The sequence below is a fragment of the Lepisosteus oculatus genome, chromosome 14 (genome assembly GCF_040954835.1).
Source record: "Lepisosteus oculatus isolate fLepOcu1 chromosome 14, fLepOcu1.hap2, whole genome shotgun sequence".
In the NCBI taxonomy this organism is placed as follows: Eukaryota; Metazoa; Chordata; class Actinopteri; order Semionotiformes; family Lepisosteidae; genus Lepisosteus; species Lepisosteus oculatus.
The window spans coordinates 14,157,741-14,301,919 of NC_090709.1; the positions used below are offsets into that span (position 1 = coordinate 14,157,741).

A 144,179-nucleotide genomic window follows, 5' to 3' on the forward strand; every position below is an offset into this window, starting at 1 on the left:
TGTGGTTAAGTGAGTCAGAGTCCTGAAGTGTATATTCTCTGTGTCTCTGTGTGGTTCAGGAGACTCGATAACGTCTCTGAAAGAAGAGATCCCAGAGCACTATGATGATGCTGTAACTGTACCTCAGAGACCAGACGCTTTGTCAGGTTGGTTATTTCAGTCCAGTCCCAAAGAGAAACCCTGCACCAATCCCAGTGAGTCTGACTCTCTACTCTCCCTTTTATCTCAGCCTCTGAATACTGGGTTTTCAGTTACTCCGCAAGAGTCACATTAAACTGACTCTCTATGGTCTCAGCTCTGCGCTATCAGTCTGGGTCACTGTGCTGCCAGTGTCCAGCTCCTCTTCAGTATCTCATAGGTTTCACATCTTCACCCCGCCCAAATAAGTTAAAATCTAGGAGTAGTTTTATATTTATTATGGAAGTGAATAGGATTAGAAATCAGGTTCCCTGATCTCCCGTATTTAGTCTAGAATTTTAGTTCTAGTGTGATGTTCAGTTAATCAGTGTATTCTGAGGAGCTCCAGGAGTCCTGTGCTCTAGATGAGATGTGTTCTGCTGTGTGACAGTGAAGCTGTGCTCTGTGTGCTTTAGGAGAGCTGATGTCCTCTGTGAAAGAAGAGGCCCCAGAGTACTATGATGATGCTGTAACTATACCTCACAGTCCAGATGCCTTGTCAGGTGGGTTATTTCAGTCCAATCCTACAGAGAATTCCTGCACCAATCCCAGTGAGTCTGACTCTCTTTACTCTCTCTGTGCACTGCACAGAACATCACACTGAGTATGGATTATTCTCTGGGTTGTTCTGCTGCCAGTGTCCAGCTCTTCTTCAGATATTTAACAATGATTCACACCATTGCTTTTTGTTCTGATACAGGCTACTCTGTTGTCATTCACCATTTTAATTTAAACAAAATAGAGCTATGTGAAATTTATTATATAACCATGTTCCCAGGTCTCCAACTACTTATTAACATTGACATATTTAGACAATTTCCGCCTGGAATTTCCTCCCCCTAAAACATTTGTTATATCTCTGCAGCAGAACATAGCAGAACTAAAATTGAAGCTAACCCCCTTGGCTTTGAGTGTGAATAGTCAAATTTCTTATATTTCTTAATGTGTCCACTCAGCAGACAAACATATGAAAAAAAAACCTCCTTCTCTGTCCTGTCCCTAGTTTCCTGCCTGCTGTCCTTCCGGTCCCTCTCTTTCCCTTGGGCTATATATTTCCGGGTCTTGCACTCTGCCCTCGCTCAGCATTGATGTTTGGATGTCCTGAGACCCGCCTAGCACCAGGGCGCCCCACGTCCGCTCCTTGAGGGCATAGGTTTCTATACAGCATTCCTGAACTCTTTGCACTATCGAGCCCGGGCCTTTTTCCCGTCTCGCTGCTACGCATATGGGTCTTTTTCCGCTCTCCTGCTCCCCACGGTTAGTCCCTTCGGACATCCGTGACAGAATACTTAGCCACCTTCTGACCCCGCGAGCGGCGCCTTTTGTCTTGCCGCAGTTTTTTTTTTCTCTTGCTCTGGGCTATTTTTTTTTGTTTATTATTAGTCGGTTCCTCTATTCTAATCGCTGGATATCACTCCGATCTTCCGTGCCTGTGAGCGGGTCCTGCACCTGGCTTTCCTCGGGTAGATCACTCCGATATCAGTGATTGAATGTTGAGCTGGCTCTCCCATTCTGATTGCTGGATATCACTCCGGGCATCCGTGTCTGTGAGCGGACTGCGGTCTGGCTTTCCTCGGGTTGTCCACTCCGATATCAGCATCAGCTTGGTGAGTTCTGCCGTTCCTCCATTCTTTTCGCTGGATATCACTCCGGGAATCTGTGTCTGTGAGCGACTACGGTCTGGCTTTCCTCAGATTGTCCACTCCTATATCAGCGTTAGAATGTGAACGTGCCCATTGCCCAGTCTGCGGTATTTTTCCCCGGGGTTTTTTGTTGTTTTTTCTTGTTTTTTGCCTTTTGTTTTGATTTTTTTTCTTCCTGGTTTCCCTTCCTTTTTGGTCCCCCCTGCTATCTGTTTTTTGTGGTTTGTCTCCCTGGTCTTTGCCAGGATTTGTCTGTTGTGTTTGTGCTTGTGTACTTTTTTGTTTTAAGTCTCCGGAGCTCTACTCGACCCCCTTCCTCCACCCAATAAAGGTTTTTACCCCGGAGGAGGGGGTAGCTCCCAGCCGTGGACTCCCGCAGGTTTCTTTTCAGTTAAATGAGGTTTTTCCTCCCCCCAGTGCTGTGCAGCTTATTTATTTGTATGGGCGTCAGGAGCCGCCCATGAAGGGGGGGGGTACTGTCACGCCCTCTGCAGCCAGAGGGTGCTCCTTCTCTGTCCTGTCCCTAGTTTCCTGCCTGCTGTCCTTCCGGTCCCTCTCTTTCCCTTGGGCTATATATTTCCGGGTCTTGCACTCTGCCCTCGCTCAGGTGGTGATATTGGAGAATACGTGCATGTGAGAAAATTTGTGGAGTGGTTTCAAACAAACATTGTTTATCTCGCATTTATCTTAATAATATAAAGTGTCATCTGGGGAGACAGGAGTGCCCCTCGGTTACCGTGATCCGGACTAACAGGTTAAATCTGATTTGTAACAGTGAACCTGTCTCTGTGTGGTTCAGGAGAGATGTGCTCTGTGAAAGAAGAGGCTCCAGAGCACTATGATGATGCTGTAACTTCGCCCCAGAGCCCAGACACTGTGACAGGTGAGTTATTATAAATAAGACTTATGAGTATGCCCTGTACCAGCCTGCACTAACCTTTGTCATTAGAAATTAGTTACAACCTAATTTCACACCAGCAAATAAACACTAACTGGAAGAGAAGAGCTCTCTTACAGGCCAGTTTGTGTCAGAATGACAGAGCCATTACTGACCTGCTCTTCGTTTCACAGGGAGACTCCTCTCTGACGAGACACCCTCTGAATACAGTGATGTGGGGGACAGTGAGGGAGGCACCACTTTAGGTAAATGGGGCTACAGCCAGTGTGGGTGATGTAGTTCAGGGATGGGAAGATAACCCCCAGTAATCCATCTCTGTGCCACTCTCATCCAAGACAAGGGGGCTTCAGGCATTTTTCAGTAGTAGTGGCTTCACTCTGCTCTGTCCCGCAGGGATCAATATTAGCCAATACAGGCTGAGAGACTGTACTGCTACAGTGTCAGATCTCATAGATCAGAGTCTCTTTGAAACCTACCTACTGTCACACCTAGCCAATCAGATGATTTAAATTGATCAGCAGCCAATCAATTCTGAGAGAGTGAGGTCTGGGCAGAACAAAGCTTCAGAATCCCCAAGACCAGGAAGAAATACTGCAGGGAGAAATAATAAATCCAGAAAATACTGTCAAAGTATTTCCTCACTGTATTTAGAGAATTAGTACTTCATGAGCATAAGTCAAATCTGCACTAAATCATCAATTCTTCCTAATTTTATATGGAAAATTATCAACTTACTTCAAGGCTTTTGACTACAATATTGTAACAACTATTCTGTTTACTCCAACCATTACTCCACTAACAGCCATTTGTATCACTGCAGATCATGTCATGCTTCTATCAATAAATTGTATATTATTTAGATTGGTTCATAAAATCAGCAAATACTCTCACAATGTACTGTCCAATCTCTGATTATTACAACAACTTAAAACATCCATTCACTATACTATTGTGACTATGGAAGTGTTTTCAAAAATCTAGATATGCCTGGCTATTGTCAACATTTCCAATTCTCAGGGCCTTCAAAGTAAGGAGATGTATGCAAAGATGTAGGGATGTGTGATTCAGTGATCAAAGCAACCATAACGTTTACCTCAGTTTACTTTAGTTGTTTCTAGAAACTTTAATTGTTCTGAGATTCCCTTGGCTAAAAACAGCCTCTCCTGGCCAGTGGGAACATTTTTAGAACAGGGAGATAGATTGCCATTCATTTTGTAACATCCAGGTTCACAAAGAGAGAAATGTAACTGTAGGTCGTATTCTGTATTCAGCAGCTTTATCTCTTCAGCGGGGACAGGCAGAGGACAGCTGATGGACAGGAATGACTCTACTGTATATCAACTAAAATATCTGTGTCTCTCGGTCAGGTGTCACCCACACTGGCCCTGGAGTGGACAGGGTCCTGCACACACTGCCCTCTGAAGAAGGAGCCCCTGCCCCTGACAGTACTAACTACGATGATGTTGGGGACGAATTTCAGGGAGAGGATGGGTGCTGTGAGACTGACAGGGCTGTCTGAGAGAAGCTCCTCCTGCAGGTCTAGACACAGAAGAGCTTCACCAACAGAGTCACACAGTCTTAGACCTGCTCTTAGCACTGAGACTGTCTGACATTGTCTGTGATCTGAGTCCACTTCACTCCAATGTTTACACACTGACACTGTGACCTGAGTCCACTTCACTCCACTGTTTCCACACTGACACTGTGACCTGAGTCCACTTCACTCCACTGTTTCCACACCAACGCTGTCTGTGACCTGAGTCCACTTCACTCCACTGTTTCCACACTGACACTGTGACCTGAGTCCACTTCACTCCACTGTTTCCACACTGAGACTGTCTGTGTCCTGAGTCCACTTCACTGTTTCCATACAGTCCTCAGTGTCTGTGTCTACAGCTTGTGTTTTACAAAACGGAGGCTTGAACATCCCATTTCTGCTCAGTCTTTCTTCTTTTTTATAATTTGATGTTTCAGAAATTAGAAAAAAAAACATTAATTGATGTATAATTCTGAATGTACCACTTTTGATTGTAACTGATTTGATTGTTATTAAAATTTTGCTCTGCAATAAAGTTTTTTAAACCATTTTTGTTATCTGCATGTAATTTCTAAAGTATGATTTTGTTACGAATTCCGCACGCACTCACACGGTCAAGCATTCCACCCGCTCTAACAAACGCCTTCACATTCCCACGCACACCCACTTAAACAGATGCTCACGCCGCAACTAATATTCCTATCGCCTTTCACTCCCGTCACTACTTTAACCCTCCTCTTTTCCCGCACTAAATCAGATTCTCTTTGGAGCTTCCTAGTGCGCGTACTCTTCTTCTTTTGGTTTGAACTCATCGTTGCTTCCTGGACTCTCACTTGTTTCTGACCTCATTTGTGCCTTTGCGATGTGGATTTGTCATCTCGATTGAACTGTTCCAGCCTGATTTTTTATTTTCGCCCGCCCATCGGCTTTTTGAGTATAAGGACTTGCGTTGTTGTAACAATTTCTATAAGGACTTCCTGCAACAGCGTGGGGATATCATCAACTTGAGCACAGGGTCTTTATTTTTTAGCATAATGATAGTCAACAGATATTAAAAGTATCAATAAAAAAATAAGTAGTCTTTGTCCACTTACAGTAGATGGTCTTTTGTCCCTCAGTTTTCCAACTTGTTCTAGGAATGTTTTAGCACTCTTAAGCACGTTCCGTCACAAAGTTAATGGTGTTCTTGGCGCTGTGCTGCACGTAGATAATGTAGACGAGAGCACAGGTAACAGTACAGGACAAGCAGTGAGGAGCTCACGTAGCTTTCAGCTCAGTGCGGAGTCCAGAGGGAGGGCTATCTCACTGAACGATCTCTCAAGAAACCCCGGTTGAGATTCAACAGGTGTCTAATAATCATGTTCAAAAGGGTAATACATTTTTTTAACATAACCTTACATTTGCCAGTACAGTACAACATATTTTTTGTACCCTCAAATCCCCAACGTTACTACTTTCTCCTGAGAAACACAAGTATAGAGTGAAATCACAATAAATTATACAACAAATCTATTCAAACTCCCAGATATGACAGAACACATTTAAGACATACACCCCCTTTAAATATGTATTTCCTTCATTTCAGTTTTCTTCCCTCCCCAGGATACCTGATAATTCACTATCGCATATTAAAGACTGTACATGTAATACAGTACAACTACTTATAAAGATGGATATTAAAGTTAATTATGAATAAATTACACGTTTCATTAAGACATGTATTGATAACAATTCATTGTGAATAGTTGTGGTGTCTGGAAAGCAATTTTAGTTAAATATAACAATAATTTTCAAGTGAGTGATGCATAAGCTCGTCTTTGAGTGACTTTATAATTTCCACTATATTCACAACAGTTCTAATGTGATTGCTTGTTCTGCTTAAACCCTGTGAAGAGGCTACAGTAACACCTAATGGGCAGCAGCTGTTATTTTAGGTTTGTTGCAATTGAGAACAAGTTTAGTACACAGCTGCTGACCAATTTCAGTGGCCAAGTTCGTTGCAACTGACCGGTTGTAGATACCAATCAGCCGCAAGAAAAGAAAACATCACTTGTGCCTTTTTTTAAAAAAACAACAACAGAGTAGTAGTTATTAAGGAGATTTCAGGAACAATGTAAGAACTAAAGTTAATTAGTCCCACAGTAATGCGTGGGGCCCTATCAATAAAAAAAAAATTGGTTGTAACCCAAAAACACAACAAACACGAAACAAGAAGTCTTCCGGGAACCTAGGTAAATCACTGTAGTAGTCTAACAACTATAAAAAAAAAATATAAAAATGAAACAACTTCAAAACAAAAAGAAAAAGAACATAAAAACATAGATGGGGAACAAGAAAAACACAGAAACTAACTGTGAAGGCTTTTTCACGTTTTTGGTTCTCCATCGTGCTCCTCTCATCTGAAGTAAGAGACAAGATGTAAAAAGAGTTAATAACTTAAGTCAGTTCTGCCTGAAAATTAGACTTCTAAGCAACAGGGGCTTATGGCAGGAAAGGGAGTTAACTGATAAGGATTCCAGATGCGAGCAAGGAACCCCCTGGGGGCATAATCTTAAACTGACCATTTGGCCAGGGCCTCTTAACTGGCCAAATACCATGACCCCCCCCACTTACCATAACACCGAATGACGTCTGAAGCAGCAAGCAAGGACTATATAACCTAAAAGTTTGTACCGGCACATCGAACAATCCTTCGGTTTTGTTGTTTCTTGCGGGAAACAAGACTTCGGCTTTATTGTTCCTTGCATGCAATAAACTCATCTGTTTTACTTAATCTCTGGATCAAGAACCTTATTCCTTCTGTTACAACAGATTTGGCGTAGTCGGCGGATGCTCCAGAAGGCGCAGAACTTCCCATCGGCAGGAGAGACGGTCAGCGCTCACATTACTAAGAGGTAAGGACTCCTCTTTTTTTAAAAAAAAAGTCCCGACTCTCTCTGACCGATTGAGAAGTCTCTGCTCCCTGCGAGAATCCCCAGAGATGACAGAGTAAACGTGAGTTCCTGAATTCCTCTGGCCTGGGGAAGACACCGGTGTATGTAATGGGTTGTTTGCTGTAAGCCCAGAATTTGGTCTGGCAGGCGGTCCGCGGTATTGTGTACAGGCGTTCGAAGCTGGTGTATGCCTTAATTGCGCGTGGAGTTTTTGAACGGGTTTTGGACCTTTACCGCGAAGTTCAGGACTGGTGTGGGCCTTAATTGTGCCCGGAGTTCTGAAGTTCAGGACTGGTTTGGGCCTTAATTGCGCCCGGGGTTCTAGAGCAAGTGGTGCATTAAATGCACGTAATTCAGGACTGGTGTGGGCCTTAATTGCGCCCAGAGTTCTGAGGCTCAGGATCGGTGTGGGCCTTAATTGCGCCCGGGGTTCTGGAGCTGAGTGGTACATTAAATGCACGTATAATCCAGGATTGGTGTGGGCCTTAATTGCGCCTGGGGTCCTGAGATTAGCTACGCCTTAATCGTGCACAGATTGGCGTGGCGTGGTTTTTTGTTTTAAAGGAAACAGAAGTAGAAGAGATATATATATATATGTATGTTTTTGGTGTTTTCCTTGTTTGTAAATAAATATACACATGCACGACAATAACATAAACACACATCATAATAAAAGAGCAAAGCATTAAGTAGCAGGATTTAAAGGACGTTGAGACCCGAGAATCGCCCTGATTGAGATCAGTGTGTAAGAATGGGATGAAAAAGAGAAGGAGTTCACAGAAAAAATAAAAGCGTTAAATGAGAGGAAAGATAATTTATTCGCGGCAAAAGAGGTACTAGAAAAAAACCTAAAAGAGGCAGTACAGGAGAATGAGAAACTAAAGAAGGAATTAACTCCTGGTCACGCTGCACTGGTTAATGTGCTACAGCCGGCGACTAAATTATATCCTGCTCTCCCACAGGGGAACAAACAGGCAGGAAACGAAAATAATTGGGATCAATTCCCACAGTGGCCATATGGAGAAGGGGGGTCTGATTGGGATAACACTTGGTATGAGTGTAATAAAGACGGATCAGGGTCTCCCCTGTTAGAGGGAGGGTGCCCGCAGATCTGTACTCTCACTCGAAGTGGGAAAGGACTTGATGTAGCAGGGGCTGGCGCCGTTGATGACAGGGCCACTCTAACTCCGTCTCGCACCCCGCCGAGGGGGTCCGTTCTCGCACCTACCTTCCCTGAACCCCCAATACGATCAAATCCAAAACCGGAGGATATTGACCGGTGGGCTAGAGAAGTACCGCACCCAAAATTAGGGATGCAGCAAACCTGGAGTGCGCTTCAGGAATTAAAAGATACTTATGGTATCTCCCCCCTGGCTGCTGCTATGATCCTCAGAAGGACAGGGGAAAAGCGTGTCGGAGAACTTAAATGATTGTGTGAGGATAACGGCAGGGGAGGGCGATGGGAATGGGTTTGGCGATGGCTTAAACAAAATTATCCACCAAAGACAGATTGGAAAAAGATATCTGCGTGTCAGCAAAAAGAAAGCGAGGATGTGGCTGACTTCACTGACCGCTTCGTCACACTCTGGCTGGAATGCTCAGGACTAAGTGACGAAGATGATGTGAATAGCGACGCCTCTGCTGTGATTAAACAAATTTATTTGGGCGGTCTTAAGCCAGATATAGCCAAAGCCCTTTAGTTAAAAGAGCCCGAAATAGGGCAAGTTCCGACCAAACAATTTGAGGAAATAGTTAAAATGGCACGGCAAATCGAGAGAAATATGTATGCTAAGGTGCGGGCAATACAAACAGGGTGGACACCCCCCATACTGAAGGGTGGAGCTGGCCCTGACACCCGACTAAATCCAAAAGGCGAAATTACAACTCTGTGCCATTATTGTAAATATTTCGGACATTGGCAAAAGAATTGCAAAAAGCGATTAGCCAGTGAAGGCAGGATTGGAAGATACCGAGATCCCCCTTTCAATCCCTCGAATCGAGAGGGGCAAAAAAACCTGTTGTCACAATTACAGGATTTGAGCGAAGCAGACAAACGCGCTATCAGGGAGCTTTTAAACTAGGACTCCCCCTAGTGGCCTCCCTACGCCTATCTCAGGAACTGAGTGAAAAAGAGCTCAAATTACAATGCACGATTAATGGGATTCAAATGTCACTTTTATGGGACACTGGGGCTCAATTATCTTGTTTATCTGAACAGTCAGCCAAACGGTGTGGTGTCATCTTCACAGGGAGGGAGCTGGAGGCCACTGGTGTAGGGGGCAATCGAATAACACTCAGAGAAACTCAAAAACTCAAGATTAGACTAGGAGATGCGGAGGTAACATTTAACGCTGTCATGTGGGTAGGATCTACCCCAGATCTGTTGGGATGGGATGCTCTGAAATACCTACAAGGGGTTACATTAACCGTACATGAGGAGAGGGTGGAGGTAAACATCTGGTCCCTCAGTAAAGACGAACTAAAAGGGCATTCAATTTGGACTATGGATAAGGATGAATGCGGGCTTCTGGATATGGAACCCGCCACATTTACTGGGAAATCCTCGCCATACACAAAGCCATATAAAATCAACAAAGAGGCGGAGGAAGGGGTTCGACCAGTAATACAAAAACTATTGACTCAAGGCATTGTACGAAAAACACATAGTACAAGCAACAGTCCAATATGGCCCGTAAAGAAAGCCAGCGGAGCATGGCGATTCACAGTTGATTACTCAAAAGCTAATCAACATATCAACCGTCTCACCCCCTTGGTAGCAGACCCCTCTGCTATTTTTCAACTACTGACCCCTGAGCACCAGGTGTTTTCAGTAATTGACATGGCTAATGGGTTCTGGTCTGTTCCTCTACACCCAGAGGTACAAGATTGGTTCGCTTTTGTTGTAGATGGAGAACAATATACTTGAACCAGGTTACCACAGGGGTTTCATAACAGCCCCACCGTGTATCACATGGCACTTCGGAGGCATCTCCGGGAGCTGCCTCAAGTGTCCTCCGTCGTTATCCAATATGTGGATGATATTTTAATCGCGTCTCCTGACGAGGAAACCCACAAGAAGGACCTCCAAATTATTCTTGACCATTTGGTTGAAAAAGGACACAAGGCTAGTTATAGCAAAGCACAGTTATGCCTAGACACCGTAATTTACTTGGGAGAGAAGATTAGTCAGGGAAAAAGGGAATTGACAGAAGATCGGGCCCAGGCAATCCGAACACACCCTAGTCCCAGTACGGTGAGAGAGCTCCGATCATTTCTGGGTCTGTGCAATTTCAATAGAAATTGGGTTGATGCTTTTTCTGAAAGGGCCAAACCACTTACAGACCTATTAAAGGGGGGAGGGAGGTCCCTTGATCCTATTGCTTGGAGTCCTGAAGCTGAACATGCTTTTAATGATTTAAAACAAGCTCTGTTACAGGCTCCTGCATTGGGGTTTCCTCAGACAGATCAACCATTCTACCTCTACGTAAGTGAAAAGAATGGATTTTGGACAGCTCTACTAACACAGGAACATGGGGGTAGGTACCGCCCGGTAGGGTATTACTCTGGATCCTTGGACGAGGTAGCCAGGGGCTGGGGACCATGTCTACGAGCCGTTCAGGCTGTCTGTCTAGTAGTACAGGCAGTCAATAACATAGTGCTAGATCAACAACTGATTGTTCAATGCCCACATGCGGTACACACCCTCATGTCCCTGAATTGGGTCAGTCAGGTTAATGCGATACGATGGAGCAAGTGGCAGGTCTTGTTAGAGGCTCCAAATATAACCATTGAACGTGAAGGAGCTCTAAATCCAGCCACATTGTTACCTGACCCATCAGAAGCCTATATGTTAGAACACAGCTGTGATGTCTGGGCAATGGGAGAAGATGAGGGCATCAAAATAGCCGAGCAACCACTAAGGAATGAAGACCTCATCCTCTTCACTGATGGAACTTCATTCATAAATTCTAGTGGGGAGAGGAAAGCGGGTTGGGCTGTGACTACAGAACATGATATCCAATGTGGGGGAAGATTTGAGGTACCCACGTCAGCACAGCGAGCTGAACTGAAAGCTTTGGTGGAAGCCTGTAAATTAGCAAAAGGCAAGACCACCACAATATACACAGACTCACGATACGCATTTGGAGTATGCCATGACTTTGGAAGGTTATGGAGTAATAGGGATTTTTTAACCTCTGCTGGCACTCCGGTAAAGAATGCAGATCTGGTGTCTGAGCTGCTTGCGGCTCTCCAACTCCCAAAGTAGGTAGCTGTAGTCAAATGTAAGGGCCACAGAAAAGAGGACACACCCGAGGCCAGGGGCAATAAGCTGGCAGACTGGACAGCACGTCAAGCTGCCCTGGGGCAATGAGAGGAGTGGGTTATAGAAAAACCTCTTCAGATTATTTCAGTTTGCACAGTGAACATACAGGCACTCTGGACGGAACAGCTCAGCGAGCTCCAGGCCCAGGCCCCAAGGATTGAGAAATGGACCTGGATGGAACGCAATGTGGGGCTGCAGAAGGATGGGACCTGGAGGTGCCAGTGTACAGGCAGACCTGCCTGTCCCAAGCAACTAATGCCCTACGATAAGTCTGTCCCATTTTTAACCACTGGACTGGGACAGACTTAGGGAGGCTACAAGGGATTTACAGGATCTAATTGTTAGGTAAACAGATCTTCTCACAAGACGTTATTCTCCCCAGTCTCGATTCTAAACCTACAGCGTTTCAGCATGTCTGGTTTCGAGACATTCGAATAAACCCAAATTGTTTCCACTATTGCAACTAATTGTATAAAAATACAAAAACTGTTTATCTAACTACTTTTATGTCCACCCGTACTGTACTTATACGTTTCAGACGCTCTTATATTTTCCAATCTCCTTAAGTTGAATTTCGTCAAGTCTCTTTAGTTATGTCTCTAGCCATTCCCGCTGGCTAAACACACCCACACCGTCATTTAGTATACAAAAACTCAGTTACACACATACACATCGAGAATATATTTTTCTCTTCGTACTACAATGTGCTGTATTCTTGTTTTACTTCTACATTAATCCTTTTAATTCCTGAAGCGCACTCCAGGTTCGCTGCATTTCTAATTTCGGGTGCGGTACTTTAGACCTCCGGTCAATATCTCCCGGTTTTGGATTTGATCGTATGGGGGGAATCAGGGAAGGTAGGTGCTAGTGCGGACCCCCCTCGACAGGGTGTTAGACACTTAGAGTGACGCTGTCATCAACTAATTCTTCTTTTAGTTTCTGATTCTCCTGCACTGCCTCTTTTTGCTTTTGTTTATACTCTTTCGTAGCGAGTAAAGTATCTTTTCTTCCGGGTTTTTGTTTTCCCCGTAAACACACTTTTAAGTCACATCCCAATTTCTTTTTTTTTTCTCATGTATCTGCCACCACTGGTGCTGGCCGTGCACCAGGGTGGGAGCTACATGCTTGTGCTTTTGCCAATCAATACTCATATGCTTTCTTTACAGGCGTCTTCGCCCCAAATTCCCTCTGACAAACTCAGCTTTTCCCATATTTTTCTCCTTCTTTTCCGTCAACTTACACTTTTCCGATATATAAACGGACCCTTCCACCACTTTCTCAAACCATCAGTTAGCACACATGTTCGGTCTCTTTTACTTTTATCGTGTGTGAGGTAACAGCTCATACAGTAAGGGGATGCTTTCACTTGAAAAACCTGTGCATTCCTGCACTCATTCAGCCAAGGGCGTCTGTTACCTCCAGATCTAAATGCCTCTCAGAGACTTTAGAGGACTTACACCACACTGTTCACAGGTAAGAAACGAGACCTCGAAAACCCCCTTTCTTGATCAGTAATTCACCATCCCCAGAACGCCAGCATCGCTGCTTTTGCCCCGGGGTGGATTTACGCACTGAGCTCAATCAGGGCGATTCTCGGGTCTCAACGTCCTTTAAATCCTGCTACTTAATGCTTTGCTCTTTTATTATGAGGTGTGTTTATGTTAGTGTCGTGCGTGTGTATATGTATTTCACAAACAAGGAAAACACCAAAAACATACATACATATATCTCTTCTACTCCTGTTTCCTTTAAAACAAAAAACAACGCCACGCCAATCCGTGCACGATCAAGGCGTAGCTAATCTCAGGACAGTATTCTGGCTAGAATTCACAGAGGACAGTCACCACCCCGGGCATGAGCTCTTCACCCCACTGCCCTCAGGCAAGAGATACAAGAGCATACGGACACTTACCACTAGATTCTTCAATAGCTTCTATCCACAAGCAGTGAGACTGGCGAACACATTTAGCCATCCCCCTCGGACCACACCTACACCATCACCATCTACCTCTTTATGATTTCTTATCTATTGCACATCTCCAGTCATTGTTTACACGTCTGTATTGTTTACATTCAAACTGTCTACATGTTTACTTGCAGATTGTCTATTGTTTGTTTGTACATTGTCTTGATGCACTGTTTGCACTTTGTTTTGGTTTACACTTGTTTTACAATCGAGAGACTTTCTGTAAGTAAGAATTCCATTGTACCAGCACCGGTTACATATGGCAATAAAGTTCAAGTTCAAGTTCAAGTTCCTGTCCAGGGTGTGTGTGTGTGTCCTGTGATGGACTGGTGTCCTGTCCAGGGTGTGTGAGTGTGTGTGTGTGTCCTGTGATGGACTGGTGTCCTGTCCAGGGTGTGTGTGTACTGTGATGGACTTGTGTCCTGTCCAGGGTGTGTGAGTGTGTGTGTGTCCTGTGATGGACTGGTGTCCTGTCCAGGGTGTGTGTGTGTGTGTGTGTCCTGTCCAGGATCTGTGAGTGTGTGTCTGTGTCTACCCCTGTAGCGGCTGCACTGAAGCCACACCCACAGAAAACAAAAGCAGAGCAGCACCGAGCAGATTTTCACAACTGTAGGACCTTTTCAAGCGGCCGAGCTGCTCTGAAGAGGCCAGATTCTGATTTCCAGAGAAACACGACACGGAAAGAACACGCCTGAGGACCTGTTGAAGTGCATAACACATTTCTTAAGAAAAAAACAGAGAAAGTACATAAGTAGTGATTTGCAAATAATAATAATTGCTTACACTTATGTAGCGCTTTTCTGGACACTCCACTCAAAGCGCTGCACAGGGAATGGGGAATCCCACTACCGCCACCAGTGTGCAGCCCCCACCTGGATGATGCGATGGCAGCCATAGCGCGCCAGAACGCTCCCCACACACCAGCTCTCAGTGGGGAAGAGAGCAGAGGGATGAAGCCAATTCAGAGAGGGGGTTTATTAGGAGGCCATGATTGGTAAGGGCCAATGGGAAATTTGGCCAGGACGCCGGGGTAACACCCCTACTCTTTTCGAGAAACACCCCGGGATTGTTAATGACCTCAGAGAGTCAGGACCTCGGTTTTACGTCTCATCCGAAGGACGGCGCCTCTTTACAGTCCAGTGTCCCCCGTCACTATACTGGGGCATCAGGACCCACACAGACTGCAGGGTGAGAGCGCCCCCTGCTGGCCCCACTCACCCCTCTTCCAGCAGCAGCCTTAGTTTTTCCCAGGAGTCTCCCCTCCAGGTACTGACCAGGCTCACTCCTGCTGAGCTCCAGTGGGGGGGCTGCCAGCTGGGAGCTGCAGGGTGAGATGGCTGCCGGCTGTACATACAGGGAGCCGTCGTCAGCGTTGGACCAGTGAGGCCATTGTTGTCGTCGCTGTCCCCTCGAAACAATTCAGACTTGAGATGAAAACCGAACACGAGCCAGAGAGGCAGAAAGTCACCTTTGATTTCCCGCTGTTTCTTTGCCTAAGTGTCGTACTGTTTTAGAATGAGAGAGCTTTCTGTGCCCGATCCCTCTCACTCCAGGCAGGTGAGCTGGGAGCACTGGGAGAAATGAACTGGGGAGTCCATTTAAAGGAGTGTGTGGAAATTCAAGTGTTGGGGTACACATCCGTGTGGGGGGGGCGCTATAGCGGTGCAGAAAGAAGCACGTAGCGGTCAGTGTGTGTGTGTGCAGAGGGACAAACAGTTCTCTCCCAGTGAGACTCAGAGATAAACTCAGGAAATCGCAGTCACCGTTCGCAGCAGCCTGAGTGATGACAAGGCCTCAGAGCTGAAGAGAGGACTTCGAACCCGTTGCAAGGCCGCAGGCCCTCCATCAGTTACACTGGTGACTCCGGACGGCCATCCCTGTGGTAGGACGCAGGGAGCGCCGGGAGTCCGCAAAGGAAACTGCATTGCAAACAATACTTTACGCAGAGGGGGGTGGGGGTGGGGAACAAGCCGCCCAGTCCATGTGGTTGAAGCCGATACCCTGGCTCCTCTCCAGACACAGCTGGGTGAGCTCCTCCAGTCAGGACAGGAGGCTCTTCTGTACACAGAGGGGGGTGGGGGTGTGGAACAGGCTGCCCGGCCCTCTGCTTCGGTCCCGCGGGGCTGCAGGCCGGGCAGAGCCGTCTCTCCTCCGGCGGGACGGGACGCCGGGGGGGTGAAGCGGACCAGATCCTCACCTCCGGGGCGGGAGGAACTGTCGCCCGTGGCCATGGTCCTCCTCTCCTGCCTGCCTCCCTCTCCCTCGGACCGGCGCTGATAAAACAGGTCCAGGTGGGAGGAGGCCGTCCCCCAGCGGCTCCAGGGAAGGCCTCCTGCTGTTGCTTTCGCTCTTGCCAAAAGAGGAACGTGCCCCCCCCCCCCCCGGCCCTGCTGGACAGGTATGACAGGGGTATGATAGGTATGCAGCTTCCCTGTCAACATCCGAATTCCGGGTTTTGGGCAAATCGGGCCACACGTCCGAGAACGACATTCCGTTCGGTGTAGGCGCTCGCTCCCTTTAATAGGGGTGAAATCTAGTCATGTGAGACAGGGGCAGGAGCTGAGACAGAGGGAGAGGGAGGAGGAGAGACAGGGGGAGGAGCTGAGACAGAGGGAGAGGGAGGAGGAGAGACAGGGGGAGGAGCTGAGACAGAGGGAGGGGGAGGAGGAGAGACAGGGGGAGGAGCTGAGACAGAGGGAGAGGGAGGAGCTGAGACAGGGGGAGGAGCTGAGACAGAGGGAGAGGGAGGAGGAGAGTCAGGGGGAGGAGCTGAGACAGAGGGAGGGGGAGGAGCTGAGACAGGGGGAGGAGCTTAGACAGAGGAGAGGGGGGAGCTGAGGCAGGGGGAGGGGCTGAGACAGAGGGAGGGGGGGAGGAGAGACAGGGGGAGGAGCTGAGACAGAGGGAGAGGGAGAAGGAGAGACAGGGGGAGGAGCTGAGACAGAGGGAGAGGGAGGAGCTGAGACAGGGGGAGGAGCTGAGACAGAGGGAGAGGGAGGAGGAGAGTCAGGGGGAGGAGCTGAGACAGGGGGAGGAGCTTAGACAGAGGAGAGGGGGGAGCTGAGGCAGGGGGAGGGGCTGAGACAGAGGGAGGGGGGGAGGAGAGACAGGGGGAGGAGCTGAGACAGAGGGAGAGGGAGAAGGAGAGACAGGGGGAGGAGCTGAGACAGAGGGAGAGGGAGGAGGAGAGACAGGGGGAGGAGCTGAGACAGAGGGAGGAGGATAGGAGGAGAGAGAGAGCAGATTTTGCCTGCTTTATTGATATCGAGAAAGCCTCTGACTTGATCTGGCACGAAGGATTGTTCCCCAGCCTTCTCCACAGCGGCACAGGAGGTGAAGTTACTGACATGATCCAGTCAAGGCCCTCAAAGAACAAGTGTGCAGTGAAAACTGGAGACCAGAGGACAGACTTCTGGGACCGACTGTCACTTCAGACAAATCCTACGGCTCACCGAATGAACTGGGCCGCGGTACTGGTTTTGGGTTAGGGGGTGGTTATACTATGTATAAATATGACATATATATATACACACACATATATTACATTTAATGATTGTGGAAGAAAATTCAGACCTAACTGACAACTCCAAAAATGAAATTAAAATGTATGTAAAAATTGTTGGGTGAAATATTTTTTTTTTGTGTGTGTGTGTGTTTGTGCGCAAAATTCACACGTTCAAATCGGCTTTCCGATTTTCTCCTTCGTTAAGAGTGTCGCTGGTCTATCAGAAAAGATGTATACAAGTGTTATGGATGTGTCACCATGGTGACACGCATGTTGTGGGTCTGTACTAGGCTGTGTACCTGTCTGATTCGTTTGGAAAAGGCTGCCTCACTGTTCATTGATTTTAAGTCTCTGTATTCGGTCACAAACAACACCACGGTGTCCAGTTAGTTAACTCTTGGTGTTTGGGGGGTGGGGAAACGCGCTGAATTTAACCCGCTCCTTCAAAATAAAGTCAAACCGGTTTGAATTTCCACTGCCCAGTTTGCAGTTTTATTCCAGAGATTAGAAGCCAGACACGGCCTGCGTCCCAGTAAGCGCAGGATATAAAGAGGGGGGAGGTCAGTGTTGGGGCTGCGATGATCGAGCTGGGACACCCGGATGGCTTTAAGCCAGTGCTAAAAAGCAGGAGGCAAACAGTCTCTGCTCGGATGTGATCGCGCTGGCGTGCGGTTTCTGCCCCTGGCCACTGGTGGCGGGTGGGGGTGGGGAACAAGCTGCCCAGCCCTGTGGTTGAAGCCGATACCCTGTCTTCTCTCAGGACACAGCTGGCTCCAACAGCTCCAGGTAAACAGTGGTGTGCGCAGGTGTGCGTGTGTGCAGACACTGGCCTCCTGCCACGCAGAGTCTGTTCTCCCCAGAGAGCGTAGGCTGAGATTCGCGCTGGCAGGGGGCAGGGCGAGAGCTGGCTGTGGGGCACGGGCAAGGGGCGAGGACGGGAGCAGATGAGGGGACCGGAGTCGGGGCACGCTGGGGGACCCCGCGGCCCCTCGCAGCCTCACCGCCGCTGGACTGACGCCCCTGAGAAGGGCTCTTCACAGCCGAGGAGGAGGAGAGGAAAGGAAAGAAGAATCTTCCGGGAGACGTCGAAATTCAGAGACTCGGGCCAGTCCGGCGGCGCGCGGGGCTCAACGGGGGGGGCATCGCGACCCACCCGCTGAGACTGCCGTCAGGTGTGAGACTGCCGTGAGCCGGGTGAGCCGGGGGGCGAGCTCGTTCAGGAGCCTTCGTCTCGGGGACTGTTTCCGCACGGAGGCCCACAGCTCTGGGCACTTTCGGGGCACCTTCCTGGGTGATTTTGGGGCACATTTCTGGGCACTTTTGAGGCACCTTCCTGGGTGATTTTAGGGCAAATTTCTGGGCACTTTGGGGCACAATCCTGGGTGATTTTGGGGCACATTTCTGGGCACTTTTGGGGCACCTTCCTGGGTGATTTTAGGGCACATTTCTGGGCACTTTTGGGGCACATTCCTGGGTGATTTTGGGGCACATTCCTGGGTGATTTTGGGGCACATTTCTGGGCACTTTTGGGGCACCTTCCTGGGTGATTTTGGGGCACATTCCTGGGTGATTTTAGGGCACATTGCTTGTTGATTTTAGGGCACATTTCTGGGCACTTTTGGGGCACATTCCTGGGTGATTTTAGGGCACCTTCCTGGGTGATTTTAGGACACATTCTTGGGTGATTTTAGGGCACCTTCCTGGGTGATTTTAGGGCACTTCTGGGGCATGTATACAGGAACAAGTAATAGGTTTATTCCATGCTGAAAAAAAGAAGAAAGAGAACACAATGTTTCGGCCGTGGAGCCTTCTTCAGGTGTGAGAGAGACAGGGCAGTAGGCAAAGGTAAATTAGCGGGAGAACAAAGGTTGGGAGGGAGGAGGAGTGAGAGGCGGGAGCAGGGGACAGAAAGAGAGGCCAGTCAAGAGGTGTGAAGTCAGAATGGGTGCAGAGAGGTGTGAAATGAAACTTCCAATGAATGGAGAAAATTTAAAAGAACAGTAGTCTGTCGTTAAGGGAAGGGAGAATGTGTGATCCTAGCTGCAGAATAATTTTAGTTTCGGTGGTCTTTCTGATGTATGAGTTCGGAAAACAGTCTTTGAGAACACAGACAGAGAGATTGGAGTGGTTGTGGCCGTCAGAGGTGAAATGAGAAACAATGGGCTTGGAGAGATCTTTAATCTTCACAGCCCTGACGTGTTCTCTGAAGCGGTCTCCGAGTCTCCTTCCTGTTTCTCCAATGTAGATGGCTGGGCATTTACTGCAAGAGATACAGTAAATAAGGTTGCTGGAGGTACAAGATGCTGTCTGGGTGATCCGGGATTGTCCTGAGGGGCCTTGAATGAGTGTGGTGGTGGCTGTGTACTTGCAGGTGATACAGCGAGCTCTGTTGCAAGGGAAAGTGCCTGGTGTGGATGGTTGTTGAGGGCGGTCAAGGGAGCTGTGAACAAGGAGGTTACGCAGATTAGGTGGTCGGGGATATGAGATGATAGGGCGATCAGAAAAGAGGGCCCCAATGGAGGGATCATCCTGTAGGATGGAAAAGTTCTGGTTAATGGTCCTGGGGATAGGAAGTGTGTTAGGGTGGTAAGGAAGCACCAAAGGAATGCAGTTGTTACGGCGGGAGTTCCTGATCGGGTTGATGGTCCGGGGGGTGTTTTTGGCTCGGGCAAGGGCCCTGTCAATCACACTGCTAGGGTATCCTCTGTTGATGAAAAATGAGTACATTTCGAGGGCTTGGTTCTCGAAGTCGATGTCGTCGCTGCATAATCGTCGTAACCTAAGGAACTGTGAAAAAGGAAGAGAGTTTTTAGTGTGGTTGGGGTGAAATGAGCTGTACAGGAGGTAGCTGTGTGAATCCGTGGGTTTGTAATAAACTGAAGTGGACAGTCGGGGGTAGTTGATAGACAAGTGGATGTCTAGAAACGGAAGAGTGGTGGAAGATATGTTAACCGTATATTTGAGGGACGGGTGGAAGTTGGTGAAATGGTGCAGGAAGAACTCAAGCTGATCGTTGGAGCATGTGGCGGCACCAACGCAGTCATCAATATATCGTTTGTAGAAGTCAGGGACATAGCCAGTGTAGGAAGCGAAGAAGCGTTCTTCTACCCAGCCGACAAAAATGTTGGCATAGCTGGGTCCCATTCTGGTGCCCATGGCAACTCCACTGACCTGTTGGTAAAAAAGATTATTGAAAGAGAATGCGTTCAGTGTGAGGACCGATTCTGCGAGGCGTACCAGGGTGTGGGTGGGTGGATCAAGCACTGTGCGTTTGTCCAGCGTGTGCTTGAGGGCTGTAAGGCCATCATTATGGGGAATGATGGTGTACAGAGATGTGATGTCCATGGTAAAAATGTGGCATTCGGTACCCTGAAATTGGAAATCATTGAAAAGTTGGAGCGCGTGGTTGGTGTCTTTGATGTATGAGGGAAGATCTTCAACCAGCGGTCTCATGAGGCTGTCGAGAAAGGCTGAGATGTAAGTAGTTGGACAGTTACATGCTGATATGATGGGGCGTCCAGGGGTGTCCGGTTTGTGGATTTTGGGGAGGAGGTAAAATTGAGATACCTGTGGATGTTCCATGATGAGCCGGTTCGCCTCCTGGGGGAGCTCGTTACTGCTGATAAGAAGGGAAATGGTGGATACCACTTCCTTTTGGTAGTCAGTGGTAGGGTCCTGTTGGAGAGGGAGGTAGGCAGAAGTGTCAGTTAATTGTCTAGAGGCTTCAAAGATATATAGATCCTTACGCCACACCACAACAGCACCTCCTTTGTCCGCTGGTTTGATGACGATATCATCCCTGTTGCGGAGAGACTGGAGCGCCTGATTTTCTCCTTGGGTGAAGTTAGACCTATGTTTACTGGGTATAGAGAGTGCCTTGGGAGTTTGATTAGTGCGTTGGTTGATGAAATAACCAGAGGAGGGAGTCCAACAGCTCTGTTTGGGATTAATGTTGTTAATAACATCAATAACTGGGTTGTTATCAGCTGCCTGTGAAGAGGAATTGTCGGCAAAATGTGCTCCGAGACGGATCCTGCGGTAAAAGCGGTTAAGGTCGACATTGGTCTGGGGGATGTCCAGCTTCCTGGGAACTGGTACAAAACTGAGCCCTTTGCTGAGGAGGGATCGCTCATCCTGTGAAAGGGAAAGGTCAGAAGGTACGGTGACAACAAGGTTAGGGTTGGTGAGGGTGTTCGGGGTATTGATGGTTTTCTTCTGTAGAAGATGACTGAGTTTTTTGTCCTTCTCTGTAGTGAGAAACTGGTAGAGTTTAGAGTTGAGAGATCTAATGAGGTTAGTTATGAAGGGAAGATGATGTGGAGCTGTCAGCCGTAGAAATTCCTTAGCCTCTTTGATGTTGTTGTCGGAAAGGATAATGACATGATTTTCTACACTTGTCTGTTTAAAAATATTATATTTTTAAAAAAGACAAAGGGTTTGTTTGTCGCGCTAAAGTTTTGATTCATTTCGAACGCAAAGAAAAACCATTTTCTTCCAAGAATTCATAAATTTGTCTCATCCTCCATACTTTAATTCTCTCTTGTAGTAATATATATTAAAGGAACAAGTAATAGGTTTATTCCATGCTGAAAACAGAAGAGAGAAAACACAACTTTCAGCTGTTAAACCTTCTTCCAGTTTGTTTCTCTCTTCTCTTTTCAGCATGGAATAAACCTACAGTATTACTTGTTCCTTTGCAGATATGCTTGCTGACGTAGCTACCCACCTGAATATATTAAACGTTTCACCTATATGATTAACATAATGTTCTCGTGAATAACTACTCGAAAGAAGCCGCAGCTCAGGTGTTAGAGAGATTTGAAATCGGATCGGTGAATTAAGAGTCCGGACTGCGAACCGACAGCTGACACAGGTCTTTATAGAACCATTTTGATTTTCTCTACTTTGTCCCCGTGACGTCATTGTCCTGCTCGCAGCCGAGCCCGACACACGATACTGTCTGGTTTCTGTCGCTGGGCGCTCACCCTGCAGTCCATGTGGGTCCTTATGCCCCAGTATTATGACGGGGACACTAAACTGTAAACAGGTGCCATCCATTGGCTGAGGTCCTGACTCTCTGTGGCCTTTAAAAATCACAGGTCGTCTCTTGAAAGAGTAGGGGTGTAACCCCGGCATCCTGGCCCAATTTCCTATTGGCCCTTACCACTCATGGTCTCCTAATAATCCCCATCTATGAATTGGCTTCATTACTCTGCTCTCCTCCTCACTGATAGTTGATGTGCGGGGAGCGTTTTGGCACAGTATGGCTGCCGTTGCATCATCCAGGTGGGGCTGCACAGTGGTGGTGGTGGAGGGGAGTCCCCATTACCTGTAAAGCGCTTGAAGTGATGTGTCCAGAAAAGCGCTATATAAGTGTAAGCGATAATAATAGAATTATTATTATTATTATGTAAAATGCAATAAAAATATCATATTTTATTCAAAATCGATTAATGTAAAAACTGATCAAGCTAATGCTTTTTTTCAGGGCTATATCTACTTTTTTTTAAAAACAGAAGTCTGTCGCAATTGTGAAATTTGGAGAAGATGCGTCAGCGGGTGCCTTCACATCTCCAGCTTCAGTCTCGCCTGTAGCTGCGAGAAGGTTAAAAGCGCACAAGTGATCTGTCTTTCGTCAAAGGAATTGTTGAAGCAGTAGGACGCAGAACAATATCTAGCAGCTGTAGACGATGTTCGGGGAAGAGATAATTCTGTTTTCAACACAGGGGGTGAGAATGAGCTCAGTCCGGCTCCCAGCAGAATCCATTCTGGTTTGGTTACTGTTAGACTGTGCATCTGAGGCTCTTTGGATCACAATGTGAAAAAAAAAACAATTGTTTACATCGTGTGACTTCCACGACAGGAAGGGAAGATATCATGTTTAAAACAATCAGAACTGAAGATTGGTATCCGGGGCCTCACACTTATCAAATTATTAAAATAATAGTTATTAAAATATCAGATTGTGTTTCTGCAACATTTCGTGCACAGTATGCCATTTGTGAGAATGTTTTACTACTGTGATATGTTAGGTTTGAAATAAAGCTTATTTTTTAAATAAATCAGTCCAAAACAACCTTTGAAAAAAGCTCTTGGAAACTGATCTTCTTCAATAATGTCTCCTTTGGACAAATTTAGATCAGCTAAAAAAATGCTGTAAAATGAGGGGTCATTTCAGGCCAGTGCAGGATTTGGGTTACACGAACCTTTAAACCGTGGCTCCAGTTATACTTATAACTTCACATTAAATTACAAAATGAAATTAAATAAAAAATAAATAATTAAATTAAATAATTAAATTAAGCTGAACAGGTTTTCTTACAACTTCTGTCATGAGTCAGTTTTGGAATACAATTTCTGAACGCTACACTATACAACATAGGCATCCGTCTCCAAAACAAAATGAACAGATAGAAGAAAATTCTTAATTGTCCTAAAGTACCCTTGGGACACAAAATCCAGCACAGAGCATAAAAAGTGTCTAAGTACTTCTTTTTTAATATATATATATATGCACTGTGCACTGGTGGTTCAGTGGTAGAATTATTGGATGGGAAGCCTGGGTTTGATTGTTGGCCAATTGCAGTTAGCAGCTACATCACCTTCCAAACCACAACTGATAACCCACTAAAGCTACAAAATCAGTAGCTGGATGGGCGAAACCTGCTGGAAAAAATCTATGCTTGTTGCTGGAAGTGTTGTTAAGAGACTCTTAAGATTTTCCAGAGGTGCCGGTTTAATAGCATTAGTTCCTTTACAGAGTTTACCTTTCATAGATGTGCAAATATTGATGGGGGTGCACACTTCAAGGTGCCTTACAATGGTAGGGACTGATTAAAGATGATTCATAGCATGTGTTCATTTCCATATACGCCCCGTGTCACGGTGGTAGAATAAAGTATAATACTGCTTTGACACGCAACAACATTATATTAAATCACAGGACTTGAGTTTTTTTGGTCATTTCGTTTTTCATGGCATTCATAAGAGTGTAAATCAAAGGCAATTCCTGCGTGTAACACTAATATAAATGCTATTCAAATTGTGGTGCAGCTTCTATAATCCTTGTACACATTCCTCCATTTTTAATTTTGTTTTTAAACAAAATTCAATTTTCATGTCCAGACTGGAAGACTATCATTCCAACTTTAAGCCCCCCTTAAATCCTTTGAGGTGTGTCTGTCTGCACAGTGGTGGTGGTGGAGGGGAGTCCCCTCCCCTATTTTGTCCCCTATTACAAAATAGCATGTATTTTGTAAAGATTTTTCTTTAAGACAGAGAGAGACTTTGAAAAAGGTTTTGGACGCCGCCATGCACTCCATGTTAGATTGTAGCAAGAATGCAGCAGTAGCAACACTTGCTGTAGTTGTGGCAGAGTGCTCAAGATGATGGACTAGAAAGCCACTGGGGTCTCCCCACGTGGGTTTGAATCTTACTGATTATAGTGACCTTCTTATGTCATTGTGGTCCTGAACAAAAGAAGACAAAGTTCTCTTCCTTTTTTCCTGGTACTTTTAAAATGCTAAATCACTCGGACCCAAAGCCTTGGAAATAAGTTCTTCAGTGTCCACAAGCAACATTTCGCAGCTGGAAGCAGATAACGACACTCTTTACATCCTAATGTCTTGTGCCCTACTTCCAGCCTTTGAAACCTGATTAGTAAAGCTGAAAGAACCGACTTCATAGGTGTTCGTAGCTGTGGAGGAGGAGCTGTGACAATAGAAGAGGAGGAGTGAGGATGGCGCAGATGGAAACCCGTTTTCATGCGCTCCTCTAGAAGGAATGAAAATAAAAGCTGAAACCCCAAACAGTAGTAGCCATAAGAGAAAATGCCTCCTAGCAGCAAGCAAGCTCTCCTTGTTCATATAGTGGTGAATATCCCCGCCTGTCACATGGGAGACCGGGGTTCCATTCCCAGACAGGGAGACTGGTAGCTTTTCTCCCATTAGATTCCAATCTCCCATGCAGTGTCAGAATGCTTACATAACTTTCCTTTCCTGTCATTTTCTGACAACTATTCCTAAGGGCAACCTTGTCAACTCCTAATGCTTTTTAAAAATCTACCTATGTGTTTATTTAATTTTGTTTTTTTATTTCCAAAAGGTTAATTATAGATCACAATCTCCAGTGAACAAAGAAAGTTCTGAAGCTGTGAGGCGTTCTTGAATCGTGAATCAGCTACATGGGTATCTGTTCATTGGTGGTCAGGATATATATGTACCAGAAACCAGGAGGTATCACTTCACTCCTATTGAGCATACAGCATAGGATAGATACATAACAGGATAGGAACGGGACATTTTGTGTGTTGGTGCATATGGTAACACATTATCTACATCATAGTGCCTTTCTCATTTGCACGATACTAGATGGACCTCAGAGCAAGCTTTGTCAAGAGTGGGATTTAAACCTGTGCCTCCAGGGTGACACCAGTATTTAAAGCTTTGGAAAATGTGTCAGCTTTTATAATTCATCTTCTTTGTGGAGTGAATGTTGTATTTGAGAGAAAAGTGAGGATGCTCACTAAGGTAGGGATGACATAGGTTCTGGCTATGCAGGAACTGTGAATCATATTCATACAAGGTCATCAGAAAATAATGTTTAATAATGCTTAATTGCATTAAGTTTATGTGTCTGTTAAAGTGTGTATATATATTGTGTCCTGTCCCATTTAAAAAAAAAATAGTTGCATTGAAAACTGTTAAAAAAACATTAAAATATGGATTAGTAATGGTGCCAAAATTGATTTTCTTATTAAGAGATTCATACAATATCTCCAATTCCTCATTATTTATTCTTTATTGCAAAAATTGTCATTGTACTAGATATTTATTCTTCCCAGGGGTAAATACAATTTTGATTGTGCAACAAAGACTTTGAGTTATTTGGTAGAATTTAATCAGATGTTTTACTCTTTTTCTTAAGAGTTACAGGATCCTAATTTGTATGTTTTATAGACATTTCTTGCTTAACATAATAAGTTAAAAGCTGTTACACAATTACAAGCCAATCCAATGAGAACAGTCTTAATTGTAAATTAAACAGGAATAAACTTAACATTACAAGATTGTAAAGAAATAAAGAATTCAATTTAGACTTATTTTTTTTGAATTGAATAAAACTAAAAACATTATGCAATTTATTATATACATAAAGTAAACTGCATGACTAGAACTAATTCTGTTCTAATCAACCATAAGAGAAATTACAGTCAACATTTAGTTTACTGGACTTATTCAAAAATGGGTGAGTACAAAGTGACTATGACTAATAGACATTTTAGGAACAAGTACAGGTTTATTCCATGCTGAAAAAAGAAGAAAGAAAACACAACGTGTTAGCTGTGGAACCTTTAACAGATGTCACAAGCTGAGCAAGCTACCTACTTCAACCAATAGACATTTCAGTTGACTTGACTAAGACTATGATTAAATTTAAAAACTGGTGACTAAATCTGTGTATTTGTAAGTCACCTTACTGGATAAAACCCTTTCCACACTGACTGCAGCTGAAAGGTCTCTCTCTGGTATGATTAGGAAAGGTGCAGCAGCTCTGTAGCTAAGGATCTATACCTGTGAGAGGAAAGTTGCCGGTTCAAATCCCACGGCTGGCAGAGGAATCCTACTCTGGTGGGCCCCCGAGCAAGGCCCTTAACCCTAACTGCACCAAAGGTGTTGTACAAAGGGCTGACCACAAGCTTCTCTCCCTATCTGTGGGCCTCATGGTGAGCATGTTGCTAAAAGACAAAATCCTAACATGAGAAATTGTATATGGCCAATAAAGTGATCTTATCTTATGCACTGACAGTGTCTTAAGGTGATTCAGTTACTAAAACTCTTCCCACGCTGACTGCAGCAAAATAGCCTCTCTCCTGTTTGAATGCGCTGGTGGGTTCTTAAGTTACTTGACAGACTAAAACATTTCCCACACTGACTGCAGCTGAATGGTTTCTCTCCTGTGTGAATGCGCTGGTGGGTTCTTAAGGTACTTGATTTACTAAAACTCTTCCCACACTGACTGCAGCTGAACGATCTCTCTCCTGTGTGAATACGCTGGTGGGCTTTTAAGGTACTTGAGTCTCTAAAACTCTTCCCACACTGACTACAACTGAATGGTCTCTCCCCTGTGTGAATATGCTGGTGTGCTTTTAAATGGTGTGACTGACTAAAACGCTTCCCACACTGACAGCAGCTGAATAATCTCTCTCCTGTGTGAATGGCCTGGTGAACTATTAAGTTACTTGACTGTCTAAAGCTCTTCCCACACTGACTGCAGCTAAATGGTCTCTCTCCTGTGTGAATGCGCTGGTGGACTATTAAGGCACTTGAGTCTCTAAAACTCTTCCCACACTGACTGCAGCTGAATGGTCTCTCTCCTGTGTGAATGCGCTGATGCCTTTTTAAGTCATGTGACTGACTAAAACTCTTCCCACACTGACTGCAGCTGAAAGGTCTCTCTCCTGTGTGAAGGTGCTGGTAGGGTTTTGAAATGCTAGACTGACAGAAACGCTGCTCCTCCCTGTGCCATAATGGCAGTTTGTCCACTCCATCTGAGCAAGGCCTTGAGTGATTCTTAATCATCCTCTGATCCTGCTGGGGTCTCTTATTCAGCAAATGGTTCATGGAATGATCTTGCTCTCTGTGCTGAAACTGATATTTGTTTTCTCCATCATGTTTTTCAGTGTGCTGCTCACCAGTGTGAATCACCTGGGGCTCCTTCTTCAGCTCTGCGGGGTCAATCAACTGGGGCTCCATGTCCTGCTCTGTAAGATTAAACTCACTCATTTCTTCTTTGAGCTCTTGTACAGAGACACGGTAACGTTCATTACAACCTTGTGTCATATTGTTTGTGTCCAGATTATTAATCTTCTCTGTAAAAGCATCACATACTAAGAGTACAGGTGTCCCACTCTCAGGCTCTGTCTTCATCATGTGCACAGAGTCCAGATCCTCCACACTCTGTCTGCTGTCTGTGTGCTGCTCACTGAGTTTCTCTTTCCCTTCTGCAGCAGTGAGCTCTGTCTCCTGCATCTGACTGGAGCCCCACTCCTCCTCACTGTGCTGCTGGTCAAGAGGAGCCCTTTCCCCAGCATCAGGGAGAGCACTGGCCTCTGAGCCTGAAAACACAGGACAAGAGGACAAGACCTTTATAATAATAATAAAATAAATAATAACAATAATAATAAACCTTATTATATATAAAACCTTCAAAGGTGGCTGTATAGTATGCGACAGGAAGTTGTTTTGACAATATGTTGCATATATGGGTCCAATGTCAGGTCTGAATTAAATATCATCCTCAGGTTTTAAATTGAGACTGAAGCTGAAGTACAGGACCATCTACAGATAGGTTAACACATTGGTTTTACAAAGTTGATGGGTGGTGCCAATAAGCATGATTCCAGTCTTGTCACAGTTAAGATGAAGGAAATTCAGAGTCACAGGTTTTTATGTCAGAGATGCAATTCGTCAGGTCAGGTTTGGTATGGACGTCTAGGTGAGAATCATCAGCATAGAAATGACAGTTGAGGCCATGTGACCTTAAAAGCTGACCAAGTAGACACATGTTAATGCTGAAAAGTAAGGGACCGAGTATTGAGCCTGAGCTTTAACACGAGCTGAGAGTAGTGATCAAAAGGAAGAAATACCCACACAAAAAGTAGCTTAAAATGTAAATTTGAGATAGCAAAGATATATTATTTAGGAGTGGATAAGAGAGACTTATAGTGTCTTGAAGTTAGCTTTGCACCCAAATATATAAAGATAAATGGCATATATTTGGTAATCTGGCTGTATGCCCAGAACATGAAACAAACCAACTGTTGTCTAGTCTGCAACTTAGATATAATTAATTGGCATGTGTTGCTGTTTTATCATTTGTTTAGAATGTGTCGTAGTAACTTGTTTGTTTTAAGGTATAAAAGATCATCTTTAGCTACTTATTTTTAAGTCCGGTGGTTGCAAGCTGAACTTCCATATGCATATGAAATAAAGAGACTTCTGCTTCACAGACACCTGAACTTTGTCGTTTGTATGACACAACAGTATTAAGTAAATTAACTTTTAAAATCTTTTTCAGAACTTGATATACATCACAGATTCAAACACACTTCATCTCTGAACACATAATGTGAAAAGGGATTGAAAATACAGCAGACTCATATTTTATGTTACATATTTTTACACAAATTCATGTATAGCCAGTCAGCGGTGAAAACAAAAATCAAATACTGTAAATAGAAATTTAAATAATGTGGGAAACCCCCAAAATTCAACTTTTAACAGCACACAGCTGAGCTTCTCTGTGGGAACTAATCACTAGTTATCATGCAGCATGAACATCAATATACAGTGCCTTGCGAAAGTATTCGGCCCCCTTGAACTTTTCAACCTTTTGCCACATTTCAGGCTTCAAACATAAAGATATAATTTTTTTATTTTATGTGAAGAATCACCAACAAGTGGGACACAATTGTGAAGTGGAACGAAATCTATTGGATTTTTGAAACTTTTTTAACTAATAAAAAAATGAAAAGTGGGGCGTGCAAAATTATTCGGCCCCTTTACTTTCAGTGCAGCAAACTCACTCCAGAAGTTCAGCGAGGATCTCTGAATGATCCAATGTTGTCCTAAATGACTGATGGTGATAAATAGAATCCACCTGTGTGTAATCAAGTCTCTGTATAAATGCACCTGCTCTGTGATAGTCTCAAGGTTCTGTTGAAAGCGCAGAGAGCATCATGAAGACCAAGGAACACACCAGGCAGGTCCGTAATACTGTTGTGGAGAAGTTTAAAGCCGGATTTGGATACAAAAAGATTTCCCAAGCTTCAAACATCCCAAGGAGCACTGTGCAAGCGATCATCTTGAAATGGAAGGAGTATCAGACCACTGCAAATCTACCAAGACCTGGCCGTCCCTCTAAACTTTCAGCTCAGACAAGGAGAAGACTGATCAGAGATGCAGCCAAGAGGCCCATGATCACTCTGGATGAACTGCAGAGAACTACAGCTGAGGTGGGAGAGTCTGTCCATAGGACAACAATCAGTCTTACACTGCACAAATCTGGCCTTTATGGAAGAGTGGCAAGAAGAAAGCCATTTCTCAAAGATATCCATAAAAAGTCTCGTCTAAAGTTTGCCACAAGCCACCTGGGAGACACCCCAAACATGTGAAGAAGGTGCTCTGGTCAGATGAAACCAAAATCGAACTTTTTGCCCACAATGCAAAACGATATGTTTGGCGTAAAAGCAACACAGCTCATCACCCTCAACACACCATCCCCACTGTCAAACATGGTGGTGGCAGCATCATGGTTTGGGCCTGCTTTTCTTCAGCAGGGACAGGGAAGATGGTTAAAATTGAGGGGAAGATGGATGCAGCCAAATACAGGACCATTCTGGATGAAAACCTGTTGGAGTCTGCAAAAGACCTGAAACTGGGACAGAGATTTATCTTCCAACAAGACAATGATCCCAAACATACAGCAAAATCTACAAAGGAATGGTTCACAAATAAATGTATCCAGGTGTTTGAATGGCCAAGTCAAAGTCCAGACCTGAATCCAATCGAGAATCTGTGGAAAGAGCTGAAAACTGCTGTTCACAAACGCTCTCCATCCAACCTCACTGAGCTCGAGCTGTTTTGCAAGGAAGAATGGGCAAGGATTTCAGTCTCTCGATGTGCAAAACTGATAGAGACATACCCCAAGCGACTTGCAGCTGTAATCGCAGCAAAAGGTGGCTCTACAAAGTATTAACGCAAGGGGGCCGAATAATTTTGCACGCCCCACTTTTCATTTTTTTTATTAGTTAAAAAAGTTTCAAAAATCCAATAGATTTCGTTCCACTTCACAATTGTGTCCCACTTGTTGGTGATTCTTCACATAAAATAAAAAAAATTATATCTTTATGTTTGAAGCCTGAAATGTGGCAAAAGGTTGAAAAGTTCAAGGGGGCCGAATACTTTCGCAAGGCACTGTATGTGCAATACACTATTTCAAGTCTAAAGTATAGGACAACTCACTCTGCTGTGACTACTTGCATCTCTACGCTATAACTTCCATCAAAGAGAGATTTTATCGGCAGCGTGCAATTGATTCTTCCGACATTTTGTTTTATACTGTAATGTGGAACTCATGAAGTATTACCAGGATCTACATTTAGCACTGCTGATATTGATGGAGTTGAAATGCATGATGTATTTATTGACAGCTATATCTGAGCCGATGATGATTAAAATACCTCCTGTAAAGTGTTAGGATTCATAGCAAGGCATATTTCTCCCCCCTAAACGTTGCTATTGCATTGCACTTATATGAGCCTTACCAGTTTCTGTAGCTCCTAAGAGTCAGGAGTAAGTGACTCATATCTCACCTTGATCAACCAATCAGGGACTGGTAGGGCCGAGTAACCCACATGGGACTCTGATGCCCATGGAACTTTCAGCCAATGAACGAGCTGAAGTTCCTCCAGGTAAAAACAGGCAACACAGAGAGCCTAGAGATTCAGTAAGATTCAGATGCAGACATCACACAGCACATCTCCAGGGCCAGCAGGACTGTGAGCAGGAGGAGGACCACTGAGTTCTTTCTCCTTCAGTTTCTCCACCACCTCAGCCAGGTGGTGTTTCTGTGAAGATCAGGTCTTGGGGTGAAAGTCTGTCTGCACTGGGGGCAGCTGTAGATCCCAGTTTGATCATCCTGATCCCAGCAGTTCTTAATACAGCCCATACAGTAACTGTGTCCACAGAGCAGAGTCACTGGATCCTTCAGCAAATCCAGACACACTGAGCAACTGAACTGGTCCTGAGAAACTGAAATATTGCCTTCTGCCATTTTTCTGACAAGTAAAAACTGCACAGAGAGGAGCAGTAAGAGACAGAGCTGCAGTGAGGTTGTTTCAAAAGAAACTAAACTGATCTCTGAGTTTCACTTCCTGGATCTGCACAGAGCTGCGGGGCTGTGAGTGCTAGGGGGTGTCGTTGTTAGGGGTGTGATTACGATTATTAGGGGGAGTGGTTTAGAAACAGCTGTGATTTCTTTGGTGGTTGTTGTTTAAAAGAAGGAGGTGGTGTTGTAGGGGAGGTGACTTTTGGTGTCATTTTGGACTCATGCTGACAGAGAGAAGTTTTTTTATGATTTTTTAAGATGTCAGTAGCTGCTCATGTACAGAGATTAATGTGAAGTCAATCCAGTGGTTTGTGTTCCCAATAATTAAAACAATAAAATACTAACTCACTCACACAGCATGAGAAGATCAGACCATGATGGGGACAGACAAGAGGAGGCCAGCTGGCCCATCCAGCTGTTTTAACAAACCCCTGATCTCTGTGTGACATTGACAGCACCCTGTGTGTCTGATTATTATTAGAAACTAATTAATCTAACTATCTCATCTCATGTTACTCTAAAATGTTGTGGAACCTGTTTCACACTCCCACCACTGTTTGTGTAAAGTAGTAATCCTGTGCTGTGATGGAAACCCACTTTCTTGTCAACACCTCTGAGATACAGTAAGTCTGTATCTGTATCAGTCTGGATACAGTAAGTCCCTCCTGAATCTCCTGCAGCTGAGATTCACTGGTGTTCAGTGTGACATTTTCAGAGGTTGTCTGGTCACAACCAACTGGAATCTCAAGGCTGTACTTCTGGAGAAAAGCCAAGATTTTGTCCTTAAGTCTTTTACAACAAAAGCATCCAAAAACACAGGCAAGCTCCCTCTTTTAAGAAGAAAAATACAATAAAATGGGATCTTTAATACAAACACCAAACTGCAGGACTCACTTTGTCCTTTTTAAGAGTCCAAGACAAGCCATCACAAAAAACAGACTTTCAAATCACAGACAAAAGACCCCTGACTCCAGATGCAGGCACTCAAAACGTGCAGTATTTCTTCCTAATACAGTAAAGGTCGTGTGGTGTGTTGCGGTATGCATTTCGCTGGCCAAAGATGATCAATAAGTGGCACTTGTGCTGCATTAGATGTTAGTGAAACGATTTCATCATTTAATTTGTATCTCTACTGTGCATGTTTAAATCCACTTCATATGGAATATTAATGTGGAATTTACAACTTAAGGGAAATTTTGGTGGATGAACATAAAAAGTATAACATAATATATACCTAATGTAATGCAAATTTCAGCAACAAGTAATCAGGAAACAATTTAACTTTACATTTTTATTATAAAAATCAATTTCACATATACAGTACCTTTTTACTATTGGGTGGTATAGGAAAATCTTTGTTTTCACAGCTCCATTATAAATTATTTGTCAATGTTCTAACACCTGTGTGCATTTACAAGGCATGTCTCAAAAGGACATATTAAATAAGAACACAATTCTTCCTGTTACCATTCCTCTGGTTGGTGCTGTTGTTTCGCCCTTTATAATTCTCGTACAATATTCACAGGCAGGGCTTTATCACTAGAGTTCTACAGAACAAGTGTGCATCGGCCCATGAAAATCATCAGCAGTGATGGTTTTCTATGTGTGGTTTAAGCGAGAGCGCTTAAAAGATGTAAAAAGCTTTCAAAGAAGACAGAATTGAACGACAGTCTAGTAAGAAGGTAGAGAAACAACACATCCCCATCGGCGAATCAACCCGTCTCCTGTGTGACTGGATATAGAAATAGCTGATTCATTTGTGCCAAGTAACTGGAAACTTTAATGTGATATTTTTTCTTTCCATTTCTCTTCATTCCTATGAATTTACTCTGTAGTAAAGGAAACGCATAAGTGGCAGACTGCAGGCAATTTTCATTTAAGGTGGATTGCTTGTGTGCAGAGAGCTTCAGCGTTTCCTAGGTAATCTCCACAGACACACTGCTGTGTACAAGTAATTTTCTTATTACTTTAGGTTTTTAAAAACCACACACACCAGGAGCTACTGAAACTGGTAAGGCTCATATAATGTACAACGTTTACATTAGCAATAGCAACGTTTACACAAGCAATAGCAACGTTTAGGGGGGAGAAATATGCCTTGCTATGAATCCTAACACTTTACAGGAGGTATTTTAATCATTATCGGCTCAGATATAGCTGTCAATAAATACATCATGCATTTCAACTCCATCAATATCAGCAGTGCTAAATGTAGATCCTGGTAATACTTCATGAGTTCTTACATCCACATTACAGTATTAAACAAAATGTCGGAAGAATCAATTGCATGCTGCTGATAAAATCTCTCTTCGATGGAAGTTATAGCCTAGAGATGCAAGGAGTCACAGCAGAGTGAGTTGTACTATAGTTTAAACTTGAAATAGTGTATTGCACACTGTAATGCAACTGTATTGTTTGTACTCAGTTCAACTTTAAGCAAAATGATACTGCACGTGAATTCTCTCTAGGTTTCTGACACATACTGTACACGCTTTTATAACTTTCCCTATTAGGTTCTCCTGTAAAATAGTAAAGATTTCATCTAAATGTATTCTTATGTTGTGTTAGACCATTGCAAAAGTCTTATTTCATTGTTTTGGTTCTTCTTTGTCTAGGCTTCTCCTAGTTTGATTAAGGGTTATAACATGACCAGGGGAAGGGTCATTCATAACAGGTAATTTCGGAATGACCTACTTAAAATACTAGATATGGACCTTAGCAAAATGGCTGCCAAAAAGAATCAGCTGACCGGTAAATGGAAAGGGTCTACCCTGAGAAACAATGAGACACAGCTGAGCCGCATCAGGAACTGAAATATAAGTGCCCCGGAGGCAGTGAACAGGGCGGAAGTCGATAAGTGGATGCGGTTTGGAGGAAAAGAGAGGAAAGAGGTGTATGTTAAAGATCGGGCTAAAGAATAATGGACTACTGAAAGGAGAACAGGTTTATGGTTTTTGGATTACGGACACTGGATAAGGATACATCGCGGATTGGCTTTATTACGGACTTTTGGAACTCGGTTCGGATCAGGATTAGGGAACGGATTACGGACTGTGTTTGGAAAATAGTTGGAGGAAGAAACGCCACGAAACTCCGGAAAGAAAAGTGTGGTGTGAGTACTACTTTCATTTACATAAACTTTCCCCCGGAGACACCACAGGGTTTAAGTTGCTGCAATTTTAACTCTGGGAGCTTCACTTTTATGTTGCTCTTTATAAACTCACCTGTCTCTTCACTTTACAATATAAAATTGTTGTCTAATTTTCAGTTGTTGTATAATTCCTATTCCAAATGTCAGAAAAGTTTTTTTTCACTACCCCATGTATTGTTTGCATATTTTGTTTTTGCAGTTTTTTCAACATAAGTAGTTTTTAACTTTACATAATCATGTACTCAGAAATATTAAATATATAGTATTCTAATGGTTCATTAACTAATGATTTTCTCGTTTTTTCCTTTTGAGTGATACATTTCCTTTTCCTTAATTTTATATTCTAGATATATGTAATATACATTCCCCCAACTACCAATATAGTAGTATTTTCTTAGGGTTATCATAAAGCTGCTCTTATTATCACTTGTAATTATATATTTACACTGATTCCTTCCTCTCAGCGAGAATATGATGATAAAAGTGGTTGGCTTTTATAATTTTTATATATACAGATACAGCCATTGAAAATGCACAGTACAACCCCGTACTGTGGAAATTTTCTACAGTTCACCGAGTTGTACCGCAGTAAGTGATTGGCTGGCCAAAATGACTGACAGGCAGCACTCATGATGAATTGGTTGTTAGTGAAACGATTGCTTCATTTGATCTCCTTACTGTGTATGTTTAAATCCGCTTAATATTGAATATTAATATGGACACTTTACAACTAAAGGGACATTTTAGTAGCTGAGCATTAAAAGAAGAGGAGTATAATGCGTCTGAAGGTCATAAATGATATTAATTTAGGAACATAAACATATTATGTAAAATGTATATGTCTGGTTTTGGTAATTTAAATAAAAAATACACACCAGTATTCCACTTTCTTCATAAACATTTTAAGCATCAGTCTTTCATTCGGTTACATACTGTGGTTATTTTGGAAAAGGTTTTATGTACTTCTGACTGTATTAAGTTTATATACAGAACTTCATAAAAAGTATATACTAAGTAAAAGTACTAACTTCATTAATATTTATTCATATTTAATTGGGCTCGATATCACAGTAAAAAATGCATACTTTTTATAATTTGATTAATAGGGATTATAATATGGAACTGTGTATCTAAATAAATTAATAATGATATTATTTTATTCATATAGCTCAAAATATCACAGTAGTAGACATTCTTTGTAAACATCTGCATCAATTTGACTCATTCACCCGTGATTACTTGGAAACTTTTGGCCTGCCCTGTTCAGTTATAACTTGAACTGTCAAGCAGTGTCTTGGTATAATGGCTTAGGCATCTGACTTGTATGCTGTAAACTGGGGGATTGAACCCAGCTCTTGCCATGAGTTTTCTTTTAACAGATAAACATTTCTTTGAAAAACTAAAATAGTAAAATATTATTGACAATATATTGAATTTGATGGTATTTCTAAATATCACAACACATTCAAAGTTAACTGATTAACCTTTTCTATGAATACTTGTGCTCGTTATCGCAGTAAAAAACCTCATACTTTTTAGAATCCGCTAAATAGGAAATATAAGATGGAATCGCTTATCTAAAGAAATTAATAATTATATTAATTTACTGTACTCCACATTCTTTGCAAACATGGTTTATTTTTAATTTGACTCAATCGCGCATGATTACTTTCAAAACATTTTAAAACTGTTCGTCTCAGCTGTGTTTTCGAGCAGCCCTTGACAATCCAAGTTCAATACCTGCTTACGGCACAAGTTTTTCTTCTAACAAATACTTAAAAAAAATAAGTATAATAAGTATAATGGACACTATATTAACATGTTTTATATATGTATTTATCATAACATATTCAATGTTAATTTATATTAATAATTAAATTAAAAACGTGAATTATCAAACGGGAATACTGTCAACTGTTCAACCGATTTGATTCAAAACACTTTATTCAGTTGGGCAGTTTAACAGACGCCTCAAGCCTTAAAACGAAGTTGTATATATTGTAATTAGAATCGAGAATAACAAATTAAAAATACCACTGAAACTATAATAATGTGTCTGGTCATTATTTTCTCAATTTGGGTGTAAACCTGAAAAAGACACATCATGTTCACAATAAGCTATAGTGGACTGTAGTAGTAGTAGTAGTAGACTATAATAAAGGAATATCTTTATGCATTCGGCTCTGATCGTGCCTAGGTGCGCCTAGGTACGTTACTGTCATGATCGCAAACCCCTCCTCTTAAGGGCGCTCCAGCCCTTCCTTGTTTGCCTTATTCCCCACACCTGTCCCTTGTTCCAGCCCCTTTTCAGTTCCCCCTTATAAGCCAGACGCAGACGTCAATCTGGGCTCTGCATTGGTTCCTGTATCATGCGAGCCCGGGTCCTGGATGTGTCTGGCTCCGTCATGGTTTTAAGTTTCTGTTCCTGTTCCCCTTGCTGGTCCCGAACCGGTTCTGGTTTTTAATCTCCTGTCTTGGATGGATCTCCTGGCCATGGACTTTTGCCTTGTTTTTGGACTTCTCAATCCCCAGATTGTTTGCCTCGCTACACCTTCCCTGACCACCAGCACTCCATGGACACGCCCCCCTGTTTTTATTCCCGTATCCTGCATGACTTTTTCCCTGTGTTTCCTCACTCAACCCCGGATTGTGTCGTCCGCATAGGGTCTGGAAAGAAAGCTTTCGTGACAATTACAGTGCTCATTACCACTACAATGACAATAGAAGTTTTTTTTAAAAGAAACGAAGATCAAAACGTCCACTTGTGATACTTTAGCTGCTTAGTTACACGATCCCATATTAATATAACTATCAAGTGATGTTAAATCACTACAACATGTATTTTTTTACAATGACAGCAAGTGGTGTTTTTACTACGTATTCTTAGAAAAGGATAAAACGTTATAACTTTTTATGAATTACAGAATAGAAGCTTAATAATGTTAGAACAAGCATGTTAAAACCAGAACCCATGTTAGTTACCAAGTTAAAGACTTTGATGCATAAAATATTTATGCATAATTAAAATATTTATGATGAAGGTGGAAGGTTGTGTACTTTTGTCCACAAGAGCAATCTTTCTTTTATAAAATGTACCTATTTTTTAATGTTTAATGATTGACATTCTGTAATACAGTTTCAAATTATTAAAAATCTAAAGAGTATGCAATTTAAATTCTTAATTGTAAAAAGACTGTCCCTCAGCAGTGACTGGGATTCGAAACCAGGCATTTTCTGGTGACAGCTCAAATGCTGTATATGAGATGTTAAGCTTTATTAGCTCCACCTGGTGATTTAACAAGGTGCTTCCAGATACTATTATCATATTTCAATTCAAATGTGGTATGATTCGCCATGCCCCCCGAGTTTTACCGCCATGTACTCCACACATTTTGAATGGCTGGATCTGTAGGTGCCATTGCTCCAGGTGAGGCGTGAACACACAACATCGCCATGACTCTGCTGTGCACACTGACTGATTATGCCACTGGGGCTTCGCAAGTCGCAAGTCAGTCCAAAGACTTTGAACAAACAAATGGTGAAACAGGGTTTCGTCTGTGGATCAATCTCCACATGGGGGAAGGGGACAGTGAAACAGTAAGGAAAATACAAGAGAAGAAACTGAAAGAATTATAATCACTGCAAAATAGGAAGAGGTGGCTGGACATGTTAAACAGTTTGGCGGTTAATTTGTGACATTTTTGGTGACAATCAGCACACGGATTTCTCTTCATTTTCCTTAAGATGTGCAGTATATATTTTCATTGTAGATTGGTTACTTCAAAAGTCCAGTAAAGTGACAGTGGAGAGCTATCCAATACACATCTTAAAGAAGACTCCCTGTAAGTCGATTAAACGTTTCATTTTCAAGTCAAATGCTTTACATGAAATAGACACCAACAATAGAAGGGGATGAGAAATGTCTTTTATCAAAATAAACCTGCTATTCACAGACCTCGGCCACAACATCTCCCAGGTACTTCTGCAGGATAAGGTCAAGCTCGGCTGCTGCCTGGCGGAAGCACTTGTCCACCTCAGATAAGTCACACCTGACCATTGTATTTTCGAAGTAGGATTTCAGCGCCTCTTTCACCTCCTCATAGTTGTCCTGCTTCATGATTCCTGTGCCCTGGGAGAACAAGAAAGGTGAATATTCATCATCATCCCTCAACAATTCTCCAAATTGCCTGACTGCAGACACCACCATGAGGAGGAGCTGGAGTGACATAACATCATCAGTAGGCAGTGAGTCAAGAGAGGGGGAGTCATCCCACTGTTATCCTTATCCATAATCAAGAGTCTCATGGATGCTTTACGCTGTCCCTAGTGGTGATCTGTAGACAGTGTGTCTTCCACGTCACCCACCTCCTGAGGCAATAATCTTGAATAAACAGAGGGCTGGAGGCCCAGCCCGGCTCCTGTCTCTCTCCCCTTGGGGACGGGAGATTTTCTCAGAACCATGTTGAGGTGAAATGGGAGTGGGATGACGCAGGTGTCTTGGAGAGGTGAGTCGCCCCAGCCCCTGCATACCTCAGTGTGATTCAAGCAAGGGGGAGGGGTTTAAGGGACTTACCAATCCCTCTGATTCAAAGTCAGGCAGGACTTCATTGTACAGCGCCAGGCAGTCCAGCTGGATAGATGATATCATGTTCTGAGCCCAGGTCCGCACCCGTATCTCCTCCTCCTGGAGCAGCCCCTCCAGCTCGACCTGCAGGGCCTCCTTGAGCCGCCACAGGGCCGCTGGGGTCAGGCCCGGGTGAGCGGGTGTACCAGGGGGTGTGTGAGGGGGCGAGCAATGGGGTATGTGGGCTGCCAAGGAGGAGGTCCATGCCCTGTCCTTCTGCAGATCCCTCTCCGGGCCCTTAGGGTAGTTCCACAGCTGGGTCTCGGTCTCCTGCCTGGTGATTGGCTGGCTGGCCTGAGGGGACAGGGGCACAGAGAGGGCATGAGGAGGACAGAGAGAAAACTGAGACGGTCTCCAGGAGGACCAAGCCCTGCCCCTGGACTCCCAGCAATCACAGTCACCATCATTGCAGCTGAAACCAAACTTTCGACAGACGTCACAGACATATCAGGCTCACAGACTTGCAGCTCTCGGCTGCCCGGGGTGAGACGCAGGGGGAGTCTGCTCCCTCTTCCTCTGACAGTCTTATCAGATGACAGCGGCAGACCTGATCCAACCCCACCTTCCCTTTCACACACAGCCACACACAGGCATGACTGTGTCACCTTCATCAACACCTCCACCATTATAATCTCCACTATCTTCGTCACCATCATCTTCATCACATTTCTAATAAATGATCTCCACCAACTTCATCACCATATCCTTCTTCATCATGACAATCATGTCCACCATCATCATCATCAACACCTTTCCATCAACATCATGATAATAACCACCTTCATTATCTACACTACCGTCTGCATCACCATCATCATCCTGAGCAGAACACATTGGTTGTCTTACACTGGACGAATCTTTACTCAGAGCCTCAGTATCGGTTGCCCCTCTCTGGCCTTTCAGGGTCACGTCCACCTCTGTCAAGACCTGTCAGCAAGTTGACTGCTTTAGTCTCGCCAGCAGAAGCTAACCAAGTTTGTGTCTCAGTACAGGTTTATTCTTAGTCTAACAGTATTAATACAGTATTCTTTACAGAGAAGGGTGGGGGTGTGGAACAAGCTGTCTAGCCATGTTGTTGAAGCCACTACTCACGTTCCTGTGGGATCTGCCCCAGGTCTCGGTGTGACACCCTTGTCTCTGCTCGGCCATTCCTCTCTCGACTTGAGCGAGTTTCTCCAGGAGGTGCTGGGGAGGAGAAAACAGAGTTACCAGCCAGTCACACAAACACACATCATCATCATGGGCCAAGATGACCCCACATGACAGTGGCCTGTCGTCCTCGATCCAGAAGCAGTGTTCCAGCCCTCAGCTATCCAGCTTCATGATCCCCAACATCCCTGTCGAGACCTGTTGAGGGGCCAGTTCTGCTAGAGCAGGGGTCTCAAGCCCAATCACAATCCCTGGAGAGCCAGGTGCATCTCCAGGTTTTCTTTCCAAATGGGGCTAGCCAATTAAACAATGAATCTAATTATTTTCATAAGAAGATGTGGAAATAATGTGTTTAATAATATATTTTGATGTCTCTCACTGTTGAAGACTCAAAATATTCAAGGTACAGTTGGATATTTAAGGTCTGGATAAAGGTACAGTATTAGAATATTTATTGTTTAATTAAAAAATTAGATCAACTTTGTAACCAAGACCTCACACACAACCTCACACACACTCACCCTCTCACTACTACTACTACTACTAATAAAAATAATAATAATGCAGACTTGCTTTTCTTGGGGTCTTTGGTCTGGCTCCTGTGTTGGCTGAGTCTGCTGTTACCTCCTTCCTGATCTGCGGATGTCAGACACAGTTCTGTTACAGACACGGGCTGGACTAGACTCACAAGCACACACACTAACATACACGCAGATGCACACACTGTCAGGTAGAGTCTTTCTCCTCCTCAAGAGAAGACAACAGAGCCCTGCTACTGCAATGAGCTTTAATTTCAGGAGGAGGAAGAAGAGGAAGAATCACAATCTGAAGAAGACCAGCAGTGGACTCACAGCTCTCTGGGTCTGGGGCCTGACTCTCAAACTTGTCTCCAGTCTCTGGTGGGTTTGGACATCTTCTCTGTTCACCTCTGTTGACATCTGTGGACAGGACAGTTCAGTTAGACAAACAAGTTCGACCAGACTTCACTCTCATAGTCAATCAATCAATCAATCAATTTTTGTCTTATATTTTGCCTTTTAATCCAGAACATCAAAGCACTTTACAAAACATACCTGGAAAATAGAGTATAAATGTGTAATACTGTAGTTCCTGGAGTAAGTGCTTGGATAATCCAACTACCACTGTTGTTACTTCTGCTGCTACTACTATGACGATGACTACAAATTCTAATACTAATTCTGATATTAATACTACTACTGCTGTCATTACTAGTAATAGTGATAAATACAGAGCACTCACAGCTCTCTGGACATTGGTCTGGACTCTAGAAAGTGGTTCCATTCTCAGGCGACTCTGGACCTCAACACCTGTTGATGGGTCACTTCTGTCAGACACACGATTGGAGCCCAAGCCCACCTACACACACACTCACACACACTGACAGATATACACCCACACAATCACATACATTATCACACACTGACAGACACCCACCCACACATATTCACACACAGACATTACACACACACACAGACACTCACACACTCACAGACACACATTCTTACACTGACAGACACACACATACACTACACACACTCACAGACACACATTCACAGACACACACACAGACACAACACACACTCACAGACACGACATACATTTATATACACAATCAGACACTCACACACATACTCACACACATTCACAGACACACACATAGACTACAAATACTTATAGACACACACCAACACACACACACAGACAAAAACACACACACTCATAACTACAAATACAGTATAACTAACACTAACACAAATGCCACTAACATTAAAACAGTAACACTATCACTAAGAATTACACTATCATTATCACTGACACAAACTACTAATACACTACTAATGCTAATAATAACAGTAATGCTATCACTAAAACTAACATGACTACTAGTGTAAATACTCTAACAGTAACTCTATAATTATAATTAATATTAACATGAATACTGGCATCAAAACTATCAGAAGCGCAATCACCATTAATACTGACATGAACACACATATTAAAGCTATCGATTATATTCTTACTAATATTAAATATGAATACACTCTCATTAGTATTAGTCCGTGACGTCAAAGCACTCTTTGTGACGAAGGCGAGACACCTAGCTGGGCACAGTGACGTGGCACGTGTCGCCGTGGTTACCATACTTATAATTTGTAAACAGTGGAAAAATGCATTTAAACTGTTACCTACACGAATATATCAACTTGAAATATAATTTTCAAGCTCTAGAATACAATTTCTAAACAATCATTTGAATAATCATTCTTTAATTTGGGATTGAACATTATGAACACTAAACGCACTATGGTATTTGATCGATACAGGCTGTATTGACTGTTTTCTAGATATTTAAAGAATTTAAAGAAAGAAAATAATCAGTACTCACCAATCGGTGAAGTTAATCGATGATTCTAAGGTTTTTCAGTTGAATTAATTGGTTGTCGATAGATAAGTGATCAATATCTCTCCTCCGAGCGCTCCGCGCGCCTCCCTCGGTCTCGCTCTCTGATCCCGACGCTCTGGTTGGTGTCTGTGATGTCACAGCGCTCTTTCTGACAGAGCAGAGCGCGTCTCCGATGGAGGAGACATAACAGCTGGAAATGGAGAGCGACAAACCGAGGAATACAATTTATTGAACAAAAAAAATAGTTTACTTCACAGACTAATGCGTTGTAAAGCATACTCGCGTAGAGCAGAAGAGAAAGGGCACAAGTTCCTGTAATAAGCGCTTTTAAGCGTTTTACACGAATCTCCACAGAATAGAAGCCAGGAGGATCGGACTCCTGATCCTGGAGGTTGAAGAGTATCTCCTGGTTTTATTTCCACCCGAGCTCTCAGCTCCTCAGCCGGTTTGATGATTTAATTAACTGTATAACTGTTATCAGACTCTGTTTAACTGTATATTTATAAGACTCCGTGAGAGACGTGTGGGAGACGCTGTATCCCAGGGCTGGTGTGGAATCACACACAGACAGGTCTTCTGTGTGATCTGAGTCCCACTGCTCAGAGCTACAGACTTGTCAACTGGTCACTATTGTAGACAAGACCTTGGTCTGCTGCTGCTGATAATCATATTACACTTATAAGAGTAGCAATACTGCTGTTCATTAAATCAGTAAAAATAATAATAAGAGATAAACACATATTGCTCAATTTTCAGTAAAACACTTGTGACAGAGGGATGGAGGCTGACTTACAGTAAAGACAATGAATCAGGGCAGTAATACTGAAGGGCTGGAGGTTTTGGAAAGGGTTAATAGAAACTTCTTGCTTCTGACCTGGAACAGAGCCCACAGCTGCCAGATCAGTGACCCTTGAGCCCAGTTCACAGAGAAGAGAACCCGGAGCTCTTCTCTGTCTCTAAAAGGGCTGTGAGGAGGGAGAAAAGGGGGAGATGTGACCTGAGTCCAGGGTGTTCTGTCTGATATTATTCATATAGCAGCACTGATTGTCTGAATGTCCACTGGTTCTGAATTGTCAGGACAAAGAGAAGGAGCTTCTGTCTGTTCAGGGGGTAGGAGTTTTGGTAAAGTACTAAGGGATCCAATGCTCTGTGTGTGAGTCTGAGCTGTGAATCTGACTGAGAGGAGATAAAGATTTTTTTTTATTCTGCCTCTGATAAGTTTTCTCCTTTGCCAAGTGGTGTTACATCCCCTTCAGATACTCTGCACAGACTGTCAGAGTGAGAGAAGAGAAGAGAGAGAGATGGACAGATAAGAGCACACACAGCGAGAGAGACAGGAAGGGGGAGAGAGAGGAGAAGGAGCAGGAAGACAGTGCAGGTGTTCAGCCACACTGTGACCACAGGAGACAGGAGGCTTTTCTCAGCTGCTGAGGCGCTTAGTGCTCCTGCCCACTCAAGCTCAGAGACTCTGGCAGAAGTCAGGTCTGAGAGCTGCTCCTCATACTGACACTGGAGCTCTGAGAGTCAGCCTCCATTCTTACAGGAATAGCCCCTCCTGTTCAGCCCTGAGAGACACACTGAGAGAGCTGTGAGAGCCCTGAGACATCTGTGTGGGGAGAAGACCTGTCACCCTGTAGAGCTCTGAGCATTGGGCTCCCCTGTGTGCCTCACTGTACAGCTCAGTTCTCAGCTGCCTCATCACACTGCACTGAGCATCACAGCACAAACCACAGACTCACTGCACAGTCTGATCTGCAGTTCCAGTAAAGCTTTGACGAAACAGGCCCATTTCCTAAAGACAGGGGAGTGAAGAGATAATGCAGTTTTACTGAAGATAATATGTCCCTCTGTACAAATATGTTGTCATGTCATTATGTGAAACTTTTTCATGCTGGCCCAGCAGGAATTGTTGCCTTAAATCACCACTGTTAGGCTGTATTAACAAGGACTGATTGTTTCTAATTAATCATTATAATCATTAATTATCATTAATCATCATCATTATTAATCATAATCACTATTAACAAGGAGGATGTGAGCTGTGTTCTCACTGTTCAGTCTGGGTGTATTAACAAGTTTTTCTTTTTGTTGTTTTTCCAACTTTGAAACTGACTCCTGCTCTTCTGCTCCTGCTGTTGCAGTTCTTATCGTGAAGCTGCAACACAGCTTTGCTATAATGTTGAACTAAAGAGTTTACAGCATAACTACTAATTCTAATATTGTTACTATTGCTCATACTTCTAGTATTACTACTGTTACTACAGCTACTACTTCTGCTGCCACTGACACAACTGCAACTAATAAGATTCTACTGCTACTCCAACTGCTACTACTAATGTTACTAAAGCTACTAGCAGTACTGTTACTGCTACCAATACTGCTGCCACCAACACTACTGCTACTACTACTACTATTAATAAGGAGCTCCACTGTGCTGTTAGAGAGCCTCAGTCACACAGTTGGCTCCACACAGAGAGATGCTGGGGTCACAGCTGGAGGGGCTAGAACATCTGTGTGGGCTTGAGCTGCACAGGGACAGACTCAGGGTCTGAGGGACTCAACTGGAAGAGCTGCTGACCACCAGGCTCAGTACAGAGGGCACAGTCACTACTGGGCTTTTCTTTCTTTTTCATTTAAACTATTGATCTCTGATCACAGCCACAGGACAGCCAGTTTTTATTCAGTCCTTGTCTCTGTATTCCCGTGCTGACCTGAGTGACCTCACTACCCCCTTGAGGACAGGCTCTTCTCACACTGTCCTTGACCAGAACCAGAAGACACAGCTGTCTGGAGGGACAACAACCTCTTTGTGGCTCACCACAGGACACCAGTCACTGGACACTGCCTGACACAGACAGTAAGACACAGAGGACCATATTCAGGACACCAGTCACTGGACATCGCCTGACACTGTCATGCAAATTTTATTTAGCTTTTTTATTGAACATAATTTATTAACTTGATAATTATTTAAAGTTACATAACTTATCTAAATCGTCAGAGAACTGTGACATTAATTTTTATCTGATTTCTTCCTGCCCCTGCAGCACCTGCAGCCCTGCTGTCTGTATCTGTGAGTTTCCACCAGTGAGACACAGAGCTGCTCCTGTGTCTCCTCTCCTCCGCACTGCTGGGAGTGTCTTCAGGGAGAGGAAACAGTGATGTGTCTCTGATACTGTATATATGGAGAAGACTGAAAGAGCCCTGTCTGATTGGCCGTCCCGCCTGTGTGAGAAGTTCCTGCTGTCAGTCTGAAAAGGCAGTGCTGTGTGTGATTGGCGGGGTGGGGGGCTGTGCTGTTACTGGGGGTCCGGGGTGTGGAGCAGCAGCTCAGTTGCCCTGTGGGCTCAGGGTTGAAGACAGGGGTCTCAGCTGCGCTCTGTCCTGATGACAATGGAGAGCTGCCTGTCCATCTTCTCTCTCGCTGTCCTGGTGCTGCACAGCTCAGCCAGTAAGTGACCAGTCTTCTGCTTTCCAGACAGACAGACAACAAGAATTAAAGTTAAGATGGAAAAGCTGCACAACATAATTTGTAAATGAGCTCGGGATAAGAGGTTTTAATGTTTTATTTTAAATCCAGGACTGTGGGTATTCATAAGAAAACATTAAAACTATTTTGATTGGTCTGTAAGTCAGGTCAAATACTTAGTTGCTTAGAACAACTTTATATTTTTAATAGCATCACCTCTGCCAATCTACTGCTACTTATTATTATCTTCAGTTTATGTCTCCAGTATAATTATCTGTATGCAATATTCTTATTCTAAAACAGATAAGAGCGTTATTAAAGACAGGAGTATATTTTATTATTACAGGTTGTGGCTTTATTACAGATGGAACTTTTATATAAATCTTTTCTTGAGAAGGTGATATTTTAGCTTGAAGAATTATTAAGGCCAGGTATAATAATAGATTTAAATGCATGTTTAAACACTAGAAAATGTCTGAGAAGGTAATGTTTTCCCACTAAATAATTATAAGAAACTGAGGTAGCATTGTAGGTAAATGAATTATTAAAGATGTGTATTTTTTTGATTATGTGATACTTTCAGTGTTAAAGCTCATTAGATAGGTCAATGTTATTTGAGGTAAATCTGTGTTTAAAGTCTGGAACAGTTTTAAGCCAGTAATAATTTTAGAGAAAATTAAAAGAGACTGAGGTACTATTGGAGGTCAATATATTTAAAATAAAAATTGAATATAGGAGGTAAATATGATGTGAAACTATTTTTGACCCATAGCTGTTTCTAGATAGGAGTATATATATATTAGAGACTATGGTAGTTTTATTACAGAAACTTCTTTTTCTGTATGGTTCATGCAGGTTTGCTGTGTTTAGAAATTGAAAAGAACAGGCTGTACTGTAGAAAAAATATTTACTGCTCAGATAATAGTAAAATATGATTTTTTTTATTATTAGAAACCAGGGTAGAACAGTTACAGTTGCTTTATTGAATGAAGAGTCCCGGGGCAGCTGGAGTAAATCCCAGCAAGCAACGGACACAATGCAGGCGACACACTGGAAAGCACACCAATCCATCACAGGGCACACACACAGACACAGACATGCACACACTCCCACCAGGGTGAATTTGATAGTATCTGGGAGGAAACCAGAGAACCCAGAGAAAAAAAAAAGATGTGAGCTCAGGTAAAACATACAAACTCCACACAGATAGCAAAGAGGGTCTGGAACTGAACTGGAAGGCAGCAATTATATTGACTTTGCACATTTGAGTAAAATTTGACAGATAAATGAGTTGGTCTTCTACAGTTAAGATTCAGATTATAAGGACTATTTTTTTTTGATAATGTGGAGATTTAATAAGAATGGTTTACTGCAATCTGGTTGGTGTGCATTTGAATGCTAGTTTTTAAGCATGGATAATGAAAATCAAATAATTACTTAAATAATATTGTACAAGTTACACAAATACTTTTCCTGCCTCCATCAGTTGGAGATTCATGATCAGAGCACTCAGGCTTGAGGCATCGTTTAGGATAACTTTACAATAACACAGAGGGTTAATGAATTTACTAGTTAGCAAAATATATTAAACTTATCTGGTATATTTGGAATATGATTAATCTCTGAATCAGTTGTTAAATGATTCATGTGTGAGATCTTGGCATGTAAGGGCTAGAAATTAGATGTATGAAAGAAAGGGGTACCTCTCTTTTTTGTTTGTTTAAATTTATTATTTTTTATTTTTTCTTCATAAATTATACACAACATGAAAACTCCTAAGAGGATGAGAACAAGCTTCAATGCTGTTTAATAGTTTATCCTGTAAATAGCGTTTTGCCACTGGCAGTGATAAGGAAACTGCGGTTCTGGCAAGAGTGAAAAGGCAAAGTAATTAAAGGCACCGCCAGAACATTCTGCACACTAATTCGTGTCTGGTCTCCTCATCACTTTGCACATTGGTAAAACTCTTTAAAACCTCATAAATATAAAATAAAGTGAGCACAACGTGAATGATTGGATGTTGTGGCTAATGTATAGAGTTTTTGTATCCATCGCTGGTCAGAATGATTACGTTGTCTTGACTATTTTTCAGCTAAGCTACCAGCCATGGTCCTTATTGTCACTCCCGCCGCGGAGGAGTAAAAGCACCTATTTCCATTTTAGATGATTTTGTGTGATTTGCGTTATTTAACTGCATTCTTTGTAATGGTGCTTGTGTTGTTGAATGGGCAGTGGTTGAGTCTGTAGTTCTGGGAATAATGTAGGAATGCGATGTGTGTCTGTTGAGAAGACCGTCTGTTGTGGTGTTAAAAGCAGTTTTAAGCGGCTTCTGCATATGTGTATGTAGGGCCAAGGAGGCTTTTTGCAACTGTAAGACTAAATTACTCTTTAGTTTTGATTCTAACTTGTCTTAAGCTCTGTTTTTTACAACGTTTTGAACAAGATTTGAACTTTAAATGTAGTGTATGGCAAAGTTGTGTAGGGCACAGTTGTGTTTGTTGATTAAGTGATGTGAGTTGGAGGGGCCCCCTGAAAGTCTATAGCCCTGAGGTCTATGATAGTATTAATGTTGCCCTGGGTAAACAGGATGTGATTATCACACACAGAAATGTGGTGTTATGTTTGAGTTGTGGAAATAACTAGAAATTGGTTTAGCGTTTATGTAGAAGCCACGTGAGGTAAAGATGTGTTGTTAAGAGTAAACATTGATTGGAAATATTACTTATGCCGTGCGGCTATACACTGAAGCAAGATGGTGAATTCTATTGTAAGAAACATGGTAAAGCAAATGGTGACATGAAAGGAGTTGACAATAATAGTGGAAGTGTAAATCTGAAGTGCTTCAATCTGAATGAGAACTCGATAAGGTGGGTGCTAAACTTCCTAACCAGCAGGTCTCAACAGGTCAAGTTGGGGGAAGTGCTTGTCTGACATTCGCTACACTTCAGTTGGATCACCACAGGGCTGTGTCTTGTCCCCTCTGCTGTACATTTTGTACACTAATGATTGCATAAGCAAACACACAGATAGACATCTCTTAATCTCAAAGGAACAAGTAATAGGTTTATTCTATGCTGAAAAAAAGAAGAAAGAAAATACAACGTTTCGGCCGTGAAGCCTTCTTCAGGTGGCTGAACCTGAACCTGAGCAGCAATGCTCAGTGTGTTAAATGAAACTGTAGTTCAACAGTTATTGAATTGTTTAAACAGTGGAAATCTGGAAAAATTGTATATTGAAACAGTGAAAATGTCATGACTGCTAGCCAGCGGAGATCAACCCATAAGAGAACTAATCAATTCAATTTCAATTCAATTCAATTCAACTTTCAATTCAACTTTATTGTCATTAAACTTACACAGGTGCATAGTATAATGAAAAGTGTTTCTCATTAGTCACTCAGGTGCAGTATATAAATAGGACAGAAGATAAGAAAATAGACAGTTACACAATAGCAATAACAGTAACATGTAATAACATAACATAAATAACATGTAATCAAGTAATCAAAACTGTGCAAAATTCCGCAAACAGAGAAAATATAACAGGACAAAAACAGTGCAAGGTAATTCTTGGAACAGTGCAAAAAATAGTATGGTTAAAGTAGTATGGTTAATTAATAAATATTAAATATTATTATGCCTGTTACAGTTTTACTGGGCTATCGAGGGGACAGTACAATTTCAGCTTACATGTGTGTGTGGTGGTGTAGGAGTACAGTCGTTGTGGGTACAGGAGGACGTTAGGAGAGATCATAATAAGGTGGAAGGGAGTGGGGGCGTCACCAACTTGACAGCTCTGGGGAAGAAGCTATTTTGGAGTCTAGTTGTGTGCGACTGGAGTGACCGGAACCTTCTGCCAGATGGTAGGGGAATAAACAAGTTATGACTGGGGTGAGTGGGGTCAGACATAATTTTGGTGGCTTTTTTCAGACTCCTGGTGTTGTATATTTCCTGGATGGATGGTAAGGCACTGCCGATGATGTGTTGGGCAGTTTTGACCACCCGCTGTAGTGCCTTACGGTCGGATGCGGTGCAGTTGCCGTGCCAGACTGTGATGCAGCTGGTCAGTATGCTCTCCACCGTACATCTGTAGAAGTTGGTGAGGATCTGTGGGTGTAGGTGTATTTTCTTCAGCCTTCTCAGGAAGTACAGCCGCTGTTGTGCCTTCTTGATGAGACTGGAGGTGTTCAGTGTCCATGTAAGGTCCTTAGAGATGTGAACGCCTAGGAATTTGAAGTTATTCACCATCTCCACCGCAGACCCATCTATGTAGATGGGGGAGTGAACGTTTCCTTGTCTTCTGAAGTCAACACAAGGAAACATTCACTCCCCCATCTACATAGATGGGTCAGCGGTGGAGATGGTGAATAACTTCAAGCACCAGCAGCGGGTTACTAATAACAAGCGCCGCCGCACGTATTAATCCACCAGCACACGCTCTACCGTGCAGCACGCAGCACTATTTAAACCATCCAGACCCGCTTCCTGCCGCTCGGTATTGAGTCTTTTCTCAGAGAGCTCTACCCTGCCTTTGTTTGTACCTCGCTTTCTATACTTCTCCCGGTTACTGAACTTCCCTTATGCCCCTCGACCTTATACCTCGCCTACTGATTTGGATTGTACGCCTCTCTTTGCATCTCCTGGATTTCGAACTACCTATCACCTTTCGACCACAATCTTGCCTGACGTTTCGGATTGTACGCCTGTTTCGATATCTACCTGCTCCTGCGTCTGCATAGGATCCACATGCCTCTTCTTTGGGGATTCCTTACAGAAAAACAATTATTCAAAAAAGTAATGTTGAAAAGATGGTTGAAAAAGGCAAAGCAATTAAAGGCACCTCCAGAACATTTTACACACTTATTCGTGTCTGGTCTCCTTAACACCCCACCTCAGGCGCCCCTTGTCTGAGGCTGGGGTAACATTCACATATCACTATTTTGTTTGTTAAAGACTGCGTTATAAAGAAAGAGAATATACACTTCAAGTAGGTTTCAACAAAACATGTGAAGCACTGAAAGATTTGTGCTTTACACTGTAGTAAGGTTTCTAATATAAAACATATGCAAAATTATGTATAATCACATATAATCAGAACACCCTTCTTAGCCTCATCATATTACTCTATTAATAATAATAAAATGCAGGGAACACAACAGATTTGAATTTGAGTAATTTCTCTTGTTATTTGATTTTTTATTTATTTTTATCAATCCCCGCGTATACATGGATTTGCGTAAACATATTTTGTGTATAAGGCGAGTCCACTGCAGACTTTATATTTAAGCATTTAAGTAACTCTCAGCTTCAAAGTACAACACCAAGAGTAAAAAGACTTAAATCAGTTCTTAAATCTCATACCTTGTACAGACCAGTATTCAGTTTCCATTCTTATTTTGCAGTTATTACATGATGCCTGATACACAGATACAAACAAGCATCAGTGATTCAGACTTCTGACACCAGAGGCACTGAAAACTCTGACCACAGCTCTGAGAAAAAGAGAAATACAAGTCCCAGCCCTCTAAATTCATAGAATTACTACATGTATGCTGGTAGACTCTCCAGTATCTCACACATAGAGTCACTGTGCTGCTAAACTCTCCAGTATCTCATACTGCAGAGTATGAAGTATCTCTCAGTCACTATGCTGTAAGACTCTCCAATATCTCATGCAAAGTCAGAATCTGAAAAGGCAGATAGTGGGCGTCAATGTTTTACAGACGTTGAGTTAGTATACTTAGTACGCTTTCTGTGTTGGTTTCTGCATGTAATCTGTTTCTAGTTCACCAGGGAATGGAGTAGCAATCCAGTCACACAGAAAACTAAACTATCAGAAATATTTTCAATATGTATATGTAGATATATAGAATTTTTCCTCCAAACATGGTAATATTATTTTCTCTGTCTCCAGGCAGTTCTGATGTGAGGCTGGTGAAGGGTGCCAGCCCCTGTGAGGGGACAGTGGAAGTGTATCATGATGGAGAGTGGGGGACAGTATCTGACCAACACTGGGATCTGGATGATGCTGCAGTGGTGTGCAGACAGCTGGGCTGTGGATCTGCGGTTTCCGCACCAGGAGGAGCTCACTTTGGACCAGGGTCTGGATCAATTCTGCTGAGCTGGGTCCTTTGCAAGGGGTCAGAGTCTGCACTGAGGGACTGTGAAAAACAAGAAATTAAACAGTATAGCCTTTCTCATGCCTTTGATGCTGGAGTGAGGTGTTCAGGTAGGAGACACTGATCTATAGTTTATCATCATGATCCATCAGTCCATCCTCTCATTTCCACAGTTGAGAGCTGTGACAACACTCCTCACTGTAACAGCTGTATGTGTCTCTCTACCTGTGGGGAGATCAGAGGTACAAACGCAGTCAAGAGACCCTGTCTGAGTGTCATGCCCTGTACACCTAGAGGGTGCTGCTCTTCTGTCTTGTTCCTAGATCCCTGTGATTATTCATGTCTTTCAGGTGTGTCTTATTGTGTAGCCTATTTACTTCCTGTGTCTGCTCTGCTCCTTGCTCAGCACTGAGGGTTTGGATGTCTTGAGACCCACCTAGCACCTGGTCCTCTCCTCTGCGGCCTGTGGGCATAGATTTCTACCAGACATCGTCTGACCTCCTGAGTTAATCCCCGTTTTTCCGCTCCGGATAGGGTCTTTTTTGCTCTCCTGCCATTTCATGGCTTGCCCTTCCAACATCCATTACACTGAGAGCAACAGCAGGACAAACCCCTCCTCTCTGCTGTCTGTCAGGAGAGAGGAGACAGTTTTACAGTCCACCTGCTAAATAGGCTGAAGCACAATATCATAAAACTTTGTGACTATTCAACCTGAACTGGACAAATCAGAATCCTGAACTCTCGATCAGTTTGTCATGGGTTTCAGAGTAGTGACTTTTGGAATTTGGTAAAAATCCAGTCTGACCACAAAACCATGTAAATTTTCCAAGCCTTCTCATTGTCTTATTTGCCAGTGTTAATGCTCCCTCTTATTACTACCATCTATCATTAAGAATGAATAATGTGAAAATAATAAATGATTATTATGTTGTTGTTGGGTCACTTTTGCATGTCACTGCTGGCAAATGGGGCTGCAACGTTTTCCTGTTGTTGTTTCGTGACATCAGTTTTAACGGGACAAGGCTGTTAGACTTGCGCCCTTGGCACCCCACATGGGAGGCAAAACCACTACCCTGAAATTCTTACATGAGGTTCCTACATATTCTTGCAACGCTCTGTAGCCAGGAGATGACTGCTAGACCCTGGTATGTGCAGCTGGTGCTGGAAGGACATCCCTGGTCTTGTACAGTACAGAGTGTCTTTTAGTGCCAGGTCAGACAGTCCTGCTCCAGCAGTGCCAGGCTGTGACAGTACTGTTCTCTGGGCTCTATGAGTGATGTAGTTTAAATGATTCATAAATGTTCATGAGGCTTCAGTTTCTCTGATTGTTGTTGAGACTCCAGGAGCTGCTCCTGCTGGCTGTCTAGATGTCAGTCCTGCTTCATTCTCTTTTAAGGCCTCAGTGCAGTGTGATTTTCTCACCGTCCTTCGGCACCTCCTCCCTGCTGTATTATTGCCCCCTTTACATTAAATTCGAAACTGAGTTTCTAATTTTTCCTTTTTTTCCTAACGTGACCGAGCATATTAATACTTTAGATTAAATGCAAATTATGATTTTAAGATATTTTAAATTGAGGATTACAATTTTTAAATACAGGTAATCTAAAGAATATAATTTATCTGATTTTATTTTACTTTGACATACTGTATTATACACACTGTTAATGTGCTCTAATACTGTTAAAATGTGTACAAATGTTTTTTTACATGTCAGGAGTGCGGTTAATAGGAGGCAGGAATCTCTGCTCTGGCAGAGTCGAGGTTTTGCGAGGGACGTCCTGGAGTACGATCTGTGAGGCCGACTTTGACATGAAGGATGCGGAGGTGGTCTGTCGTGAACTAGACTGTGGATTTCCAGCACAGCTGCTGAGAGGGGCTCATTTCGGAGAGGGACAGGGGCTGATCAGGACAGAGGAGATCCAGTGTCGGGGAAATGAGACCAGAATCCACGACTGTCCCACCTCAAACAGGGAGCACCAGAGCTGCACTCACGGCAGTGACATCAGCCTGGTCTGTACAGGTGAGAGCACTGCTGTCTGTACTGATTCCCAGCTGTATAAACACTTCGATATCTCACTATGAGCTGCTCTCACAGCAATGACACCATCCTGGTCTGTACAGGTGAGAGCACTGCTGTCTGTATTGATCCTCACCAGTACAAGCACTTCAATATCTTGAAGAAAAATCAAAAGAAAAGATGTTCACAGTTGTTGTCAGACAGTCAATATTTATATATTCTTATATGTAATAATTATGGTATTAGAAGAGAGTATAGTATTAGAAGACGGAGTAAGTGTGATGTTAGAATTTCACACCCTAGCAAACTTCTTAAGCAAGATTATTTAAAAAAATTATGATGACTATTTTTAAAACACTATGTTCAGACACGATAAACTGGTGTATCAAGTTAATTTTACCAAAAAAATATTTATGATAATCCCTCTACGGGTTTGTTTTATTTTACTGATGTGCGACTGAAAATAAACATGATTATTGATTTTTATAGATTCATCCTTGTCAGCTCTAGACGGTGGAGTCCGGCTGTCAGGAGGAGAGAGTCACTGTGATGGCAGGGTGGAGATTTACTACAACAGCACCTGGGGGAGACTCCTCCAGCACTCCTGGGGCTACAGAGAGGCCTCTGTGGTCTGCAGACAGCTGGGCTGTGGCTCAGTGGTGCAAATATACAACTCCTCTGTGTATGAGACAGGCGATGGTGCTGTGTGTGTGACAGGTATTCAGTGTTCTGTAATACAAGTGTATCACTCCTCTCTGTATGGGACACGGTAACACTGCTGTGTGTTACGAATGATGTGTCCACGAGTTAGAGGAAGAATGCTGTGTGTTATTCTGAGAGTTTCGGAGGGTCGGAGAGAGGGGTAAAAGGGGAAGGAGATCGATGGCTACTTACCCTAGATGCTTGGCTGTAGTCGAAGTCAAGGGACGAAGGTTGAGTATCGAAGGCCAGAGGTTCAGTCAGAAAGAGTATTTCTCAGTAAAGAACGGCGGGGTAGGAGCTCCTAGAAAAGAGTCTAGTACCGAGCACAGACCTGAAGGTAGTGAGAGTAAGAATATCCCAGCAGCTGAGGTTGCGGTCATTAGTGTGGTGTCATTGTTGGTTAACTGATCAGCTTGGGCTTGATGGAATTACCCATAGCTATGACCTGATTAGCGAGAGGTCGTTTGCGAGATATAATGCAGTTGCTGGTGGACATGACACTGTGTGTCTGCCAGGTATTCAGTGCTCTGTATTACAAGTCTATAACTCCTCTCTGTATGGGACAGTGACAGTGCACTGTGTCTGACAGGTATTCAGTGCTCTGCAGTACAAGTCTATAACTCCTCTCTGTATGGGACAGTGACAGTGCTGTGTGTCTGCCAGGTATTCAGTGCTCTGTATTACAAGTCTAAATCTCCTCTCTGTATGGGACAGTGACAGTGCTGTGTGTCTGACAGGTATTCAGTGCTCTGGGGATGAGACTCATCTGGTGAACTGCAGTTCTCCACAGACAGTCAACTGTAGTGATGGACAGGAAGTGTCCCTGCTTTGCTCAGGTAGGAGCCATTTGGTCTATTTGATCTTTTTTTATTAGTTTAACTAAATACATATATTTTGATACCTGTTGCACTGACCTGGTAGAAGGATACTGGAGCCAAGAGCTCTGAGTAAAGCAGGCTGAGCAGACAGACAAAAGTGAAAATAAACGTGGGCAGAATTAAACAATTCACATTCTCTACCGAAACACACAGGTCCTTCTGTAAAAACTTTCCTGGAGAGATTGTCTCAGGTTGACTTATTTGACATCCTTTCCTCTCTTTAGTGAGAATCACAGTTGTCATGACTGCCAGCCAGCGGAGATCAACCCATAAGCAAACTAATCACCACCAGCAGCGGGTTAATAACAGCAATTGCCACCGCACATGTTAACCAACCTGCACATGCTTTATACCATCATAACCTGCTTCCTGCTGCTCGGTATCTCCCTTAGAGCTCTACTTGGTGTACCCTTACCTTGTGACACTCTGGATTTTGGACTTCCCCTTTTGCCATTTGACTTCATACCTCATCTCACAATTTGGATTGTTTGCCTCCTGTGTTTGTCCTGAATTTCAACCTACCTTTCTCCCTCCGACCACGATCTCGCCTCTCTTCTTGGATTGTTTGCCTCTGGTGTCTGTTTTGGATTTTGACCCTACTTCCATTGACCACGAACTTGCCTCTCGATTCAGATAGTTTGTTGCCTTGTCTACTGGCTACTCCTGCGGCTGCACAGGATCCATATCTCCACATTTGGGCTTCCTCACAACAGTTCTCCCTCCAATTTCAGCTGACATCTTGCTCTTTTTTTAAAAATAATTTCAAATGGTAAAAAATCACCTCACCCCTAAACATCTCCTATAAAGACCCTCCTTCTTTCCAAAACCCAGTCAACAAACCTGTTCTACATAATAACAAATTTAAACTCTTAGGAGACTTTTTTCACACAACATACTAAATAACTAATTTAGATTAAAATCATAAGAATCACAACAATTTAACACATATAAAAAAAACACCTGACTTGTTGTGCAATTTGGAAGGTAAATAGTTACATCAGCACAACTTTACAATTGCTTTTACTAAAGGGTTTGTTATCCTACCAATTTTTCTAGGGCTTTAATATATAATTACTTCAAGAGGAGACGCAGGGGTTGGTAAAGTAGAGAAAAGTAGCACCCGGACCGCAGTGGGGAACCCAGGTGGATTGGCTGACGGCAGCCTCCGAAGCATGAAAACAAACACCCATGACTCGCGGAGAGTTTGCAGAGAAGCGCTGCCTCACGACTGGGAGCTAGGCCCTCAGGGAAGGATGACTCCCCTGACTCTTTGAGAGGCAATGCCTTGCAACCAGGCTCTGCTCTCAGGGGATAGAAAAGAGGGGATAGCCCCTTGAGTTGCATGAGAGGCGCTGCTTTGTCACTGGGAACTAATCCCTTAAGAGGGGAAGAGAAAGAAGTCCCGACTTGAGGAAACATATTGAAAGGTGCTGGCTGAGGGGTTGAGAATGAAGGGAAAGCTGCTTGAGAAGGAAACAAAAGAAGTCCCCTGACTTGCTGAGAGTCGGATTTGAGGCGGCGCCCTGCAATTGGGATAAGCCCTCAGGGGACAGAGAATAATGTGGCTGGGGTCCCCTCTGGCTCACTTTTTGAGAACCTCCCCAGAAAGGGTCAAGGTGGTACTGCCATCCTGAGGTCAGGGAAGTGAGCTTCACTTACCCCCCAGAGATGGAGCCCCAGCCCAACATTTTCTCTCCCAACACCTGTGAGGACAAACAAAGTGTGTGCCAAAGCATAAGAAAATAAAGAAGCAAGAGAAAAGAACAGGAAAGAAATGCGTAGAGGCTACGTGTGAGCCTGACCGCACAGTGGAGAGGAAAAAACCCTTGGTGCCAATTCAAGGGAAAACCTCTGGTGGCCCCGGAGGAACAGACGCCCCCATTCCGGGCAAACTAACGCATCCACTCCGGGATAATGAGTAGCTGAAATGCCTGAGAGATTGTAAAGGTCCACTACAGAGGAGGATGGACAGCTGAGTGTCTTAATTGAATATCCGAGTTAGCTCGGGCAGTGTAGGTGGCAGCTTCAATTCAGATTACTGAAGGATCCACAGTGAACTGGATTGGGTTGGAAGAGCATAGAAAAGAAAGTTAAAGTCTGGGATATGAGACAGGTCACAGGGTTAAACATGTGATTCTTGAAAACAGAATATGGAGAAACTGGTGAATTCTGCGGCTCTTTGAATCTACAGCAGTTAGACGCATCCTAGAAGGGGGTACGTTTCAGAGGATGTTGGAGGAGGTACAGTAGGCTTCCTAGAAGATGCTATTGGAGGTCATGTCTCTGGATTCCACGAACTGTGTGATGGAGTGCTGCAATATAAGACCGTGAGGACATTGAAAAGACTGAAGCCTGAGGTGGAACTGAATCCCAGAGGTAAGATCTTGTAGCACTTGGAAAAAAACATTGAGAATAGCGAGGTTAAAATGGAGATGAAGGCGGCTGGTGGAAGATTGTGGAACTCGGGAACTTGAAGAGGAAGAGAGCTTTAATGGACATCAGCAAGAAGAGCTTAGGTAACTGTGAACTAGAAAGAGCATTGGCTACAGCTTTGGAAAGGCCAGGGAGGTGTTCCTTGCCAGATACAAAGTATGGGTAACAGAAAACTGGGTGAGATGTCGAAGGAGGCTTGTAATTAGAACAGGAACAATGGTTAAATTAAAAATCCATTTAGACTTAAAAAATTAATTGGGCATAAACAAAGAACTTAAACAAATATCAGCAGTAGTTGTCCACTTCTGGCACCCAGAAGTGTGGAAGAACAGATGACATCCCTGAAAATAGAAAGCCAGAATAAATTTGCCCAGAGTTAAACCTGTGAAGACATTAGTCCCAGGACTTAGAGCAATAGCAAGTTCTACCTAGAAAAACACAATTGACATATTTATCTTCAAGAATCTGGCAGCGCAAATGAGGAGCAAAAAGCTTGAAATTGGGGGGAAGAAGATCTTCCTTTATCGGTAATGAAAATGGTGGATTTGTTATCAGCATGAAATAAGAATGTTATATTTCTTTTTCTTCCCCCCATCCTCTGGTGTCCCCAGACATGGGTGGCAACAATAGGGTAGAGTTCCAGAAGGGCGGATGATCATGCATGGGGAAAGAGCTCCTGGGTATGAGAGGTCGGAAATTAGAAAAACCATTGAGCATTGAATATTACTATTAGACTGAGAAGAGAAGCATCAATTCAAGGACAGGTAGTGCAGAGTGGGACACCAGTTCTTGCAAAACAAAGTGTCAGTTCCAGTGGGGGAAAAATATCCACATTCTAATATCCTTCTGAGCGTCAGTTGATAACTTGGACATTGAGAGAGGCTGACAGAAGCGAGAAGTTGAGAAAATTTGCTTTGAGGTATATTGTGGATATCATAATTGCAAAGCCCCAACTAGGATAGCAAGTTGTATTTATTGATACATTTCAAAATCTGAAAACAAAAGTGGAGGGAGAGATTTAAGCATATCTAAAGCGATAAGACTTTTCTACCAGGAAGTTTAAAAGTAGCGATACAAAAAGGGTTGATCAAGTATGAGGAAAAGGATGCTCTAGGAGAGGCCAAAGAGAAAGCCTTTCACAGCTCAGCTTGAATCAAGACGGCAGTCATCTCAGGCTCAGCAATAGAGGAGGAAGACTGGACAAAATGATGGAATTGAAGACAGGCACAAAAAAAAAAATTCAGAGGCCATCAAGAAAGTAATTAAAGAGAGGGGAGAGAAGATAATGAAGGGAATGTTCCAGGGTGGGAATACAGATGGGTGTATGAACTTGGAAGAAAGTAGAGAATCATTTTGTAGCATAAAATAAAGAACCACCTTAACAAACAAGGATCAGCAGTAGTAGTCCACTCCTTGCACTTGAGGGTGTTCGTCAACCTGCTCAGTTCCTCATCGTCATCTCCCCGTGTATGTTTCACTCCCTTCCGGATTCTTCCATCTGCAAAGGGTCCTGATCTATGCTTCGTTACACCATGACTCTTAAGCAGCATAATGCGGAAGGCTGGAAAGGAGAAGAAGAAATGTCGGCAACGTGGATTAATTTGAATCCAAGGAGGTCAACGAAAGAGCGTTGAAGAATCATCAAGGTGCTGGAGGAAAGACAGGCAATTTGGGGATAGCTATGAAGTCATTATGCTGCTTGTATCTCCAGTATCTCACACATAGAGTCACTGTGCTGCTAGACTCTCCAGTATCTCACACACAATCACTGTGCTGTTAGACTCTCCAGTATCTTACACACAGTCACTGTGCTGCTAGACTCTCCAGTATCTCATACACAGTCACTGTGCTGCTAGACTCTCCAGTATCTCATACACAGTCACTGTGCTGTTAGACTCTCCAGTATCTCACACACAATCACTGTGCTGCTAGACTCTCCAGTATCTCATACACAGTCACTGTGCTGTTAGACTCTCCAGTATCTTACACACAGTCACTGTGCTGCTAGACTCTCCAGTATCTCACACACAGTCACTGTGCTGCTAGACTCTCCAGTATCTCACACACAGTCACTGTGCTGCTAGACTCTCCAGTATCTCATACACAGTCACTGTGCTGTTAGACTCTCCAGTATCTTACACACAGTCACTGTGCTGCTAGACTCTCCAGTATCTCACACACAGTCACTGTGCTGCTAGACTCTCCAGTATCTCACACACAATCACTGTGCTGTTAGACTCTCCAGTATCTCACACACAGTCACTGTGCTGCTCTACTCTCCAGTATCTCACACACAGTCACTGTGCTGGTAGACTCTACAGTATTTCACACACAGTCACTGTGCTGATAGACTCTCCAGTATCTCACACACAGTCACTGTGCTGCTAGACTCTCCGGTAAGTCACACACAGTCACTGTGCTGCTAGACTCTCCGGTAAGTCACACACAGTCACTGTGCTGCTAGACTCTCCAGTATCTCACACACAGTCACTGTGCTGCTAGACTCTCCAGTATCTCACACACAGTCACTGTGCTGCTAGACTCTCCAGTATCTCACACACAGTCACTGTGCTGCTAGACTCTCCAGTATCTCACACACAGTCACTGTGCTGTTAGACTCTCCGGTAAGTCACACACAGTCACTGTGCTGCTAGACTCTCCAGTATCTCACACACAATCACTGTGCTGTTAGACTCTCCAGTATCTCACACACAGTCACTGTGCTGTTAGACTCTCCAGTATTTCACACACAATCACTGTGCTGCTTAGACTCTCCAGTATCTCACACACAGTCACTGTGCTGCTAGACTCTCCAGTATCTCACACACAGTCACTGTGCTGTTAAACTCTCCGGTAAGTCACACACAGTCACTGTGCTGCTAGACTCTCCGGTAACTCACACACAATCACTGTGCTGCTAGACTCTCCAGTATCTCACACACGATCACTGTGCTGCTAGACTCTCCAGTATCTTACACACAATCACTGTGCTGCTAGACTCTCCAGTATCTCACACACAATCACTGTGCTGTTAGACTCTCCAGTATCTCACACACAGTCACTGTGCTGTTAGACTCTCCAGTATCTCACACACAGTCACTGTGCTGCTAGACTCTCCAGTATCTCACACACAGTCACTGTGCTGCTCTACTCTCCAGTACCTCACACACAGTCACTGTGCTGGTAGACTCTACAGTATTTCACACACAATCACTGTGCTGCTAGACTCTCCAGTATCTCACACACAGTCACTGTGCTGTTAGACTCTCCAGTAAGTCACACACAGTCAATGTGCTGCTAGACTCTCCAGTATTTCACACACAATCACTGTGCTGCTAGACTCTCCAGTATCTCACACACGATCACTGTGCTGCTAGACTCTCCAGTATTTCACACACGATCACTGTGCTGCTAGACTCTCCAGTATCTCACACACGATCACTGTGCTGCTAGACTCTCCAGTATCTTACACACAATCACTGTGCTGCTAGACTCTCCAGTATCTCACACACAATCACTGTGCTGTTAGACTCTACAGTATTTCACACACAATCACTGTGCTGTTAGACTCTCCAGTATCTCACACACAGTCACTGTGCTGCTAGACTCTCCAGTATCTCACACACAGTCACTGTGCTGCTCTACTCTCCAGTACCTCACACACAGTCACTGTGCTGGTAGACTCTACAGTATTTCACACACAATCACTGTGCTGCTAGACTCTCCAGTATCTCACACACAGTCACTGTGCTGTTAGACTCTCCAGTAAGTCACACACAGTCAATGTGCTGCTAGACTCTCCAGTATTTCACACACAATCACTGTGCTGCTAGACTCTCCAGTATCTCACACACGATCACTGTGCTGCTAGACTCTCCAGTATTTCACACACAATCACTGTGCTGCTAGACTCTCCAGTATCTCACACACAGTCACTGTACTGCTAGACTCTCCAGTATCTCACACACAGTCACTGTGCTGTTAAACTCTCCGGTAAGTCACACACAGTCACTGTGCTGCTAGACTCTCCAGTATCTCACACACAGTCACTGTGCTGTTAAACTCTCCGGTAAGTCACACACAGTCACTGTGCTGCTAGACTCTCCAGTAACTCACACACAATCACTGTGCTGCTAGACTCTCCAGTATCTCACACACAATCACTGTGCTGCTAGACTATCCAGTATCTTACACACAATCACTGTGCTGCTAGACTCTCCAGTATCTCACACACGATCACTGTGCTGCTAGACTCTCCAGTATCTTACACACAATCACTGTGGTGCTCTACTCTCCAGTACCTCATACACAGTCACTGTGCTGCTAGACTCTCCAGTATCTCACACACAATCACTGTGCTGCTAGACTCTCCAGTACCTCACACACAGTCACTGTGCTGGTAGACTCTCTGGTAACTCACACACATTCACTGTGCTGGTAGACTCTCCAGTATCTTACACAAAGTAAGGATCTGAATGGCAGATAGTGGACTTTCTGTGTTTTATAGCAGTTGACTTAATGGACAATAGGCTTTCTGTGTTTCACTTTCTGCGTGTCCCCTGTTTCTAGTTCACAAGGAAATGGAGTATCAATCCATCAAGCACTTCAAGTAAAATTGAAGTAACTAAAATATTTTCAGTATGTGTATATATACATATAAAGAATTTTTCCTTCAGACATGGAAATATTATTTTCTCTGTCTCCAGGCAGTTCTGATGTGAGACTAGTGAATGGAGCCAGTCCCTGTCAGGGGACAGTGGAAGTGTATCATGATGGAGAGTGGGGGACAGTTAACGACTTAAGCTGGGATTTGGATGACGCTACGGTGGTGTGCAGACAGCTGGGCTGTGGATCTGCTTTTTCAGCACCAAATGGAGCTCACTTTGGACCAGGGTCTGGATCAGTCCTGCTGAGTTTGATGTCCTGTAGGGGGTCAGAGTCTTTTTTGAGAGGCTGTGGAAAACAAGATGTGAAACACTATAATTTAGCTCACACTAGAGATGCTGGAGTGAGATGTTCAGGTAGGTAAGACTGATGTTTCAGTAATGTTGATGGTGCTGGAGTGAGATGTCAGACAGGAGTCTAACTCTCTCCAGTCTCCAGCACTGAGTACAATTACAACTCCTCCACTGATCTAGAGTCCATCATCAGGGTCAATCAGTCCATCCTCCCATTCCCACTGTTCTTGTCCTGCTGAGAGCTGTGATAACACTCCTCACTGTCACTTTGTGTCTCTCTACCTGTGTGGAGATCAGAGGTACAAGCACAGACAGAACACTCTAGTAGCAGTAGCAGTTGGCCCAGGGGCTGATTCTCTCTCTCTGTCTCTGTCAGCCTAGATCAGAAGAGCTCAGATTTAATTGAGAGATGAGATCTCAGCACAACATTGGATATAAATAAAAATGAACTAGTACAGTTCTGGGCTCATTAGGGTAATTCAATAATTTCAGGTTTGTTGTTTAATCAGTGCGCAGGTCAGACAGTCCTGCTCCAGCAGTGACAGGCTCTAACAGTCCTGGTCTTGTCCAGAGTGTCTCTCAGTGCCAGGTCAGACAGTCCTGCTCCAGCAGTGCCAGGCTGTGACAGTCCTGGTGTTGTCTAGAGTAGCTGTCAGTGCCCAGGTCAGACAGTCCTGCTCCAGCAGTGCCAGGCTGTGACAATCCTGCTCTTGTCCAGAGTATCTGTCAGTGCCCAGGTCAGACAGTCCTGCTCCAGCAGTGCCAGGCTGTGACAGTCCTGGTGTTGTCCAAAGTGTCAGTCAGTGCCCAGGTCAGACAGTCCTGCTCCAGCAATGCCAGGCTGTGACAGTACTGTTCTCTGGGCTCTATGAGTGATGTAGTTTAAATGATTCGTAAATGTTCATGAGGCTTCAGTTTCTCTGACTGTTGTTGAGACTCCAGGAGCTGCTTCTGCTGACTGTCTAGATGTCAGTCCTCCTTTATTCTCTTTTAAGGCCTCAGTGCAGTGTGATTTTCTCACCGTCCTTCGGCACCTCCTCCCTGCTGTATTATTGCCCCCTTTACATTAAGTTCGAAACTGAGTTTCTCATTTTTCCTTTTTTTCCTAACGTGTCCGAGCATATTAATACTTCAGAAACGTTTAGATTAAATGCAAATTATGATTTTAAGATATTTTAAATTGAAGATTACAATTATTTCATACAGGTAATCTAAAGAATATAATTTATCTGATTTTATTTTACTTACTGACATACTGTATTATACACACTGTTAATGTGCTCTAATACTGTTAAAATGCGTACAAATGTTTTGTGACATGTCAGGAGTGCGGTTAATAGGAGGCAGGAGTCTCTGCTCTGGCAGAGTTGAGGTTCTGCGAGGGAAATCCTGGAGTATAATCTGTGAGGCCGACTTTGACATGAAGGATGCGGAGGTGGTCTGTCGTGAACTAGACTGCGGATTTCCAGCAGAGTTGCTGAGAGGGGCTCATTTCGGAGTGGGGCAGGGGCTGATCAGGACAGAGGAGATCCAGTGTCGGGGAAATGAGACCAGAATCCACGACTGTCCCACCTCAACCAGAGAGCACCAGAGCTGCACTCACAACAGTGACATCAGCCTGGTCTGTACAGGTGAGAGCACTGCTGTTTGTACTGATCCCCAGCTGTATAAACTCTTCAATATCACATTCTGAGCAGTGTGGGCTAATTAGTTTTCTTCCTCATAGCTTTCCCACTAATCCTTGAGAGCATTGTGTTTTCTGCTGTGTCATCATCTAGTTTAATTAAATATCTAAGGAAAAAATGGTCTAAAGTCCTAATTTTTTGTTTGCATGTCCTTGCATTTTAGAAAGTATTTCATCACTTTTTAAACATTTTAATTTGCATAGGTTTAATATGCTTGTATTTTGCATTTCAGAGCACTGTATATTGAGCCCCAAAACTAATTTCTTTGGATCAGTCAGTGAGCTGCAGCAGGCAGTGGTCTTGTGGTCATGTGATTTCCACTTTTCATGATTCATTTTTATTTCTCACAGTGTGATAGATAATTGGTCTTGTGTTTTGAAGTTAAATATTCAATAATTATGCATATGTATGAGACGTTTGTTGTACAATCTACCCCCTGTAAAATCAACCTTTATAACATTTCATACTGTACAGCTCCTGACTCCCCTGTCTTTTGTATAAAGTCTAGAGTGGTATTAATGCTCTATGGCTCCTGTCCTGTCTGCAGAATACAGTGGCTACAGGCTGATGGGTGGCCCTGACTCCTGTTCTGGCCGGGTGGAGCTGCAGTACCGCGGTGAATACAGGACAGTGTGTTACCAGTACTGGGACCTGAGAGACGCCAGTGTTCTCTGCCAGCAGCTGGGCTGTGGGGAAACTGTAGCAGTTCCAGGAAAGGCCTGGTTCGGACAGGGCAGTGGATCAAGAGGGGTTGATGTGTTTGAGTGCTGGGGCAATGAGACTCATCTCTCCTGGTGTGCTGTCTCTTCATGGGGCAGAGCTGCTTGCTCTCATGGGCAGGATGCTGGAGTCATTTGTTCTAGTAAGAATCAATGCATATTCACTTTTTCAGAATTAAGAAAGCTTTAAATAACAGATCAGTAGGATGTCAAATCCAAATTTCTGCCATTTGCTCATGAAGCAACCAAATCCATTTACATGGTCTTGGTCTCCAAGTCAGCCATATCAGACCAACTGTTCAAAATGCCAGTAAAAGCAATCTAAATCACTAAATATTTCTCACTTTTCAAACTGGCCTAACCTCCAAAGAGCTCCAGCACATTAGTTGCCACCTCTCACCCAGCTGTCTTTCCCACAGTCCACAGCACAACCATGATCACCTTTCTCTCTGGCCTCTGTTCCCATAATCCTCTCTCATCTCCACAGAGCTCCAGCACAACAGTGTTCCCAAGATTCATCCACGTTATCCATCCACACCTGCTTTCTATTTAGCTTCCATTACCCACATTCATGCTGTTCTATAGGACACTACTCAGCTGCTAATTCCAGGTGAAGGAGGGTGAAAAGAAAAGATGTGCACAGTTGTCATCAGCCAGTGAATATTTATATATTATTATATGTAATAATTACATTATTAGAAGAGAGAGTAAGTGTTATATTAGAATTTCACACCCTAGCAAACGTCTGAAGCAAGAATATTAAAAAAATATTATGACTATTTTTAAAACACTATGTTCGGACATAATAAGCTGTGGGGTAACAAGTTAATTTTACCAAATAAAATACCTGATAACCCCACTATGAGTTTGTTTTGCTTTACTGATCTGTGTCTGAAAATACTCATGATTATTGTTTTTTTAGATTCATCCCTGACAGCTCTAGATGGTGGAGTCCGGCTGTCAGGAGGAGGGAGTCATTGTGATGGCCGGGTGGAGGTTCACTACAACAGCACCTGGGGGAGACTCCTCCAGCACTCCTGGGGCTACAGAGAGGCCTCTGTGGTCTGCAGACAGCTGGGCTGTGGATCTGTAGTGGAAATGTATTTCCCCTCTGTGTATGGGACAGGCGACAGTGCTGTGTGTCTGACAGGTATTCAGTGCTCTGTAGTACAAGTCTATAACTCCTCTCTGTATGGGACAGTGACAGTGCTGTGTGTCTGACAGGTATTCCGTGCTCTGCAGTACAAGTCTATAACTCCTCTCTGTATGGGACAGTGACAGTGCTGTGTGTCTGACAGGTATTCAGTGCTCTGGGGATGAGACTCATCTGGTGAACTGCAGTTCTCCACAGACAGTCAACTGTAGTGATGGACAGGAAGTGTCCCTGCTTTGCTCAGGTAGGAGTCATTTGGTCTACTTGATCTTTTTTTATTAGTTTAACTAAATACATATATTTTGATGCCTGCTGCACTGACCTGGTAGAAGGAGACTGAAGCCAAGATGTCTGAGTAAAGCAGGCTGAGTAGACAGACAAAAGTGAAAATAAACGTGGGCAGAATTAAACAATTCACTTTCTCTACCGAGACACACAGGTCCTTCTGTAAACACTTTCCTGGAGAGATTGTCTCAGGCTGACTTCTTTGGCATCCTTTCCTCTCTTCAGTGAGAATCACAGTTCTCACTCCAACTTCAGCTGACATATTTCACCTCAAACCCTAAACATCTCCTATAAAGACCCTCCTTCTTCCAAAACCCAGTCAACAAACCTATTCTACAAAATAATAAATTTAGACTATTAGGAGTCTAAATATTATTTTTCATATAATATACTGAATCACAATTAATTTAGTTTGAAATCATAAGAATCACATTAATTTAACACATATCAAGAAAACATCTGACTTGTTGTGTAATTTGGAAGGCAAATAGCACAACTCAGCACAACTTTACAATTGCTTTTACTAAAGGGTTTATAATGTTATCCTACTAAATTTTCTAGGGCTTCAATTTATAATTACTTATCAGAATGTCTCAGAAACAACTTCAAAACACAGTGGATAAGCAGAAAAAAATAAACACAATTTGTACGTAAGGAATGTGCAGTGTATGAACTTAGTATTAAGATCCTGGCAGGTAAAAGCTAAAAGCAAAGTATTGATATATTTAATATTTTCAGAGAAAATACTGTATAACTGTAAAAAGCCTGTTAATGTGTTTTGATGTATAATGGAAGCAATATTACATATTGCACACTGAAGATGAATTACTACTGAGAATCTCTCATATTCAAAGCACACTATTCAGACTAAGGTGACTTGTTAGTGTTTAAATCTCTAACCTGACCCTGATACTACTCATATCATAAAGCTGTTTACTCTCCAGTATCTCACACACAGTCATTATTCTGCTTGTATCTTACACACAGTTAGAGTGCTGGTAGACTCTCCAGTATCTCACACACGGTCACTGTGCTGCTTGACTCTCCAGTATCTCACACACAGTCTGTCACGAATCGCACGCAGGCATGCAAGCGCTCCCACATTTTCACGACCTCTACTCTCCCTAAACGCCCACGCACCAATTAACTCAGCACTACTTAAACCCTCACTTGTCTTCTTTTCCTCGCTCACGATTGAGGTCTCCTCCCTGAGCTCCGTACTTGTATATTCCCAGTCCTAGTCTTGTGATTTCTACTCTCCCGGCAATTCTTCCCGGAACCTTCCTGGCTTTTGACCCTTTTGTCCTCGACTATGACTTCACCTCCTGTTTTTGTACCTTTGGTTCTCGGAACCTTCCAGGCTTTTTGACCTCCTAGCTTTTGCCCAAGACCATGTCTTCATCCCTCATTTCAGCACTGAACCACAGATACCTGAATTGCCACGCACAGGGTCCTACCTCCCGTAGCCTGGTGTTATGTGACACAGTCACTGTGCTGCTAGACTCTCCAGAATCTCTCCCCTCCTATAGTCACTGTGCTAGAAGATTATCTACTATCTCACACATATTGTGAGTCTGAAATGATATTAGACTTTCTGTGTTCCACCTTCTGTGTGTCCCTAGTTTTTAGTTCACACGAAGATGGACTAGCAATCCAGTCAAACAGGTTAAAGAAAATTTTAATGTCTGACATATTTTGAGTATGTGCAGTATAAATATACAAAATATCCTGTACACATGGTATTTTTCACTCTCTCCACAGGCAGTGCTGATGTGAGGCTGGTTAATGGTGCCAGTCCCTGTGAGGGGACAGTGGAGATTCATTATAAAGGAGAGTGGGGGGTAGTTCGCAGTATTATCTGGGATCTGGATGATGCTACAGTGGTGTGCAGACAGCTAGGTTGTGGATCTGCTATTTCAGCACCAGGAGGATCTCACTTCGGACCAGGGTCTGGATCAGTCCTGCTGGGCTTGGTCTCCTGCAGAGGTTCAGAGTCTGCGCTGAGGCACTGCAGAACCACTGAAGTGAAACACTATGGTGCTTCCCATGACTCTGATGCTGGAGTGATCTGTTCAGGTAGGAGACACAGACTGTCTCCAGCACTGAGGACAATTAAAACTCCTTCACTGATCTAGAGTCCATCATCATGATCCATCTGTCCATCCTCCCATTCCCACTGCTCCTGTCCTGCTGAGACCTGCTCATTGAGAACACTCCACACTGTCACTGTGTGCCTTTATTTATAAATCCAAACCATATAAATTATCAATCACCTCTCACTTACTTTTTCCCTACAGTTATTCCTCCCGCTCTCTTACTGTCTACTATTAGCAAGGAATATTTTTAATAAACATAAAAATAAATCCTATAAAACACAAATCATATAGTATTTATAAATATAAGCAATACATATATGTCTTACATAAGATATAATTTACTGATAATTATATTCTATAACTATATGAAGGACAAAGTGTAAATTCAGCACATGACTCTTCAGTTTGGGAAAACTCTCCTTTCTCATACATGTGTTTGTACAGCAGGATAACTGGAAGTGTCTCTGTCTGTCATTCTGAGCCTGTAGTTCACCTTGTCTGCCCTGGACATTGGGTGTCGGTCAGTTTAAACAGCCAGAGTGTGGTCAGTGAGTCTATATTTAGTTCTCTGTCTGCCCTTACTGTTTTAATACTGGAGAGGCAAGAGTATGCTGGGGTTCTGGTGTGCTGTGGGGTGATTTGCCTTCTCTCCAGGTGTCAGTGGATCTGGTCAATATCAGGTGTGTTTTAATGGTTTTTCAGTGTCAATGTCAGTGATCTGGTCAGTTTAAGGTGTGTTTTAATGTGTTTTCATGATATTTTGGACTCGGTGTTTTAGAGCTTGGTGCTGCAGTGTGTTGTGTGTTCAGGTGCTGTATCAGCTGGCCCAGGGGCAGACTCTTGGTAGTTGAGTAACTGTCAGTCTGATACAAATGAGCACAGAATTGATTTGTGCAATGAGCTCTCAATACTGAATTGTATATAAATAGAAATGAACAAGATCATGTTCTGTTGGCTCAGTCCAGTTGTTCAATTATTTTTCTATTGAAGATTTTACGTCTAACCTCTTACCTCCTCTGTCAAATTGGAAAATAGGTTGGGTTGAACGTACTCATGATGAGGAATTAATGTTTAAAGATTGGCACTTAAAGATCCTTTAAAGGCCTCTATGGAGATCCGATGTTCCTGAATTTTCTTGCAATGCACTATAGCCAGGAGCTGGCTGCTAGACCCAGGTGTGTGTAAATAGCGCTGAGTTAAATTACTGTGAGTCTTTCACTGAGATCTGCTTTCATGTGAAGAAACACATTCCCGGTCATGTCCACATTGTCTGTCAGTGCCCAGGTCAGTCAGTACTGCTCCAGCAGTGCCAGGCTGTGACAGTCCTGGTCTTGTCCAGAGTGTCTGTTAATGTCCAGGTCAGACAGTCCTGCTCCAGTAGTGCCAGGCTGTGACAGTCCTGGTCTTTTCTAGAGTGTGTGTAAGGGATCATACTGGTCAGGGACAGTGATCTCTGTTATTGTTCTGATATTCCAGCTCATCGAGGGGTCAGACTGGTTGGAGGCAGTAATCTCTGCTCTGGAAGAGTGGAAGTGCAGCACGGAGAGACCTGGGGCTCAGTGTGTGACTCTGACTTTGACTGGCAGGACGCAGAAGTTGTCTGTCGACAACTGGGCTGTGGGATTCCCTCACAGGTGCTGAAGGGGGCTCATTTCGGGAAGGGGGAGGGACAGGTCTGGACAGAGGAATTCCAGTGCCAGGGCAACGAATCTCAGATTTTCTCCTGTCCAAAGTCATCCACAAAATCACAGAACTGCCCTCTTGAGAACAACGTGGGACTGGTATGTTTTGGTAAGAGCAGGATAATTGATTCCTTTTATTTTTTTAATGTAGTTCCTAATTGAAATAAGAGAAGTTTAGGAAAGACAGACAACACTCAACTCCTGCCAGTCACCTGCTCACTGCAACATAAATCTGAAGCATGTCCTTTCCAGTAATCTTTGCTCTATAACCTCTCCCTTGACTCAATGCCAATACAGCAGGGGCAGCAGCCCTGTGTCTTTTGATACAGTGGCTCTGAGTGTCTCATCCAGTTTTTTTTCTTGAAGTGTAAAATTAAGGCTGACTAATGGTAATTATATGTAAAACGGTTTAGATTTGTTCTCTAAAAGAAAAACAGAAATAACAAATATAACTTAGACCTGCTCTGTTCTGCCCTTGAATTCACACAGCTTTTTAATTAGTAAAGAGTTGAATAAGCCTCATTCATCAGTGTTAGTATAACTCTGTCTGAGTCAGTACTGTGGATTTAATCAGTGAAGAGCTCTAAAGTTCCATTCATCTGTGGTATTATGTTGAGGGTTTACTGTATACTTGAAGGTGAGTTGAGGATAACTGCTAGATGTTGCAGGATATTGTTGTGTTATGACACTGTGTCTGCTCTCTCTCCCCTGTCCTATCTGCAGGATACACAGAGTTCAGGCTGATGAACGGCTCTGACTCCTGCTCTGGCCGAGTGGAGTTACAGTGGCTCTTCAGGGACTGGGGGACAGTGTGTGACCAATACTGGGACCTGAGAGATGCCAGTGTTCTCTGCCAGCAGCTGGGCTGTGGGGAGGCTGTAGCAGCTCCAGGACAGGCCTGGTTTGGACAGGGCAGTGGACCAGTATGGGCTGATGTGCTTGAGTGCCGGAGCAATGAGAGCAGTCTCTCACACTGCGCTGTCTCTTCATGGGGCAGAGCAGGGTGCTCTCATGGACAGGATGCAGGGGTCATCTGCTCTGGTGAGTATCATGTGTTTAAAAATCATGTGTTTACACACAGCAGCACACTGTCTTCACGATTGACCAAATAACTGCTCTGTTACATACAGCCAGATGCCCAAATGTTATTTGTTAATGCATTTCAGTGTATTTTCACTAAAATTACATTAAAAATCACATGTATATTTGTTATTCAGATCACCGATGAAAGAATATCCTGGAACTCAATATACTGTAATTAAATTATATATATATAATATTAAATGTGATTGCCTGATATCTGCAATTAATCCATTAATTAACCCAGAGCGTACGTAAGGAGGGTACTGCACAACAGAGAAAGTGAGAATCCGGAGCTCAAGGTTAATAGAAGTTATTTTTGTGACACACACACAACTGACACTCCACTGGTGAAAGATCAATCCTGTGGACATTAATGAGCTCCTTCCTTCTCTTTTACAGAATCCAAAAGTAGCAACGATTCACTTGGAAATGGTAAAGTGAGAATGATTTTGTCATTAGTCAGTGCTGTTTTAATTGTAGTTTCATCGCTGGTGTTAAATTGCTCCTCTCACACACAGCTCACACTCCGCTTTCTCTCTCTGTGTGTTTGATAGATATCCCATCTTCCTCTGTTCCTTCCTCAGTAACACCAGGTATGAACTGGTCCTTGTTCTGTATCTCCAGGGCTCTCAGTGTGTGTTGGCATCTCTGTTACTCATCTCAGACTGTAGTTGTGTGAGGCAGCAGGTGTGTGTGGAGGTTTTCAACACTGTCCCACTCAATCTCTCTAACACACGCAGTCAGGTTCTGTGAGACAGCAGGACGTAAAAGCTACTTGCACTGCATCTGGTGCCCCTTAGGTGATGTTCAGCAAATTAATTCCCACTAGAGGTCATAGTGATCTCTTAGATCTACTGCACTGACCTCTGACTCTCTGCTCCTAGACCAGCACTCCCTCAGGCTAGTTGGAGGAGGAAGTGACTGTGCTGGGAGGCTAGAGGTTTATCACAATGGATCCTGGGGGACAGTCTGCGATGACTCCTGGGACCTGGCAGACTCTCACGTGGTGTGCAGGCAGCACCAGTGTGGGACGGCCCTCAGTGCCCCAGTGCCGGCCTTCTTCAGCCAGGGAACTGGACCCATCTGGCTGGACGAGGTGGGCTGTCTGGGGAACGAGTCATCTCTGTGGGAGTGTCCCTCAGCAGGGTGGGGACGGCATGACTGTGGACACAAGGAGGACGTGGGAGTGGTGTGTTCAGGTACAGGTCTCCAGTCACACCAGGACTGTGTTCATACAACAGCTTGTTCACTGCCAGGAGCAAGTACAGTATCCCCAGTTCAAGAAAAGAACAGGGACAGTACTGTGAAAACAAATAGTATTGTAATTCTAATAGGGTGCTTAATAAAAATTAATAATAATAATTGCTTACAGGTTACAATTACATAGCGTTTTTCTGGACACTCCACTCAAAGCGCTTTACGGGTAATGGGGACTCCCCTCCACCATCACCAATGTACAGCATCTACCTGGATGATGCAAGTCTTAACATAATAATCAAAAGATTCTCAATTTAGATTGTAATTTACAGAAAATTTACAAACTGATGTTGGCACTAATTTAAAAAAAATGTCACCATTGCATTGTTTTTTATTGAAAAACAACATTCCATTCTATTACATTAATATGATTTGGGGAAAAAAGATCATGATAATCTAATGTCACAGTAGTTAGCAGACACACTGTTTCTATCTGAGGTGTTTAATCTAGAAAGTCTGTATCAGTTCAGAGCAGGGTTCTCTCAGTCTGTCCACTTGTGTGTCCCCAGAGTTCAAGGAGCTGCGACTGGCACCTGGTCGCACCTGGGGCAATGTGTGCTCAAATAGGATGAGTGAGGACACAGTGAGTCTAATCTGTCAGGAGCTAAACTGTGGGAAGAGTGGGCATTTCATCGATTCAGCCCCCAGACGGGACTCTGCTCCTCACTGGCTTGATGAATTTAAATGCCGCCCTCACGACTCCACGCTGTGGCACTGCCCCTCCTCAGCCTGGAATCATACCCAGTGCACAGACTCTAAAGTGGCTCTGATCACCTGCTCAGGTAAGGACTCCCTCTTCCACCTGTCAGAGGGTCGTCAGGGGCTGGATGTGTGTGTGTATGAAGGAGAGGGTGAAGGGGAAGGAGATCATGACTAGACTACAGACAGCCCAGTGTTTCGCTATATTTGACCACAGTCTGTTGTGGACAGTAATATTGTGAAGGTTAGGATTATGATGGGATGGCCCAGAAGCTAATTTGACATAAATCTGCACAAAACAGGGGGGAACACATAATCACATCGACAATTTATTAGTTTCACAAAAACTGTTCCTAGTGGCTTTTATTACAATCTAAAAATGATGTTTGAGACTAACATGCTTGTCATTATTATCAAAGAAAAAACAAATAAAATATTTTGAGTTTCAAAGGAATTTTAAATGTCTTCATTGAAGAGAATGTTCGATCATTGATGTTCGATCTGTATACAACAGGTAGTGATTGCCAAAGAGCAATAGTTGTAAAAGTGTAAAAGTGATTTCATATTGCTTATCCCTAGCAAATAATGTTCTGTATGTGTGGTGTTTATCTTGAGTTACACAATATCTGTTTAGCCTTGCCCATTACTGATTACAGTATTTCCCAATTCTGAGACTGAACAATCTGCTAATTATGAAATAAGGTGAGCTGTCACTTATCAAAAGTGATGAATTTTAGTTTTATCAGATCCCTGAATAGATTTTAGTGTTTCTAATCCCTAATCCCAGAGTGTGTGAAACATTAAGTCCAGCAGTTTACCAAGTGGTATGCGTGCAAGTGCCTTACAAATGTATTCAGACATTCACACAGTTTCCATATTTTGTAGCTTTACAGCTAGCAGTCACAGCATTTTCAAGTTGCAATCAATATTTGTTATATACACAATCCAAAAATTAAAAATTAAAGTAAATAAATATCTAATACGAAAGAAAAAAGAAGACATAATGACTGCACGAGTACTCATACTTGCAGCTTACACATTCTGACATGATACTCATTAATGTCATAATGTCCAGTATAAAAGTTATTAATCTTAAATTAACAGGGTTTTCCTTCTTTTAGATGAAGAGAAGAAGGCTGTGTCCCGGAGTTTTAAATCCTGTTCCACAGCCTCAGGCCAGGAAACATGTTCAAGTGAGTTTACAAAATGTGTCTGTATTTTGATAAAATAAATACATTCTTAAATTGTGTTTCACAAATAACAAATACAGTCAGTGCACTGAATTAGACAGTAGAATAGCTGTATTTGTTTTGATGTTTATTAAATGTGTCAAACCAGGAAGGAGGAACATAGAATGGAACACAGGCTGGTGGAGTTTGTGTCTCTGTGTCTTTTAATCAGGTTTATTTAGTTCCCTAGACTATTGGCCATTCAGGCTGGTTGGAGGAGGAGGTGTTCTTCAATTTTGTTTCACACATAACAGTTTGTGCACAAACCAGACAGTAGCCGAGATGTATTTTACTTTGATGTGGATAAGATGTGTCAAACCAATCTCTAGACTACTGGCCCCTCAGGCTGATGAGGTTTGTGTCTCTGTCTGTTAATCAGTTTTATTTTGTTCACTAGACCAGTGGCCCCTCAGGCTGGTCGGAGGAGGAGGTGCCTGCTCTGGGAGGGTGGAGGTTTATCACAATAGCTCCTGGGGGACAGTCTGTGACAACTCCTGGGACCTGCAAGATGCCCAGGTGGTCTGCAGACAGCTGGGCTGTGGAGACGCAGTGAGCGCAGTGGGAAACGGATCATTCGGACCAGGAAACAGCACCATCTGGCTGGACGAGGTGAACTGCAGGGGCAGTGAGCTCCACTTGTGGGATTGCTGGCACCCTCCCCTGGGACAGAGCGACTGTCGGCACAAGGAGAACGCTGGGGTCATCTGTACAGGTGAGTGGGAGCTGCTGGAGGCCCCAGGGTATTTGGGGCTGCTCTCAGTACAGGAATACAAATGTAAATAAAAATGAAGATGCAAATACAAATTCTGCCTATTAGAAAAACAATTAGTATGAGCCCTTGTGGCCATTAAATACTCTATATTAGTGCAGTGTGTGTTTGTCTTGGCTCATCATCTCTTTCATACTCTCTGAATCTCGACCCATCCCTTTTCTTTTTTTTTTCAGGTTGGGAATCCCAAAGCCATCCAGTGAGAAAAGGTAATGCAGTTGATAGAAGGGAATAAAATACATTCTGGTTTGTCTAAATGATGCTGCTGGCAGATTGCATGATTTTCAGAAGTACTGCTCTCTCTATGAACTGTGGCCTCTCTGTTTAATTTTTGTCAAGAAATACAGAAGAATTGTTGTGAATCTTGTCATCAAAAAACATTTTATCTTCTATTATAGCTCTTCCTACTTCCACCAGCACTTCTTCAGTGAAAACAGGTAAATCCCCAGTTTCTAATCTCTGTCCAGATTAGATCACTACTGAGATTGAAGATTAAGACACAGAAGATCATTTTCTGATCTGTGTCCCTCTCCCTCAGGCAGCACCAGGACAACACCCCAGACACAGCTTCTGGGAGGCCTCTCCGTCTCGCTCCTGGTCCTCCTGCCACTGGGGGCTCTGCTTTTTGTGATGTTGGCCCTGTTAGTGTGGCAGCTGATCCACAACAGGAAGCTGAGGAAAGGTAGGGAGGGAACTAGTGACCTCTGGTGGTCACTACTATCACTCACATGAAACTGATATGTGGACTTTACTCTAAGATCGAGATCTGCAGAAATTTGCAGATGTGAAGAATTATAATATTTATGTGCACAGATGCCCAAGACAAAGTTTAGCACTGAACTGAATACCTTCTATTCCCCTCACTGCATGTTAATCCTGAGTGTTTGTTTCTTAACACAGCCCTATCTAAGGGAGCACCCACCCCCTATCATGATGCTGTCTACGAGCTAATAGAGTACAAACTGGCCAGAGAGGGAACCTACAACATCTCCGGGAGAGGTGAGTGGAGAGAGTGTTCAGGTGTGATTGGTCTTCACCCTCTGAGGAGGATCTGAAGACTTACACTTGTAGAATATCTCACCACACTGGTTTCAGATAGTAGTTCTTTCTCAAGAGGTATGTCAACATGAGTAAAGAAAATCAGCACAGCACTGTGCCTGATCTAAAAACAAACTCTGTGTTACTTTTCACACTCTGGCTTCTCACACAGTGGGAACAGCCAGTAGAGGACAGTGAGGCTGCTGTCTGACTGCAGGTATTATTGATCTGTCCTCCTGTTCACAGGGAGATTCCTCTCTGACGAGCTGCCCTCTGGATACAATGATGTGGAGGATAGTGAGGGAGACCCAGTACCAGGTGAGGGGAGATGGAGTCAGGGGGATCAGTGTGGGAGTGGGGCATCTGCAGTCCAGTACTCACTCTCATCCCAAACCAGGCTGAAATCTAGAGAACTTGTGTAGAAAATCCTGAATCTTACAAATTTAACCTCTGGTGTTTGACACCTTATCAACTCTGCTCTTCAGTGTTGCCTAATGCTGGCCTGATCTTAACAGATTACAGAGGCTAAGACAAAACAAAACTAGACTTTATCAGTAGAGGGAGAGGATACCTTTAAAGAATAGTTAGGCTGCAGCTCTAACTAGTGTTGATGCAACAGTTACTGTTTCCCTCAGGAGCAGAAATCAGGATCGTTGTCCCACTATGATGATAGGGAAACTAAAGGCAATAAACACTGCCTTTCAGATGAGATATTAACACCAGCATCCTGACCTAATTATTAAAGATTCTGTTGATTGCTGTTTATAAGACTCACCCTGGAGTTTTGCCTTACTTTTATCTCACAAAGCATTTAGAATTGCACTTTACTATAACTACATAGAAAACATATTTTACTTACTTTGCAGTTCATATGAACATCAGTTTGTTATTAATGTTAAAAGTGATTGCAGCACTGTGGTTAAGTGAGTCAGAGTCCTGAAGTGTATATTCTCTGTGTCTCTGTGTGGTTCAGGAGACTCGATAACGTCTCTGAAAGAAGAGATCCCAGAGCACTATGATGATGCTGTAACTGTACCTCAGAGACCAGACGCTTTGTCAGGTTGGTTATTTCAGTCCAGTCCCAAAGAGAAACCCTGCACCAATCCTAGTGAGTCTGACTCTCTACTCTCCCTTTTATCTCAGCCTCTGAATACTGGGTTTTCAGTTACTCCGCAAGAGTCACATTAAACTGACTCTCTATGGTCTCAGCTCTGCGCTATCAGTCTGGGTCACTGTGCTGCCAGTGTCCAGCTCCTCTTCAGTATCTCATACAACTTAAAACATCCATTCACTATACTATTGTGACTATGGAAGTGTTTTCAAAAATCTAGATACGCATGGCTATTGTCAACATTTCCAATTCTCAGGGCCTTCAAAGTAAGGAGATGTATGCTAAGATGTAGGGATGTGTGATTCAGTGATCAAAGCAACCATAACGTTTACCTCAATTTACTTTAGTTGTTTCTAGAAACTTTAATTGTTCTGAGATTCCCTTGGCTAAAAACAGCCTCTCCTGGCCAGTGGGAACATTTTTAGAACAGGGAGATAGATTGCCATTCATTTTGTAACATCCAGGTTCACAAAGAGAGAAATGTAACTGTAGGTCGTATTCTGTATTCAGCAGCTTTATCTCTTCAGCGGGGACAGGCAGAGGACAGCTGATGGACAGGAATGACTCTATATCAACTAAAATATCTGTGTCTCTCGGTCAGGTGTCACCCACACTGGCCCTGGAGTGGACAGGGTCCTGCACACACTGCCCTCTGAAGAAGGAGCCCCTGCCCCTGACAGTACTAACTACGATGATGTTGGGGACGAGTTTCAGGGAGAGGATGGGTGCTGTGAGACTGACAGGGCTGTCTGAGAGAAGCTCCTCCTGCAGGTCTAGACACAGAAGAGCTTCACCAACAGTCACACAGTCTTAGACCTGCTCTTAGCACTGAGACTGTCTGACATTGTCTGTGACCTGAGTCCACTTCACTCCACTGTTTCCACACTGAGACTGTCTGTGTCCTGAGTCCACTTCACTGTTTCCATACAGTCCTCAGTGTCTGTGTCTACAGCTTGTGTTTTACAAAACGGAGGCTTGAACATCCCATTTCTGCTCAGTCTTTCTTCTTTTTTATAATTTGATGTTTCAGAAATTAGAAAAAAAACATTAATTGATGTATAATTCTGAATGTACCACTTTTGATTGTAACTGATTTGATTGTTATTAAAATTTTGCTCTGCAATAAAGTTTTTAAAACCATTTTTGTTATCTGCATGTAATTTCTAAAGTATGATTTTGTTACGAATTCCGCACGCACTCACACGGTCACGCATTCCACCCGCTCTAACAAACGCCTTCACATTCCCACGCACACCCACTTAAACAGATACTCACGCCGCAACTAATATTCCTATCGCCTTTCACTCTCGTCACTACTTTAACCCTCCTCTTTCCCCGCACTAAATCAGATTCTCTTTGGAGCTTCCTAGTGCGCGTACTCTTCTTCTTTTGGTTTGAACTTATCGTTGCTTCCTGGACTCTCACTTGTTTCTGATCTCATTTGTGCCTTTGCGATGTGGATTCGTCATCTCGATTGAACTGTTCCAGCCTGATTTTTTATTTTCGCCCGCCCATCGGCTTTTTGAGTAAAAGGACTTGCGTTGTTGTAACAATTTCTATAAGGACTTCCTGCAACAGCGTGGGGATATCAACTTGAGCACAGGGTCTTTATTTTTTAGCATAATGATTGTCAACAGATATTAAAAGTATCAATAAAAAAATAAGTAGTCTTTGTCCACTTACAGTAGATGGTCTTTTGTCCCTCAGTTTTCCAACTTGTTCTAGGAATGTTTTAGCACTCTTAAGCACGTTCCGTCACAAAGTTAATGGTGTTCTTGGCGCTGTGCTGCACGTAGATAATGTAGACGAGAGCACAGGTAACAGTACAGGACAAGCAGTGAGGACCTCACGTAGCTTTCAGCTCAGTGCGGAGTCCAGAGGGAGGGCTATCTCACTGAACAATCTCTCAAGAAACCCCGGTTGAGATTCAACAGGTGTCTAATAATCATGTTCAAAAGGGTAATACATTTTTTTTAACATAACCTTACATTTGCCAGTACAGTACAACATATTTTTTGTACCCTCAAATCCCCAACGTTACTACTTTCTCCTGAGAAACACAAGTATAGAGTGAAATCACAATAAATTATACAACAAATCTATTCAAACTCCCAGATATGACAGAACACATTAAAGACATACACCCCCTTTAAATATGTATTTCCTTCATTTCAGTTTTCTTCCCTCCCCACGATACCTGATAATTCACTATCGCATATTAAAGACTGTACATGTAATACAGTACAACTACTTATAAAGATGGACATTAAAGTTAATTATGAATAAATTACACATTTCATTAAGACATGTATTGATAACATTCATTGTGAATAGTTGTGGTGTCTGGAAAGCAATTTAAGTTAAATATAACAATAATTTTCAAGTGAGTGGTGCATAAGCTCTTCTTTGAGTGACTTTATAATTTCCACTATATTCACAACAGTTCTAATGTGATTGCTTGTTCTGCTTAAACCCTGTGAAGAGGCTACAGTAACACCTAATGGGCAGCAGCTGTTATTTTAGGTTTGTTGCAATTGAGAACAAGTTTAGTACACAGCTGCTGACCAATTTCAGTGGCCAAGTTCGTTGCAACTGACCGGTTGTAGATACCAATCAGCCGCAAGAAAAGAAAAACATCACTTGTGTCTTTTTAAAAAACAACAACAACAGAGTAGTAGTTATTAAGGAGATTTCAGGAACAATGTAAGAACTAAAGTTAATTAGTCCCACAGTAATGCGTGGGGCCCTATCAATAAAAAAAAAATTGGTTGTAACCCAAAAACACAACAAACACAAAACGAGAAGTCTTCCGGGAACCTAGGTAAATCACTGTAGTAGTCTAACAACTATACAAAAAAATGTAAAAATGAAACAACTTCAAAACAAAAAGAAAAAGAACATTAAAAACATAGATGGGGAACAAGAAAAACACAGAAACTAACTGTGAAGGCTTTTTCACGTTTTTGGTTCTCCATCGTGCTCCTCTCATCTGAAGTAAGAGACAAGATGTAAAAAGAGTTAATAACTTAAGTCAGTTCTGCCTGAAAATTAGACTTCTAAGCAACAGGGGCTTATGGCAGGAAAGGGGGTTAACTGATAAGGATTCCAGATGCGAGCAAGGAACCCCCTGGGGGCATAATCTTAAACTGACCATTTGGCCAGGGCCTCTTAACTGGCCAAATACCATGACCCCCCCTTACCATAACACCGAATGACGTCTGAAGCAGCAAGCAAGGACTATATAACCTAAAAGTTTGTACCGGCACATCGAACAATACTTCGGTTTTGTTGTTTCTTGCGGGAAACAAGACTTCGGCTTTATTGTTCCTTGCATGCAATAAACTAATCTGTTTTACTTCATCTCTGGATCAAGAACCTTATTCCTTCTGTTACAACAGATCTGGCGTAGTCGGCGGATGCTCCAGAAGGCGCAGAACTTCCCATCGGCAGGAGAGACGGTCAGCGCTCACATTACTAAGAGGTAAGGACTCCTCTTTTTTTAAAAAAAAAGTCCCGACTCTCTCTGACCGATTGGGAAGTCTCTGCTCCCTGCGAGAATCCCCAGAGATGACAGAGTAAACGTGAGTTCCTGAATTCCTCTGGCCTGGGGAAGACACCGGTGGATGTAATGGGTTGTTTGCTGTAAGCCCAGAATTTGGTCTGGCAGGCGGTCCGCGGTATTGTGTACAGGCGTTCGAAGCTGGTGTATGCCTTAATTGCGCGTGGAGTTTTTGAACGGGTTTTGGACCTTTACCGCGAAGTTCAGGACTGGTGTGGGCCTTAATTGCGCCCGGAGTTCTGAAGTTCAGGACTGGTTTGGGCCTTAATTGCGCCCGGAGTTCTGAGGCTCAGGATCGGTGTGGGCCTTAATTGCGCCCGGGGTTCTAGAGCAAGTGGTGCATTAAATGCACGTAATTCAGGACTGGTGTGGGCCTTAATTGCTCCCAGAGTTCTGAGGCTCAGGATCGGTGTGGGCCTTAATTGCGCCCGGGGTTCTGGAGCTGAGTGGTACATTAAATGCACATATAATCCAGGATTGGTGTGGGCCTTAATTGCGCCTGGGGTCCTGAGATTAGCTAGGCCTTAATCGTGCACAGATTGGCGTGGCGTGGTTTTTTGTTTTAAAGGAAACAGAAGTAGAAGATATATATATGTATGTATGTTTTTGGTGTTTTCCTTGTTTGTAAATAAATATACACATGCACGACAATAACATAAACACACATCATAATAAAAGAGCAAAGCATTAAGTAGCAGGATTTAAAGGACGTTGAGACCCGAGAATCGCCCTGATTGAGCTCAGTGCGTAAGTCCACCCCGGGGCAAAAGCAGCGATGCTGGCGTTCTGGGGATGGTGAATTACTGATCAAGAAAGGGAGTTTTCGAGGTCTCGTTTCTTACCTGTGAACAGTGCGGTGTAAGTCCTCTCTAAAGTCTCGGAGAGGCATTTAGATCTGGAGGTAACAGACGCCCTTAGCTGAATGAGTGCAGTAATCCACAGGTTTTTCCAAGTGAAAACATCCCCCTACTGAATGAGCTGTTACCTCACACACGACAAAAGTAAATCTTAAAGAAACCAAACATGTGTGCTAATTGGGTGTTTGAGAAAGTGGTGGAAGTATCTGATTACATATCGGAAAAGTGTAAGTTAACTGAAAGGGAAGAAAAATATAGGAAGAAGCTGAGTCTGTCAGATGGAGTTTGGGGCGAAGATGCCTGTAAAAAAGCGTATGAACATTGGAACAAAAACAAAGATTTAGCTGCAGCCCTGGTGATCGGCCGACACCTGAGGTGGCAGATTAGCATGAAGGAGAAATCAGAATGGGATAAAAAAGAGAAGGAGTTCACAGAAAAAATAAAAGTGTTAAATGAGAGGAAAGATAATTTATTCGCGGCAAAAGAGGTACTAGAAAAAAAGCTAAAAGAGGCAGTACAGGAGAATGAGAAACTAAAGAAGGAATCAACTCCTGGTCACACTGCACTGGTTAATGTGCTACAGCCGGCGACTAAGTTATATCCTGCTCTCCCACAGGGGAACAAACAGGCAGGAAACGAAAATAATTGGGATCAATTCCCACAGTGGCCATATGGAGAAGGGGGGTCTGATTGGGATAACACTTGGTATGAGTGTGATAAAGTCAGATCAGGGTCTCCCCTGTTAGAGGGAGGTGCCCGCAGATCTGTACTCTCACTCGAAGTGGGAAAGGATTTGATGTAGCAGGGGCTGGCGCCGTTGATGACAGGGCCACTCTAACTCCGTCTCGCACCCCGCCGAGGGGGTCCGTTCTCGCACCTACCTTCCCTGAACCCCCAATACGATCAAATCCAAAACCGGAGGATATTGACCGGTGGGCTAGAGAAGTACCGCACCCAAAATTAGGGATGCAGCGAACCTGGAGTGCGCTTCAGGAATTAAAAGATACTTATGGTATCTCCCCCCTGACTGCCGCTATGATCCTCAGAAGGACAAGGGAAAAGCGTGTCGGAGAACTTAAACGATTGTGTGAGGATAATGGCAGGGGAGGGCGATGGGAATGGGTTTGGCGATGGCTTAAACAAAATTATCCACCAAAGACAGATTGGAAAAAGATATCTGCGTGTCAGCAAAAAGAAAGCGAGGATGTGGCTGATTTCACTGACCGCTTCGTCACACTCTGGCTAGAATGCTCAGGACTAAGTGACGAAGATGATGTGAATAGCGATGCCTCTGCTGTGATTAAACAAAATTATTTGGGCGGTCTTAAGCCTGATATAGCCAAAGCCCTTCAGTTAAAAGAGCCCGAAATAGGGCAAGATACGACCGAACAATTTGAGGAAATAGTTAAAATGGCACAGCAAATCGAGAGAAATATGTATGCTAAGGTGCGGGCAATACAAACAGGGTGGACACCCCCCATACTGAAGGGTGGAGCTGGCCCTGACACCCGACTAAATCCAAAAGGCAAAATTACAACTCGGTGCCATTATTGTAAAAATTTCGGACATAGGCAAAAGAATTGCAAAAAGCGATTAGCCAGTGAGGGCAGGATTGGAAGATACGGAGATCCCCCTTTCAATCCCTCGAATCGAGATGGGCAAATAAACCTGTTGTCACAATTACAGGATTTGAGCGAAGCAGACAAACGCGCTATCAGGGAGCTTTTAAACTAGGACTCCCCCTAGTGGCCTCCCTATGCCTATCTCAGGAACTGAGTGAAAAAGAGCTCAAATTACAATGCACGATTAATGGGATTCAAATGTCACTTTTATGGGACACTGGGGCTCAATTATCGTGTTTATCTGAACAGTCAGCCAAACGGTGTGGTGTCATGTTCACAGGGAGGGAGCTGGAGGCCACTGGTGTAGGGGGCAATCGAATAACACTCAGAGAAACTCAAGAACTCAAGATTAGACTAGGAGATGGGGAGGTAACATTTAATGCTGTCATGTGGGTAGGATCTACCCCAGATCTGTTGGGATGGGATGCTCTGAAATACCTACAAGGGGTTACATTAACTGTACATGAGGAGAGGGTGGAGGTAAACATCTGGTCCCTCCAAAAAGACGAACTAAAAGGGCATTCAATTTGGACTATGGAAAAGTACGAATGCGGGCTTCTGGATATGGAACCCGCCACATTTACTGGGAAATCCCCGCCATAAACAAAGCCATATAAAATCAACAAAGAGGCGGAGGAAGGGGTTCGACCAGTAATACAAAAACTATTGGTTCAAGGCATTGTACGAAAAACACATAGTACAAGCAACAGTCCAATATGGCCCGTAAAGAAAGCCAGCGGAGCATGGCGATTCACAGTTGATTACTCAAAAGCTAATCAACACATCAACCGTCTCACCCCCTTGGTAGCAGACACCTCTGTTATTTTTCAACTACTGACCCCTGAGCACCAGGTGTTTTCAGTAATTGACATGGCTAATGGGTTCTGGTCTGTTCCTCTACACCCAGAGGTACAAGATTGGTTCGCTTTTGTTGTAGATGGAGAACAATATACTTGGACCAGGTTACCACAGGGGTTTCATAACAGCCCCACCGTGTATCACATGGCACTTCGGAGGCATCTCCGGGAGCTGCCTCAAGTGTCCTCCGTCATTATCCAATATGTGGATGATATTTTAATCGCATCTCCTGATGAGGAAACCCACAAGAAGGACCTCCAAATTATTCTCTACCATTTGGTTAAAAAAGGACACAAGACTAGTTATAGCAAAGCACAGTTATGCCTAGACACTGTAATTTACTTGGGACAGAAGATTAGTCAGGGAAAAAAGGAATTGACAGAAGATCAGGACCAGACAATCCGAACACACCCTAGTCCCAATACGGTGAGAGAGCTCCGATCATTTCTGGGTCTGGGCAATTTCAATAGAAATTGGGTTGATGCTTTTTCTGAAAGGGCCAAACCACTTACAGACCTATTAAAGGGGGGAGGGAGGTCCCTTGATCCTATTGCTTGGAGTCCTGAAGCTGAACACGCTTTTAATGATTTAAAACAAGCTCTGTTACAGGCTCCTGCATTGGGGTTTCCTCAGACAGATCAACCATTCTACCTCTACGTAAGTGAAAAGAATGGATTTTGGACAGCTGTACTAATACAGGAACATGGGGGTAGGTACCGCCCGGTAGGGTATTACTCTGGATCCTTGGACGAGGTAGCCAGGGGCTGGGGACCATGTCTATGAGCCGTTCAGGCCGTCTGTCTAGCAGTACAGGCAGTCAATAACATAGTGCTGGATCAACAACTGATTGTTCGATGCCCACATGTAGTACACACCCTCATGTCCCTGAATCGGGTCAGTCAGGTTAATGCGATACGATGGAGCAAGTGGCAGGTCTTGTTAGAGGCTCCAAATATTACCATTGAACGTGAAGGAGCTCTAAATCCAGCCAGATTGTTACCTGACCCATTAGAAGCCTATATGTTAGAACACAGCTGTGATGTTTGGGCAATGGGAGAAGATGAAGGCATCAAAATAGCCGAGCAACCACTAAGGAATGTAGACCTCATCCTCTTCACTGATGGAACTTCATTCATAAACTCTAGTGGGGAGAGGAAAGCGGGTTGGGCTGTGACTACAGAACATGATATCCAATGTGGGGGAAGATTTGAGGTACCCACGTCAGCACAGCGAGCTGAACTGAAAGCTTTGGTGGAAGCCTGTAAATTAGCAAAAGGCAAGACCACCACAATATACACAGACTCACGATATGCATTTGGAGTATGCCATGACTTTGGAAGGTTATGGAGTAATAGGGATTTTTTAACCTCTGCTGGCACTCCGGTAAAGAATGCAGATCTGGTGTCTGAGCTGCTTCCGGCTCTCCAACTCCCAAAGCAGGTAGCTGTAGTCAAATGTAAGGGCCACAGCAGAGAGGACACTCCCAAAGCCAGGGGCAATAAGCTGGCAGACTGGACAGCACGTCAAGCTGTCCTGGGGCAATGGGAGGAGTGGTCTATAGAAAAACCTCTTCAGATTATTTCAGTTTGCACAGTGAACATACAGGCACTCCGTACGGAACAGCTCAGCGAGCTCCAGGCCCAGGCCCCAAGGACTGAGAAATGGACCTGGATGGAACGCAATGTGGGGCTGCAGAAGGATGGGACCTGGAGGTGCCAGCGTACAGGCAGACCCGCCTGTCCCAAGCAACTAATGCCCTACCTAGCACAGAAAATACACTCCACAGGGCACCCAGGTGTTAGCCAAATGACTCGACGCTTTGCTCAGAGCTGGGTGGGCACAGGCTTCACACCCTTCGCAGCTGATGTGGTACAACGCTGTGGAGAGTGCCAAAAAGCCTCTGGAGCACCGCCGGCTCCTAATCTTTGACGTCCTGCACCCGAGGGGCCCTTTAGACACTGGCAAATAGACTATTGTTCACTGCCACCCTGTAAAGGGAAAACAGGCCTCCTAGTGATGGTGGACCAGTTTTCTAGATGGGTGGAGGCTGTCCCTGTCAAACGAGAGACTGCGCAGACAACTGCCAAATATCTCGTGACAGAAGTAATTCCCCGATGGGGACTCCCGTGTCGCATAGACTCAGACCAGGGCACACATTTTACTGGAAAAGTGTGTCAGGTGGTGGCAGACCTACTAGGGATCAAATGGGACCTGCATTGCCCTCATCACCCGCAGTCCTCCGGCATGGTGGAACGGGTGAACCGGACTTTGAAAGCTAAATTGACAAAGTACCACCTGGGAGGGATCCCCTGGGTGGATGCATTGCCCGCCGTACTGTGCAGCATCCGGGCTGGGACAAATCGAAAAGTGGGGCTGAGCCCGTTTGAGGTGATCACGGGGCGTCCCATGAGACTGAGTGACTCTCCAGGACATGACAGAGTAGGCTTGAGTATACTAACTGATTCTCTGTTACAGTATTGCAAGTTGCTGACAGAGGCCACCCAAGGAGCCCGCGAGCAGGTCCTGGAGGCGTGGAGACCACCACCTGAGGGAGGGCACGACCTCATCCCAGGAGAGTGGGTGTGGATCAGGAAATTTCCTTCACAGGTTCTCCAGCCCAGGTGGGACGGACCCTACCAGATCCTGTTGACAACCGAGTCTGCGGTTCGAGTGGAAGGAAAAGATTGCTGGATCCACGCGTCACACTGCCAACGAGCCTCATCCCCATTTACAGACTCAGAATGAAATCATTTCTGTCAATAACGATAATTGTTGCTGTAGGACTATGTTCTGCAGGGATTAATGATCATCTCTCCCACAAAGGAGAACATGGAATTAATTCCTTTTTAGGCCTCTCCTTTCTGACAGCTAAGAAAACCAACCAAAGTGCCTGCTGGGTGTGTGCCGCATTACCCAAATATGTACAGGGAGGACTTCCTATGGGGGCCATTCCTTGGCGTCTCGAGGAAGTCATAGGCATGATCATTTGGAGGGATAATTTAGGAGAGTTTAATATGACAAACTATGGGGGTTGCCATAACACGACTTTAACCTGCACAACATTACAATATCTACAGGAGCGAGGCTTAAAGCCCACGAGTTTCACAGGCTCTTACGCTCCTAAATATAACAGAAGCCATACACCACCATACCTGACTCTAAATAAGGAACGTGAGGGAAACATATGTTTTCAGCACACTAATGGTCTGCACTTGGTTGGATGGAGTCGTTGCAACCTTACCATTGCTGCAAATATATCCACCTCTACCTTCCAAATTCCAGGATAGGATCAGCACACCCCACAATTCGGTATAAGCTTCTTATTTTCAGAGGCATGGGGAGCGCCAAACGGAACATATTTCATTTGTGGAAAACGAGCCTACCCGTGGTTGCCAGCCCAGTGGTCTGGCTCATGTTATTTAGGATATGTGGTTCCTCATATCCGTGTTCAAACCCACAGCCCCTTCGGACCTAACCACAGACCACAAAGAAAATTGGCTGATTGGGAATATTATTAAGGTATAATATTTCCACAAGCCGGCATGAACTTTCTGAGTCGAGAGTTAATTCAAATGGCCTCGACTTTAGAAGAATTAGCAAATTCTACCTCATCTAGTCTGAAGGCTGTTAATGATGAGATGGTAGCCCTCAGAACAGTGGCCATGCAGAACCGACTAGCTTTAGATTATGTACTGGCAGCCCAAGGAGGAACTTGTGCAGTAATTGGCACTGGATGCTGCACATATATTCCTGATAATTCTGAGCAAATCTCAGATCTGGCCCAACACATTTACAATGAGGGACAGAAATATCAGGACTATTATATTGAAAATTGGGGAATTGGGTCTTGGGTAAACTCTGTGTTTGGGTCCTGGGGTGGAACCTTTTTACAGTGTTTATTTGTAGGAATAGTATTGTTTATATGTATAATTGTAATCATCACGTGCACAAAAACATGTATCACATCTTGCTATATCCGTGGAACGTACAATGTCATGGCAATACATACCTGTTCGCCAAGAAAGGAAAGATCTGCCCTGACATTGTATGTATAAAAATAGGCTACACTGACGTATGCCATATTTTATAAGGGGGAATGAAGAAAGATGTGAAGACGGGGGTTTGAATTTAATCCTTTCTGTAGGGGGTTTAGACTTCTAAGTCACAAGCTGGGGTTTATGGCAGGAAAGGGGGTTAACTGATAAGGATTGCAGATGCAAGCTAGGAACCCCCCTGGGTGTAATCTTAAACTGACAATTTGTCCAGAACATCGTAAACTGGCCAAATACCATGAACCCCCCTCTTTATCATCAGACCGAGTGACGTCAGAAACGGAGAAGAAGACACTATATAACCCAAAAGTTTGTAACAGTACGGGGAACAATACTTCGGTTTTGTTGTTTCTTGCGGGAAACAAGACTTCGGCTTTATTATTCCTTGCATGCAATAAACTCATCTGTTTTACTTCATCTCGGATCAAGAACCTTATTTGTTCTGTTACAACAACGGTATGCCCTTATAACATCCGTGACAGTATTTCCAACACTGTGCTGCCCTTTTAATTAACATTGGCTGTAACAATGTGTTGTTTTTGTCTCTTAAAGGGTCTGCTCCTTTACTCCGTCTTGCCAGTGTCGTATAGAATTGAGTACCCATAAAATCTGAGACCCCTTTCAAAGTCTGCATGTGCAGTGGACATAAGAGGCTTGGCGCGTGTCGCAATTGTTGCCCTATCTACTAAGCCCATCCTCCAAGTTTGCACTTCTGTGATGTAGTCTCACAGGCCTGAGAGACATAGATTTCACACATGTAATTACTTGTAAGCCAACAAACCTTTTCTGAGTGGTCTAAGGCTCTGTGTTAAGGTTGCAGTCCCCCTGAAAGCTGGGGTTATAGTCCTGACGTTATACTTCAACTAATTCTCAGTAAATAGATCTTGCAGTACTCTGAGTGCCAGCTAGCTATGTAACAAGTGCGCTATAAAGACAGAAATTACACATTGTTTGTGAGGCTGTGTGCTCCTGTATGGTCTAGTGGTTAGGATTCTGGATTTTCACCCAGGTGGCCTGGGTTAAACTCCCAATAAGGGAAACTTTTCTCTTCCCTTATGTTTTCCAAATAAACATTTCTCAGTGTAGAAAAGAGCCCCGTTAAGCACTGTCAGGAGAGCTAAACTTTTGATAAAAGAGATCGCTTGTTTCCTCCTGCTTTCGAACTGAAACCCTTCAGTGTGTTAAGAGAACGTGACAATCACTACACTGCACAAGGTGGGGAGGAGTGACTTGCAGAGGAAAGGACTCAATCCAGGAAAATATTTCCACATTCTGGAGAGGAGATTTTTTCCATTCCCCCACTTTTGCAGCCTGACCTCCTCTATTTCTAGAGATCTGTAGAATGTGGAGAAAACGTTTGAAGTTGTTACTGCTACCTCCCCTTGCTTTGAACAATGTGTGGAGTTGTTTGAGTCAAAAAGAGTGATAGTTCAGGCCCATGGGAAGATCCACATTCAACTGTGCATGTTGTTTTGTTCTCAGAGTTTGCAAAGATGGAGGACATTCGCACCTGGCTAAGCCAGTATTCTATAGTCCTTCATAGAACTGAGTTCAGAGGTGCTGACGGAATAAAAACAGGAGGTTGAGGAACATGGGGGTGTTCAAAGGCATTGAGGTTCCAGTCAAGGGAGCAGGTAGCCTGGCCCTGTCCATTATTAGAGCACTATAACCTAAAGAGATGGTTTCATATATATTGTTTTGGGTATATTTATTTATAAGTTTCCTATTTTGTGATTCTTTGTATTTGTTTGTGAAATTAAAATAGTTCTTAAAAATAAATGGAAGGTTTTTCTGAAGTCAGAAAGCCAATTTATTTGGTGGAAAAACAGATTGGTGAAGCTCCAACAAATAAATCCAGTTTATTTGTTTACTTTTTTTTCTGAAACAACTGAATTAGATGAAGTGTGCTAATATGCAACCTAACACCAGTGTGAATAACTAGAAGAGGGGAGCAGCGCTATTCCACACCATGGGAACTTTGTGATTGGCTGGCCCAGATCTATAATTTGCATATCAGATTTGGAAATATAACACTAAATTTAGTGGATTTAATTTACACTCAAGAGTCACCTACTGTGTATTGCCACTTCATTTTTTTATGAGTAGCTGTGATTACCAGTTGACAGCTTTTATTTGTTTAATTTTAAATTGTTTTGTATTATCACCCTGAATGGCCTGTACTCGAGGTTTGGTAGGGTATATGTGTTTTTGTTTTTTTCACCAACTGGATTTTTTGCTCTTTTAGTATTTGTCTAGAAGGCTTCTGAAGTCAGAAAGCCTGTTTTCTGGTAAAAGAATAGATGTGTTTAACAATAATTTTCAAACAATTTATGGGACTTTTATGAATAAAAAGATCTTGTATGATAGTTTCAAGAACACTGCTGTTGTCAGCTGACTTTTAGTGAAGCTCTTTCCTCTGGCCACCTGCACAGAATTTTCTTGTGCCTTTAATTTCAAGATGTAAAACCTAACAGTTGCGTTTGTTCATGTATACAGTTTCTGAAACTGTTAAATGAACTACTGTGTGTAAATCTGCAAATGTTGTTTGATAGGATGCTGGATAAGCAAAGTACTTTCTGATTGGTTAGCCAGGTATCATATTTGCATACACCATTTGAAACAAAACCATGTGGTCTCTTTCTTATATGCACTGAACGTTACAACCACATTCTTCTACATCTTCTTTATGAGCAGGTTAGTTTGAAAGCCATTTTACACGTTTTGTGTTAATTTTGAAATGCTCTTACATTCTCACCCTAACTGGCCTGAAATCTTGTGTTAGAAGGTTCACAAGCTTATCTCTCAAACTACAATCTAATGGTTGTATTTACATTCCAGGTCATTTGTTTACATTTTTTAACAATAACAAGAAGAGGAGAGCAGCTCCATTCCAGACCATGGCAGCTTTGTGATTGGCTGAGCCAGATCTCTCACTTGCATATCAGATTTGGAAGAATAACACTAAACTCTCTTCTTGCATGGATTTAATTTACACCCAAATATCACCTACTGTGTATTGCCACTTCAGTTTTTTATGAGTAGTTAGGATTACCTGTTGACAGGTTTTATTTGTTTAATTTTAAATGGTCTTGTATTATCACCCTGAATCGCCTGTACTCAAAGTTTGGTAAGGTACATGTGTTTTTGTTTCCTTCAGGAAGTGGAATTTTTGCTCTTTTAGTATTTGTTTAGACGGTTTTCTGAAGTCAGAAAGCCTAGTGTTTTGGTGAAAAACAAACATCTGTATTAATATTTTTCAAACAATATAAATAGGGTCTTGCATTTGGATATCTTGATATAGCTGTGTGCTTCTGTTGTATTCCTGGTATTTGACTGTGGTTATTTGACTGTCTCCTTCCTGAAAACCTCCATGTTATATGCTGAATAAGATGCAGTCTGATTGGCTGAGAGGCTGATTGATGATGTCATACGGAACAGTGCTGTAATGGTGGGCCAATGGGGAAGGGAGAACAATCAAAGGTCAGCAGTGTGGAACATAACAAAAAAAAACCACACACAGACCACACACTGGGACGTAACAATCACATTCATCACATATGCGCAAGATCCCCTGTTTGAAATCATGCAGCAAAAGCAACCTGATAAGACCAGGTCCTTGGAGTCACTTCTCAGTCAGTTACTGCTGCCGAAATGCGAGCCCTTCCTCCAGCCTGAAGAAGTTGATCCTACATTACTCATATGGAAAATGTATCTACCAGACCTCAGAGAGCTGAGCTGGATCACTTCCCTTCTGAATGACATCTCAGTAACACGCTACCACTCCTCTTTGTGTACTCATGCTGGAACAGTGGGTGGCTAATGCAGACAGCATTATTATTTATACTTACTCATCAAAAGAGGATTGCTGAGAAAAACGTGACAGTATTTAACCTAAATGGCAAACAACAAAGACAGCATTGCAGCCTAAGCATGCTGACGCAGCTACCCACCTGAACTACTACCGCCTACAGCTGCTGCGACCCACTATGCCTTCCTCCAAATCTTTTTCTAGATCTCTTCGTCATACCTTTGCCTACTGCCCTGTCTCTCTCACACCTGAAGAAGGGTCCACGGCCGAAAAGTTGTGTTCTCTTTCTTCTTTTTTTCAGCATGGAATAAACCTATTACTTGTTCCTAAATAATAATAATACTATTTAAATACATACAGGTCTTACTTAATATTATTTTGATTAAATATAGTACGTTAATAAGCAATAAATGGCACATCAAAATATTGTGAAGGTGAAGATCATACAACATCAACTACAAATGTGGAAATTTAACAATTTTAGGATTATAAATTGCATGTAGCACATTAACAACACTATAGTTATGCTAATGTAACAATAGTGTAAGAAAATCCTGACCTAATTCCTTTCAAATGCTGATACAAAATGTGAATGATTTCAGAGTTTCGGGTACTGGGTCTCCTGATAGATGAACTGAGGCGTGTGGGAAAGTGTACAGAACAGGTGGACTCCCAATTCCACATCAAGAGGCTGAGCACAATGGAAGAGTCCTGTACACACAAGCAAGTCTTTGACAACATGGACAATCAAAACCTACTGGTATGATATTATATTCTCTCTGTGGTGTGGAAAATATTCACTACTAGTATTCTAGGTTACAGATAGGTCATTATATGACAGCTTACATCTGATTAATAGGATCCACCTCTGGCATACTTTCTTTTTTTAGTTTATAATGTATAATCTTGCTGATCTTTTAATGCCAAAATAAAGAGTTTTACAAAAAGCTCCATGTTCTAAAAAGTTACTACAACTTTTGAACTTTGAAATATGGTCACTTTGTATTCTATGACTGAGCAAATACTGTAGAAAAGTGCAGTTAATATGTGAAAATGTGTAATGGGTATGTCTGATTGGTTGATTTGTGAAGATCTAGTAGTAGTTGATGATTAGCCATATGTTGATTACAATATTGTATATAATGTACTATAATTTGTGACTACTTAAATTACCATCAGCTGTGTACCTCCAGCTGACCTGTAAACAAATATATGAGAGAGGTATACTGAGACGAGAGGAGCACTGAAGACTTGAAAAAGCTCTCGCATTAGATTCTGTGTTTTTGTTGTTCCCCAGATTTGTTTTTAATGTTTTGTTTTCTTTTTCTTTTGAAATTGTTGCGTTTGGTTGTTTTTTTTTCATAGTTGTTAGACTACTACAGGGATTTACCTAGGTTCCTGGAAGACTTCTCGTTTTGTGTTTGTTGTGTTTTCGGGTTACAACATTTTTTTTTCTATTGATAGGACCCCACGCATTACTATGGGAGTAGTTAACTTTAGTTCTTACATTGCACCTGAAATTACCACATAAACTACTACTCTGTTTCCCTTTTTTTAAAAGGCACAAGTGAAGTTTGTTTTTCCTTGCTGCTGATTGGTAGCTACAATGGGTCAATTGCAATAAACTTATATACAATAAACTCCACTGAAATTTATCAGCAGCTCTGTACTAAACCTGTTCTCAATTGCAACAAACCTAAAATAACAGCTGCTGCCCATTAGATGTTACTGCATTAGGAGTCTAGCTTAAACCACCTCTTCATAGGTTTTAAGCAACTCAGTAGCGGATTAAGCAGAACAATTGATCACATTAGAACTGTCTTGAATGTAATGGAAATAATGTACTCATTAATTAACAAGCTTATGCACCACTTGCTTGAAAATTATTATTATATTTAACTAAAATTGCTTTCCAGACACCACAAATATTCACAATGAATGTTATCATAACACATCTTTAGTAATACAAATGTTATTTATTAATAATTAAGTTCCATGTATATCTTTATTAGTAGCTGTATTACAAGTAATGCATATACAGTCTTTATTATAGTTAGTTTTCAGTTATCCTGGGGAGGGAAGAGAATGGAAATTAAGGAAATAAAAAAAGGGCTTTTAAGTCTTCAATGTGTTCTGTCATAGCTGTGTGTTGTCATATCTGGGTGTTAATTTAGTATATTTGTTGTATTATTTATTGTGATTTGACACTACACTTGTGTTTCTCAGGAGAAAGCAGTAAGATTTTTTTTATTTGAGGGTACAGAAAATTGTATTGTACGGCCAAATGTAACATTACATTAAGAAACCCTTATTGTTACCTTTTGCAACGTTATTTATTTAAGACAGTTCTTCGGAATAGTGTCCCTTACGTATCTGTGACTGCAGTCCAACAATAACGGTGCTGAAATAGCCGTAATGTGTGGGAAGAAGATGGAGATGGAACAGGAGGCTTATTCAGTCGATAGAAAGGTTGCTTAGGACTGAACACACTACGGTTATGGTACTGGGTTTAAGAGCATTACGATCCTACAGTCTCCTGATCCGTAATCAGATGCGTTATCCAATGTACCACTGGCCCTTGTACCGCATTCCTCAAGTGCACCACTGTGAGCTTGCGCTGCTACAATAATACATCGCCCCAGTCCAAATTTTCTCAATTAGGTGCACGTTTTCTATGTGTATTTAGTTAAACAGTCTTTCATTTTGTCTGTTTTAAAAATTGCATCTCTTAAAAACAGACAAACGAGTTTATGTGTCGCGCTGAAATTCACACATGAGGGAATTCAAACGAAAGAAATCACAAAAAAGATATCGCGCTTAAAAAGAAATCAGAGTGGAGACGCTGGTGATAGAAAACAGAGCTTCATACGATGCATGAGATGCTTTACCTCTGAACTAAACTCGGCTCTTTAATCGTGTTAGGAAGAGTGAATAGCCAACAGTGTACATTTTAAAAATCAAAGCAAGACAATGAGACAAGAAGAGAATTCGGAACACGAGCCTCTCTTTCATTGTTTAATGAGCTTTTGATGAACGCCTAAGTGAAAGACAAATTCACTATTTTCACTTTGTGATTAAAAAACACTTTTATCACACGTTAAGCACTCCTGATGGTGTCGAATAGTTCTCTTTTCTACCCTCATCATTTGAGGATCCCCAGCTAAAATATATTTTTAAACTACAACAAAATTGCAATATTTTGAATACTATTTAAGTTTACATAGTCACATTCCCGGTGATATTGACTTAGGCACTCAACTATTAACTTCTTGTAGTTAGCCAAAAGTTTGAAATCTCTGCAACTATCAGAATGCTAAAGGACATCCAAAGAAACCCCATCACATTTAGGGGAGACGGTTGAGGTCAGATTAATTTGAAATGCATCTCTGGGGACTTTTGATTTACCAACGTTATGTTTAACTGAAGGATATGCTGACTGACTGTGCCATAGAAACTAACGCACATCACCTTTTTTCTACATTCACAGGTTTTTGACTAAAGACAAAAAAATCATTTTTGTTTCCTTGCCAGCTGGCAGTAATTCCTCTGCACTGACAAAACAGATGAGTATTTTATCTTTCGCAATTTGTATGGATTTTTTTAAAAACAAGTTGTTCCAAAAATTGAATGAACACATCCATTAAATTTAATGTAGAAGCATGTTGCTGTCCATAATGATAAACTATGCAGCAAGACAGGAAGGAAGGCACCACAGGGATTCAAATCCACAATCTCTTGTATAGTAGGCAGGTGCTTTAACCAACTAAGCCACAGCATTCTCTTATCCTAGTGTTAATCCCGCATCAGCAGGGTCAGCTTGTCGGCACACCCGTCTCCATTTGGTGGTTTGAGCTGACGCTGCCATGACGTTCCCATTAAATGCGACTGAGAATACTCCAACCGGCGCGCCGCTACGCCTGCTGTCGGAGAACTAAGCCACGGCACTGGCATCAAATATCCCTTTTACAGCCACTTGGACACATCTCAATTGCTCTGAGACACCTGCATTCAGTGTGCGCTGAGCCTGCTCGCTGAGCAAGTGACGAGAAATGGCTTATGTCCAAGGAGCTCAATTTGCTTTTTATGTTCAACGGGGTGTCCACTACAGCCGGCACTGAAACGCAGCACGGGCTCTGTGGTTTGACATCTCCCAAGGTAAATGTTGAAATTGTAGGTGGAAGAGGAAAATTACCCTCGAGCATGGGGAAAGAGCCAACTCATGTCCGGAAGGCGCTAAAGTGTGTATGGAGGTGGCCTAGTGGTTAAAACAACAACTTCTTAATACATGATACTCTGCACAAGTAGGTTTGAACCCCATCCTCGTCGAGGAAGGGCTTTGACATGTTTTGACCTTTTTAAACTTGGTGTGCTTTCGTTTCGTTTGTTCGCTCCTATACTGTAACAGTAATATTTCTAGATGTGCATGAACATGGTAGGCTGACAGCAGGAACATGTGGCTCACAAGCAGTGACAATATCAGAGGTGTCTGCAGTGTGTTGGTTTGTGAGCAACAATAAAATAACTTGACGTGGAAGCAGGTGTGCCTGCATTAACACAGCTCCATCGAGCAGAAAAAGCAACACAAGAACAGACTTAAATTCAACAGCGAGTTTCTGTAGCTGAAAACAGAAACTACTCCATGTGATGATTTAACTCACAACCTCAACATAACTACGCTTTAAAAGCACCCCAACCTGACCAATTGCGCTACTGGAGCAACACAGCACAGTAGCACATTTTCCTCAGTGCACTCAAACAGTGCTTCTTCCCTAGCCTACCAGTTTCAAGACTTTTTTAAATCGATCGAAGATTCATTGGAAAAGGTTTGTCGATGGATCAGGTGGGAATCACACCCAGATTAACTGCTTTCAAGGCAGCTATGTTCAACATTATACCCAGGACTGGCGCCAGGTGAATGATCTGTAGGGGGGCATCTGAAATCCTGAGGGGGGCAGTGATATTTTGGTTTAAACGGAGCCGTTGCAACCATCCAAGTGAATTCTCACAAGCATGCCACAGATTAGTATTTCATGTTAGAAGATAACGACAAGCAATCTGGTATTTAGTGATGAAGAACAGTTCCACGTTCATCAGAACTCACGTGATTATTTTTGTCTGGAGCATCAACCATATGTGTTCATTTTTGCAACAACATCAACAGTAACGAGGTTCTGAATCATTAAGAAATCATTGTAAAACCAACAGAAAGTACAAACTTCTATAACTACAGTCCTAGTTATATAACGATTGTACTATAAGTATAAGGATAAACTACTGCAAGGCAGTGGTCCACCTGAGCAAATAAGGTCGTAATAATGTTGACACCCCAAAACATAGACACTATGTAACATGCTGTTCCTGGACGGATAGCCCTCCTGCACATCAAACAGTCCGATGTAGTAACTGTGAATTCGGGGTTAGTGTAGTTATCTGACCATTGACAAAGTACAACTATTTTTTACGGGGCAAGTTAAGTGAAAGTGTTCAAAAACTTTTTATCCAAACCTTTTATCCAAAACTGAGGGGGGTGGGACTGTTCAGTTGAGGGTGCAATTTTGGCATGCCAGTAACATTTTCACAAAACGTCCTAGAGTTACAAAAACACTTACTTTGTGTATAAAGTGCATTGTGTACACACTGTAAGTTCACAACACGATAAATACTGCTCAATATGGGATCCTGTCCAGGAATATCAGGGCTGTAGAGGGTCAGATCTACAGATGTAGTAAACACATTATTGGAGTCGATGTGTCTGCTCTCTGTGTGAGAGCCAGACAGGAAGAATAATCTGTGGTCTGGGAAGAAGAGACCCTCGTTGGAAGACCGGCATCCTCACAGGAGAGAATGAAAAAAACACTTTTTCAGGGACGCTGATTTTTCTCCTTGGGGGAATTAAAAGCACTTCTACGGAGTGACCTGGTGGTGCAATGGTAGCACATCTGACACCACCTCAGAAGGTTGTGTGTTCAAATAATGTCGAGATCGGCTGATGTGTTTTCAGGTCCAGCTGGTGCTGAACCCAGACATTACACCATGCAGTCCAGTTTTATCTGTATACCACATAGATAATCTAAATGAAATAACAGAGCAGTACAGAACACACATTCAAGAGATTGCACAGCAAGTCATTTTGAACACGACAAGAGAAAAGGCACACTGCACATCTGTGAAACATCACATACGTAAGACAGTTACATCACAGAACGGTTTCAGGCCCCTTTTTTATTACAGGTTCAAGCTAACCTGAAAGTTACAGAGTTTTAGGTCACTTTTGTATTAAATAAAATAAATATTTTTTAAATTGTGGATGAAATCTACTCCCATGTACCAAGACCTTACAGTATATTCATGTTAATTAAAATGACCAACGCTATTGGACATTAGCTGGTGCTTTTTGTAACAATTTGCTATTTCATGCAGGAAAGAAAGGAAACCTGACCCAACGTTTGCTTTCAGGTGCGGTTCATTCACATAATGGACATCTATTTCTGAGGAGCCTGATTTAAAATCACACGAATCCGGTAGAAGTCGAACCTACAATCTCATGATGCAAAAACAGATGCGTTTTCCATTAAACCACTGGCCAATCATGTAACAGAATTGCACCATGGTGAGTTTAGCGCTGCAACTAGTAATATACCACCCCATCTAAAATTTCTTAGTGAGAAACGTGTTTTCTACATTTTTATCAGTTTTAAAATATCATATCTTTAAAACAGACAAAGGGTTTGTGTGTCATTCTGAAATTCTGATTGATTTAGAATTCAAAGAAAAAATGTTTTCTTCAACAAGGCAGTGAAATTATGACATCTTCACTCTACTTCTCTCTTGTAGTAAAGCAGACCTTGCAGTGTGAGCATTTGCTACAGTAAATTAGGTCATGTATCATGTTAAATCACTTCTTCAAAACAAAACATTTCCTGGTGCACATTTTCTCCATGAAAAAAAATACATTTTTCCCTTACATGCTTTCTCGTTTTTTTTCCATCAGAGTACAGAAAGAAGAAAAAAGGGAAAAGCAGTGTCGCAAAAGAACTCCATCACCCTTGGGAGATGTCAAGCTCATCGGATATGAAAAGTGCCCAATAAAAGCAATTTCTCTTCATTTATCTTAGCTTCGGGGCTGCTATTGTGTGTGAGGAGGCAACTTGCTCAGCCAGCAGACTCAGCGCTTACTGAATACAGGTATGTTTTGAGTGTCATGCTGATCATCTTATAAATGCAAAAGAAACTTTTAAAGCTGATGAAGTAATTTGCATGTGGCTACAACATCCCTGGAAGAGAGATTTTATCAGTTGCACATAATCTGTATTTTTTACTTTTTGTTCAGCACTGGAAATATATTTGTTTAAGTTTTCTTAAGAAGATCTCATGAAGTATTGCCAGGACCTACCTTTAACACTCAATAGCGATATTAATGGAGTAGAAATATAAGATAAATTGATGATCTGAGCTAAAATAGTCCTTATGCGCCTCATGTAACAGTGTTCGTATTCATAGCAAGTAATATTCTTTTTCAACCCCAAACGTTGCTATTGCATTAAGCTTTGTGCGACCATTAGAGGTTTCGGTAGCTTCTGGAGAGCGCACTTTTCCAAACTGAAACCTATAAGAACATTATTCAAGGTACACCATGTCCCAGAATCGTTCATCGGGACTAGGATTAATATCAATGGAAATTACTTCAAGATTTAACTGAAATATTAAAAGAGTAGGAAAGCATTTAAAATAGAAAAAATCAGTTTAGATGATATTTAATTTTTGAGAAATGGGCACATACTGTACATCAGCTCAGTGAGCAGTGCAAGGTGCTCTCCTGGAGATGATGTTAAATTAGTTAAAATCATGTGATAGTTGAAAAAGCTTAATACTTAGTGAAACAGCCAGCACAAATGGTTGCGTTTGTGATTATGTCGTTTCTCTACTATAGCAGGGTCGATAAAAGACCCTCTGAAAGCAGTAAAGCACTGCACAACTGAATTCGTTGCTATTTGGAGAAATCCACAAACTCGTGTTTTTCATGTGCTTTAAAAGACAGCCATACTCACCGACAAAATAACGACACTGCAGCTGATTTTTTCCGAAGCACAGTTGACCTTTCTGAGCCAAATGATGAAGCTCACCCAGTGAATACTATAGCAGAAGGTGGAGGAAAGTGCAACTTTGTAACTACTCCAACCACAGGAACAACTGCAAGAAGCAGAATCAATTTCCCATCGAATGGTGGTGTTGTCTGAGGTACGCGATGTGAACGTGTGCAGAGAATCCCACAATCTCTTCAAAACTTGGACAAAGTATTTCTGATGGAGCGCTGTGCGGAAAGATTGAATAAGCTTTGCTCCTGCCGATGATTCTGCGTGAAAAAGCACAGCATTCAAGTTTCACAGACAAATGCACCATGCCTACAGTACCAATTTTAAAAACAATTGCGGCACACTTCGATTCACACTGACTCAAAAGTGATCACGGCAGATGTTGTTCCCTGCATAATGCTGAAGGGACCTAAGAGCATTGCTGTTGGGAACACAAAATGAGGCTTTTTTATGCCTTGATGTTAAGTTGACAAAGACTATCTTGAAACACCTAGTTCAGTCTCTCGACAGACTGTCAAGCAAAGCTTTTACCCATTGAAGTCGCAATAGAAGGAAGGTCTTAACCCACCAACACTTAGCAGCGGCAAGATTCAAACCTAACCCAGCGAAGAAAATGGAGCACAACCCCAGCACTTAGACCACCCAGCCACACTCCCAACACCTTACTCTTTTGGAGAACGTTGGGTGTCAACAGAGAACACCGTTGAAATCGCTGAACTGCCTAGCGGACACTTTGTCGCCTTCTTCTGACCTGTATTTAATGTGGTTCTCTGAAAACTTGGCACGTTATATCTGTGCTACCTTTATGGAGGGCACACTCATAAGAATCATAGATTCGATCACAAGCATCTAAAAATGAGCATGAGAAAATGACATCACGCTATAAGGCTGAATGGCACAAATTCTCCTGTTACTTCTGCAGCAAATGTGTGTTTTTTGCTTCTTAACACTGAGATAGTTGGAGATATTTGGCAGCAGTGGGGTTCCAACTCACACCAAGAGACTAGAGCTTTAATCCAGCTCTAAATTAAAAACTGGGTGACTTGTAAGGGCTGGTAGGAGAGGAAAGGAATAAATGCTTCTTTTTTGGATAAAGTCTTTATCTACTAAAAGAAGGAAAGAAATATTTGATTATTATTTTTTCACCAGTTGTTTTGATCAAATTATTGTAACGCAGTGACATATTAGGGTATAATATGTACATGAACGTCATGTCTGAGTCGATGATGGCAGCTGAGTATCGCTGGAGTACAGTTCATCATGAGTGGGTAAGCCTGCATAATGAGGGAGAAGAGATCGGCCTCTCTGACGCAGTGTCCAGTGACACTAACCTTCTGTCCTACTGTTCTCTGCTAATGTAGAGGGTGAATGTAAGGTTTCATTCTTGTAAAATATTTCCAAGCACTTTTTTTGTTGCTGAAAATTAATCTTGTGCATTTGAATGAATTCCGATATTGTCACCTAATTCTATACATTGTTTCATCAGACTAGAACATTGCATAGTGATAGTATTTCTTTCCGTTTAAATACTTCAGTCAAAAATGTAGAGAAGGTGCTCCTGTTTTCACCATTATAAGAACTGTGATGCACCAGTAATATTTACTCTCATAAAAGTATTGTAATTGTATTGTTCTGTTCTGTAACAATCTTGAGTGACACAAACCTTCTGTTTTACTGCACTACACTTCTCCAGAGGCCAGTTCGGCACACAAGGATCCTCAGTCAAACAAACACTGCAATCGCTTGATAAACGCCATTTCTCATCCTTTCTCTTAGTGTCGGTGCTACTATTGTATGCAAAGGAGGCGACTTGACAATGAAATCTTAAAGAGAGTCTTCATGAAGGTGTGAGCCGGCAAGCTCTCCACTGGCAATTGACTGGGCTTGTGAAGAAATCAATCTCATTCAACAACCATACAAATTGCACAGCTTAAGGCACATGAAGCGAAATCTGTGAGCTGATTAACACAAAACAATGTCACTTCACATTATCTGCAAAGTTGTTTTGCTTGTCTGACCACCTCTTCCTACTTTACAGTGAGCACATATATTTCAGTTTCTTTCCCCCATGTGGAGATGTATCCACTGCCAAAACTGCTGTCTGATTATTTAAATTATCTGTAAAACTGTTACATGACTTCATCTAATTGTAAATTTATAAGACGGTCTGTGAGACATTTGTGAGAGTAGCTGAATCCCAGAGCTGGTATGGAATCACACACAGGCAGGTCTTCTGTGTGATCTGAGTCCCACTGCTCAGAGCTACAGACTGGTCAAATGGTCACTATTGTAGACATGACCATCGGACCATCGGCTACAAATAATCAATATACTGATCATAGTGTCACTACTGGTGTTTATTACATAAATACTATATATAAATAATAAAATAATTTCACACTCATATGTGTTATAAAACATTTATAAACATTTTGGGAGGCTGACATACAGTAAAGAAAGTAATACTGAAGGGCTGGAAGTCCTGGAAAGCGTTAATAGAACCTTCTTGCTTTCGACCTGGAACAGAGCCCACAGCTGCCAGATCAGTGACCCCTGAGCCCTCTCACAGAGAGGAGAACCAGGAGCTCTTTCATGTCTCTAAGAGGGCTGGGAGGAAGGATAAAATGGGGAAATGTGACATGAGTCCAGGCTGTTCTGTCTGATATTGTTCATGTAGCAGCACTGATTTTCTGAATATCTTCTGGTTCTGAATTGTGAGGATAGAGAGCAGTACGGAGTTGAGATCCTGTCTGAGTGTGAGTCTGAGCTATGAATCTGACTGAGAAGAGAATAATGATTTTTTATTCTGCCTGAGAATTTTCCTGAGAATTTTTCTTCTTTTCCAAGTGGTGTTACATCTCCTTCAGAAACTCTGCACAGACTGCCAGAGTAAGAGAAGAGGAGAGAGAGATGGACAGATAAGAGCAGACACAGCAAGAGATACATACGTCTTGATTTACTTTGAAGCAAGTGTTCATTTCTTTTCTGGAACAAGTTTTTTCTGAACTTCAAGAAATTCATACAACTTCTGAAAGATAAAATACAAAAACTTGCTTCTCAGGACAGAAGAAATGCTGCAAAAAATGCCAGTGATTTGTGAAAAGCAACGGGAATGTGTCCCTGTGCAGCTGTTAAACAAATGGCTGGTGGGTCAAACGCACTTAGGGACGTGCTTCAGATTGTGATGATGTAAACATAATCTGCGCTAATAATTGAAGTGATTTCTTCGCAAACCCTCTTGAATGTTGCAGGAAATCTTCGTGTTTTACTCGTGTGCAACTAAAACAAGTAAACAATTCAGTACCTAAGTCAATGTCCAAGAAAACCATCCTCACGTGTGGAATTTTTTTTTAACTGGCTGTTGGGAGAATTCATTTATACACCCGTTGTATCCTTAGCAAAAATATTTTAAAATTAGAACACAGATTTGTTGGAGAACTTGACAGTCCTTGACAATCATTATTAAATGAGCATTATACAAATGTGCGTTGATATTTTTAATATGTACCTTAATTGTAATATATATATATAATTGCTTTGATATGGATGTTAATTTGAAGGAATTGAGGAAACTATGAAGGATCACAGAACAACCAAAGATACATTTGGGCATCTGCTATTGGTAAAGATTAACGAATACAATTAACGAAGTGTGAAGCTTCCACACACACGAGAGAAAAAAAAAGGTTTAAATTCACTTCATTAGACTGACGGTGTGTATAGCAGAGGATGGTTTCGATCCATCGACCTCTGGGTTATGGGCCCAGCACGCTTCCGCTGCGCCACTCTGCTAACAGCTGTCGTAGTGTGATTCAACACAACTGCTCTATCTTTGCTTTCTAAAAGTGCGCCCGAGATGAAAAGTCTAAACGGTAAACGCAGACGTCACTTTGAGCACTTGGTCTTTTATAGTACAAATATCACACGCTGCACTACATGGGCGTGTCTTCAAGATTGTTGAGAACCAAACCTTCTGCTTTCCCAAGCAACTGATTTTTCCTCCTTAATTCACAAATCTTCAATGAGAATCAGTGAAACGAAAACCAAACACATGTGCACACTCGCGTCCTAGTGTGAAAGAAAAATGATGGAAGCATTTGAGAAATAACAAGAGTAGTCTGAACAGCTCCAACCTATCAACTGTTCTACAGTGATCGCTCCCTCAACACCCACTTTATAACACTGAAAATGATGCAGGAAGCACAGCAAAGTTCCAAAACCAGCGGTTGAAAAGCGTCTAGATACATAAAATGACAATTTCTCAAAAGTAAAATCTTCAGCTTTTAAATATTGTCATCCACATATTTTCGTTTTTCTCTTTTTTACATAAAACGCTTTCGAGAAATAGACTGTCTTGTATGTGTATCTAAATTAAAATCGGGTTTATGACTTCTGCATTTTTCAGCTTTCTTAGCGCTTGGGTCTCGATTCAGATGAAAGCAACAGGGGAGTAAGTTTTCCTTTTCTAAATCAAAGGTGATCTGCTCACAAAGAAGTATAAAAACTTCAGCGTTTACTTTTTGAAGACCGCAAATTGTCGAAACACTGTTGCTTCATAAGCTAATAAGTAAGGTTTCTGAGCACGCATTGTATTACTAATGCTGTTATTAATAAAAAAAGCTTAAATTCACATAATGGAATTTGGATGGCTCAAAGTAGTCTATTCCTTGCTTGTGCCCTCGCCGCTTCTGTATCTTATTTCATATTCTAGCCAGCAAGACCTGGGTTTGAGCCAATACGGGGTTTGAGGCACGAAGTAGGGCGGGAGCGGCGAGGGCACAAGCCCTAGAACCCGAATCCGTTACAATAACAAAAGGACAGACAATGAAATAGGGGCTATTTCGAAGTCGCAAATGTGAGAGATAAAGTCAAAATTCTGAGTTTTTAGGTCGCAATTCTATGATTTTAAGTCACAATTCAGAGATACCATAGTGCGTTTTTTTTTTACTCCCTGGCGGAAACGGGCTTCCATAGGTTCTCAGTGCTGCGAAGCAAAAGCAATCTCTGGAAAATCAGACAAATTATTATCAGATCATGTCAAAAGCTGATCAGTATTTCTTTACTGGAAAACAAAGAAATGCTTGTATTACTCATTTTAATATGACATGCAATTACACATGAAAAATAGTAAAATTATTGTTGGTACATGTTGATAGAACAGCCCCCTCGATAAAAGAAAGTGTGGACGGACGTGTCGCATGTTCCGTACTCTGTCTGACAGCGAGTTTAACACACTGTCCTTGGAAATTAGAAACGAATTGAACAATAAATTAATCTGAGCACATTTTACACGTGTGGATGATTTCATTCTGTCGAAATTACGTGGAACTCCTCCGCTGGGGTCAGATACACACGGGAAAGTGTTCAGGCGGCTTCACGGAGTCCCGCCTCAGACTGGAAGCAGGTTCTAATTAGACGCTGAGAACAATTCGGGTCTCTGTGTGTAATTGATTGTGTTGATTGAGCGGTAGTGTGACCAGGTGTGTGGTAGTAGGTCCTGCCAGTATAAAAACCTATTCACCGCATTCACACTTTATGCTTTCTTGCTTCAACACAGTTTATTGGTTTACTTATTTTACTCCTGTAGCAATTTAGCGGGACGTTAATTTGGCGATGCGCTCGTTTCTCTTTATGCTGTGCCTGTGTGCTGGGGCTGGGCTCCCCGCATTGATCTCCGCCGGGCCGGCTGGCTGGGACTCTCAGGAATTAGCGCTCCAGGCCGACCTCCCGGCTCCTGAAGACGCAGCCCAGTCGGAGGATTTGAACCTGGCAGATGCGCCCTCCGAAGACCTGTCTGCAAGCGAGAACGACTCGCAGTCCTTGGCCCCCGACTTCCGCCGCCTTCCCGTATCCAGAGACGCGTACTCGCCCTACTTCGACAAGGAGAAGATGAAGCCGGCAGCCGCCCCTTACCCGCCTACATCAAGAGCGTCCTGTTTCCTCCCCAGCGAGGGCGGCAGCCGGCTCGCCCGGCCATCGGGGGCACCCGAGCAGTGGCTGTGTGGTGCGACTCCAGCAGGATGTATGTGAGGGTCAGTCGGCTCCTGTTCGGCTTCAGCTGTCGGCCATCGGAGGTGACCTTGGGCAACTGCAGCGTCAGCCGAACCACACGCAGTTACTTCTACTTCATCTACGGGCTTCACGAGTGCGGCACCGAGCGATCGGTAAGCGGGTCTTCATCTACAGGCAGTGTATCGATGTGAGCTGTAGGGCCGGTATCGGGGTTGCCTTTTCTGGGAATATCCATTCCTCTGTGACCCTGCAGGTTGTCCAGGGCCGCCTGGTGTACTCCAACACTCTCCGCTATGCCCCGCCCTCCTCCAGTGCGCCTGTGCATCACTTCATTCCCTTCTCTGTGCCTGTCAAGTGCTCCTACAACAGGTAGGCAGGGCTCTGCTGCTGCGGAGAAGCTGCTGGGGAAAGTGTCCAGATGCCCCTCAACCCCTCTGTCCTGCAGGTTCCACTACTCCTACAAGGTTGGCTATGTCCCCACATGGGCCAGGAGAAGGACCTTCTTCAAGGACCTGAAGAACAAGCACAGCTTTGTGCTGCTCACCACCAACTGTAAGCTCCTTGAGTGAGTGGCTCCTGCCTGCAGGGGGTGCTGTGTGCAGGTGTAATGCTGCCTCTCTCTCCAGCCCACTGGGTCCGGCTCTCTCCTAAGGATGAGTACTTCCTGGGTCAGCCCATGTACTTCCAGGCCACTGCCTACTTTGCCACAGTGGAGCAGAGGCTGTACATCCACTCGTGTTACGTAACAGAGAAACCGGACCAGCACTCCCAACCCCGTTTCCCCGTGATCGACAACTTGGGGTACGGCCCCTTCTGGGAGGAGAGGTGGGCAGGAGCCCTGAGAGCCTGCAGGGGTTCATCCTTGTCCTTGTCCCCAGGTGCATGGTGGACAGCAAGGCAGATGGCTGCCTGTCCAGGTTTGTCCCCTCCAAGCAGAAGGATGTGCTCCGCTTCACGATTGATGCCTTTCTCTTCCAGAAGAAGCTGTCCAGGAAGGTACTGCTCTCAAAGGCTGCTCAGCCTTCTTGCTCTACTGATCCATGGTCTGCTTTTCCATCCATGATCTAGATGTGAACCAGACTGTGGCAGCTGTAGTGCCTAGAGTTGCCAGCTTGCCTTCACTGATGGCAGAAGGTCCTTCTCTGTCCCTCTATTGGCCTTGATCCCTTAATGCTGTGACCTTCCCTCTTGTAGCATGAAGTGACTGAGCTGTACATGCACTGTCATGGCTGTGGCTCCTGCTAAAGCAACACCAGGGACCAAGTCCTGCACCTACAACAGGGAGGCTAAGAGGTACTTCTGCAAGGAGCCTGCTGAGGGTGCTCTGGGACATGCCAGGTGGAGGCCTCACCTGTCCTCCTCTCCTCCAGGTGGGAGGAGCTGTATGGTGACCATGAGGTCTGTGCCTGCTGTGAGTCCAGGTGTGCTGGCAGTCGGAATGAAGGTGGGTCTGGTTCTCTATCCCTTGTGGATGCATCTCTGCCCAAGAGACAACTATGCTTGGACAACTGAGGAATGATCCTGTGCTGGACAAAAGGACTGTGTAAATGAGTAGACTGTGGGTCTCTGGGTATAGCAGATCCCTCAATCCTGGGTGTTGCTTGTCCACAGGTACCAGGAGCCTGGTGACCAGTAGTAGGGTGGCTGTGGCACCAGTAGAAGCTCCTCTGGAGGTGGGAGCTGACTGGACTGAGGATGAGGAGGGAGACCCTCAGAGCTCCAGTGAAGATGCTGAGAGCACCAGTGAGGATGTGGGGGGAGCAGAGGATTTTGGAGATGTTGGCCAGTGGACAGGTAAGGTCTGGCAGGTGGAGCCCCTATAGGGGTGGGTGTCCTGCAGTGTAGCTGGATTGTTCTCCTTCTTCGTCCCCAGGTGCCTGAATGAAGGCTCCAGCCTGGCCCTTGTGACTCTCCTGCCTCCAGTCGCCTTGTAATGGCAACATTTCAATAAAGCTTCTGCCTTCTGCCTGCCCTTGTTTCTTTATGGTTTGAATGGGGTGGAGGAATTCAAGGGACGTGAGACCCATTAATCAATGGAAGTATTTGTGGGGGTTCCCCTTTCAAGAATGCTTCCCGTATTGCTGCCAATGAGGACTGAAAATGTCTGGAGTAATAAAGCGTTGTACTGGGGGAAGGTGGCTGCACTATTCCTTGGGCAGGGCAGTGTGACACTCTTTACTGGGGGAGAGACAGAGGTGTTCAATATACTGGAAATCCTCCCATTTCCGAGAGGGGTAGTGCTTATGGAGTGTGAGTTGCTACTGTAGTGCCCAGTAAGGGTGAGATCTGGTGTCCTATTCTAGGCTGCACAAACTGTCTAAAATAAACACAAGGAAGGAATTGTCAACAGGGGCTTGGTGTAAAGTAGGCCTTCCATTCCTTAGCAAAGGAACAATACTGGTGCACAAACATCAGTGAATAATGGTACAGTTAGAATCTTTGAGGTCTTGTCTTATGGGCGTTGGTTTCACAGCAGTGGTAGTGGACAGTCATGAGGAGTATTAGGATTGAGACTGGAGATCCCAGCACTTGACTGGGAAGACAGGTGTTCACAACCACCTCTACCAGCAGCACAGACTGTGTGGATTGAGACTGAACACTTACTACACAAAGCCTCTCCCCTGTTTCAGTGTCCCATGGCGTGAATCCTAGTCTCCCTTTGTGACTACCTATAATTTGCACAAATCATGATGGCCCACTAACACTGTTAATTTTTAGCCCTACTGCACTGCCCTATTAAAGCTTCAAGGTTTTAGGATAAACTATTTTATATAATGGTTCCAAAGGTGGCTTCTCAAAGTACTTGACATAATTACAATTAGAATACACAGGATAAAACAATTCCAATAGACAGAGGAGACCATGGATGGTGGTACTAAGGAAAGTAGAAGCAGAGGGGTAAAGATTGGAACCAGTTCAGTAAAGGCTCTTCTACAGAACAAGGTGTTGAGTCTGAATTTGAAGGAGTTTAGGGAAGGTGACTCTGCTACCCTTGGGCAGAGAGTTCCAGAGCCTGGGGACATAACAGGAGAAGGCCCTGTCACCCATACAGTGTAGATGGGCTTGGGGGACAGTTAGGAGACCAGAATTAGAAGAGCGAAGGTTATGAAGTGGGGAGTAGTGTGATAATAGATTAAACTGCAACTGAAATCTGAAGGCACGTTCTACAGTTTATGCAAGAAAGGGTAATGTTAGGCTTTTATGGGACGGGGGTAATGGCAGCACTTTTGGGGACCGTTGGTAAAACAGCAGTACTCAAGGATTCATTTCTAATATTGAGGACAATGGGTTATATACCCATCGTTCTTACCAAAGGCTCAGAGACCTTTTGCTATATAAAAAGACTTCTTTCCACCACTAATTTATTCAGGTTTGGTTCATTTGGGTTTTATCAGTTAAACATTTAATATTGTATTTGTCAGTTTGTTGATGCCTGTATATCACAGTGATCTGCACACACACCTTTGACTGAATATGGGCTGCCAAACCTCTCCACCTAACTTATTTATCACTGTATGTACATAAAAAGTTTATTTGTAATAACAGGGTTGTTGGTGCCAGTAGTCAGATTGGGTCAATTGCAAGGTAAGAACAGCATCACATTAACTGGAGATGATCCAGAGATTAACATGCAGCTCTGTACGCCAGATTAGTACCGATTTGCAACTCGCTCGTCTGCTGACTTAAGTCCCCTGCTCAGTAATCACAATGTTACCAATTGCAATGAGTCCAAGGAAACAGCTGCTGCTCTCTAGAGGACACTACAGGACAGGACTAAGTACAATTCCTGCAATAGACTAAGCAGTTTAGTGCCAAACTGATGGAACACTGAATCCTATGGGACAGTTCCGAATGTAGTAGCATCTTAATACTTAAATAATATCGTAAACACCTCATGATCTTAAGAATCTGTCGCTGTTAAAAAGTATTGTAATAATAAGCTAAAATTGTACTGCAGCCACAACACAGTGGACCTGCAGCTCCTGTCCTGATCATACAGAAAGATGTCATCACTATAACACCTGTTAACAATCATAGCGCCTGCAGTCTGTGAAAGAGAGCTCTGAGGTAAATATTCCTTGCAGGGAAGTGAACTGAAAAACAGGCAAATACATCACAGATGAAGAGCAACGACTGTCGCTAAAGAAAGTGAGCGAGGGTACACCTATAGTAGTTCATCCACAGAAATTCAAACATAAATTTGTGACGCACCAGAGTACCACAAAGCTAGAAGCATGCCTTCAACTGGAGTATTGTAGCACGACTATGTATAAGTAATATTAACTTATTCCAGGCGTTCATCTGGTTTAAGAATACGAATCAATGCCTTCAAATAGACCTTTAACAGTCCTTTGATGTAGAATTAAGAAAATGGGGAATTATTTGAACCCATTCTCAATCCAGTAGTTTATGGACAGGCGCTCTCAGCAGACTGTGTGCAGGAGTGATGGGTGATGTGGAATTCTATGGGCTCAGTGGGAATCTGGGAGTCAACTCAGGGCTCTGCTGTAGATTCCTGTAGAACCGGTGTGAAATAATAATGTATCGTTGGCTGGTATTGTTAATGTAAAGTTTACTGGTACATTTTGGCCAAAACATATTTTCTTTCTTCTTTTTTTCAGCATGGAATAAACCTATTACTTGTTCCTTTGCAGCCTACGCATGCTGACGCAGCTACCCACCTGAACTACAAATTGTATGTTGGCCGTTCCGTTACACTATATTGATGAATCGTACAAGATCATAGGATCTATAAGCCTGAAGACTTGTCTTGTACAGTGCCCTGATAAAAATCAAATTAATTACACTAATTTTTATGGTAGTGAGGCTTCCATAGTACACGGATGGAATAGTGGACGGTGGGCTTTTAATTTTTTTTTTAATTTAAACACCAGAAATACAAAAACGAAGACAGAATATGAAATACGATACAGAAATAGACACTTCACATCCAGAAGAATTCACAATTATAAAAGCTGAAACTTATACTTTTAAAATATTTCCATTGTATGTCCTTTTTTACTTAAAAAAGAAACTCTTCTTTAGCTCAGCTGGCAAGGCCTGGGTTCGAGCCAATGCAGTGAGGCACGAACTAGGGTGGGAGCGGCGAGGACACAAGCCCTGGAACCCGAATCCGTTACAATAACAAAAGGACAGACAATGAAATATGGGTTATTTTGAAGTCCCAAATATGAGATATAAAGTCGCAATTACGAGATATAAAGTCGGAATTCTGAGTTTTTAAGTCGCAATTCTCAGTTACTAAGTCGGAATTCTGAGATACCATAGCGCGTTTTTATTTTTACTCCCTGGCGGAAACGGGCTTCCATAGAAATGGTCAGATTCAGAGCCATTGCAGTTCGTGCTAATTAGAACAACGCCAGTACTGAACCCTCAGCACCGTACTGACTACTGAGCACAAGTTCAGCTGCTCGCCAACTTTGTTACGCAGTTTTGCATTACTATTGAGCTCAGAGCAGGAGCTGATCATCAGACAGTACCGTGTTAAAAAAGCAACATGAGCCAGGCAGGAGTCAAACCTACAATCTTCTGTTCCGAAGTCAGATGCGTTATACATTATGTCACTGGCCCTAATCTTACGGTGCTCAACTGCACCATAGTGACCTCAGCGCCACTACTAGTAATGCATCGCCCCCGGCCAAAATTGCTTAGTAAAAAAAAACGTTTTCTATACTGTCTGTTTAAAAATATTATATCTTTAAAAAAGACAAAGGGTTTGTGTGTCGCACTAAAGTTTCGATTCATTTCGAATGCAAAGAAAAAACATTTTCTTCCAAGAAATCATAAATTTGTCTCATCCTCCATACCATAATCCTCTCTTGTAGTAGTAAAGCATTTTGAGTCAAACCGCACAATATATTAAAGGAACAAGTAATAGGTTTATTCCATACTAAAAAGAGAAGAGAGAAAACACAACGTTTCAGCTGTGAAACCTTCTTCAGGTTTGTTTTCTCTCTTCTCTTTTCAGCATGGAATAAACCTACAATATTACTTGTTCCTTTGCAGATATGCATGCTGTCGTAGCTACCCACCTGAATATATTAAACGTTTCATCTATACGATTAACATAATGTTCTCCTTAATAACTAAAGTAAATGACAAAGCCTTAGAGCCACAGAGAAAAACAAATTGCATTTAAAGTAATTTTAAAGGCTCGAGATAACATTGCACTATAAACGCAAATGTCTGTCTTCTTTGTGGCGCTTACTTTTTGTTGCTTTAGCAAATTTCATGCAGTTTATTTCTGACACAAGACATAACAAGCTTGTGTATTTATGACAAAAAAGCAGGGCAACAATTTATATCGGCCTTGAAATTGAAAGTGTTAAAAAGTGAGTTAAATGCAGATATAGTAAATATATTTTCTCATATAATGGTGTGTTTTTTTGTCTAAAAATCCTTCATGAATGGTTTAACAGACACTTTGCATAATAAAAAAAATATATATTTACGAATTTTAACTTTTTATACAGTAAAGTTTTGTTGTGAACATGAGCCCTGTTTATCGATATCGCCAACACAGTTCTGGATTTTATTCTGCCTTCCTATGAACATATGAATTTTCATTCACACAACAGCTTGCATGAAGTGCGCAGTAGCTTCTACTTAATAAAAATATACAATTCACCGCTGGTATAAACAGATGTGTGCCATGTCTGCCTTTGTAAGCATTTGTTTCAAAAATAAGTTCACAATATGTTAAAAACACAAAAAGCACAAACTTAATAATACAACGATACAAAATCAAAACCAAATCATAAAGCCAATTAAGTACCTATCCTTTGAAAACAGAGAACACCTTTATATCTACAATAAAAATGTGACATTTGTATCTACTTTTGAATTACTGTACAAAGCAGACAGAGTAGTCCCTGAATTCAAAGATCAGATCTTGGCCAAAACAAGACAATCAGATGTGAGCTGAATTCGGAACAAGAGCCTCTGCTTCGTCATTTATTGAGCTTTTGATCAAAGTCTGAGTGAAAAAACGATCAGCTATTTTAACTGAAATACACAAAGGGCACCTTCCTTCGAGCCAGAGTCAAACCAGCAACCTAAAGATGGCCTCTTGTTTCCACTACAGTCCTCCGCTCTACCAACTGAGCTATCAACAGATGTCAGGAGTTGCTCTCTGGCACATACTGCCCAATGTAGTGAAATGTTCCGGATGATTTAAATCCCAGATCGACATCGTTTCCAACTTGTTTCCTTAGTCTTGTTTACCTTGAATTTAAGCCACAAACCAGGATTCTACTGTATAAACTTCCGGAGATATTACAAAATGTTTGATGGAGCATCAATCATTCCAGGCGGAAATTGACTCCTTTCTTTCTCGAGGGATAATATTAAACATTTCATTTAGATCGAGAAGAGGATCACCATGAGACACAAAACAAACAGTTTCATTCTGTCTTTATTAGAATCTGTATCACAGCTAATGCATGTAAAGCCTTTAGTATGCGAGAGTGAGAGTTCAGTTATGCCAGGGAGTGTGAGAAAAGAGAACTGAAATTTAGTAAATTAATATTTAAATAGAGTGTAAATCTTCAAAGTGTCACTGCAAAACTATTACAGGGGTCTACCAGCTGCCGGACGTACTTGTTTTGGGACTATTTCCAATAAGTACCACATTAGTAGTTGTGTGTCCTTACTGGTATCTTTTAAACATCCGGTTATATACAAACGGGACAGAGACACAGTAATAATCCGATTTTAATGTGTCCTGCATTTTAACTTACTGAACAGATAAATTGAAATGTTCTGATTCAGAGCCCCTGCAGTTCGTGCTAATTAGAACCACAACAATACTCCTGAGTCCTGAGCACCACACTGAGCAAAGGTTCAGCTGAACTCTGACTTTGTTCAGCACGACTTGTTGTTGCAGTTGAGCTCAGAGCTGGAGATGATCTCCATATTCTACCACACTAACTAGTCCTAAACGTAGTACACAGTACACACTTTTTTAAAACAATTTAAAATATTACACAAAGGCTGTAAAGCACACTCTAAATCGATCCGAATATTTGATTTCTGTGATCCGTTTAGGCAACATTAGGCAACGTGGCGCTTCTCCAGCAAAGCATTTCTCAGTTTTGTGAACTACTGGTGCTTTTAACACACCATCTTGCGTGCCTTGTCAGGATGGCCGAGTGGTCTAAGGCGCCAGACTCAAGGACTCCTGTCTTTCCATTGCTTGGGTGTTCTGGTCTCTGAATAGAGGCGTGGGTTCAAATCCCACTCCTGACAGCTTTTCCCTCTCCTGTCTTCTTGTGCTCGCTGACAACGACAGAAAGAAGAAAACGGAGAAACCGGCTTGCGGGCACATGATGGGCAGGGAAATGCTTCGTGAACATTTCAATGTGATTAGCAGAAAGTCAAATAGGCTTCGATTTCTCCCTTAAGAACTGTTTGGGGTGCCTGTAATCGAGTAAAGATTTACGGTCAAGGTATGCATTCAAAGGTGAAAGACCGAAATATAAATCCAGAAGAAGATGTATTAAAACATATTGTTTTCCTTGCGGTTTCCCCTGTATTTCATTAAATGTGGCATTGTGAAATCAGCCTGTAGCCCTACGGAATGCAGCCACTCTCCCAGTGACAGCGGCAGGAGCCGAGAGGATTAAATCAGAGCTCGAACAGAGAGTTAAAAATATATGGGCAACTAGAACATAGATCATAAAACATTTTTATTAAACTTTCCTATCTGCACGGCCTTACTGAAGTATTTTAGCTGCATTTTAGCTTCTATTTATATACTTTACAGTAGTTAGTGTTTAGTAAGAGAAGAGAGATACAAGCGCTAAACCCCCACAATAACCAAACCTTAAGTAAAGCAGGAAGATCAGTTTCTGCTCGAGACAGCCGTTTTCTGAACTGTAAACCTTCAACACTGGCTGGAGACGCTGTGTCCGGACTCCGCGAGGTTGTATAAGAAAAGACTCGGAGAGCTGCAGGCCCGACTCATTGCTCTGCGCTCCCCGTGCAGAATGCGCGTGTCCTCCCTCCTTCATTACCTTCATACACTCCTCTCAAACCACTGCAAACTCCTGAATTATTTCGGTGAACAGATACTGGGTCTTTCTTTCCGAGATATCATAGGCAGAAACAATAAACGGTGAAAACAGGAAGGTATTCTGATCGTATAGAGAAATGCGCAAAAATACATTTCCTAAAATCCAATAAAATCTAGTTACATTCTGATGCTATTCTGATGTATCTGAATAGTTTTGGCACAGTTGTTACAGCAAAGAGACAAATAAACTTTTTTTTAAATTTCATTCGAGCTGTAGTTTTGAATGTTTTTTCAATTATCTAAATAATACAAACACAAACACCCGTTGTAAGCGTCTGACCATTGATATTCTTGAATTACAGTATAAGCCCGTACACACGCTGGCACGCAGTTCAGCGAATATGATGCCCCTGCAGGGGCCGAATATTAGACAGACGTATACATACAGTCATCGTGTGGAGTTTATTCCTCCTCTGCCGCAGTCTTTGCCTCTTGTCACATTTGCGCTTAATTGTCGATTTTTTGTATAGAACACCGAATATCTTGAGGAAGCCTGTCAAGCGAAGACTGATGGATTATTGAGGTGCAAACCCTGGTTCAAAATCAACACCCTCTGCTATTGCCGTTGTTTCTTTGATAGTTTCTTCAAATTCCTCATCTGACCTTCAATATCGAGGGATATTGAGCATAATACCATACAAATTGTAACTTTCTTTTGATTGCCAGTTTAATTAAAATGCCACCCCCTTTTACAGTTATTTTAGATGTTTGGCAAGGCGTAATATCCCCCCTCTCACCCTCAGCTAAAATATTTTAAAAGTACAACAACATTACATTATATTGAACAGCGTTTATGTTAACATTTATATTCAAATTAAGGAAAATATACGAAAATATTAAAATAGAACTCCGGCGATCTGTTGTTTTTGCTTGTCAAGTTCTCGAACAATTTTGCATTGTTTTTTAAATTACTTTAGCTGAAGATGCAACGGGAGCATAAGTGAATTCTCCCGCCACTCACTGGAACATATAATTCCATGGGTGAATACTAACTGCTTGCAAGTTGCCATTGTCAGTAATTATTGGAAATTCCCGGTAATGTTGACTCTGGTACTCAATTGTTTACTACTGCAAATATCAAAATAGTTCAGGTTTTGCGGAACAATTAAATTTTTGCGGTGATGATGTTTACTATAGGAAGAAGTGCGTCCCTGGGTGGGATCAAAAAACCCACCTGGGGGTTAATAGCTGAAAACGCTAACCGATTGCACCACAGAAATGCTTACACCTTGCTTTTTTTCATTTACATACTTTTGGTGAACAAAAAAATTCACTCGCATTTCATCTTTCGCAAGCTGTATGATTTTAAAAAAACAAGTTGTTCTGCAAAGGAAATGAATAAACGCATTAAACCAAATCAAGACCTCTTTGAGTGTCCCAAATGACATATTCTGTAAAACAAGACAGGAAAAAAAGGTACCGCTGGAATTCGGATCCAGGATTTCCTCTTTAGGAAACAGGTGTTTTAACCAGCTTTACCACAGCACCGACAGAATACTATTCTTATACAGGTGGGTAACCACCCTCAAACCTTTGTTCTCTCACTATTTTACCTTTGCCTACTGCCCTGTCTCTCTCAAACCTGAAGAAGGCTCCACGGGCGAAACGTTGTGTTCTCGTTCTTCTTTTTTTCGGCATGGAATAAACCTATTACCTATTCTTATACAGCCGCTTGGACACACCGCTCTGAGACATCTGAGGTCGATGTGCGCTGAGCCTGGTCGCCGAGCAAAATCATGCCCAAGGGGGGTGGCGCGCGTGATGAGGTGGCCAAGTGGTTAAGGCGATGGACTGCTAATCCATTGTGCTTTGCACGAATAGGTTCAAATCCCATCCTTGTCAGTTTATGTTTTCGACTTGTGATCCGTTTCTAAGTCGGACTTGCTTTCTTTAGCTACTGTAGTAGAGCAGTAATATTTCTAGCGTTGGCTGAACATGCTTACAGCAGTAGCTGACAGATATAGTCTCTTAATATTTAGGTTAAATTTATGCTTTGTACTGCTTTCACCTGATATTAATAGTAGTCCTGATGAACGATTTAGGGACATGGCGCATCTTGAAAATGTTCTTGTTAATTTCAGTTTGGAAAAGATGCACTCACCAGAAGCAGAAACTGGTCGTATCTGCAAAATGCGCAATGCAATAGCAATGTCTTGCTATGAGTCCTTACCTATTTCAGGAGGCGTTGTAGGACTTTTTTAGTTCAGAAAAAGCTATCAATTCATCTTACATTTCTACTCCATTAATATTAGCAATGCTATCTTTACTAAGCTCTAAATATAGCTCAAAATAAATGCTAATTTTAAAATACTTTTTTAAAATAAATGCTATTCCATATGTTGTAACTTTGTGGTATTTAGAAATTTTATCTGAGGATGCAAGGGAAAGTATTATACAACTGTGAAAGAGGCTTGTATTTTAATACAATTTTCGATCAAAAGAAAACCAAAGTCCCTATGATATTACCGTCAATATCCCTTGATATCAACGTTCAGTTGAAAGATTTGAAGAAACTCTCAAACAAGCAACTGCAGTAGCAGAGAGTTTTGATTTAAACTGATGCTTGCAGCTCAATACTCCATTCATTCTTGAAAGAAGCAAAGACAGGGATATTTTGAGTGTCTCCATGATCCTCTTCTCAATCCAAAAGAAAGGTTTTATACAGTGCCTTGCGAAAGTATTCGGCCCCCTTGAACTTTTCAACCTTTTGCCACATTTCAGGCTTCAAACATAAAAATATAAATTTTTTATTTTATGTGAAGAATCACCAACAAGTGGGACACAATTGTGAAGTGGAACGAAATCTATTGGATTTTTGAAACTTTTTTAACTAGTAAAAAAATGAAAAGTGGGGCGTGCAAAATTATTCGGCCCCTTTACTTTCAGTGCAGCAAACTCACTCCAGAAGTTCAGCGAGGATCTCTGAATGATCCAATGTTGTCCTAAATGACTGATGGTGATAAATAGAATCCACCTGTGTGTAATCAAGTCTCTGTATAAATGCACCTGCTCTGTGATAGTCTCAAGGTTCTGTTGAAAGCGCAGAGAGCATCATGAAGACCAAGGAACACACCAGGCAGGTCCGTAATACTGTTGTGGAGAAGTTTAAAGCCGGATTTGGATACAAAAAGATTTCCCAAGCTTCAAACATCCCAAGGAGCACTGTGCAAGCGATCATCTTGAAATGGAAGGAGTATCAGACCACTGCAAATCTACCAAGACCTGGCCGTCCCTCTAAACTTTCAGCTCAGACAAGGAGAAGACTGATCAGAGATGCAGCCAAGAGGCCCATGATCACTCTGGATGAACTGCAGAGAACTACAGCTGAGGTGGGAGAGTCTGTCCATAGGACAACAATCAGTCTTACACTGCACAAATCTGGCCTTTATGGAAGAGTGGCAAGAAGAAAGCCATTTCTCAAAGATATCCATAAAAAGTCTCGTCTAAAGTTTGCCATAAGCCACCTGGGAGACACCCCAAACATGTGGAAGAAGGTGCTCTGGTCAGATGAAACCAAAATCGAACTTTTTGGCTACAATGCAAAACGATATGTTTGGCGTAAAAGCAACACAGCTCATCACCCTCAACACACCATCCCCACTGTCAAACATGGTGGTGGCAGCATCATGGTTTGGGCCTGCTTTTCTTCAGCAGGGACAGGGAAGATGGTTAAAATTGAGGGGAAGATGGATGCAGCCAAATACAGGACCATTCTGGATGAAAACCTGTTGGAGTCTGCAAAAGACCTGAAACTGGGACGGAGATTTATCTTCCAACAAGACAATGATCCCAAACATAAAGCAAAATCTACAAAGGAATGGTTCACAAATAAACGTATCCAGGTGTTTGAATGGCCAAGTCAAAGTCCAGACCTGAATCCAATCGAGAATCTGTGGAAAGAGCTGAAAACTGCTGTTCACAAACGCTCTCCATCCAACCTCACTGAGCTTGAGCTGTTTTGCAAGGAAGAATGGGCAAGAATTTCAGTCTCTCGATGTGCAAAACTGATAGAGACATACCCCAAGCGACTTGCAGCTGTAATCGCAGCAAAAGGTCGCTCTACAAAGTATTAACGCAAGGGGGCCGAATAATTTTGCACGCCCCACTTTTCATTTTTTTATTAGTTAAAAAAGTTTCAAAAATCCAATAGATTTCGTTCCACTTCACAATTGTGTCCCACTTGTTGGTGATTCTTCACATAAAATAAAAAAATTATATCTTTATGTTTGAAGCCTGAAATGTGGCAAAAGGTTGAAAAGTTCAAGGGGGCCGAATACTTTCGCAAGGCACTGTATGATCCTGATCCCACTAGAAAAAGGGCCAATTTCAGCCTGCACTGATGTCCCTTCAAACGTTTTATAAGAACTCTAGATGTTTATACAGTGGAAGCCTGGTCCATTTCTTCTTCTGAACGAGACTATGGGAGTGAGTATTTTGACGTCGAACTGGGATTTAAATAGTGGAACACTACACTACATTGGGCTACATGTGTGACAAAGCGTTTCCTTTCCGACCTCTCGATAGCTCAATTGCTAGATCTTAAGACTATAGACAAAAACAGTGGGCATTTCTTATGTCCCTGGTTTGAATCCAGCTCGAAGGATGGTGTTTTCTTATTCCTTAATCAAAAAGTGAAAATTGCAAATTTGTCTTTCACTTTTACGTTCACCCGAAAGCTCAGTATACAAAGAAGTAAAGGCTCCTGTTCTGGATCCTAATCCCAATCCTCAGGTCTGATTGTTTTGCTTAGACCTTTAAAATGTACACTGTGGACTGTTTGTTCTTCCTAACACAATTAAAAAGCCGTCGACAAACTTACCGATCGGGAGTTTAGTTCAGTGATAGCGCGCACTTAAGACGCTCCGTTTTCTATCGCCGGCATCTCTGTATTCTTTTTAAACGCGATATTTTTTATTCTTCGTGTGTGAATTTCAGGGAGACTCATAAACCCTTTGTCTGTTTTAAAGATACATTATTTTAAACCAGACATAATGAAAGACGTATTAACTAGACACACTTACAAGACACATGAATAGTAGCGGCTCTGAATGCAATACAAATGCCAATGGCGCAATGGATAACGTGTCTGATTACGGATCAGAAGACTTTAGGTTTGTACTCCTTCCTGGTTCGTGAAGAAGCTTTTAAACCTCACTACTCAACACTGACATCGTAGGGTGTGCGGTCCTACACAACCTTACTATCGACTGGATGAGTCTTCTGTTCTATCTCCGATTCTTTCCGCACATTCCTGCTATTTCACCACCGTTATTGTAGGATAACAGCCACAGACACGAGAAGATATACTATTCCGAACAAATGTCTTAAAAAATCACGTTGAAAAAGGTGACAATACGTTTTTGTTTCTTTAACGTAATTAGTGGGGCCAGCAGGGGGCGCTCACCCTGCGGCTCATGTGGGTCCTAAAGACCCAGTGTAGTGACGGGGACACTATACTGTAAAAAACAGGCGCCGTCCTTCGGATGAGACGTAAAACCGAGGTCCTGACTCTCTGTGGTCATTAAAAATCCCAGGGTGTTTCTCGAAAAGAGTAGGGGTGTAACCCTGGCATCCTGGCCAAATTTCCCCATCGGCTGTTATCAATTATGGCCTCCTAACAATCCCCCTCTGTGAATTGGCTTCATTACTCTGCTCTCCTCCCCACTGATAGCTGATGTGTGGTGAGTGTTCTGGCGCACTATGGCTGCCGTCGCATCATCCAGGTGGATGCTGCACATTGGTGGTGGTGGAGGGGAGTCCCCATTACCTGTAAAGCGCTTTGAGTGGAGTGTCCAGAAAAAGCGCTATATAAGTGTAAGCAATTATTATTATTATTATTATTATTATTACTTTTGCCTGTAAAGTTCACATTATTTTCTGTAGCCGCAAATCCCCAATATTTCTGCTGTCTCCCGAGAAACACAAGCGTGGAGTCAAATCATATAAAATAACACAACACATCTATTAATTTAACACCCAGATGTGACAGAACACATGTAAGACTTACACACAGCTTTTAATATGATATAGTGAATTTGCAGGTGTCCTGGGGAGGGAAGACAACTGATATTAAGGAAATACATATTTAAAGGGGATGTAAGTCTTAAATGTGTTTTGTCACATCTGGGTGTTAACTGAATACTTTTTTAGCATTATTTCTTGTGTTTTGACTCTATACTTGTGTTTCTCAGGAGACAGCAGAAATATTGATGTTTACATTTCTATTCACATTCCCGGTGATATTGACTGAGGTAATGCAGAAGCATGTTCTCTATAACAATAAACGGTGCGAGAAGACAGGAAAAAAGGCACCGCTGGGATTTGAACCCAGAATCTCCTGTTTACTAGACAGGCGCTTTAACCAACTAAGCCACGACGCCAGCAGAATTCCCCTCTTTTACTGCCACTTGGACACACCGCTCTGAGACACCTGCGATCAGTAAGCGCTGAGTCGGCTGGCTGAGCACGTTGCCTCCTTTACATTCAATAGGAGCCCCGACTGTAAGAGAAACGAAGAGAAATAGGTTTTATCCGGCACTTTTCATGTCCAATGCACTTGACATCTCCCACGGGCGACAAAGTTCATTTACGACACCTTTCTTTCTTCTTTCAGCAGGAGTACAATAATGGCAACAACATGTTTGGAGTTCGGCATTTCATTTAGTCTGCGGAAACATCGTATCGGAATGAACTGCCCGAGATAAAAGAGTAATTGCGGCTTCAGATCGTTTTTACAGAGCATTGCGTTGTTCTGTTCATGCTGACTACACGCTTTAGATATGTCATTTACTGCAAGCGTTGCTTTTCCAGGTTTTTCTGAAAAATGGGGTAAAGTTAGCTTGAAGTTCGAAAACGATTTTGGCACGCCTGTAGCGCTTTCACGAAATCTCTTAGAGTTACAAAAACACTTGCTTTGTGTATAAAATACATTGTGGATGATTTCTCAGCCTTTACTTTTTCGGTTTTATGACATTTTTTTGACCAAGCACGAATATTCTTTTGTCCATATCTCCGCAATGGAAGCACAGAACGCCTTCAAACCAAAAGCATTTTAAAGACCACGACTTGTGGATATTTCCACAGCCTTTACATCAAACTATCAGTGAGCTAATTATCTTTTTTTAAACCTCCGGTTTTTCATCAATGCGTAATTACTCACGAACTGGAACCCGGGGGACCGGTGCGTGCACACGTTCACAACGCGAGAAATACTGTTCAATACGGCTTCGTGCGAAAAAACCGTATATGACCATAGGAAGCAGAACAGCGCGGTCTCCCATTACCCAGACTGTAAGCACGGGAATAAAGCTTTGTTTGATTTCTGAAACCCTTCCTTTACATCCTGTTTTCATTCAGGTAAGGGTCAACTATATTCACAATACTACTGACAGCAGGAAGATTAAAATATTCTTTACTCAGCGGCTTATTAAAAACAGCTCCCATGATGTTCAAACCGATTTTTTACACAGAACACTGACACAGCTTTGCATTCTGAATTGCATTCTTTTTCTCATGCTTTTATTTAATATGGCACGATGCACTGGGATAGGGGTATTCTGTTCACAAACCAATAGCATTTAAACCACAGCACCCACAATGCTGCAAGTGTTTTGCACACTAAGCAGGTCCTCTGACTTTTCCCAGCTTTGTTTTGGGTTGTGGAACCTTTCTTTATATTTTTTAGGATTTTCTGAAGATAACACTACAGGTAATACACTGGGATAGGTGGGTCATCGACATGGCTCAATAGCATTTCAAATACAGCACCCACACTGCTGAAACCAAGTGTTTTACACACCAGACAGGCCCCCTAACTTTATATAACCTTGCTGTGGCTGTGGCCCCTTTCTTTATTTTTTTATGATTTTCTGAAGATAACACTACAGGTAATACACTGGGACAGGTGGGTCATCTTCATGGCTCAATAGCATTTCAAATACAGCACCCACACTGCTGTACCCAAGTGTTTTACACACCAGACAGGCCCCCGAACCTCGTACAACCTTGCTGTGGCTGTGGCCCCTTTCTTTATTTTTTTATGATTTTCTGAAGATAACACTACAGGTAACACAGTGCGATAGGTGGGTAGTCTTCATGGCTCAATAGCATTTCAAATACAACAACCACACTGCTGAAACCAAGTGTTTTACACACCACACCTTATACAACCCTTCTGTGGTTTTGGCCCCTTTATTTATTTTTTTAATAAGAATTTTAGTTTTTCAATATGGCACCATTAGACAGGCGGTACATGGGGATTGGGGGGTGCTATTCATGAGTCAATAGCTCTTCAAGCACAACAGCCACAGTGCTGCAACCAGGTGTTTTACACCAGACATTTCCCCTAACCTTATACAACCTCGCTTTGAGTTGTGGAACATTTCTTTATTTTTTAATGGTGTTTTTGACTGTAATCAAGTGTTGTGCTCACTAGGCAGGCCTCCTGACCTTTTACAGTCATGCTTTGTTGTGTGCAACTTTAATTATCTTTTTAGGATTTTTTTAACATGGCACCTTCCACCGAGACGGGTGGGGGGTGTGGGGGTGCTCTTCAATAGCTTTTTCATCTATACACACAAACGGATGTAACCAAGACACTCAGAACCTGTCACGCAGGGGCTGACTGCTGAGGATAGGGATCCAATGCGGTGCCCTTGGTAGGGTTGGCGCGAGACGCAGGCGTAGTCGGAGTAAACAGGCAGGGGCCCGAGTCCGGGAAGGCGTAGTACAGGCGTAGGCACAGAATCGACAGGCGAAGGCGTAGTCGAGGGACTGGCAGGGGTCGGAGTCCGGGAAGGCGTAGAAGTTGCGTCGGTGTGGATTCAGAAGGCAGAGGCGTAAACGAAGAGACAGGCTGGGGTCAGGATCTGAGAAAGCGTAAAACAGGCGAAGGTACAAAATCGAGTGGCTAAAGCGGTTGTCGGAAAAGCGGGGTCGAGGTCCAGGGGAGAAGTCATAGTAAGGCAAAGGCATAGTTAGTAGGTAAGCTCCGGGAGAGAATCTCAATCGTGAGCAATGACCGGGGGACAGATGAGGGTTTAAGTAGAGGACTGATTGACATGTGCACGTTTGGTATGGGGAGAGCTCGAGGGAATGCGGGAGCGCTTGCCTGCGTGAGGGAGATTCATGACAGAACCAACAGAATCAACCTGAACTCTTAGAAAAACAAGAATGCCCCCAAGACACCTGAATCCCCCTCCTGGACCACTCTGGTATCAACACCCCCAAACCCATCCATACCAGCTAACAAGACTCAGAATCGGTGCAACCCTCCAACCTGGACCAAGAGCAGGATGGGACAAGAACCTGCACCACACTACGTACACAGGTTTGTATTTTTGGCTGAAGATGAAAATGTCTAACATAGATTGTTTTGGTTCTAGCAAACAATAAAAATAGTTGTTAAAATCCAAACACACATAATGAGATCACTCTCTGTCAGTATGTGTAACATTCTGGGTCTGGGCTCCTCTGTATTTGGGCTAAAGAGAGTTCAACAACATTATTAAATGCACTGACATCATAATCTGACAAGATCCATTGTTTAGGGGAGACTTGACCACCCACTGTCCACCTGGTATCGTGAAGCTCATTGTCCTTTAGCTTTCCAAAACCAGAATCACTTGGGACTCCGGGGGGATCGGTGTATGCAAAATATGAATTCCTTATGCAAGAAATTGTATATGGTCAATATAGCGATCATATCTTATCAGAAGATGGTAATCTCCAAGGAACAAGTAATAGGTTTATTCCACGCTGAAAAATGATCAAATGATTGATTAACCCAAGTGATTTGAAAGAAATGTTAAATAACTCAAAGCGAGGTTGTATAAGGTTAGGGGAGCTGTCTGCTGTGTAAAACACCTGGTTGCAGCACTGTGGCTGTTGTGCTTGAAGAGCTATTGACTCGTGAAGAGCACGATGTACTATCCCCATGTAACGCCTGTCTAATGGTGCCATATTGAAAAACTCATAAAAAAATAAAGAAAGGGGCCACAACCACAGCAAGGTTGTATAAGGTTCTGGGGGCTGTCTGGTGTGTAAAACACTTGGTTTCAGCAGTGTGGCTGTTGTATTTGAAATGCTATTGAGCCATGAAGTCGACCCACCTGTCCCAGTGTATTACCTGTAGTGTTATCTTCAGAAAATCATAAAAAAATAAAGAAAGGGGCCACAGCCACAGCAAGGTTGTACGAGGTTCGGGGGCCTGTCCGGTGTGTAAAACACTTGGTTTCAGCAGTGTGGGTGCTGTATTTGAAATGCTATTGAGCCATGAAGATGACCCACCTGTCCCAGTGTATTACCTGTAGTGTTATCTTCAGAAAATCCTAAAAAATATAAAGAAAGGTTCCACAACCCAAAACAAAGCTGGGAAAAGTCAGAGGACCTGCTTAGTGTGCAAACCATTTGCAGCATTGTGGATGCTGTGGTTTAAATGCTATTGGTTTGTGAACAGAATACCCCTATCCCAGTGCATTGTGCCATATTAAATAAAAGCATGAGAAAAAGAATGCAATTCAGAATGCAAAGCTGTGTCAGTGCTCTGTGTAAAAAATCGGTTTGAACATCATGGGAGCTGTTTTTAATAAGCCGCTGAGTAAAGAATATTTTAATCTTCCTGCTGTCAGTAGTATTGTGAATATAGTTGACCCTTACCTGAATGAAAACAGGGCGTAAAGGAAGGGTTTCAGAAATCAAACAAAGCTTTATTCCCGTGCTTACAGTCTGGGTAATGGGAGACTGCGCTGTTCTGCTTCCTATGGTCATATACGGGTTTTTCGCATGAAGCCGTATTGAACAGTATTTCTCGCATTGTGAACGTGTGCACACAGCGGTCCCCCGGGTTCCAGTTCGTGCGTAATTACGCATCGATGAAAAACCGGAGGTTTAAAAAAAGATAATTAGCTCACTGATAGTTTGATGTTAAGGGTGTGGAAATATCCACAAGTCGTGGTCTTTAAAATGTATTTGGTTTCCATTGCGAAGATATGGACAAAAGGATATTCGTGCTTGGTCAAAAAAATGTCATAAAAACGAAAAAGTAAAGGCTGAGAAAGAATCCACAATGTATTTTATACACAAAACAAGCATTCTAGCAACTCTAAGAGGTTTCGTGAAAGCGCTTCAGGCGTGCCAAAATCGTTTTCGAACTTCGAGCTAACTTTACCCCGGTCATTTGTTTCTGCAGTGATTTCACAGGGAGGCATGAGTCCAACATGATCCGTCTGTCCCTGATATCCTCCTGCTCCCGACTCCTTCTCCCATAACTGCAATCGCACTTTAAAGGTCTCGTTTTCCTTCATTCGCGTTATTTCTGTCCCGAAACTGTCCTTGACACACTGTGTGATATTAATCACGGCCCGACTCACCAGGATCTGGGAGACGCTGTGGAGTTTGTCTTGAAACGAGACCTGGGAGTCAGACATCGTGTTTCAGAAAACTTCTGAAACTTCATACACAAACGATTTGAGCAAAACCCCCATGAAACAGTGAAGCTCGTTTTCCTGCTTCATTTGCGCGATTTCGGCCCCGAAAACATTGTCGACAGACATGATTTTAATCAAAACCCGTCTCGCCAGAACCTGGGAGATCCGGCGGAGTTTTTCTTCAATCGACTTCTCGGAATCATCTGTCCGGTTTCGGAAAACTTCTGAAACTTCGTGCACGATCGAGCTAAGCACAGTCTCCATGAAAGAGTGCACCTCAGTTTCCAGATTAAGCAACAGATTCTCCATGTTTTTCAGAGTCGATCTGAAAAACACAAACAATTCCTGCAGCTGCAGTGGCTGTAAACACGTGGGTTTGAACACAGAAAGCGAAACGTGGTCAAACAGAGGACTTCCGGGTTATCAGATGAACTTCCTTAGTGACCGTTGCTATAAACCACAAAAATATTATTCGAATAATAAAAATCTGAAAAAAAAAAATAGTCCAGAATAGATGTTTGCGTTATATTATAGTGTAACGTATACGGTCGACATTTTTTTATTTTTATTAAATGTGTAAATAATTTACAAATACAACTAGAGGAGCAGAAACAGATACAAGAGAAAAAAAACACGAACAGAAAAAAAATTAACTGGCAGAGGTAACGAAGTAAATTATATTTTTTTACATGTATCAAATGTTTTCCTTGCTTAAGCATTTTTTTCATTTTTATAGAATTTAAATAATATTTCAACTCCATCTGAAAAGTACTAAAAAGGGGAGTATTATTGGACCATTTTGATTTATGAATGTGAAATTTACTCAGAATGACTAATACATTTGCTATAAATAAATTCTTTTTTAAAAAAGTTATCTTACACAGTACAATATCAAAGTCCTTAAACCTAAAAAAAACACCTTTAAATGCCTACAAAAAAACTCTGCAAGTCCGTCCAACTTCACAAACACACACCTTACAAGTAAATGTAAGGTGTTTTTTTTAGGTTTAAGGACTTTGATATTGTACTGTGTAAGAGAACTTTTTTTAAAAAGAATTTATTTATACCAAAGATTCCCTTTCAACCTGACAAAAAACGCACAAATCATCCTGCTCATGCTTAAATTTAGACAGTACTTATTTAACTGGATAAAACCTATGAACAATTTTAAATTATATCTTTTTAGCTTTATTTGTAATACAATATCCATCAGGAGTTATCCAAACTAACTTCCAATTTATATTTTCAAATGGTGCACTCCGAAAAGATCAACTTGACACGCACACCTTTCCTGTATAAAATAAAAATCATCTCTCATTTTTTTTTACAAAACAAATTGGTTTTCTTTTTACAACATTTCGAATACCGTTAATTTAATAGAAACATCTACCTTAATTTCTTATTTATTCCACACGTCTGCAGTCACTGTTTACATGTCTGCATTGTTTACTTGTACGTTGTCTACTGTTTGTACAGTATATTGTCTTGATGTACTGTCTGTACTTTGTGTAAAGTATCTATATCTATGTTCTCGCAGTCTCCTTCCTCACCGCTCCTGCTCGCTCGACACTCAGTCTCTATGCCTGGGCTCGTTGAATCTCTGCCCAAGTCTTTTGGATCTTAATGACTATATGAACAAAAAATAATTTCACCTATAAGGCTCTGCATGGCTTGGCACCTCAGTACCTGTCTGAACTATTATCACCCTACTCCCCACCTTGCAACCTTCTCTCTTCTAATTCTGCTCTCCTAACTGTTCCCCAAGCCCATCTACATTCTGTGGGTGACAGGGCCTTCTCCTGTTATGCCCCCAAACCCTGGAACTCTCTCCCCAAGGATATCACAGAGTCACCTTCTCTAAACTACTTCAAATCCAGACTCAAAACCCTCTTCTTTAGAAAAGCCTTTACTGAACTGGTTCCATTCTTCACCCCTCTGCTTTTCTTAGTACCACCATCCACGGTCTCCTCTATATATTGTAATTGTGTTTTATCTTGTGTATTTTTATTTATTGTTGTTGTCATTCTGTAAAGAGCTTTGAGAAGCCACCTTTTAAGGCGCTATCCCCATGTACCCCATGTATTAAGAAGACCCCCCTATTCCAGTATATTACCTGTAGTGTTATATTCAAAAAATCATAAAAAAATAAAGAACACTTTCACAACCCAAAGCAAGGTTGTATGAGGTGAGGGGGGCTGTCTGCTGTGTAAAACACTTGGTTGTAGCATTGTGAATGTTGTGCTTCAAATGCTATTGAGTCATGAAGAGGACCTCCCTATCCCAGTGTATTGCGTGTCTAATAGGTGCCGTATTGAAAAAATCATAACAAAAACTGAAAGAGGTTTCACAACCCAAAGCAAGGCTGGGAAAGGTCAGAGGACCTGCTTAGTGTGTAAAACACTTGCAGCATTGTGGATGCTGTGGTTTAAATGCTATTGGCTTGTGAACAGCATCCCCCTATCCTAGTGCACAGTGCCACATTCAATAAAACCATAAGAAAAAGAGATTCACAACCCAAAGCTCTGCCAGTCTTCTGTGTAAACAATCATGGACATCATGATTTGAACATCATGGGTGCTGTTTTTAAAAAGCTGTTGAGTAAAGAATAGGAATTTTCCTGCAGAATGAAAAAAGGAAATAAAGAAAGGGTTTCAGAAATAAAACAAAGCTTTATTCCCGTGCTGACAGTCTGGGTAATTGGAAACTGCTGTTCTGCTTCCTATGGTCATATATGGGTTTTTCGCATGAAACTCTATTGAGCAGTATTTCTGCGTTGTGAATGTATGTATACAGCGGTCCCCCAGTGTTCCAGATAGTGCGTAATTGCGCATCAATCAAAACCCCGACTGTCAGAAAAGAATAATTAGCTCACTGATATGTTTATGGAGGGGTTGTGAAAATTTTCAAAGTCGTGGTCTTTAAAATGCATTTGGTTTGAAGGCGTTCTGTGTTATATGATATGTGATATGGACACAAGAATATTCGTGCGTGGAATAAAAAGACAAACTGTAGGCTGTGAGAACATTCACAATGTACTTTATACACAGAGCAATTGTATATACAAAGCAATTGTTTCATAAAAACTCTACAGGCGTGCCAAAATCGTTTTTGAACTTCAAGCTTACTTTACCCAAAAGTGATGAAGACACAGACATTCAATGAAAACGAATTTGATTCACTCAAGGCTTCGCTCTTTTGTTGTGATGTCATTTTAATTAATGTTAGCTGTGACTAGGTGTCGTTTTTGTCTCTTTTAACTTAAGAGTTAAAGAGTTTAAGAGTCTGCTCCTTTCTTCCTGGTATAGAAATAACATGTTCCATGTTTACAACCACCACTATAAATTATTTGTTCAGCTCTAACGCCTGTCTGCATTGACAAGGCATCTCAAAATGACATATTAAATAAGAACACGATCCTTCCAGTTACCATTCCTGTGGTTGGAGCGTTGTTTCGCCCTTTTTCGTTCTTCTACAATATTTACAGACAGGGCTTTATCACAGGAGTTGTACAGAAGAAGTGTGCATCGGTCCATGAAAATCATCAGTACTGCTGTTGTTCTATGCGTAGTTTAACCGAGAGCACTTAAAATATGCAAAAAGCTTTCAAAGAAAACAGAATTAAAAGACAGTAGAGTAAGGAGGTAAAAAAGCACTCCCCCTTCGAGGAATTAAGCACCGTCGCCCGTGTGACTGGATATAAAAATAACTGATTCGTTTTTGCCCAGTCTCTGGAAGCTTCAATGCGATTATTTTTCCTTCCTTATTTCTTCATTCCCATGAATTTACTCTGTAGTAGAGGAAACACGAAAGTGGGAAATTGCAGGCATTCTCCATGAGCACCCACCACTGGGGATGTAGCTCAGTGGTAGAGCGCATGCTTCGCATGTATGAGGTCCCGGGTTCAATCCCTGGCATCTCCACGTGCTTTATATTATTGTGCTCACATCGCAATCTTCTGTTGAGTGAGAACTCTTTGTCGGTGTTCATAGAGAGCCAGGTTTACACAATTAAGTTCAGTCACACGCGAAGTGCTACAGTGTTGCTCTGCTGTTTTAGATGTACCTCCAAAGCATTTAGTTCTGTTAACTACAACAAATGATTTGAACTAATTTAACGTCATATTCAGGAAATCCAGAGAACGTCTCCACACTTGTCGTGGCTGTTGAAGAAATCACCTGTTAAATCTCACCCGGGATTTCTTGAGAGATCATTCAGCGAGCGAGTCCTCCCTCTGGACTCCGCACTAAACTGAAAGCTGCGCGAACTCCTCACTGCGTGTCCTGTACTGTTACAGGTGCTCTCGTGTAGACGTAGAGCACAGCCATAAGGAGACTTTGAACTTTTACCATATGTGAAGGAAAAGTCAAAAGAGCATGAATAGTATTAATCGTATAAAATATCCATGGTACAACTCGAGAAAGTACTGAAGGACTAAACAACGACTTTTGATGATTACAAGAGATTCAAGAAACACAACCATCCGCACACGGGCTTGGATCCTGAACGCTTAAGTTAAAAGACAAAGCGAAGGATATGACCTGTAAACTCTCTTCATGTTTTATAGTTTATGAAATAAAATAATGTTCTACTTTCTTAATAATTTCTTATTGTTGATAGGTGATTTATTGAATTTTAACAAAATCACAATTTACACAAATTACAAACATTTTGGGTTAAACTGTTATTCACACACTCTAACGAAGATAAACGTTAGTGTCTTCTGGTGTGTGAGCCCATTTCTAATAAGAATAAAAAATAAGTTATATAAATTGAATTGTTCTACTTTTTATACTTACATAGTCTTATTGATATTTCAGTTAAATATTTTCTTCTGTAGTAATACTAGTCTCGATTTACAATTTTTGGACATGGTGCATCTTAAATAACTTTGTTATTAGTTTCTGTTTTGGAAAATCGCGCCCAGAAGCTACCAAAACTGATCATGTTCACAAGATGTGTAATGCAATAGCAGCCTTCTGGGTGGAAAACAAAAAGTATTTCTTGGTATGAATCCTAGCTCATTTATAGGCGGTGTTCTAGGACTTCTCGCTTCAGAAATCCTGTCAACGCATCGTACGTTTCTACTCCATCAATATCAGCAGTGTTATCACTACCAAACGCTAAGAATAGATCCTGGCAATACTTCATGAGATCTTCTTTGGAAAATTGTTTGTTTTATTTTTAAAAAATATTTTCAATACCATCCAAAAAGTCGAAAGTTTCAATTGCATGCAACTGATGAGATCTCTCTTTGATGGAAGTTATAACATCCAAAACATGTTTCTTGTGGATCCAGAAGAGGATCATTATGAGGCTCAAAACATGCCTGTCTCTTCTTTTTTTGAGGACGAATTGATTATTGAGGTGTAATCATTGGTTCAAAACCCAAATCATCTGCTATTGCTGCTGTTTCTTTGATAGTTTCTTCAAATCCTTCAATTGATCTTCGATATCGAGGGATAATATCATACAAGTTGTGGTTTTCTTTTAATCACCAATTTTATTAAAATTTCACCTTCTTTTACTGATGTCTTGCATGTATCACAAGATATAACAGTCCCCTTGCGTCCTCAGGTAAAATGTTTTAAAAAGTACAACAAAAGTACAATATACTGCACAGTATTTATGCTTACATGTATATTAAAATGAAGGTACATATACCAAGATATTAAAATACAATTGTACAGATTTGTGAAGTTTTCCACCAAATCTGCACTGTAATTTTGAAGTATTATAGCTGAGAATGCAAGGTGAGTATGAAGATCAAATTCAATGAGTGAAAATGATTTTCTTGGAAGTTGCCGATGTTGGTCATTATTGATCATTCCAGGTATATTGACTTAGGTACTCAAATGTTTACTTGTTGTAGCTTGAAATGTGCAAAACACTCACATTTCTTTCAAATATGAAGATGTTTTACTGTATCTAGTACTCTGTACTGGTCAATCTGGGTGCTATAAAATACCTATGGTTTGAGGTGCAGTATAAAGTGAAGGAGTCTTAGATAGATAGATGCAATTTCTTCTCATGGGATCAATAAAGTATCTATCTATCTTAACCTTTTGATTTGAAGGGAATGTAAATAACAGCCAGGTTGTCTCTTTGGTTGTGTTGTATCTGGCTCTGTCGACAGTGCCTTTTGTTCCTTGTGTGGATTAAATCATACTTATGAATTGATCACAAACATTTAGACATTCTCTCCTTCTGGGGTTGATTTTATCATTGTGAGTGGCCAAAGGTTCCTTATTTATTTAATTAAAAGTCTTTAATTGTACAAAATTAAGAAATTACAAATGAATGACAAAATGGTTTTAAAAGGTTTATTTTTAAAAAGGAAACGTTAAGAAAATGTATATACATTTCTGCACATCAGAAATGTTACATTCAGAATTCTATATCAATTAATAGTTTTATTTCAGAAACATATCATATTGTACAAGAAAAAAGACTGAATGGAATAGGGAACTTTAAGGTCTCCCTGTTTTAAAACACAAACTGCAGGTCCTGTAGACAAAGTCAATGAGGACAGTGACTCACTGGTCAGAGCTCTCAGGTGACAGACAGTGTCAGTGTGGAAGCAGTGGAGTGAAGTGGACTCAGGTCACAGACAGTCTCAGTTCTCAGAACTGTTGTAAGACTGTGTGACTCTGTTGGTGAAGCTCTTCTGTGTCTAGACCTGCTGGAGGAGGTTCTCCCAGACAGCTCTGTCAGTCTCACAGCGCCCATCCTCTCCCTGAGAGTCATCCCCAACATCATCGTAGTCAGTCCTGTCAGGGGCAGGGGCTCCTTCTTCAGAGGGCAGTGTGGGCAGGACCCTGTCCACTCCAGGGCCAGGCTGGAGGACACCTGACAGAGAGACAGACTCATGATTTGTCAAATGAGCCAGTTATTGAAATAATATTGTTACTTATTAGGATTATGAAAATTGTGAATATCAAAAATGACTGAGTAGATAAATTAAAAAATAAATTAATCATAACCCCCAACTTTTAAAGATTTTGCCAAGAATATACCCAAGCATTTGGTATAGTTAAAGGCACATAAGAGATTTGTTCTTTGGAACAGCTTTATTGAAAAAAAGTAATAGTTGAGACAATTAGTTAAATATTTGTTAACAACACTACACACAACATAAACATACAACACGCAATTACAAATTTGCTAACAAGGTGTTTTAGACACCTACATCCTAAACACCCAGAAAATCCTCAAACTGCTACTAAGTATTCAGCTTTTACAGAACACCTACATAAAAGAAAGAGATAAACTAAACCTTCTAAACCAAAGACATTACAACCTACAGTTAAATCTCTTTCTTTGTGAACCCAATTGCTACAAAATGAATGGGAACCTATCTCCCTGTTCTAAAGATGCTCCCACTAGCCAGGATAGGCACTTTTTAACTAAGGGATTCTCTATAAAAGAAATAAAAGTTTCTAAAAACAACAGAAAGGCAAGCTCTCTTTATGAGGTTCAAAGACTAAACTCCAGTCTGGTCTTTCCAGTTGATCTGGACAAGTAGTAGAAGCAAGAAGTAGCTCTTGCCTTCTATCATTCCTGGACAGTTGATTGACAATCATTTACCCAGAACTTTATGGTTGCTTTGATCTCTGAATCTCACACCTCAGCATCTCAGCAAACATCTCCTTGCTTTGCAGCCCCTAGCCATGTACTGTAATTGGAATTGGAATTGATGACATCACCCAGGTGTACCTAGATTTTTTAAAACACTTACATAGTCACAATAGTGTAGTGAATGGGGATTTTAATTTTCTGTAACAATAAGAAATTATAGCAGTATATTTTGAGAGTACTTGTAGACTTTTAGGAACTAATCAAACATAATAATCTATAGTCTCACACATGTATTCTAACCAGACAATATACAATTTATTGATATAATCATAATTTGCATAACAAACAATAAGCATAATAAACATACTGTATCTGAGAAGTACTCTGCTTTGATATCAATGGCTATTAGTGGGCTAACAGTTATAGTATACAGAATAGATGTTACAATATTGTACTCAAAAGCGTTTAATAGGTTTTTTTAATTAAATTGTATCTTTTTGGAAGAATTGATGATTCAGTGTAGAATTAACTTATACTTATGAAGTATCAATGCTCTAAAACCACAGTGAGGAAGACTGTGCCTATTTCTGAGCCTAGTAATTCTCTCTGCAGTCAGAGAACAGAATTCCTGGTCTTGGGGAATCTAAAGCTGCTGATCAATTTAAATTAATTTAAATCTGATTGGCTAGGTGTGTCAGTAGGTGGGTTTCAGTGACACTGTGATCTTTGTGATCTAACTTTGTACAATTCAGGTCACTCAGTCTTTATTGGCTGTTATTGATCCTTGTAGGACATGATAGAGTGAAGCTACCGCTACTGCAAAATGCCTGATTCCCCCCTGTCTTGGATGACAGTGCAACAGAGATGGATTATCTTTCCCATCCCTGAAATACCTAACCCACACTGAGCCCCCTGGCTGTACTTTTACCTGAAGTGGGGTCTTCCTCACTGCTGAACACATCACTGTACCCAGAGGGTGTCTCATCAGAGAGGAGTCTCCCTGTGAACAGAAGAGCAGGTCAGTAATGGCTCTGTCATTCTGACACAGACTGGCCTGTCAGAGACCTCTTCTCTTCTAGGTAGTGTTTATTTGAAGATATGAAATTAGGTTGAGACTAATTTCTAATGACAAAGGCTACTGTGGGCTGGTACAGGGGGTACTCTGTACCCCCTGTACCAGCCATATCACCCTGCAACTCACAACTGGCAACCCACTGAAGCTAAGCAGGTGTGAGCCTGGTCAGTACCTGGATGGGAGACCTCCTGGGAAAAACTAAGGTTGCTGCTGGAAGAGGTGTTAGTGGGGCCAGCAGGGGGCGCTCACCCTGCGGTCTGTGTGGGTCCTAATGCCCCAGTATAGTGATGGGGACACTATACTGTAAACAGGCGCCGTCCTTCGGATGAGACGTAAAACCGAGGTCCTGACTCTCTGTGGTCATTAAAAATCCCAGGGTGCTTCTCGAAAAGAGTAGGGGTGTAACCCCGGTGTCCTGGCCAAATTTCCAATTGGCCCTTACCAATCATGGCCTCCTAATAATCCCCCTCTATGAATTGGCTACATCACTCTGCTCTCCTCCCCACTGATAGCTGATATGTGGTGAGCGTTCTGGCGCACTATGGCTGCCGTCGCATCATCCAGGTGGATGCTACACACTGGTGGTGGTGGAGGGGAGTCCCCATTACCTGTAAAGCGCTTTGAGTCCTATTCACAACTGTAATAAATGTAAAACAATTCCTAGATTTTCAAATAAGATGTTGAAGGAAAACAGGGCAGAGAAAGTTTGGCTGTATTTGGACAGAGAGGGTGGTGATGTGAACCCTATGAGATACTGAAGAGGAGCCGGACACTGTCAGCAGTGACCCAGATTGAGTGTGCAGGGCTGAGATCACAGAGAGAGACTCAGACTCAGAGACTTCATGTAACTGGTACAGAATAGTACAGACTCAGTATTCAGAGGCTGAGATCCAAGAAAGAGTAGAGAGATTCAGACTCTGTGGGAGTCCAGACTGGAGTTTAGTCTTTGAACCTCATAAAGAGAGCTTGCCTTTCTGTTGTTTTTAGAAACTTTTATTTCTTTTTTATATAATCCCTTAGTTAAAAAGTGCCTCTCCTGGCTAGTGGGAGCATCTTTAGAACAGGGAGATAGGTTCCCATTTATTTTGTAGCAATTGGGTTCACAAAGAGAGAGATTTAACTGTAGGTTGTAATGTCTTTGGTTTAGAAGGTTTGGTTTATCTCTTTCTTTTATGTAGGTGTTCTGTAAAAGCTGAATACTTGGTAGCAGTTTGAGGATTTTCTGGGATGTAGGTTTAGGATGTAGGTGTCTAAAACACCTTGTTAGCAAATTTGTAATTGCGTGCTGTATGTTTATGTTGTGTGTATTGGTGCAGAGTTTCCCCATGTGATTGGACTGAAATAACCCACCTGACAAGGCATCTGGACTCTGAGGTACAGTTACAGCATCATCATAGTACTCTGGGATCTCTTCTTTCAGAGAGGTTATCGAGTCTCCTGAACCACACAGAGAGACAGAGAATTTACACTTCAGGACTCAGACTTACTTTGACCATAGAGCTGCAAAGTAATTGGAAAGTGTGATTTTAAATGTTTTGTGGTGTATAGTTAAGCCAAAACTCTAGGGTCGCTGATTAATCTGATCTGAAAGGCCGTTTTTACAGCATGCTGTTCCGCAGTCTCCTTTTCTATCAAAACCAATGAGAGCACCCCAGTATTGACCAGGTCTAGTTTTGCTCGGCATCTATGATTTGCTGATGTAGCGGCAATGCTTGTTAATAAGACAGAATTAAGCGTTGGTATGCTCCTAAAGTAGGCTCCATCTCACCCTCCATCTCTGTGGTGCAGCCACAGAGAAAGAATTCATGCAGGCTGATTTAAGATGTTTTCTTTTGATAAGAAACAAGCTCCCAGACGGGGATGCAATTAGCTAAGCCTGGCTATCATGATCAATGGTCAACCATTGGCGCCTATCAGTCTAGGGAGTGCCGAATGGACATCTGGACTGCATTCCTAAGTGTCAAGAGTAAGTGACTTATATCTCACCTTGACCAACCAATCAGGGACTGGCAGGGCGTGGTAAAACCACGTGGGTCTCCAATGCCCGCCAAACTCTCAACCAATCAGCACACATCTGGGTCTTGATCAAAAAGGGAGCGCAAGCTCAGATCGGAGCTCTCCTTGGCCATTTTCGCGCATCCTCAGAGACAATCACGTGACAACTGCTGTTGTCTGCAAAAGGACTTGGACTTTGTTCTAAGCGCGAGGCCAAGGATCCCGTACGTACTCAGAATTCTACCAACGTGAATGCTGCGCTTGATCAACGGCAGCCTACAGTTGGACCCTCGTCGACAACCTGAATAGCTTATTCAGAAGCAGCGCTGGACCGGGAATGAACCAGCTTCTTCCCAGGCAAAAGAGTGACTTGTGAGGACTCGCAGTCACACTCTGTGCATAGAGACTTTCTACTAGCCAGCCGGACTGCTGGTAGATCCCCTCGGAGCAACGACTGCCCTGCGCACCGCAGTCAGATTCCTCCACCCGTCCTACTCCGAGCTGCACCTTGACTGGTTGGCCAGTAGCCAGAGGACGCCGACACAAAGCCCATTAGACAACCGCTGGAACCGAGGCTGCAACAGAGCCTGTCAGCTGGTTTGGTGCTCGTGCCGGGAAATTCCAAATCCATACACAGTGGATAAGTAAACCCCATGTTCTACATTGCATCTCGAGAATTCAATTGTACCTCAACACAAGTTGTTATCAATTTAATTCATGAGTAATGTATTTACTTCCGAGTTTAGAGTAACAGTGGGTAATAACACTGATTAGCGATTTGGTAACCGAACGATATATATTGACATATATTCTCTGTTGTGTATCTCTTTGTGTTTGCATCTCTTCGAGATTATATACCTTGTATATTGATAACCCTCACAGTAAGGTCTGCCGTTCGTATCCAGGCAGACTAGTATATGTTTGGTGCACAGTTTATATTAAGAAATGTATCCCGTGTATTGAACCCGTGTGTGTGCGTTGTTAGTTGTTCTGACGATTGATTTTCTAAAAGCCCCAACGAACAACCTCGTGATTACTGCTACAATTAATAATTGTCTCAGTAAACCCATCAAACCACTACACTGAGATAAGGCTAGTGTGAGGCAACACTGAAGAAACACGTGTGGTTATATTTATATAATTCAGGATTTTCTACATAAGTTCTCTAAACGTCAGCCTGGTTTGAGGTGAGAGTGAGTACTGGACTGAAGACCTCCTCACTCCCACACTGAGCCCCTTGACTCCATCTCCCCTCACCTGGTACTGGGTCTCCCTCACTGTCCTCCACATCATCGTATCCAGAGGGCAGCTCGTCAGAGAGGAATCTCCCTGTGAACAGGAGGACAGATCAATATTACCTGCAGTCAGACAGCAGACTCATTGTCTTCCACTGGCTGTGGAAGAAGGCAGGGTGTGAACAGTATCTCAGAGTTTGTGTGTATAAGGCAGATCAGGAACTGTGAACTGTGGTGTCAGTTACTTTGACACCAGTTGAGAAAAAACAATCCTACAGTCAGTCAGCACTGTCTCTTACTGGGAGAGAAGCCAGGTTGTCAACAGAAACACAGAGTTTATGATGCTTTTCTTCACTTACTTTGACAGCAGTTGAGAAAGAAAACTCTACAGATTTAAAACCAGTATGGTGAGATTTTCTACAAGTGTTAAGTCCTCAGATCTTCCTCAGAAGATGGAGACTAATCACTCCTGAAGACTCTCTTCACTCACCTCTCCTGGGGGCGCTGTAGGTTCCCTCCCTGGCCAGTTTGTACTCTATTTCCTCGTAAACGGCATCATGATAGGGGGCGAGTGCTCCCTTAGATAGGGCTGTGTGAGAAAACAGACACTCAGGGTTAACATGCAGGGAGAGGAGTACAAGATCAAACATTGACTACTAAACCTTCATTGGACATTACAGCACATAAATGTTATGCTTCTTGATTTGCAAATTTCCTGATATCTCCATCTGTAATTGTTGATAATCTTTTTTAAACTTTAAATGGTTTCCTCTACCAGGTCTCTACCAGGGCACAGCCGGTGCCCCTCAAGGCTGTGTGCTCAGCCCACTGCTTTACTCCCTGTTCATCCACGACTGTACTGCTAAGTTCAGCACAAACACCATCATCAAGTGTGCCGACGATACCATAGTCGTGGGCCTGATCACTGACAATGATGAGACTGCCTACAGGGAGGAGATAAAACAACTTGCAGACTGGTGCCGAACCAACAACCTATGTCTCAACATCAGCAAAACCAAAGAGCTGATTGTTGACTTCAGAAGACAAGGAAAAGTTCACTCCCCCATCTACATAGAAGGGTCTGCGGTGGAGATGGTGAATAACTTCAAATTCCTAGGCGTTCACATCTCTAAGGACCTTACATGGACACTGAACACCTCCAGTCTCATCAAGAAGGCACAACAGCGGCTGTACTTCCTGAGAAGGCTGAAGAAAATACACCTACACCCACTGATCCTCACCAACTTCTACAGATGTATGGTGGAGAGCATACTGACCACCTGCATCACAGTCTGGTACGGCAACTGCACCGCATCCGACCGTAAGGCACTACAGCGGGTGGTCAAAACTGCCCAACACATCATCGGCAGTGCCTTACCATCCATCCAGGAAATATACAACACCAGGAGTCTGAAAAAAGCCACCAAAATTATGTCTGACCCCACTCACCCCAGTCATAACTTGTTTGTTCCCCTACCATCTGGCAGAAGGTTCCGGTCACTCCAGTCGCACACAACTAGACTCCAAAATAGCTTCTTCCCCAGAGCTGTCAAGTTGGTGACGCCCCCTCTCCCTCCCACCATATTATGATCTCTCCTAACATCCTCCTGTACCCACAACCACTCTACTCCTACACCACCACACACACATGTAAGCCAAAATTGTACTGTCCCCTCGATAGCCCAGTAAAATTGTAACAGGCATAATAATATTCAATATTAATTAACCACACTACTTTTAACCACACTATTTTTTTGCACTGTTCCAAGAATTACCTTGCACTGTTTTTGTCCTGTTAAATTTTCTCTGCGGAATTTGGCACAGTTTTCGATTACTTGATTACATGTTATTTATGTTATGTTATTACATGTTACTATTATTGCTATTGTGTAACTGTCTTATTGTGTAACTGTCTATTGTCTCATCTTCTGTCCTATTTATATACTGCACCTGAGTGACTAATGAGAAACACTTTTCATTATACTATGCACCTGTGTAAGTTTAATGACAATAAAGTTGAATTGAATTGAATTGAATTCTTCCTCAAGGTAATTATGTAAATATAAGTTCCATGTGAGTGACAGAACTGACCACTAGAGGTCACTATGTGGATGGAGAGTTCCCTCCCTACCTTTCCTCAGATTCCTGTTCTGGATCAGCTGCCCCACTAACAGGGCCAGCACCACGAAGAGCAGAGCCCCCAGCAGCAGGAGGACCAGGGGCGAGGCAGACAGGCCTCCCAGTGGCTGTGTCTGGGTTGTTGTCCTGGTTCTGCCTGAGAGAGGGGGAGACAATGGATGAACAGGGATCAGGAGAGGTGCTCTTGGGCTCATATACACTTCGACACATGTCCTGTTCTCCTCCTGTTCCGATATGTGGCTCTCATGGCTTCAGGGTGAACCCAAGATCAATGAAGAATAGCTAAGGATTCCCAATCTAACCCATCAGGACTGTCACTAAATCAGTGAGGAAAGAGGACACTAGCACAAGATCTACACTGGAAATCTGAAAACACTGATCTTCACTCTGAGAGAGGAGAGGAGACACTACAACAACACTGGGAATCTGAAGAGACAGAAAGACAGGAGTTATCAATGACAAGGAAGATTTCTGTTCACCTGTAGCTGTTGCTGGACTGGCTGTTGTCTCTGACAAACCTGTAAAAGAGATAGGAGAACTGTCATTATTTTGTCTTTGGTTTTAAAGCAAGTTGAATCCAGAGTGGTCTTAATAAAAAGAAAATCTTTACATTTGTTCCTTGAGGTCAAATCTAGGATTGCTGGATGAATGGTGTCTTGTTCGGAATTAAAGCCTAGTGTTGTTCACATACACAGGGCTACAAAACATCCCAATCTTGTGACTGATGATCTTAGTTGGTTCAGTTAGTTATTAAGCAGTGATAGAGTATGGGTGACATCAGTCTAACTTCTCCATTGATCTGCTACCTTGTTTATCTACAGTTCTACGACTATCCTCACCTGTACAGGTAACCCCTGCATCCTCCTTGTGTCGACAGTCACTCTGATTTAGTCCAGAGTGACAGCAGTCCCACAGGTGAAGTTCACTGCCTGTGCAGTTCACCTCGTCCAGCCAGATGGCGCCATTTCCTGGTCCGAATGAGGCCTCTATTGCTGCGCTCACTGCGTCCCCACAGCCCAGCTGTCTGCAGACCACCTGGGCATCCTGCAGGTCCCAGGAGTCGTCACAGACTGTCCCCCAGGAGCCCTCATACCGCAGCTCCACCCGGCCAGAGCAGTTAGTGCCTCCAACCAGGCGCAGAGCCAGTGGGACTGAAAGTCAACAGAAAGGTTAACGAGTGTCATTAGATCTGTGACTGTAGACAAGAGCAGAGAGATAACTGAGTGTCTTCAGCTCAGTGACTGTAGTAGAGGTTAGTGAGGTATTGAGTGGCTCTAGAAGAGAGCTGTATGGTTACTGTTCCTCAGCTCAGGGCTGCGGTGTCCCTGTCTGTTTTCCACACTGAACTCACCTGGGCAGTGCTGCTGTGGCTGCTCTTCCTGAGGGGCTGGAGTGCTTCTGTCAGCTTCTTTTCTAGGACCTTCAAAGATTAATAATAATTATTTCATTTTATACATGTTTGGAGATAAATTAATAAGAATTCAGTTTAAAGCTTTTGTCTGTTCTAAATATGGCAAAACACTAATTTACAGAGCATTACTCTTCCCTCTGTACCTGAGCAGGTGATGTTAGCCACTTCTCGGTCTGTGCAGTCATTCTGACCCCAGGGGGAGGAGGGACACTGCCACAGGGTGGAGTCGTGTTTGCGACAGGAGACAAAGTCCAGCCATCTGGGATCAGGGCTCAGCCTGGAGTTTATCTCACTGATGGTGCCCTTGTCTCCACAGCCCAGCTGTTTACAGATCACTGCGGCTGTGGAGTCAGTCATGCCGTTCTGACACACACTGCCCCAGGTGCCATTGTAGTAAACCTCTGCCTGTCCTGAACAGCCTGCAGACAGTCTCAGGAGAGTGTGATCTGTCAAGACAGCAGGGAAAGTCAAAGGAAACAAACCCTGACAAGACAGCCCAACGTTTAGTTCTGAACTGGAAAGAAACAACAAGCAAACAATGTGAACAGCAACCAGTCTCATTTCCCGTACTAATCCAGTTATAACTGACTCACGTAATGAAACAAGGACAGCTGTACAATAACACAGTTGACATGAATGTGACTGTGTGGTTCTGTTCATTCAGAACCTGGACAGTGCATCACACAGAGCTTTAAAATCCCATTACATGAGCAGGTTCTGACCCAAAATGTAATTCTGATCAGCTTGGCTATTCAGCAGCAGCACA

General features: G+C 42.7%; 2 protein-coding genes, 5 long non-coding RNA genes and 5 other non-coding genes across 12 annotated transcripts in view; 7 read left to right on the plus strand and 5 right to left on the minus strand.

Moving 5' to 3' along the window:
- Positions 1-25,758: 25,758 nt before the first annotated feature.
- Positions 25,759-27,664, minus strand: LOC138242823 (zinc finger protein 180-like). Its single transcript, XM_069198381.1, has one exon. The coding sequence runs from the start codon at positions 27,603-27,605 to the stop codon at positions 26,805-26,807; it is 801 nt and encodes a 266-aa protein (XP_069054482.1). The 5' UTR covers positions 27,606-27,664; the 3' UTR covers positions 25,759-26,804.
- LOC138242865 (uncharacterized) lies at positions 25,759-28,110 on the minus strand. The gene is made up of 3 exons (XR_011191730.1): positions 28,030-28,110; positions 27,677-27,725; positions 25,759-26,290 (listed from the first exon to the last, which is right to left on the minus strand). It is a non-coding gene; the product is annotated as an uncharacterized lncRNA (long non-coding RNA).
- Positions 28,111-39,801: 11,691 nt separating this feature from the next.
- Positions 39,802-41,432, minus strand: LOC138242866 (uncharacterized). Its single transcript, XR_011191731.1, has 3 exons — positions 41,370-41,432; positions 40,740-40,832; positions 39,802-39,941 (listed from the first exon to the last, which is right to left on the minus strand). It is a non-coding gene; the product is annotated as an uncharacterized lncRNA (long non-coding RNA).
- A 14,835-nt stretch (positions 41,433-56,267) lies between these two features.
- Positions 56,268-66,108, plus strand: LOC138242932 (uncharacterized). Its single transcript, XR_011191809.1, has 4 exons — positions 56,268-56,363; positions 63,545-63,859; positions 65,122-65,427; positions 66,029-66,108. It is a non-coding gene; the product is annotated as an uncharacterized lncRNA (long non-coding RNA).
- Positions 66,109-66,203: 95 nt separating this feature from the next.
- Positions 66,204-69,627, plus strand: LOC138242928 (uncharacterized). The gene is made up of 4 exons (XR_011191805.1): positions 66,204-66,343; positions 67,123-67,350; positions 67,499-67,597; positions 69,400-69,627. It is a non-coding gene; the product is annotated as an uncharacterized lncRNA (long non-coding RNA).
- Positions 69,628-74,444: 4,817 nt separating this feature from the next.
- LOC138242941 (uncharacterized) lies at positions 74,445-76,166 on the plus strand. The gene is made up of 3 exons (XR_011191820.1): positions 74,445-74,538; positions 75,577-75,648; positions 76,082-76,166. It is a non-coding gene; the product is annotated as an uncharacterized lncRNA (long non-coding RNA).
- A 15,609-nt stretch (positions 76,167-91,775) lies between these two features.
- On the plus strand, positions 91,776-91,832 carry LOC138243870 (U7 small nuclear RNA). The gene has a single exon (XR_011192488.1). It is a non-coding gene; the product is annotated as a U7 small nuclear RNA (small nuclear RNA).
- An 879-nt stretch (positions 91,833-92,711) lies between these two features.
- Positions 92,712-92,769, plus strand: LOC138243887 (U7 small nuclear RNA). The gene has a single exon (XR_011192505.1). It is a non-coding gene; the product is annotated as a U7 small nuclear RNA (small nuclear RNA).
- Positions 92,770-115,620: 22,851 nt separating this feature from the next.
- On the plus strand, positions 115,621-115,731 carry trnal-caa (transfer RNA leucine (anticodon CAA)). The gene is made up of 2 exons: positions 115,621-115,658; positions 115,686-115,731. It is a non-coding gene; the product is annotated as a tRNA-Leu (tRNA).
- Positions 115,732-122,863: 7,132 nt separating this feature from the next.
- On the minus strand, positions 122,864-122,937 carry trnat-agu (transfer RNA threonine (anticodon AGU)). Its single transcript has one exon. It is a non-coding gene; the product is annotated as a tRNA-Thr (tRNA).
- An 8,894-nt stretch (positions 122,938-131,831) lies between these two features.
- On the plus strand, positions 131,832-131,903 carry trnaa-cgc (transfer RNA alanine (anticodon CGC)). Its single transcript has one exon. It is a non-coding gene; the product is annotated as a tRNA-Ala (tRNA).
- Positions 131,904-134,653: 2,750 nt separating this feature from the next.
- LOC138242507 (antigen WC1.1-like) overlaps positions 134,654-144,179 on the minus strand; it is a 10,902-nt gene continuing 1,376 nt past the window's right edge. The window contains exons 4-10 of the mRNA XM_069198039.1: positions 143,557-143,859; positions 142,842-143,153; positions 141,995-142,138; positions 140,354-140,452; positions 139,886-139,957; positions 137,984-138,070; positions 134,654-134,829 (exon numbers count right to left, since the gene is read on the minus strand). Of these exons, the coding sequence (XP_069054140.1) occupies positions 134,654-134,829; positions 137,984-138,070; positions 139,886-139,957; positions 140,354-140,452; positions 141,995-142,138; positions 142,842-143,153; positions 143,557-143,859 (1,193 nt within the window). The remainder of the gene's footprint in view (positions 134,830-137,983; positions 138,071-139,885; positions 139,958-140,353; positions 140,453-141,994; positions 142,139-142,841; positions 143,154-143,556; positions 143,860-144,179) is intronic.

Bases quoted from the DNA above. Each gene is read 5' to 3' on its own strand.
- LOC138242823 (XM_069198381.1), bottom strand. From the start codon at position 27,605: ATGAACCATTTGCTGAATAAGAGACCCCAGCAGGATCAGAGGATGATT.